Below are 144179 nucleotides of genomic sequence, written 5' to 3'. Positions count from 1 at the left end.
AAAGTGGGTGGACGTCACATGATGTCGTTCAGCGGCGCAAACAGTGACATCAGTGATCTTTTAAGCGGTAGTCTCACGACCCGGATAGTAAACAATAAATATGGAGGACATGGAGTCGTTAGTGTTATTGGTCTTGGTGCTGTGGCTTGTTGTCACCGACAACGCCAACAGATACTGGCAAGAGCGTATAGATGAGGCGAGGCGCATAAGGCTTCAGAAATTCTCGTAATTTGTAATTCTTCTTCTTCCGGGTTTACGGTGTTTACAGATCCCAGCGTGCTCGCGGGGCGTGTGTGGGCATGTGAGGACACTCCTCCTCACCAATCAGTGCACAGGGGAGTGTCTGCTCACGCCCCCAGCCTCACTCAGCTCGGTTTGGCTCGCTTCAGCCCTACTCCAAAACCGTGCGAGTTTTGGGTGCTAAGCAGGACTGAAGCGAGCTGAGTCATGCTGTTCTTAGATAGTCGAAACGCGAGCCGTGTCGGGCTGAAGTGAACTGAAGCGAGCTGAAGTGAGCTGAAAAAGGGTAGTGGAAAAGGGCCATAAAACAATTATCTGCCTCAGGCTCAGTGAATATCAGTGAATACAGTACGTAATAAGCTTGGCGGCACGGTGGTGTAGTGGTTAGCGCTGTCGCCTCATAGCAAGAAGGTCCAGGTTCAAGCCCCGTGGCTGGCGAGGGCCTTTCTGTGTGGAGCTTGCATGTTCTCCACGTGGGTTTCCTCCAGGTGCTCTGGTTTCCCCCACAGTCCAAAGACATGCAGGTTAGGTTAACTGGTGACTCTAAAGCCCTGTCCACACGGCAACAGATTCAGGTGAATCTGATAAAATTGTTTATCTTTTCGGCCTGGCGTCCACACGGCACCGGCGTTTTGGGTGCCCCAAAACGATATTTTTTGAGAACGGGTTCCAGATTGGAAAAATCTGGCAACGGCACCGTTGCGAAGTCGTCTGGATGAGTAGAACGGATTTGTTTACGATGACGTCACAACCACATGACTAGAACAAGCAGCACTCTCGCTGTTTTGTATGAACCACTGCATTGCATTCACTTTTGTATACAGCTTTTCTTTTAAATAAACAAGTAACTGAACCATTTCTTGAATTTCTTTTTTTATTGGATAAGACTGCTTTTCAAAATGTTCACACACAATATAAAAAGTTATATAAATTATATAAAAATGCTTTTCAAAATGTTCACACACAATAAGAAAATTAAGTTATATAAAACTATGCACACTAATAAAACTAATTTGTACACACAGAAGGCACGATTTCCTCGCGTAGTCGCAGCCATCTTCTTGTTGTTGTTGTGTGTTTGTTTCTGTGAGTATTTCACGCCGGGTAGGAGAAGGGGTTTATGCGCATGCGTCCTACTTCTTCTATTGTTCTGGTGTCTCCGATGGGACCGTCTTACAGCGCACGTAGAGGTGTGGCATGTGTATTGCATCGTTTTCAGCAAGTGTTGCATTGCCATATGTACCTGATATTTTACTGATCTGTTGCCCATGTGGACGTGATTTTTTTAAAATAAAATCTCATTGCCGTTGTCGTGTGGATGTAGCCTAAATTGACCGTAGGTGTGAATGTGAGTGTGAATGGTTGTCTGTGTCTATGTATCAGCCCTGTGATGACCTGGCGACTTGTCCAGGGTGTACCCCGCCTTTCGCCCATAGTCAGCTGGGATAGGCTCCAGCTTGCCTGCGACCCTGTAGAACATAGAGATAATGAGATGAGATGAGACGTAATAAGCTCGACTTTGTCTCAGTTATTATTCACTGATATTCGCTTCACCTTCGGCAAATAATTGTTAAATGTTCATGACAGCACAATCAGAAAAACACTAAACAAGAAAGACTGGGGCCTTTCTGTGTGGAGTTTACATGTTCTCCTCGTTCCAGCATGGGTTTCCTCTGGGTGCTCCAGCTTCCTCCCACAGTCCAAAGACATGTGGATTAGGTTAACTGGCTACTCTAGATTGCCCATAAGTGTGAATGTGAGTCTGAATGGTTGTTCTCTGTGTTAACCCTGTGATAGATTGGCGACCTGTCCAGGGTCAGCTCCAGCTTCCCCTACGATCCTGATGGATAAATGGTATAGACCCTTTTCAGTCACGTGACCTTCGTAAACGCGACCACCATTTTGGACATGTAGCGGACTTCGGCTCGAATTGGTTTGAATGCGAGGAAGGCGACAAACGGAGAACATCCAAGAAAAAGGAGCGAGATGCAGAAAACACCTTCGCTATCCAGCGAAGTAGGGCATTTACAGGGCGAGCAGAGGGAGAAATAACAACAGTAACGACACATTAGCAACGCCGTACAGAAATAATGGTTTATGGCACAGACCCTTTCGGTTCTCGCTCATCTAGCTGCTACAATGACTGCTTAGCCCATGTTTACATTAGACCGTATCAGCGGATCATCAGATTAACGTTTTTAAAACGATTAGTGTGCACACAGCAACACCAATACACGATTTGCGTGCACACAGCAATACCAATACACGGATACGCTCGGCTCCGCAGGCATCCTGCGCTCCAAATCACTCCGCCCTGAACAGCGAGTGCCCTCTGGAGGGCGCGCACTCCGGCCCTGCGCAGCTCACAGAGCGCACGAGTGAAGTGAACAAGCTGTGATTCGGGACTGAGCCGCTGTGTGTGTGATCCCAGCGCATATCACTTACCACTTGCAAGTGGAAGGATGGCAAGCCTAAAGACAATCATAACTACACAATGGGCAGTATTTGCATCAGTATTTGCAGTATTTTCATATTTTTATACTCTTTAATGAAAGGTGATACAAGGCGGAAGTCCGCGCCATTTTTCAGCAGTCGCGTCACATGACCAACGCCAGCGAATCAGGAAGGTGGATGTCACAGTGACGTTGTCCAATGAGATGCCAGCTAGAGCTCAGCACAGCATATCCGCGTATTCTGAATGTTTACACAGCACCGGAGCTGACACGATCTGGATTGAATACGTGGACGCTGGCGGATTCCCGTTTCCCGGTGTTTCCAGGCGGTTTAATGTAAACGGACAGTGCATCCGCGAAGAAAACGAGACAGATACGGTCTAATGTAAACATAGCCTTAGACTGCAACAATAATACCTAACACACATTTAAGTATCCGTCGTAAAGACGTGAAACTTGTCGAGTGACGAGTGTGTTCATTGATAAACTAACACAATCTAAAAGTAGACATACCATCACACTGCCCTGGCGCTGTGTACAGTTTACCTTCTATGGTTTGTGCACTCACTATTTGCCATTACTTTCTCCAACCGTTGTTACAGATTACAGGGAACGGCCTGGATTTAAGAGACAAATACATGTTCCTCTTGTTTTGAACACTTATTTGTAGGCAGTGCTTAATTTGTAAAGTGGGAGGTCCCGGAGCGCAGAGGATGAGTGGCTCCGGTGCAGAAAAAAAGAGGGGGGGGAGGGGGGCGCAGCGCTGCGCTGCGCTTCTGGGCATGTTTTGTAATAACACTGCAAATTAAGTTCATCTGCAGATATTTTGTGGATGTCGTTTCATGAGAGAAATCACCAACAAGACAGATATCAAAATCAGACATTAACACTAAATAAACTTGCATTTTTTTATTTAATTATTTGGGTTTTTTTGTTACATAGTCAAAAGAGGTGTCGGATCACCGGATCTAGTGTAAATAGCTGCCGGAGCCAACGCCCGAGGTTCCGGAGCGCGCTCCGGCTTGCTCCCCCTCAAATTAAGCGCTGTTTGTAGGACACTGCCTCTGATCTGTCCTACAGTCTACCAACAGCAAAGGAACACAACGCTAGCTAATGTCGTTAGCTAATAGCTACTACAGAAGAACAAAGAGGTTACAATGGGTTATTTTAGCCTATTTGGTTACACACTCGCCGCCACAGAATGTTAACAGCAATGTAATGCCTTTTCTGGCTAATTTTATTCGTCTTACCTCCAACAAAGTGGTCACTACACAAGCGCTGGTATGCCGCTATCCATCTTCTCCATCGGTCAGCATCTACCGGGATCAGATAAAATGATAACCCTTGCCTTGTTTGTTGATGGTTACTACATCCAGGTGCACAACAATATAGTGGCATGATGGAAGTCTTGCTGAAAATAAACACTTTCTTTGCTGCCGTTCCTCAATGCTGGCTGTGGTAAACTACTGGTAGTACATGTCCAAAATGGCGGCCGCGTTTGTCGTGACATCACGTGAAAAGGGTCCATAGAAAATGGATGGATGGATGGATGGACGTATCATACATCTTACTTGTTCTTTAATTCCATAACATAGAAAAGTTGATTGATGACTGATGACAATATATTTAATATTGTATTAATAACTTAAAGTGTATAATTATTAAGTGCATGTGCTCTGTTAATAATGAAGTTATAAACAGGGCAAGAAATGCAACATCTTAAGCAGAATACTGATTTGCTAATGTCAAAAACAATGACATTAGGACTTTTAGTTTCTCAAACTGATTATTTAGAGGTACACAATATTTAGTTATTTTGATATCTTATCCCAAGATAAGAGTGTTAAAATAGGGGGTGTAATCAACTTGCAAGACATTTCTGCTTCTCTCTCTCTCTCTCTCTCTCTCTCTCTCTCTCTCTCTCTCTTTCAGTAAAAAGGAATTGATAAGAAGGAATGCTACTAGGGGCTTGTAATAGAGATAGGGCAGAAAGAGAGATCAGCCAAGCTTCCTCCATCGCAAATGATCAAGAATCTTAAAGCTCTCAGCTGGCAATCATGTGTCAGGTGCAGGCTCTGATAAGACCCAATCAATCCTGCTTTTCCATTCTCCCTCACCTGCCCTTTAAAGCTTTTTCCTACTTTTATATTCTGCTTCTCCTGCCCTGTGAAAATCTCTCTAATCATTTTACTCTTCACAGGTCTTGCTATGGTTCACTTTCCCTGTCTCTCTCCCTCTGTCTGCAATGATAGCAAATTCCAATTTCAGCTAGAATGTTAAGAACCCATGGTATAAAAAAGTTAGACAGTATTTATATTCAAGTCTTTAATCAAACTTAGTGAAAAAAATCTGGATGGAGTGAGTCAAATGAACACATCTAAGCCTTAGGAGAACACAAAAGAGAGAGCAAGGGTGCTGTGGTGAGACATCAAAATGAGGTCTCTGAAGAGTTTAGCCATACTGCCTTGGTTCCATCTAATATATCAATAAAGCATGGCCATATGTTTCCCTGTCACCTCCAGAAAAAAAGAGCAGGGGAAAGATGGCAGAGGAAAGAGTGCACCCAGATGGAACTAATTTGCTAGAGAAAAAGGGAAAAGTTTGAAAAGATAGCATGGCAGCAAGCATGTTTGAGATAGAGCACTGATGCACTTGTCAAATAGGCAAAAGTATTGGATTAGTTCTCCATAGGAAGGTGGGGTAATGTAATTATTATTACCATAATCTCTGAGATTTCACCTCATCCAAATCAAGCATCTGTAAATTTTTACAGACTGCAAAATATTATGGCATTTTTTCATAGTGTAAAATGACATGCAAAAATAACTACAGGTAAAATACATTGATTAGCTATAACATCAAAACCACTGTCAGGTGAAGTGAATAACACTATCTCATTAGAATGGCACATGTCAAGGGGTGGGATATGTATTAGGCAGCAAGAGAACAATCAGTTCTCGAAGTTTATGTGTTCAAAGCAGGAAAAATGGGCAAGCATAAGGATTTGAGCGACTTTGACAAGGGCCAAATTGTAATGACTAGACAATTGGGTCAGAGCATCTCCAAAATGGCACATCTGTGGGGTGTATTCAGTGGTTAGTATCTATCAAAAATGGTCCAAGTAAGGACAACTTTCTGAAAGGCTTATTGATATGCATGAAGGGCAGAGGCTAGTGCATCTGGTCAGATCCCCAGAAGAACTACTGTAGCACAAATTGCTGAAAAATTTAATGCACAGTGCATCGCAGCTTGTTGTGAATGGGTTGCGTAACCCATGCAAACTGGTCAGAGTGCCCATGCTGACCTCTGTCCACCACCAAAAGTGCCTACAATGGACATGTGAGCATCAGAACTGTACCATGGAGCAACGGAAGAAGATGGCCTAGCCTGATAAATTAAATTTTCTTTTACATCATGTGAATGGCTGGGTGCATCTACGTTGCTTACCTGCACTATGTGAAGAAGGCAATCTGGCAGAGGTAGTGTGATGCTCTGGGGAATGTTCTACTGTGAAACCTTGGGTCCTGGCATTGATGTGGATGTTTTGGATGTTGTGGACTTTGACACATACCATTTACTTAAACATTATTGCAGACCAAGTCAGAGATGGGACCAAGTCACACATGTGCAAGTCTCAAGTCTTAACCTTCAAGTCCCAAGTAAGTCCCAAGTCTTTTTTGTCTTGGGCAAGTCAAGTCAAGTCAAGTCAAGTCACAGGCTATGTCAAGTCAAGTCAAGTCCTATAATAAGTCAAGTCAAGTCCAAGTCAAGTCACCTTAGGCGTATTGGCGTAATTTTAGCAGCAGAATATGAATTTAATACATTGAAAAGGCAATACATAAGTAAATGTCAGTAAACATCCCTGGCACATGTGCCCAACCTGTTAAATATTTGCATTTTAAATACTCATGTTCTGTAAAATACATCATGGAATAAAACAAAACAGTAATAATGTCACAAAGTTATTTATTGATGGCAAAATTGATTGCAAGATTGAAAGCCAACTAAGTTTCTCACATTGTCATCAGCCAACAAGAAAAATAAACAGAGAATTGGCATTCTGTTATGTGCGTAGTTAAAAGAGGGTAGGATGACACCTTGGGTTAACAGGGGCATGAGCTCCTCCAATCTCTAATCACGTCAGATGAGATGATTATTATTAATAAGATACACGTGGAGAAACCTGAAGTGACTTCGATGTATGTTTGCGCCAGTAAAAAAAAAACAAAACCAAAGGATAGAGAAATGTGTGACATAATTTAGGTCTCAAAAAGAAGACCTGTTCGCCCGTGCAAAAGTGACATCATCTTACCCCATATGACAAGCTACAGAGGTGTGTGCAAAAGCGCTCTCTCGCTCTCTCCCTCTCCGAGGCTGCCTCAGCCTGTGCGGAGCGGGGACATATAGAACGACTTTGGCGCGGGAGTCTTGGTTCCCGCTATAATAGATTGTTACGAAAATAAATGTTAAATGAAATATGCATCCCGCGCATTCCTTTCCACAGGAACTTTGCTCACAACGTTTCGGTCGTGGCTAACGCACTGTCCTCTTTACCACAAGTGCAACGTTTCGGGAACAATAAGGAAAGGACAGTGCGCGGGATTCATCTTTCCTTGAACAATTACCCAGAGACTTTTTAAATTACCTCACTGGGAAATATCCAATGCACCTGTTCAGTTACAGAGTTGTGCTCTCTAAATTGTAGTCATTCAAACCATTGTTTTGGCGGCCTGGTAGCCTGATATACTAAATGTAAATTCATGGTTTGGATGACTGCACAATTTATTTTCGTAACACTGTGTTACAGCGGGAACCGAGACTCCCGCGCACAGTCAGCCTATTTTGCAGAGTTTAGTATTGCTGCTAGCCTGCATTCAAACAGCGAGTGGCATGCCGGTGAATCCAAATCATGGCGCTTTTTTCAATAGTGCATGACGGAGTTTTCTTTTCTTTTTTGATCGGGTAGTGTGTCGAAAAAAATGTGCAGGTTGCTGCACTGCTATTTCAAACGGCTATGATAAAGTCCCCTGCCTCTATGCCCTATGGACAGTCTGGCTAATGTACACGAACACACTTACAGTACACGAATTTGTACTGCTCATGAACGTGTCACAAGCTGACCATTAGCTTAACCCTGAAACAGAACAACAGGGTAGGAAGCTGCTTATGTTATTCAGCATCACGACTGCAAAGTGCACAATCAACTTACTACTACTGATATACAATATCATTAAACTTGACGTAACTACATTGCTTACCAGCATTCACATAAGAATTTCACAATAATAAACTGAATCCCTAGCCACATCTGCAACGGCTAAAATCCTCCTACCGCTCACTCTCGTGGCTAACATTGGCTAACGAGGAGTTTAGCTGCTATCACCAAATAACAACACATTAATAAACTTACTGGGCAGAATGGATCTTCAAATGCCGGACGAAATTGGAGGTCGTGGTCTGGCTGTCAGAAATCGTCACGTTGCAAATCTTGCACTGCGCCATTCGTCGTTTACCTTCTAGGCAGTAGCCCTTGAAGCCGAAAGTGATTATTCTTGGGATGGCTGACATGATGACATGATGTGAAATCTGTGAACACATCGTGGCATGGGGCGTGCCGGTATATAGCCCACGCAGTGAGCGTGCCTGATGGACAGGGCGGTGACAACGCAACGGCAGTGCAATCAAAATTACTGAAGTATGTGCATATTACATTTTATTTTCACAATAAAAACACGATGGAAATAACACTCAAGTCACTCAAGTCATCGTGTGTCAAGTCAAGTCAAGTCCCGAGTCTTAAACTTCCAAGTCCAAGTCAAGTCTCAAGTATTTTCATGTTTTGTCAAGTCAAGTCACAAGTCATGAAAATAGTGACTTGAGTCGACTCGAGTCCAAGTCCCCACCTCTGGACCAAGTACATCCCTTCATGCCAAGGGTTTTCCCTAATGGCAGTGGCCTCTTTCAGCAGGATAATGCATCAAGCCACACAGCAAAAAATGTTCAGAAATGGTTTGAGGACCACGACAAAGAGTTCAAGATGTTGACTTGGCCTCCAAATCCCCCAGATCTCAATCCAATTGAACATCTGTAGGATGTGCTGGACAAACAAGTCTCATCCATGGAGGCCCACCTCACAACTTACAGGACATAAATAATCTGATACCACAGCACATCTTCAGAGGTCTTGTGGAGGCCATGCTTCGAAGGGCCAGAGCTGTTTTGGTGGTACAAAAGAGACTTACATAATATCAGGCTAATCAGTGTATATGTCATCTGGACTGATAGAATATTAAACATGAAAGATTCTATTATATCCTGTGGGGAAAACGTTTTTATTTATTTTATTTATTTGTCCTTTATTTTACCAGGAAAGTCCCATTGAGATACAATATCTCTTCTTCCAGGGAGTTCTGGCCAAGATGGCAGCAAATAAAATAAAAAGTTTCATAAACATGTACAAACAGAGACAGGTAACATTAACACAGACTAAAACACAGAGAAACACTTTAAATATCAAAACAGACACAGAGACATAAGGAAGTCAATGACTAAAATAAACTGTGGAAAAGATAAAAAAGACACTTATTTGAAACAATGACACTGTTCTATGAGAACTAAGTCTAAGAAATTTTTAAACACATTCATAGAAGGCAATGAATCCAAATTTAGAATGTTTTGCAGCTCATTCCATTCATGCGGTATATATGAATAAAAGGCAGAGTTCCCCAGTTCTGTCTGTGTGGTTGGAGACTGAAAGAGAAGTTTGACTGATGAGCAAGTACTGTATGTATTAGTACGAAGTGTCAGTAGACTGCATATGTACTGAGGTCATTTGCCCATTAAAGCTTTTGCAATAAAAACTAGGCTATGAATTTTCCTTCTCAGATATAATGATGTCCATTGAACTATTTCATATAGTTTATAGTGATATATTCTTGCGGTAGCACCAGTTACAAACCTCAAAGCAGAATGATAACATCTAGTTTCTTCAAATAAGATAAAGATGCATGCATGTATGTTACATCACCATAATCTAATACTGATAGGAAGGTACTCTGAACCAATCTTTTTCTAGCAGTAAAAGGAAAACATTTCTTTAAATGAAAATAAAAACCTAGCTTTGGTCGAAGTTTTTTTTAAAACGCTATCTATTGCCGCTTTTCCACTACAAACGCGGCTGAGTCGGGCTGAGCCATGCCGTGCTGAGTCGAGCTGAGCGGGGCTGTTGGAGTTGCATTTCGACTACCACCGTGCTGAACCGTGCTGGCTGGAAGTGGGTGGACACATTGGGTGGAGTTAGCGAAAGTGGGTGGACGTCACGTGATGTCGTTAAGCGGCGCAAACAGTGACATCAGTGATCTTTTAAGCGGTAGTCTCACGACCCGGATAGTAAACAATAAACATGGAGGACATGGAGTCGTTAGTGTTGCTGGTCTTGGTGCTGTGGCTTGTTGTCACCGACAATGCCAACAGATACTGGCAAGAGCGTATAGATGAGGCGAGGCGCATAAGGCTTCAGAAATTCTCGTAATTCGTAATTCTTCTTCTTCCGGGTTTACGGTGTTTACAGATCCCAGCGTGCTCGCGGGGCATGTGTGGGCATGTGAGGATACTCCTCCTCACCAATCAGTGCACAGGGGAGTGTCTGCTCACGCCCCTAGCCTCACTCAGCTCGGTTTGGCTCACTTCAGCCCCACTCCAAAACCGTGCGAGTTTTGGGTGCTAAGCAGGGCTGAAGCGAGCTGAGTCGTGCTGTTTTGAGATAGTCGAAACGCGAGCCGTGTCGGGCTGAAGTGAGTTGAAGCGAGCTGAAGTGAGCTGAAAAAGGGTAGTGGAAAAGGGCCATATATGGACTCCAAAGGATAACCTCTTGTCAAGCCAGATGCCAAGGTATTTATAAGAGGTTACCCTCTCTAGATGAGTGCCATCTAGTGTCAAAACTGGATGTCAAAGGATGAGTGTGAATGCGTAAATACCATGAATTTGGTCTTTTTAGCATTTAATACCAGTTGTAACTTGACTAGAGACATCTGTAGAAGATTACAAGCAGACTGTAAAGAATCCATTGACTCTTGTAGTGATGATGCAGTAGCATAAAAAATTGTGTCATCTACGTAAAGGTGTACTTTTGCTGGATCTAAACCCATATCAAGATTATTTATATAAATAGAAAATAAAATAGGTCCCAAGATTGATCCTTGAGGAACACCAGTTTTCACTACTAGAGAGGCAGAATTACAGTTATCTATAGATACACACTGAGTTCGCCCAGTCAAATAATTGGAAAACCAGCTCAAAACAGTGTCACTGAAACCTATGCTTTAGAGTCTTTGCAAAAGAAGACCATGATCTACAGTATCAAATGCTTTAGATAGATCAATTAAAAGCGCAGCACATGATTTTTTGTTATCCAACGCAGTAATAATATCATTTGTAACTGAAGTTACAGCGGTTATAGTGTTGTGGCCTTGTATCAAGCCTGACTGTGTATGACTTAAAATATTATTATCAGATATAGTGTTTAAGTTGTTCATTTACAAAGGATTTGAACAGTTTAGCTGTAACAGACAATCTAGAAATGGGGCAATAGTTATCCAAAATAGAGGGATCACCTCCTTTTAACAGTGGGAGGACAAATGCTGACTTTCAAGAGCTGGGAATTGACCCACTGCATAGACTAAAATTAAAAATGAAGGCAATGGGCCCAGCGATCAGATCTGCTGCTATCTTTAAGAAATAAGGCTCAATCTGGTCTGGGCCAGCAGACCAGGTTTAACAAGGACTTGTGAACTTGGGAGGTGAAAATAGTGGAAAAGTTGAAACTATTTCCAGAACAACTTGAGGTGGTAACTGCACTATCCCTAATATTTATCAGGAGACCAGACTGAGTGATTATTCCTGCATTAAAGAAATGCTTACTAAAGGCATCTACTATGTTTTGTTTACCCTTGACTTCACTTTGATTTCCATCCATCATCTGTAGCTGCTTATCCTGTGCAGGGTCATGGGCCTATCCCAGCTGACTATGGGCGAGAGGCGGGGTACACCCTGGACAAGTCGCCAGGTCATCGCAGGGCTAACACATATAGAGACACACAACCATTCACACTCACATTCAGAGGTGGGTAGAGTAGCCAAAAATTGTACTCAAGTAAGAGTATTGTTACTTTAGAATAATATTACTCAAGTAAAAGTAAAAAGTCGTCGTCCAATTAATTACTTGAGTAAGAGTAAAAAGTACCAAGTGAAAAAACTACTCAAGTACTGAGTAACTGCTGAGTAACTTTTGTTTATTGATCAGGATGTCATAACAGGCAGAGATTTCATATATATTTCACACAAACTGTGTGTGTGTAGTTCTGTGTATTAACAATAACAACAAGAAGCTCAAGGCAGTCTGTACATAAACCATAACACTGTGTGTGTGCGCGTGCACTCCGTGAAGTGACTGTTCAGCTTTAACAGCAGCTGAACATCACACGTAATATTTCCTCGTATGAAAAAGACTGGAAATAATCCTGTAAGATGCAATCAACAATGCTAATCCTTTCATCTCCCAAAAAGTTGTTTACTGGATCCATCTCGCAGAGGAGTTAGCAAGTGGAAGTAACAAGCAGAAAGGTTGCTAACTAGCCGCCAGTGCCCAGCTTGGCTGGATGGTGGTGGGGATTGCGAGCAAGCGGTCAAGATAACAAGCTAATGCCCTTCCTTTTGTGAACAAGCACTTGTAGACAAATAATAAAACAAATCTCACAGAAAAAAAAACCTAAAGTCTTCACAAATCCCTCTAATCCACAACAAATACAGTAGCTCGAAAAATGGAGATTTCACAAACGATATGTTATGCATTTTGTTATTTAGTAAGTTTTCACCAGTCTTCTATTCCCAGTTTTTGACCAGAGCCGTGTACAACTGTAACACTATTGAGGAGCTGACATTAGGTGAGCAACCTTATTTTCATGAGCATTTCTTGGTTTCACATCAATAAAAAGTGATTGTTAGGAAGATTTTTTTTGTAGTTTTATTTCTTGGTTGGCGGCATGGTGGTGTAGTGGTTAGCGCTGTCGCCTCACAGCAAGAAGGTCCGGGTTTGAGCCCCGTGTCTGGCAAGGGCCTTTCTGTGCAGAGTTTGCATGTTCTCCTCATGTCTGCGTGGGTTTATATGTGTGTGTGTGTGTGCGGCACGGTGGTGTAGTGGTTAGCGCTGTCGCCTCACAGCAAAAAGGTCCGGGTTCAAGCCCTGTGGCCGGCGAGGGCCTTTCTGTGCGGAGTTTGCATGTTCTCCCCATGTCCGCGTGGGTTTCCTCCGGGTGCTCCGGTTTCCCCCACAGTCCAAAGACATGCAGGTTAGGTTAACTGGTGACTCTAAATTGACCGTAGGTGTGAATGTGAGTGTGAATGGTTGTCTGTGTCTATGTGTCAGCCCTGTGATGACCTGGTGACTTGTCCAGGGTGTACCCCGCCTTTCGCCCATAGTCAGCTGGGATAGGCTCCAGCTTGCCTGCGACCCTGTAGAACAGGATAAAGCGGCTAGAGATAATGAGATGAGATGAGATTTCTTGGTTCTCTGGTGTGTGTGTGTGTGTCTTGCCGTCTGAGGCCGCAGTGCATCAATACATTTCCACAAAACAATGTATTTTACAGTTATTTATGATGTTACAACAGGGCTAACGTCTGCCTACGAAAACAGCCAAAAGCACATAGCCTACTTACTGCAATGTGTTTCCTCAAATTCGACGTTGAGTTTTTATAAGCTGAAATGTCCACTGGTTTGGGGAGACACATGTGACACCGCATAACATAACTATTATTTTTTGTTGTTTGGAGAGTGAACATGGTTTGTATGTGTGGCCAGGGGTGTGCCTCTTCAGCTTGATGAGAAACGCTGGCCGTTGTCTCTGCCATTTTTCTTCTGCTTCCGTGCTCTTTTCCACCTGGACTGCTCTTGCCGCGGGAGTTTTGTGTGCGGGCGCGCGGTGGCTTGGCTCTGTTTGATTGGCCAGTCCCCCCAGGATTCCGCGGGGCTTTTTTGTGATTGTTGTGGGGGTTTTCCAAAAAATTGCGATGAAAGTTGCGGTGTTTTTTAGGTTTTTGTTGCGATTACATTGCGGGAGGAAGTGAAAGTTGCGAGAAATTGTTGCGATTTTCTCTTTTTGTGATTAAAATTGAGTGATATGTTAAATATTAAGTTATTACTGAAAAACTATTGATTAAAAAAAACAAAGACACTGAGAAATGGTCCTATAAACAACTTTACCAATATAAAAGATTACCAGGACTACAAAAATGCAGAAAAATAGGCTTTACTTATCCAAATGCTCCTGTTGGTTCAAAAGTTAAAGTGCATAGAACCTCACAGCACAACATGAAGTTAAAATATAATATAAATGCCTCAGCTTTCATGTAAGAAAAAAAAACTATTAATACTAGTACTGTGTGCAGGCAGTCTCTCCTGAAGACTAAATTAAACAATAATTATAAACTAATAAAATGAATGGCTCAGGCTTCATAGAAGGAAAAAAAACAATTGGAACAGAATCTCACAGTATGATGCTGAAGCTGCCTAAACAATGGAAAATAAAATACCATTTTGGCAAAAATGTTGGCATCCATTAATTTCTTGTATTAAGTAAAAAATAAAGTGCACACAGTCCTTCACTGTAAACATAACACACTTTCAGTAACAGAATTTAAGCCTACATAAACACTGACTCGCACATGCAGTGTTGCCAGATACTGCTGATGTTTTCCAGCCCCAAAACCCACCAAAATGCACTTGAAACCACCCAATTGAGCGGTAAATTGCCCAATCTGGCAACACTGGAAGTAAGGCGGAAGGTAGTTTGTCGACGTCACCTCAAGATGCCGCCAACGATTGGTCAAATTTGCGGGAAAGTTGCGGTGATTGGATATAATTGCAACACCGCCCTGAGTTCATGGGGATTGGTTGAATTTGCGTTGATGTTGCAAATCGCAACATCACAAAATCCTGGAGGGTCTGATTGGCGAAATGGAGTTAAACCATAGCTGCTCCCACTATGGCTCTGGCTGCTACATGTGATCGGTGAGATGCGGTCATGTGACAGAGCCTCTGCTGGAAGTCTCGACAAAACATAAACAAACAGACCACGCATCGCACGGATCAATAAAAATAAAGTAACGAGTAATGAGCAGAATATAGGCCAGTGTAACAGAGTAAAAGTACCGCTTCTTCTTCACAAATATACTCAAGTAAAAGTAAAAAGTATGCTGCATTAAAACTACTCTTACAAGTACAATTCATCCAAAAAGTTACTCAAGTAAATGTAACGGAGTAAATGTAGCGCATTACTACCCACCTCTGCTCACATTCACACCTACGGTCAATTTAGAGCCACCAATTAGCCTAACCTGTACGGTATGTCTTTGGACTGTGGGGGAAACCGGAGAACCCGGAGGAAACCCACGCAGACAACATGCAAACTCCACACAGAAAGGCCCTCGCCGGCCACTGGCCTCGAACCCAGAACCTTCTTGCTGTGAGGCGACAGTGCTAACCACTACACCACCGTGCCACCCTTCACTTTGATTTATTTTTAGAAATTTGACCAACTTCCAGAATTTTCTCAGGTCATTTCGATTTTGATCTATTAAATTAAGGTAGTGCTCACTTTTTGCATTTTTTTTTATCAGCCTAGTGCATCTGTTTCTTAATACCCGACAATCTACCCAATGCTTAGCTTCATTAGTTCTTTTAGCTCTGGCCCACGCATTATCCCGCTCTCTGATAGTAGATGCAGTAGTTTCGCTGAACCAGGGGTTGTCTTTACCACTAACTCTAAATCTTCTCATAGGTGCATGCTTATTAATTAGGGACAGGAAAGTGGTTTTTAAAAAAATTCCATGCCAATTCAACATCCACCATCTCACAAAGTTTAAGTCACTATGGAATATATGATGCAGGAAAGCCTGTTCATTAAAATGTTTGTAGTTCCTTTTAAAAATAAATTGAGGTTTAATTTTGGGAACGAGGTTTAGTTTTGTGCTTTGTATTCAATATGGAAGGATCCTTTTTAATCGTCTTCTGCTGAAATCAGACCGAAACCAAACACTGGCCGATGTTAAAACACAGAACAACAAAATATAGACATTTCAAAATGATGTAACAGAGAAGAGGCTCTTCTAGGGATTTTAAGGTAAAACAATCAGCTTGAATTAAAGATGCATTATATCATCAGATACACCTGACCATCACAACCCTATTTGCTTTTTGAACATCCCACTTCAGACTCCTCTTTGCCGTTATAATAGCTTCCACATATCTGGGAAGGCTTTCCACTGGACTTTGGAGCATAGCATGGCTCTGGGGATCTGTGTCCATTCAAGAGGTCAGGCACTAATGTCAGACAAGGAGGACTGGTGTGAAGTTGGTGTTCCAGTTCATCCCAAAGGTATTCAGTGGTGTTGGGTTCTGTGCAGGTCACTGGAGTTCTTCCACTACAACCTTGACAAACCACCTCACTTTGTGCACAGGGGCACTGTCATGCTGGAACAGGTTTGGGCCCCTTTGTTCCACTAAAGGGAAAATTTTAGCTACAGAGTACAAAGACACTAATTCTTCAACTTTTGTGGCGACAGTTTGGAGAAGGCCTACATTCTTTTAACCATATAGTGCATGAAGTGTATATAGGATGCATGGACTTTTTGTGTAATTGCCGTATGTCGCCAGGTCATCACAGGGCTGACACATAGACACAGACAACCATTCACACCTATGGTCAATTTAGAGTCACCATTTAACCTAACCTGCATGTCTTTGGACTGTGGGGGAAACCGGAGCACCCAGAGGAAACCCACGCAGACAGGGGGAGAACATGCAAACGCCACACAGAAGGCCTTTGCTGGCCATGGGGCTCGAACCCAGACCTTCTTGCTGTGAGGTGACAGTGCTAACCACTACACCACCATGATGCCTCTCTGTGATGTATACAGAGATTTCTTTTCCCATGTAAATCAATCAGAATTACTACAGATAGCCACTGTGTAGGTGGAATTGGGATTAATTAAATTATAAATTATGTAATAATTGATAATTGAATTAATCAATTTATAATTAAAGATCAGTCTCATAAAATCTTAAATTATTAATCTTAATATTCACCATGAATGGTTACATTCAAGATTAATGGTAGCTCTGCATTAGATGGGAAACCCAGTTGTATACAAAAGCTAAATTTGAAGGAAAAAGGAGTTCTAAATAGTTGACCTTGTGAATAAACAACAGGAACAAGTAAAATGTAATTCAATTTGATTAGCTTTTATTTGTCTACTACTCACTAATAAGAATCTCACAAAATACATTCAATGTCAGGCAAAGGTAATAACAAGGCACAACAATGGAACAATTACACCTGGGCCATAGGTTTGGGGCAGGAGAGAGGGGGAGAGAGAGAGAAAGAGAGAGATAGGAAAAGAGAATCCCTTGTGTGTGCATGTGTGTGTGTGACTAGGGAAAGCCGATGCGTGCGTGTGTGTAGGTGTCTGTGTGTGTGTATCTGTGGACAGATGCTAACGACTAGCCACTCTAGCAATGCTTAAGCAAAATGGCGGTCAATGCCTAGATGTCGTAAACTAGGTGACGTATCACAGGTAGCTCAATGAGGGAGGTACCAAAATGGCGTTGGGGAATATGGTGCCTGCAGGCCTAGTCGAGAACACAAGCCTACCAGCTAGCATATCACCCTGAGGTAGCTAGCAATTAGTTGCTAATGAGAATCTGGCCACGTTACAGCTGGATCCAAACACTGTGCTTAACAACAATTTCCAACAGACTATCTAGGCAAAGAACTCAACGTGAGGGAGAGAGAGAGAGAGAGAGAGAGAGGGGAAGAGTAATAGGTGTTGGATGGAGAGGACTAGGCCTTGTAGCGGTCCAGCCTCGGGGCTTAAAATAACAAACTTGTCGCTGTGCTGCTAATCAGATAAGGAAGCTAGCAATGGAGTTAAGGAAAGACATAAACATGCAAGATACCCTGTTTAACAAGTTCAAAGAAAAACAGAAACAAAACAAACAATAAAAAAAAACACCTTCCGTGTCTGAGCGGGTATGCTAAACAGCTCAAAGCTTAAACATGACCCTAACAACCATCTGAATAAGCTACAAATTACTAAAATTTGCCCAAGTGCCTACTCAATGCGATGGAAGTTCGTTCTCTGATGTCCGCGCTGAGGGTCGCGGTCCGAGGAGAGGAGGTTAGCGGCGAGTTGCATCCAACCGCGGCCAAACGAAGCAGGGAGATGGAGGCCTAGCTGGTCCACGGTGCTTCGGGAGAAACCTCCGGTGATGCGTCGACGAGAAAAAGGCTGAGAGGAGCGAAGCTGTCCGCAAATGCCTCTTAGTGTGGAAAACTACTTAACTGTAGTTAAACTTTGCAAAGGTTTAGAATCAAAACCACTATATCACTGAAACCTAGCGGGTCGTTCAAAAGTTCGGCCGAAACTAATTTGAACAGGCTGTTCTCAGACAATAGCGGTTAGTCTCAACACTGTAGCGAGCGTGCCTACAGTCCGTCCGACCACTCCAGTAGTCAGAACATGAGAGAGTGAATCGAGGCGCTCTCAATACAGTTAAAGCAGTTCCACTTTACGTCACATCCGGGTGGAGCGCGCAAGGAATTGTGGGATCGTTATGGGGCGCTGGCAAGTTACCAACATTCCCCCCTTGGCCATAGGCACTGAAAGGAGTGATACCCTATGGGCACATGGTGTTTAGTCCACGACCCACGGTCCCTAGTAATCCACAACTGTAGTTCCACAATGAGGTAGTTCCACAATGAGGTAGTTCCACAATGAGGTAGTTCCAAGGGTCCTTTCTGTGAAAAGTCTTTCGGACACAGTTCAACAGTTCAATACATTTCATACAGTCCATAAGATGCATAAGCACTTGGGCATGAAAGCATAGGCACTTGGACATGAAAACAATTACACTATGGCTACTTAACTACCTTCTACATACAACATTTCACACAGCAAACAAAGAAATAATCAAAACTCCATAAAAGAAAATGGAAGAGAGGGGTTAGTTAGCGTGTTAGCAAGCCTACTCTTCAAGAAAGTTAGTGGAGGCCTTAGGCCTGATGGAGAATCGGACAATGCCACGATCTAATTTCTCAGGTGCGTAGATCGTTTTGTCCAGTTTGCGGTGTAGTGTCAGTATGTACCTATGTAGAGTGATGGCTATGAAGACTGTGATAACCCAACCGCTAGCTAGAAATCCCAGCACAATTCGGCTCATTAAAGATCCTTGATTGGACAAGGGGTTTGCGCGGTAATTCAAGAAAGTGGTAGCGATGCCAGTGGGCTTAAGATTGAATTGCACGGTTTTGGTCCCTTCCAGCAGTAGTTGTGCTTGGAGGGTGGAGTTTATCTCAAGTTCGTGACCTGGGAAGGCATCGGGCATTTCTATCTCGGTCTCATACTGGTCAGCGCTAAGGTGATGGAGGGTGATGTCACCCACGTGAACAGTGGCTCCTAGTGGGACACTTAGGAGAGAGGTTTCGTTAGGGATCTTCATTCTAGTGGCAGTGTTATGTTGATCATATGATATCAGAATCTCAGTTTGGGGAGTGTTGATTAGCCACCGATTACCAGCTCTTTCTACTCTAGTTCCTATTCCTTCATCTTTAATGGACAATTTGCCTGCACACTTCTGATCGGGGACTTTTGTCAATCTACAGAGACGGTCTGTGGTGTCTTGGATAAAGGGATTGCTGGGGCAGACCCAGTGGATATCTTTGGTAGAGGTGCACATGTCTAAGTTAGGGATGAGGTAGATAGAGGGGTTGTCATCGTGATAGGCTATGATGGGAGGTTACTGCTGGATAGACGATTCCAGCAGTAGCACCCCATGGCTGTCTCCGACGCCTCCGGGGAAACTTGATGATGATGATGATGATGTCTGCAAACATACATGTACGTCATTGTTCCAGAAACCTACATTAAGGACAGATTTGATTCTGTATATGTTTTGCCATTCAATAACGGGGAGATTGAGGATGAAGCCTATTTCTAGGTTTTGAGGGTTGACAAAAATGGGAATAGCACTGCCAAGACTATAAGCCAGATGAATCTGTGATGAGTAAACGTTAGTCGTGGTAGTAGATTGGAGTATGCTGTCAACCATGCTGAGGGGTATCAAATATGGTGGGATTTTACCTCCATCCAGGGTGCTGAGAGAGCTACTTACTTCTCTCATCAGGTCCTGCATTAGGTCTCGGATTACTCGGACGTACTTGACTTCGCTTCTCATGATTGTCGCTAGCCTGTCTACGGCATGCACTGTGTTCTTGATTAATCTAGAATGCATGTTAACGGTTAGTATGGTTCCCTGCAGGGTTTTGCCTAGGCCCTGCAGCTCCTCCTGTTGAGTTAGTAGTCTACCCTGGATTTCTGGCATTTCTTCCTTAAGAATGTTCATTTCTCATTTGACCGCGGTCAGGCTAACGGTGTTAACGGCAGAGAGGCCCATTGAGAACAGAGAGCCGATGGCGGATGCAGCAGTAAGTAGTCCTCCGAGGAACCGTTTAGGGCGTTTTGCCACTGAGTTCCTCCTCAGTGACTATGAACTTCTGTAACTGTTCGAGCTTGTGAACTGTGGTACGCTTGGCGTGTTCGATGTTGGACCCAATCTCGGAGTTAGGCCCGGTTTCGAGGTTTGTTTGTGTGGGCGACCTAAAATGCTTACGGTACACGTCCCAAGGATCGAGGCGGGTGTACATGCGCTGGGTGTGGACGCGGCAATTGGTGAGAAGCAGTCCTGGGGCATCTTGGAGAACGATGCCGCTCGGCGGACCTGATTCCACTATGTTGCCGGCCAGTGTGGTCTGCAGGACTAGGAAGATGCCAAGGATCCAGAGAGGGGCCATTCTGCAACATACAGGAGTTTGTTATTCTGATTTGAGTGGTAACAGGGGTGGTTACTTATAGATGCACGCTTATGGATTGAGAGGCATGCAACTAAGTTGGGCAGGCTATAACTTATTGTTTGTCCACCCCCCTATGGAGTGTGGACTGCTCAAAGAGCTTTATTTGGTTGCTATGGACCCATCTATACGAAGGCGCCTGGCTGGGCTTCGAAGTTTTGATGCAGTAGGCGGCGGGGGACAGTTTACCGACGATTTCGAAAGGACCGGACCAACGGGATAAGAATTTTCTGGCTACTCCTACCGGTTTGGTGAAATTGAAGTATAGGACTCTGTCGCCTACTTCGTACTCACAGTGTGTCGCCTTTCTGTCGTAGTAAGCTTTCTGGCCTTTCGCACTCTTTTCGAGATGTTCCTGGGCCCACGCAAACGTGACCTGCAAGTGCCGTTGCAAGTCGGTGACGTACTGGTGTGCGGTGTACGCAGTGGCAACGCTTAGGTCCTCTGGTCAGTAGAGGAGGTGTAAGGGAAGAACCATTTCATGGCCAGTCATCATTTCAAACGGAGTGACTCCGGTGGTGCGGTGAGGAGTGGACCTAATGGCCATCAGCACCAGAGGGAGTTTGATGTCCCAATCTTTGCCATGGTGGCTGACATACTTGCGAAGCATGCTCACGATGGTTTGGTTGGCGCGTTCGACCTGACCGGAAGACTGAGGATGATACGCGATGTGGAATTTTGCCTCGACTCCGAGCATCTCCCACAACACTCTCATGACCTCTGCGGTGAAATAAGTACCTCGGTCGGAATCAATGGATAGGGGCAAGCCCCAACGGCTGAACACATGGTTCATAAGAAGGAGAGCGGTGGTCTCTGCGGTTTCGTTCGGGGCAGGCAAGCATTCCACCCACTTCGTGAACGCGCAAGTGACGGTCAGGAGGTACTTATTACCTCGAGCTGATTTCGGCACCGGTCCGACCCAGTCTATCTGGAGATTAGACCAGGGGAATGAGATGCCTTTGCTTTGCAGTGGGGCGCGGTTCAACGGTTGGGCTGGTCGGAATTGGCAGCAAATCAAGCACCCTTTGACATACTCGGTAACGTCCTGAATCATAAAGGGCCAATAGACAATCTTTTGGAGTGTCTGGTAGGTCGCCTGAGCGTTCCTATGGCCCCCGCACGGGTTGTCGTGAGTGTACTGCAACATGACCCCCCTATGATCTGTGGGCACGACCCACTGGGGAGGTCCCTGGTTGCGTGGTGTGTACACCAGGAGTCCTTTCTTGAGTTTTAAGCCATTTTTGAGATTGTGAAGGTGATTTAAGTCTCGGGACTGTTCCAACTCTTGTGGGGAAATTGGGAACGCCACGGGGTCTGCAAGGAACTTACGGATTTGGTGGATCACGGGATCCCTTTCCTGCATAGACACCAGGTCGGCGTCCTGGGGCAGTCGGCCAAGTTGCACTGTTCCTGCTTGGGGTACTGCGTCAGTTTGACCTGCTCTAGCCTGTCGGCGAGTAATCGCGGTTACGTTATGGCGTGGCGTCTCGGGAAGCCATGACGGCTGGAATTCCCAAAGGGGGCCGTCTATGGCTCCCACTTTGGCGAGGCCATCTGCCTCATCGTTACCGACTTTGTCAGGTCCTGGGACTTGAGAATGTCCCTTCACCTTCTTCCAGTAGACGCACATTCCCTGTTCGGTTACGAGTTGATCGCATGCTAGGAAGAGTTCGGAGTGTTTCACTTCCTTGCCCCTTGCGTTTTTCATGTCCTTCACCTTCCACGAGGGAAAGTGTGAGACGAAGCTATGCCTGGCATAGTTTGAATCAGAGCAGAGAACTAACTGCTTGATGTTCTCACGGGCAGCTTGTTGCAGGACAATGAGCACGGCTGCTACCTCCACATATTGGCTAGTCTTAGCCCCGAGTCGGTGTTGGTATTTCCCTTGTATAGGGCCGTTCACCCATACGATACCGACACCGGCTTGGACTTTGCATTCATGATGGAATGAGCATCCATCTATGTAAGCGGTGGGGAGGTCTTTGCAGACGTTCTCGTCATAGTAGTGGTGGTCGGAGGGGAGAGCAGGTACGGTTGTTAGTTCGGTTTGATCCGGACTATTCTCGCAGTCACAATGCTGGCATTCCGCCAGGCCTCGGCCAAGCGCCATCTTGTGGTTCTGAGCGTACTTCACCTCGACGTCGTAGCCCTGTAATGCCATCATCCAAGCTGCGATGCGACTGTTCGAAACTCTTCCCTCTCTCAGCCTCTGGCTGTTCAAGAACGAAACCGGTTGATGATTGGTCTCTGTCACCACCTTCTGGCCACCAATGTAACTGTGAAAGTGTTCAACGGCCCAGACTGTGGCCAGCAGGGCTTTTTCGCAGTCTGAAAATTTCAACTCCACAGCCCTGAGGGGCCGACTGGCGTATGCTACGACACGGCAATCTTTGTCATGCTGCTGTGACAGTGCGGCGCTCAGGCAGTGGGTGGAGAAACTAGCCTCCAAGAAGAATGGTTTGTCTTTGTCGGGATATGCGAGGCAGGGAGCGGAGCAGAGCTTCTGCTTCATGCTCTTGAACGCGAGTTCTTGAGGGTCACTCCACTGGAAGGGTTTATCCTTTCGGAGGAGCTCAGTGAGCGGTCGTGCTATCTCCGTGTAGTCCTCGATGAACTGTCGGGAGTAGTTGCAGACCCCTAAGAAGCTCCTGAGTTCGGGTACATTGGATGGGGCTTTGATGTCTTGGATAGCCCGCACCCTCCCTGACTGGGGTTCAATACCATCTGGCCCAACGCACAGCCCAACGTATTCGACTTTGGTGCGACACCACTGCCCTTTGGTGACAGAGAGCTTTGCTCCTGCTCTGGACAGCTGAGACAGAACGTGGCATATCTCTTCGAGGTGTGCATCAAAAGTCTGTGACCTAATGAGGATGTCATCGACATAGATCAAGTTGCCACGAGCTGCGGCATCGCTCATTGCCTTATGCATTATGAGCGTGCAAGGAATTGTGGGATCGTTATGGGGCGCTGGCAAGTTACCAACAACTGGCATCACATTTTACAGACACAAAGCCGGGAACTTTATCTCATCTGAATGAAGTCATAATTTGTACTACGTACATGCAAGTTCTGGATTGAACAGAACAGGATGTTCTCCCTGTAATTAACTGAATTTCTGCTTGTTCATGAAGTAACACTTCTCTTGGCATGAAATCATATTGCAGCTCTGTTCCTGAATAAACTCTTTCATTTAGAGTCAAAGTGGGTTTTGAGGGTGGAAAGCGATTTCCTAATTAAGATGTTTAACATTCAGAGAACACACGCAAATTAATTATAGGAAGGAAGTTAAATGTCTTAAGCCCTATTTGGACTAAATTAGTTTTACATGGGGAAGTAGGGTAATGTAATTATTTTAGTTCTCTCTGAATTTCTCATGTCAGCAATTTTATGGACTGTGTTCCTGCATTTGGAAAGATTATGTTGTTTTTTGATGTTGTTAAATATTCCATTACATCCAGTGGGATAATGTTAAAAAAATGGTTTTGTGCTTTTTCTTCAGTATTAAGATACTCTAGGAATCCAACAGAAAATAAATAGGTGGGTATTTTGGATTTCTCTGATGATAAAGGTCACTTAATAACAAAAGATCAGGGTAAAATATGCTGTGGATCTGATATATTTTTAAGCATCTATTGCATAGGCCTACTTCATAATTTATTTTTAAAAACATTGAGCTATTTTGTGTTTGGGAAGACAAGTTGTTTTATTTCTTTCATGTTTTTATTTCATTTTAGTAATAAAACAGTTTTTCAAAGTCTGAAGCATGGACGTGCACTTGTGTTCATTTTGTAACAGTTGTTTAAAATAAGCTTGTACATTCAACTGGTTGCTTATAAAATCAAAGTTTTCTGCAGACTGAAGTTCAACCAATGTGTTTTATCCCTTCTGCTGTTGTTGAGTTGTCCCATCTGGGCCCTGTACTACGAAGCGGGTTTTCTGGCTTACCAGGGTAACTTCGAGAGTAACTTGATCATGTGCAGCGTAACTTCCCGATTAACCCATACTATGAAAGTTGGCTATGTTCAAACCGAGGTATGCTGCCATGGCAATTTACGCTGCATCTCAAACCTGCTCGTCTCAGGTTATGTTCTTGGTTAACCCGAGGTTTCCGATTAACCACACCCTTTTTAAACACCACCTCTCCACCGACATTTCCTCTAGAGACAATGCCAGCGTACCTGGATGACCCGTGCGATATCGGAGCGCAGATTAGAGATGGGATTTATGGCTCTTTGATGGGATCCGCATCTTTGTGATCTGTTCTTTGAAAAGAGCCGTTCAAAAGACTGGCTCATTTGGCTCTTTTTAAATATTTATTCAGTTTTAAGAAGACAGCGTCTAAAGAAGCCAGATCCCTCTGCTTAGACAGTGACATCAATATTTCTGGACATACCTTTTATATAAAGCAACCTAGACTTACATTATTGTAACCCCTAAACGCTCATAAATAACCATTAAAAAACAATGAGGGCTTCAATGAATGTCCATGCAGAACGGCTTTTCTGTAAAAAAAAAAAGAAAGAACCCACTCAAGAACATAGTTATCAAGAACACAAGAATATTTTATAGAAAAACACTTGTTTTACAAAAATATTTAAGTCTGAGATACAAAATAGATACAACTACAATAAATATAACACAAGAACTAGTTATCACACAAGAACATTTTAATAGAAAAAAAACACTTTCTATATTAAAAATATTGAAATTGTAACAAAAATAGATACAACTATAAACAGTCAGATAAATAGATAAAGTTATAACAAGAACACAAGATTATTTTAATAGGAAAAAACAAACTATTAATGCAAAAATATATTATTATTAGAAAAATAGATACAACTAGACAAACAGATGAATAAATAAAATGCACAAAAATAGAACAAACAAAATGACGATAGAATAAATTAAATGAACGTCCGTGCAAAGTAGTTTTCCCACAATATTATCATTAATATCACACAACAACATTATAAACTATATACAAAACAATTTGAACTATTAGGCAAACAGATAAAACTTGAATAAATAAAAGGCAAATGAATGCTTGCTTGCACACACACACACACACACACACACACACACACACACACACACACACACACACACACACCATTATGAATGATGTTTTTATATTTCATTTTCACCTGTTGCCAGGTGCGTTTGGCACTGCTGTTGCCTCTGAAATGTTCACAGGACATACACCAACTTAGTCAAAGGGACTGAACAGTCAGTCATCCTAATTCATGTGACTCTGTGCACATATCAGCTTAAGTAGGCGACTCCATGAATTTACCATACCAAATTTTATTCAGGATTTTTCGGACATTAAACAAGCTATATATGACTGGGGCCACGTCGAAGGACCATTTTCTGTGACTTGTGATTGATCATGAAGCTTTCTCTCATCCTATACTTCTGTTCTGGAACATGTAGAAGGGAGAATGTACTTACGCATTTACCCGATCGGCAATTCGTTGCCAACATGCTTGCCGCTCCTTATTGGCAGCCGCTGTGTTAGATTTTGCTCTTAGTGTTGTTTTGAACTCCTCGTAGCTTTGCATTATGACAGCGCATTCTTCCTCCGTGAAGTACGGCGACCGTGCCATTGTGAACAGCGGTGATTTGCGCTGATAACCTCCCCTTTAACGTGAACGCGCATTAACCCTGATTAGGTTAACACAGGTTCAACAAATCAACTTCATAACTGGCGTCGTAGTACCGTTTAACCCCAAACAAGATAACCAGGTTTTGTCAACCCCGGTTTAGCGGGGGAACCCTGAGTTACTTCTGGGTAGGTTGACCTCCGTTCGTAGTACAGGGCCCTGATTTACACAAACCTCTCTCTGCCTGTTAGCAATGTTGGCATCTCTGCATTTACCACTGACCAACTATAGGGGGAGTTTAAAGGGCTGAATAATAATAAATAGAAAACATTTAATAGAACTTGTCAGAGAAGCAGTGATTTTGAGGGTTTTAAGTTATTGACTTCCCAGCACAGGTAGCTTACAGACATGCTATGGGTATACAGCCTACTAATCGAGAGCAACTTGCATAGGCACAAGTCATAGAACAATCAGCATTAAAACCATGTGTATGTAGTACACATGGAACCTTTGGGTTGACTCTCATGAAGGGCCAGCATCTCATGTCGTTAACACTCTCACTGACCTTGTTAATTTGGAATAAAACATTCTCTTTGAGAATGTTTTTTTTTCTCCTGTAGTATCATGTGTTCGAAATATGATGTTCACATTTTGCTGTTCATTACAATAGTGATAATATAGATATTTAGACACTGACGAAAAAGGAGCGCTCCTGATGAGTGTATGAGCAAAATACTTGCAAGGGCACAATATCAGCCTGAATAGAATAATAATGTTATAGCATCGAATTGTTTAGTGTAGTGTATGTCATGTCAATAAATTGTTGCATTGTCTTGTGACAGTGATACAAATAATGAGATATGCATCACAGTTACAAATACATATTTATTCCTTTCTTGACACCGCATGCAATGCACCAGAAACAACACCGTGACATTTATTATGGTGTGACTGCTGGGTGCCTGATACATGATACGTGGCCTTGCACTTATGGTCGGGTTCCCTGTGGTGGTACACATTTGTTGTTCATACATACATTCATATGTACCGTATGTACGGACGTCGTACAATCAAAGCCATCAAAAATCAGGTCGATGCATTACCATATTCTCTTAAGTATGGGGCTCTGCTCCATGCCTTGAGCAGTTCTACTATTGGTGAATAGTGAAATGTTCAGGAATGTTGTATACAAATAATTTTGATTTTCAGTTTTTTTCTAGATGCTTCCCTATGCTATACGGTAGCACTAATTCTTTCAGTGTCAAGTAAAATACTTGGCAGTTTGAATACTGCCAAGAGACAAAAAGGGACAATTACAATTTGTGTATAAAATTGCAGTGCTTTCATGAGTAAAAAACATTTATGGTGGAAAGGGAAGGTCTTTTTATACAGGCAAAATTAATGACCACAAAGCACTGAGTGACAACTTCAGATAAATAGTCCCCGCATTGTCTGCTTCTTAGTTTTATGATTCATTCAAAAAGATAAAGGATGGACATCTGTTTTGACAAAGCAGGAAGAAAATCAGGGAGACCTTTATAGATTAATGATGAATTTTTAAATCAGAATATGATCCACAGTCAGAGGGTTTAATTTTGCTTTTCTTTCATCACAAATAAGATTAAAAAAAGGAGTGGATATAAAATCAAGGATTCCACAATGCAAACCATGTTTTTAACCTCAGCAAAATAAATTACCAAATGTGGTTTTTGCTTGTTTGAAGCACCAGTGTTCCACTAATTTACATATTAAAGAGAACAGCACAAGCGAAAGACAGAGCAGAATTAGTAAAGATGTCAGACATATCAAAACAAATGCCCAGTGTATTGCAGCAATATGAATGTATGGCACATGGCAGCCACATCTGTAAACACACATACAAAAGAAAAGAGTTGTGCATTGCAGCTGAAATCTTTCAGAAAGTACCTTCTGTTTGGATATACGTATATCATCTGAATGGAAGGTTTGTAATATTTAAAAGCTCTTAACCCTTTGATGCAAAACATATGCACACCCCTTCTAATGCACAACATGGGTCAAAAATGACCTGCATTCATTTTTCAGGTTATTTCATGCTGACTGAGTTTTTCTTTGCTCTATCTTTTGAAATCAATTTATTTTATGATTGAATATTCCAAGTATTCTTTAAATATCTTGTTTTTAATTACCACAAATCATGAATTTCATTTTTTCTTTCCTATTTTATGAACAAAAATACTTTTTATATTACTACACATGGGTCATCCAAGTGTGATTTAAAATTAAATGTCTTAATACTACAATAATAATTTGTTTCAAGTAATTACTTTAGCAGTGAATGGGGCCAGTTATTTATTTATTAACTATGTAGTTAGCTAAGCCAATTACAATAAAATTAGCTAAGTAAAGTAGAACATGTCAACAGCTTGGTAGCTAATAGTAATTACTTGTAACTTTCTGACAAGTAATCTACTCACTCTCAAGGTAACCTAAACATAATAAATTTTTTTCTAAGGTAATGTTATAGAACAATTGAAAAACATTACTTACATGTATTAGATGGGCAAAGGGTTGAGCTGTGAAATGTCTGACACAAGCACAATTCACAGTTCCCATCAAACGCTGTAGTAAATGCATGCGGGTCGTTTCTGACCCATGTGTGTAAACTTGATGTAGAATTACAAAAGCTGTGCTTGTTCATAACTTAAGAAAGGAAAAATAAAAATGATGATTTGTCTCATCTCATCTCATCTCATCTCATTATCTCTAGCCGTTTTATCCTGTTCTACAGGGTCGCAGGCAAGCTGGAGCCTATCCCAGCTGACTACGGGCGAAAGGCGGGGTACACCCTGGACAAGTCGCCAGGTCATCACAGGGCTGACACATAGACACAGACAACCATTCACACTCACATTCACACCTACAGTCAATTTAGAGTCACCAGTTAACCTAACCTGCATGTCTTTGGACTGTGGGGGAAACCGGAGCACCCGGAGGAAACCCACGCGGACACGGGGAGAACATGCAAACTCCGCACAGAAAGGCCCTCGCCGGCCACGGGGCTCGAACCCGGACCTTCTTGCTATGAGGCGACAGCGCTAACCACTACACCACCGTGCCGCCCCCCTGGAAAAGTAAATGACAAAATGAATTTATTTCAAAAGTATATCATAGAAACACTCAGCCATACATGAAATAACCTGGAAAATTAATGCAGGTTGTTTTTGACCCATATTGTGCATTAGAAGGGTAGTGATACAAAAAGGGTTTTTATTCAAAAAGTAAGAAAGGAAAAAATAAAATAAGGATGTATGATGATCAAAAACAAGTTAATTGAGGAATACCTTGAATACTGAATGATGGAATTACTTTATTGCAGAGATATAGAAGATAAAAACTCAGCCGGGTCACTTTTGACCCATGTTTTGCATCAAAGGGTTAAGTAACACTTGTACAAAACCCAGATGATGATGCAAGATTTCTGTGAAAACGTCAAACATGACAAATTCAATCAGAAATCCTGTCACATTCTCAAAGTTTCCATCACAAAGTGACCAAGTACAAGCAACAAATTGCTCTCTTTATGATCCATAATTATCTGACACCTAAAACCTCAAAGCCATAAACAAACATATCTTCCAGCCAGCATGTCTGCTTTAGCTTCATGCAACTGAACAAATAAAACTCCTGACTGCTGAATGTTTCTATTGTCTCTCAGGTGTAGATAAATCAATAAAGCATTCACCACCTCAGAAATACCAACCACAAAAGAGCTTCTAACTCCATGAAACCTCAGGCTTAAGAGTTTCATTAAATTCTCTTTTCTTTATGTTTTTGCTCAATAATCACGGGCTGCTGTAGCTGTCAATGCATGTGTTAAAGATAAAGAAAGAAGCATAGCCCTGCATCATATCGACTTGAACAAATTAGAGCCTGTTATCCACAAGGTATTGGCAGATGCCTGTTGTGAGACCAAACACATTTTCACATCAATAAGAAATCATACTCCTCTGTCTGGACCCTTTATAAACAGAGACTGGCCAATAACATTCATGAGATAGAGGGGAATTGGAAACAAATTTTGAGGGGTCGTCTAAAGCAAAAGGAATGGTCTCATCTCATCTCATTATCTCTAGCCGCTTTATCCTTCTACAGGGTCGCAGGCAAGCTGGAGCCTATCCCAGCTGACTACGGGCGAAAGGCGGGGTACACCCTGGACAAGTCGCCAGGTCATCACAGGGCTGACACATAGACACAGACAACCATTCACACTCACATTCACACCTACGCTCAATTTAGAGTCACCAGTTAACCTAACCTGCATGTCTTTGGACTGTGGGGGAAACCGGAGCACCCGGAGGAAACCCACGCGGACACGGGGAGAACATGCAAACTCCACACAGAAGGGCCCTCGCCGGCCCCGGGGCTCGAACCCAGGACCTTCTTGCTGTGAGGCGACAGCGCTAACCACTACACCACCGTGCCGCCGCAAAAGGAATGGTGTCAATCAAATATGATAATGTATGAGACTGAATAACATTTGGGAGTATGCCTGATGATTTATTCATTCTGATGTATAAGACATATTCCAAAAGGTCAGTTTTGTCACTTCTCTTTGTTTCTCTTCCATCTCTCTCTGTGGATTTGTATTTGTCTGTGTTTCTGTGTGTTTATTTGTTCTATGTCACTTTTCAATGGAAATGATGCTGGTGAAAAGGGATTTTTTTTTTTTTTTTTGCTGCTGAAAAGTGTATTTCCACTAGTGTAAGAAACATTATGTAATCTGTTAAATAGCACTACAAATGACATCTTCACAAGTGAATATTGTGAATATAGTGAATACAGTCAACTTTACCTAGTATTTCTTAACAATGAGAATACAAGAAACCAAATATAAGAGTATTACAAGTTTTACTAATTTCAAGAGCCAAAATATTGGCAGAGAAGTGACACAAGTGCAGGTTCAGTACCCACCATTCACTTGCCACAGGAAATACTAAAAAAATATCCTGGCTGCTCAGAGAGAATATGTGATCTCTATAATACTGCTGAAGTACAGACAGAAGTGAATGTTCTCCTTCAGTGTGAAGTAAATTAAAATGAATACAATGAATGATTAAAAAATATTCTTAGCAGAAAAAAAAAACCCCTTACTGTCTGGATGTTCCAATAAGTGCATAAACAAGCTCCAGTTAGTTCAAAATGCAGCAGCAAGAGTCCTTACTAGAACTAGAAAATATGACCACATCACCCCTGTCTTATCCACACTGCATTGGCTCCCAATCAAATTTCGTATTGATTATAAAATACTACTGTTGACCTTTAAAGCACTGAATGGTCTTGCACCACAGTACCTGGGTGAACTTCTGGTCCTCTGTGACCCGCCACGCCTACTTAGATCAAAAGGTGCAGGCTATCTGCTGGTACCGTACCTCGTATAGTGAAGGCTACATCAGGGGGCAGAGCCTTTTCTTACAAAGCCCCACAGTTATGGAACGGCTTTCCAAGTAATGTTCGGGAATCAGACACAGTCTCAGGATTTAAGTCTAGGCTGAAAACATATCTGTTTAGTCAAGCCTTTTGTTAATGGTGTTTATTAGGTAAAGGAGTAGATCTGGAGGGTCCTCAGACATAGAGTGTTTTGGTAAACTGGGATGTATGGACGCTGTCAGTCCCCACTCGCTTGCTCACTCGAGTTTGTTGACGGTGTAGTGGTTGGCTGCTTTATGTCCCGGGGCTTCCTCATGCCTGTGTTACCTTCTGGCTCTCCCCTTTTAGTTATGCTGTCATAGTTAGTTGCCGGAGTCCCTGCTTGTACTCAGTTCAATATGTATACTGTTCCTACTTATTCAGGTGGCATTGGGCATACCTAACAACCTGTGTTGTTCTCTCTCTCTCTCTCTCTCTCTCTCTCTCCCCCCCCCCCCCCCCAAATCTGTCCCTCTGAGTTACATGTTGGTCCTGGGATTGAGATGCTGACCTCTTCTGTTCATCGGACCTGCCTGATCCATCCTGGTGCTCTATGTCTGGTTGGAGTCTCATCACATCGCTCCTGTGGAGGACGGCCCCATGTGGACAGTTGAAAGTCACACTTGGAAGACGCTCTGGACACTTACAGTAATGCTTTTATGGCTGGGGACTGCAGTTGACTTGCTAACTTTAGGACTGCAGTTGTCATGAACAGTTTTGCACTCAAGTTTCCATCAATGAAGAGTTTATAACATCAACGAAACTGACTTCATGTTAAAACTGTTAATGTTATAGTCATGTTGTCTGTTGTTGCCCAAATGAGGATGGGTTCCCTTTTGAGTCTGGTTCCTCTTGATGTTTCTTCCTCATGTCATCTGAGGGAGTTTTTCCTTGCCACTGTCGCCACAGGCGTGCTCATTGGGGATAGATTAGGGATAAAATTAGCTCATGTTTTAAGCCATTCAAATTCTGTAAAGCTGCTTTGCGACAATGTTTATTGTTAAAATTGCTATACAAATAAACTTGACTTGACTTGACCTGATATGGTCAGATTGGAGCAAAACTTTGATGCATCATTGTCACTACCCGAGTCAACTTTTTACTCCAAACCCATTGATTACCCTAATCATTATAAGAATTATTAATTTCACTATTAAAAAGTGGGCGGCACGGTGGTGTAGTGGTTAGCGCTGTTGCCTCACAGCAAGAAGGTCCGGGTTCGAGCCCTGTGGCCGGCGAGGGCCTTTCTGTGTGGAGTTTGCATGTTCTCCCCGTGTCCGCGTGGGTTTCCTCCGGGTGCTCTGGTTTCCCCCACAGTCCAAAGACATGCAGGTTAGGTTAACTGGTGACTCTAAATTGACCGTAGGTGTGAATGTGGGTGTGAATGGTTGTCTGTGTCTATGTATCGGCCCTGTGATGACCTGGCGACTTGTCCGGGGTGTACCCCGCCTTTCGCCCGTAGTCAGCTGGGATAGGCTCCAGCTTGCCTGCGACCCTGTAGAACAGGATAAAGCGGCTAGAGATAATGAGATGAGATGAGACTATTAAAAAGTTTTAATAAGTACAACTACAGTTAAACTTTAAAACCTGAAACACACACACAGTAAAATTCTCTCTCTCCCTCTCTCTTTCCTGTTTTATTTTTCTTTCATGTCCTCACAAAGACCACAAATTCAATAAGCAAACAGACATAAAGGATCTGAAAATTGCACTTGGTGAATATTTAGGAATGCCTTGGATGCTGCAGCTTCATCTGAGCAGAGTAATTCCCAAAGCAAATTACTCTCAGCATTGACATGCAAAGGAGTGTGTATTTCACCACATTTTCTGTCTTCATTCAAGATGCATATAGACAGAGATGAGGCGAACATGGACATCAGTTACTGAATCATGAATAAGAGCCTGTGAATAGTTAAAATCGACAGGCACTGAGAACCACTCTGCTCCAAGAAGACATTACCAACAAAGAGTAGTAGAGATCAATCTGAGATCTGGATTGAAAAAAAAAAAATCTTGTGTATGTGCCCATATTCTAACATGTACAGGTGTAAAGGTTGGAGGTTGCATAAAGCTCTGGTTGAAACTGATGCACTAATGGTGTTAGATGTGGGATGATGTGGTCTGTGTTACAGTAGATGTGGTCTGAAGACATCTTAGAGTCCATCTGTGCAGACTATCATTTACAATAGCAGTCTACAACCCAGTCTGATACTTAATTATATGCACTTTTAAATAAGTATCAAAATTGTGTTGAGAACCTTAAATAGTGGCTTTCCTTTCCTGACAGTTGCTATAATTATTAATATAACTGATTACCATATCATTTACAATATGTAATTGAGCTCCTATTCCTTGAGAAATACCGTCTATTAATTTCCTCATATTATGTGTGCCTTAATGATCAAGTTGATATAAGAGTAATATGGCTGACACCAGCAGCAATGTTTGGGATAGAAATATTACTTATAATAATGGCTTCTTCTTTTCTTTATCAATTATTTCTATTTCACTCTGGAAAAAAGAATTTACTTTCTATTTATAGACAGGACATTCATTAAATTTCTACATCCAAAAGTAGAAGTATGTGGAGTACTTCATTTCTACACTGTATATACAGTAGTTTCTACAAAATATCAACCAATATATCTTTCACTTGTCAAATATGATACATTTATAATAAATATAAATACGTGATTAATTTTAGATAAGCATCCACATTTACTGTATATTCAGAAGAATATATGTTCATGTGGAGGCGGAGGCGGGGTCGAGCACCAGTCTGTGGATGGATAGAGCAGCCTGGGGAAGTAAGTGGCAGAGGGGTTGCACCTGTGACAGATTTAATCTATCAGTGTGCTCTGTGTTGCAGTGAATATTGGAAGGCATACGGGGAGAGTGTTGAGAGTCGATGGAGAGAGTCAGAATCAGCACAGAGCTATATTTGGATATTTCACCCTTTATGGTGCATAGTGTCATCAAACAATTCAAGATATCTGGAAGAATTTCTGTGTGTAACAGGCAAGGGCACAAGCCTAAACTGACACCCATGATCTCTGATCCCTCAAACGGCATTGTATCAATAACCATCATTTATCTATAGCTGATATAACCACATGGGCTCAGGATTATATATCAGCTCATATGCAGTGAGTAGAGAAAAACAAAATGGCAGAGCACATCAAGTCAGATATATCACTTTGTTATCAAGTATTTAAAAGAAACAGAAATAGCTAAAAGAATATATTGTCCCCCTCCCCCCGTCCCATCCCCTGCCAATATCTCTTGTTCCACACTCCAGCCCAGTCAATGGCACCAAACCACCAAAAACCCTAAAGAAGAAGAAGAAAATGGTGGACCATGTTACTGAGCCAACTGAGGACAAAATGAAAACAAAAACTCAAAACCCAAAAACAAAACCCAAAAAAATACAAAAAAAGCAACAAAATATGGAATAAAAGTATTTGATGGTAAGAATGTATTTTTTATTTTTCAAAAATTATTATAGCATTTTTCATAAATTGCTACTGTCATATCACTGGTTTGTTTACATTCTAAGTGGAAATGATTTTGTTGGACGTTTTTTATAAAGTTTTTATTTATCGAATTTGCAAAAAAAAAATACTCTCTCTAGTTCTCAAAATCCAGTGAATGTGAATAGAACAAAAATGGTTATTCCACTCAATTTCATCGTATATGGCTGATAGCCAACTCAGCGCTACACGCCTCATCAGCTATCAGCGCATATACAACTCAATTTTGTGGAATAACTGTTAAATAGACACACACACACATACAGGCCCTGTTTGTCTTCTGATATGTATGGGGTTAGTTGATTGCCCACCTCTGCTGGTCATACTAACAAGTGACGAATGAAATCTCGTCTCTTCTCAATAGTCTGATGACTCGACCACTTCTGAAACTGTTTTTTGGCATTTCATATGCCAAGGTTTTCCGACTGCTTTGACAGGGCCCACGAGTTTACAAGCCTACAGACATGTGACAGCTGCTGTCATTGAATGCATATGCATACCGTATGTAAGTTAATCTTTAGAATTATTGATCTCTACCGTACATAATGTATATCTCACACGCACGATCGGTCATTTGTGTAATCATGTCAGATCATGATGGACCAAGTACAAGGACACCAAACAAAAGAAAATGTGTGCATTCTAAAATAAAGTTCAATAAAGAGTGATCTTTTGCATTTCTGTGTATCCAGCCTGTGAAAGATCAGCCAGCCAAAGCTTTCTGCACAGTGAGTATTTATTATTTTTTGAATAACTTATTATAAGAGGCCTAATCTGTTTAAATTTCCCTTTATATCACTGGATTGTACAGAGGGCCATATGATGGAAATATCCCAGTGTTTTAATGTATCTAAAATTTAGACCTGAATCCGATAGACTCTAGTGTAGGCCAGCCTAATGTCTGGAATGACCCAAGACTGTGTGATTTATCAAATGTCAAGGTTATTACCCCATCAAAATAAACACTGCTCGGTGTTGTCAGATGCTAAACACGTGTTGTTATAAACTGTGAGCAGATACATGATCCACTTTCAAGTTTTAATACCAATATAAATGTAATAAAAATAAGCTGAAATGCTTGGAAATTGCATATTTCAATGCCATTTAAAAAAAAAATTCTGGGGGCGACCCCCCCTGCAGTTTTGCTGCCATTGATTGGCCACTGCGTGGCCTCAGCCTCCAGGATCACTTCAGAAATAGACCAGCATTTAGAAGTTGGAAACTTGGGACCTATGGATTTGTGGAAAAAAGATTAATTAACGCACATTCAAACACTGCACATATTGCTTTCTCAGCTGACTAAGAGAGATGTAAAACATGGTAAGGTATGTATTTCCATGGGCATTTTGCATTTATAGTATTGATAAAAGAACTGAGCTGAGAAAAACAGCATGCTGCCCTTTACTTCAGTGTTCATGAAAAAAAAATCAACAGAGCAACTGCCTCTCAGCCAGCAAGCATGAAATACTTTTCCAGAATGCCATACAGATGCACAGCACATTATGCAGGAGGATAATGGAATATTGAATCTTCACTTTCTCATTTCAGGAGTAGGACAAATGCATCGCTTAGAGAGACACTATTAACAGCAAAGTTATCTTTCATTACCATAAAGACAAACTCTTCCTTATTAATAGTCTGTCACATTTCACCTCATTGAATCTTAAGAGTATGTACAGTGGTGCTTGAAAGTTTGTGAACCCTTTAGAATTTTCTATATTTCTGCATAAATATGACCTAAAACATCATCAGATTTTCACACAAGTCCTAAAAGTAGATAAACAGAACCCAGTTAAACAAATGAGACAAAAATATTATACTTGGTCATTTATTTATTGAGGAAAATGATCCGATATTACATATCTGTGAGTGGCAAAAGTATGTGAACCTTTGCTTTCAGTATCTGGTGTGACCCCCTTGTGCAGCAATAACTGCAACTAAACGTTTGCGGTAACTGTTGATCAGTCCTGCACACCGGCTTGGAGGAATTTTAGCCCATTCCTCCATACAGAACAGCTTCAACTCTGGGATGTTGGTGGGTTTCCTCATATGAACTGATCGCTTCAGGTCCTTCCACAACATTTCCATTGGATTAAGGTCAGGACTTTGACTTGGCCATTCCAAAACATTAACTTTATTCTTCTTTAACCATTCTTTGGTAGAACGACTTGTGTGCTTAGGGTCGTTGTCTTGCTGCATGACCCACCTTCTCTTGAGATTCAGTTCATGGACAGATGTCCTGACATTTTCCTTTAGAATTCGCTGGTATAATTCAGAATTCATTGTTCCATCAATGATGGCAAGCTGTCCTGGCCCAGATGCAGCAAAACAGGCCCAAACCATGATATTACCACCACCATGTTTCACAGATGGGATAAGGTTCTTATGCTGGAATGCAGTGTTTTCCTTTCTCCAAACATAACGCTTCTCATTTAAACCAAAAGTTCTATTTTGGTCTCCTCCGTCCACAAAACATTTTTCCAATAGCCTTCTGGCTTGTCCACGTGCTCTTTAGCAAACTGCAGATGAGCAGCAATGTTCTTTTTGGAGAGCAGTGGCTTTCTCCTTGCAACTCTGTCATGCACACCATTGTTGTTCAGTGTTTTCCTGGTGGTGAATTCATGAACATGAACATTAGTCAATGTGAGAGAGGCCTTCAGTTGCTTAGAAGTTACCCCGGGGTCCTTTGTGACCTCGCCGACTATTACACGCCTTACTCTTGGAGTGATCTTTGTTGGTCGACCACTCCTGGGGAGGGTAACAATGGACTTGAATTTCCTCCATTTGTACACAATCTGTCTGACTGTGGATTGGTGGAGTCCAAACTCTTTAGAGATGGTTTTGTAACCTTTTCCAGCCTGATGAGCATCAACAATGCTTTTTCTGAGGTCCTCAGAAATCTCCTTTGTTCATGCCATGATACACTTCCACAAACATGTGTTGTGAAGATCAGACTTTGATAGATCCCTGTTCTTTAAATAAAACAGGGTGCCCACTCACACCTGATTGTCATCCCATTGATTGAAAACACCTGACTCTAATTTCACCTTCAAATTAACTGCTAATCCTAGAGGTTCACATACTTTTGCCACTCACAGATATGTAATATTGGATCATTTTCCTCAATAAATAAATGACCAAGTATAATATTTTTGTAATGTGAGTGTGAATGGTTGTCTGTGTCTATGTGTCAGCCCTGTGATGACCTGGCGACTTGTCCAGGGTGTACCCCGCCTTTCGCCCGTAGTCAGCTGGGATAGGCTCCAGCTTGCCTGCGACCCTGTAGAAGGATAAAGCGGCTAGAGATAATGAGATGAGATGAGATAATATTTTTGTCTCATTTGTTTAACTGGGTTCTGTTTATCTACTTTTAGGACTTGTGTGAAAATCTGATGATGTTTTAGGTCATATTTATGCAGAAATATAGAAAATTCTAAAGGGTTCTCAAATTTTCAAGCACCACTGTACTTGTAATCCTCCAAGAGAGTCCTTATAATACTCTAATACTCCAACATCCTATGCAAGACTTCTCATCAAACATATTTTTAAACACCAAAGGAGGTTTTATTAAAGAGTGAATTAGTAAATATCACTATGCACTCCTACATATAGGCTTTGTATTGACTTTATGGCAAAGCCAAAAATGTTCAGTGTGTAGATCCATGTATATACACCACTATGCCACAACATCAGATGATGTCCACATCTTAAACTTACCTGAGCATTGGCCTTTACACTCTTAGAAAGGATGTGTTGAAACAACAGCAGACATTTTTTTTTGCAATATTTTGAAACAAAGCAAGCTGATATCATAGCTCTTTGAAAAATATGTGCTCTTTTTGAATTTGATGTCAGCAACATGTTTTTAAAAAGTTGGGACAGGGGCAACAAAAGACTGAAAAAGTTGTGTAATGCTAAAAAACCTAATTTTGGTTAATTACTGTAGCAACAGGTCAGGAACATGATTGGGTATAAAAAGAGCATCCCAGAGAGGCGGAGTCTCTCAAAAGTAAAGATGGGGAGGGGTTCGCCGCTCTATGAAAGACTGTGTGGGCAAACAGTGTAACAATTTAAGAATAACGTTCCTCAATGTAAAATTGCAAAGAATTTGCATCATATCATCTATGGTACAGAATATCATTAAAAGATTCAGAGAATCTGGAGAAATCTCTGTTTGCAAGAGACAAGGCTGAAAACTGACACTGGATGCCTGTGATCTTCAGACCCTCAGGTGACACGGCATTAATCACTGTATGGGCTCAGGAACACTTCAGAAAACCATCATCTGTGAAAACAGTTCATTATTGCATCCACAAATGCAAGTTAAAACCATATATAAACAATATCCAGAAACACCACCACCTTCTCTGGGCCCGAGCTCTTTTACAGTGGACTGAGGCGAAGTGGAAAATTGTCCTGAAGTCTGATGAATCAAAATTAGAAAATCTTTTAGAAATAATGGACACCACGTCCTCCAGGTTAAAAAGGAGAGGGACCATCCGGCTTGTTATCAGTGCACAGTTCAAAAGCCAGTATCTGTGATGGTATGAGGGGGCATTAGTGCACATGACATGGGTCACTTGTACATCTGGGAAGGCATCATTAATGCTGAATGATATATACACGTTTCAGAGCAATATGCTGCCATCCAGACAAAATCTTTTACAGGAAAGGTCTTCCTTCTTTCAGTAAGACAATGCCAAACCGCTTTCTGCACATATTAAAACTGCATGGCTCTGTAGTAAAAGAGTCCGGGTGCTAAACTGGCCTGCTGCAGTCCAGATCTGTCTCCCATTTAAAACATTTGGCGCATTATGAAGTGCAAAATACGACAAAGGAGACCCCGAACTGTTGAGCAGCCGAAATTGTATATCAGGCAAGAAGGGGACAACATTTATTTTTCAAAAAACTACAGTAATTGGTCTCCTCACTTCCAAAACATTTACAAAGTGTTGTTAATAGTAGAAGTGATGCAACACAATGGTAAACATGCCCCATCCTAACTTTTTTTTAAATGTGTTGCTGACATCAATTTCAAAATAAGCATATATTTTAAAATAATTTCTCACTTTCAAGATGTGATATGTTGTCTTTGTACTATTTTCAATGAAATATAGGGTTTCCAAGATGCGCAAATAATCATATTCTGTTTCTTATTTATGTTTTATACAGTGTCTCAAATTTATGGAATTGGGGTTGTAAACTCGATACACTTAATGTTCAGTAACACAAGGCTGCAGCTACAAATTCATATACCAACATTCTTATAGATCCATCCATCCATCCATCCATTATCTGTAGCCACTTATCCTGTATAGGGTCACAGGCAAGCTGGAGCCTATCCCAGCTGACTATGGGCAGGGGCGGGGTACACCCTGGTCAAGTCGCAAGGTCATCGAAGGCTAACACATAGACACAAACAACCATTCACACTCACACCTACAGTCAATTTAGAGCCACTAATTAGCCTAACCTGCATGTCTTTGGACTGTGGGGGAAACCAGAGCACCTGGAGGAAACCCACGCAGGCACGGGAAGAACATGCAAACTCTCACACAGAAAGGCCCTCGCCGGCCACGGGGCTCGAACCCAGAACCTTCTTGCTGTGAGACGACAGTGCTAACCACTACACCACCGTGCCGCCCTTTCTTATAGACCTGAACTATATTTTCTTAACTGTATTTGTATTAAAAGGATTGCCATCATGGGAAATAATTGGATTAAGCAATCCATGGCTATATGAGGTACATCTTAGTTAGCTATACAACAAAGTTAGATAGTTAGCAAGAAAAAAAAATATTCCCACCTCACTGCAATGAATAATTAGTAGAACTCATAGTTGTAGCCAGGCTCTTTAATAATACCAAGTACAAACTGAATACTAATAATATAGCACACAACTACATAAAATATCTCAAGTTAAATTTCCATCTTGCAAGCTGAGCAACAATAATTAAAAATATTCTCCCCACCATATTTGTGCCATGTAAATTAGCTGCCTGTGCTATTTTAATATTAAAGTAGGCAAATTTGTCTAAAACATTAAAGTTATGCTGGAGTAGCTGTTACTGGCTTGGTTTCAATGTTATACGACTCCCATCATGCGTATCGCACACTGTGGCCAAACTCACTGGAAGTTAGCATTACCTGGTGACACCATGCATGAAACACACACTTACCAACCAAAACCAATTAACTACTACCGTAACTACAACATAAACCAGCTTTTACCCGTTTCGAGAGCACATGAAATATAGTTGTTAAATGCAAGTAGCAAGCTAATGTTATTTAAACTGAAGATTGAGAATGCTGGCATTAAGGCCCGGTCCCACAATACCTATAACTATAATGACAACTATAAATAAATCAGTCCCCTGAAGTTTATGTGGTTGGTGGCCACACCAGACCTATAACGATACCTAGCCCAGGCCTGGGTTTATCGGTATCAGTGAGATTGCTTCTGGAGCAATTTTTCCAGTCCTGGATCTGATCCAATAAAACATCTGACCAATCAGGTAATTGTTTACGTGTGATGTCTGAGCATGTGCTGTTTTCCCCGGGCATTTTTGTACATCCTTGTTGCACCATGAAATCACAGAATACAGATTCACCGAAAATAAAAAATATAATACAAAGCAAGGATCTTTTGTTCACGGATATGTGATATTTTCCATGAAATATCGATAGTAAATTAATAAATTTACTGTGGTTAGCACTGTTGCCCCACAGCAAGAAGGTCCTGGGTTCAAGCCCAGTGGCTGGTGAGGGCCTTTCTGCATGGAGTCCTTAATGTCCTACTTGAGTAACCTCATTAGTTAAAATTCTCCCACTGAAATCCCTCACTTGAAATATTATCATTCCACCAATTTTCCAGGGGATGTAAACAAGGGACTTCAACCTTATCCGCACAGGACCAGCGTATTATACTGCAAATAGTAAGTACTGACCAACTTCTAAATGGCTGGCATTAGCAGTGTTGTTTACATCATCTCTGAGAAACAGAGAGGATGTTCAGAGGCTTTTAATGACCACTCAGCTGCAGATTATATATATATATATATGTGTGTGTGTGTGTGTGTGTGTGTGTGTGTGTGTGTATATATTGTATATTGTGTGTATATATATATATATATATATATATATATATATATATATATATATATATATATTTGGAGGTGGCGGAGTTGAGGATGTTAAGGTTTGCGATGGGAGTGGCAAGTTTGGACAGGATAAGGAACGAGCACATCAGAGGGACAGCACATGTGGAGAGCTTGGGAATTAAGCTAAGAGAGATGAGACTGAGATGGTACGGGCACATCCTGAGAAGAGATGCAGAGCATGTTGGAAGGAGAATGTTGAGGATGGAGCTGCCAGGCACACGAAAATGAGGACGGCCAAAGAGGAGATACATGGATGTGGTGAGAGAGGACATGAAAGTCCTTTTTTTTCACAATTCACATAATGATGTGATTATAATATAAAATATGATATACAACGGTACACAATAAAATGAAAATGAAATGGCAAGTCAATGTTATTATCAGACTACAGGCTGGCTGCTGTTCAGCTAAATCAAATAGCTCATGCATTAAAAAAAATTTGACACTGAGTTTCTGTAGAGCAGATCAGTTTACACATACTGTGTTGAATGTTGCAAACAAATTCACAGGTTGTGTTCATTTTTCAAAACAGCACATAATGATGTGTAAAATAAAATAAAAAAAAGCTGAATTATTCAAACGCAATTTAATTTAATTTTTTAATTAAATAATTAAAAAAACACACATTTGTGTTACACATAATTTGGGGAATGTTTCTACACATTCCTTCTAAGATTGCAGGTTATATCCACCATATGATATGAGGGTAAGTCAAAAAGTTCTAAGACAGATGTTATAATTTCAAAAGGAATTCAAAATAATTCAAAAAAGGAATACAAAGAAGGAATTCTCCGATGGAAACATCGCTTGCAGAAGTGTTTAGACTTAATTGGAGGATAGGTAGAGAAATAGCTTTGTTATTTTCATAAATAAAGATTTTTTTCATTTGTCTCAGAACTTTTTGACTTACCCTCGTACAATCTATATTTCATGTATTACAATTTTTTGTCTGAGTATCCTCTGTTTTTCTCCACCTTTCTCAGAGAGTCCTATATTTGTTGTCTCCTGAGGTTTACTTTCAAATAAAATGCTTAATTGGTCATTTATGTTCCAAGATAGCTCACTAATTTTTAAAATCTACATGCCTGCTAAGATTTCATTCTTCTGTTTCAACCAGGAAGAATTCTGTCTTCTTCTGCAAGCAGATAAACACCAGCCCTGAGGGAGGGAAGCGTAACTGCTGCAGAATTTGTTGTTTCATGAGAGAAAGAGTAATACACACACACACCATATATATATATATATATATATATATATATATATATATATATATATATATATATATATATATATCTCGAGCCATCTTCCTCTGACTGACTGCTGCCTTTGTTCTCAGGAGAGGAAGATCACTCATGTTCTTGAGCACTGATAAATTAGATTTTGGGCTGTGTGCCTGGCCTCTGATGAACTCTTTGTCACTGTAAATCTACACACACACACACACACACACACACACACACACACACACACACACACACACACTTCCTTTCTCTTTCTCTGTCTGACAGGTCCATGTGTTTAATATTCATGACTTGAAGACAGTTACAGTAAATCACTGTTCCACTTGAATAGAGCTTAAAGTCTATGGAACTCACCATTCAGCTGACAGTCTTTCTGACATTTTCAAGTTTAGCATAAAAATTTAAAGGGAAAATTATTTTATATATTACCAAGAGGTGAGATTTCAGAAATAATACAATGCACAAATGTAGTTTACATGGTTTATTTGTCTATAGAGGTATGTCACTGACATAGATTTTCGTTTATCATGCAGCACCCGCCATATTGCTGGGCAAACAAAGAAACTCGAGACGACTGCAGTCAGTACAATCTCTCTGAAGCAATTAAAAAAATTTGTTTATACCAGCAGATCGTGTTATATCAAAAAGCTGAAACATGCAGGCATCACAGATCCATATAATTTACCCACAAATATATTTATTATTTATTCTGCAAACTGTGCTCTCTCTCTCTCTCTCTCTCTCTCTCTTTGTGTGTGTTCACTGCTTCAGATGGATTAATAGATGGATGAATAAAAGCTTCTTCTTCTTAATTTACCCACTAGTGTATTTATTTCACTTGAAAAGTGTACAGCAAACCAGCTACTGGATTTGGGACACTATGACATCCTGAACTATTTAGTATTTGTGACTTCTAAATACACCAGACATGCTAAAGGCTTACAAAAGTACAGATGCCTAATATTTTGAGGCAGGTTTCACGCATGCGAGAATGTTATGGGAAATTCCCGATAAAGAAAAATACCTTATTATGACAAGGGTCAGCTCAAGCATGGACTAATAATAATAATAATAATAATAATAATAATAATAATAATAAAAATAAAGAAGCCAGGGCCTAGATCTAGCATATTTTTCTGGTGTTTAGCCAAGTCTATATTATCAGTACATAACAACCATGCTGCTAGTCTTGCCAAGCATTAGGTCTCATAAAATAAATCGTGTCCAAAGCCCACATCTAGATATACATCTTAATGTTGCACAGAGCTATCACACTAACCTGATATGAATTGTTCTCCGCACACGGGAATGCTTCCAGCATTCAGTCTTCCTGTTTAACTGCAGCTCACCATTTTTCTCATTATTCTGGGTTCACTGGGAAACAGTGAAAAGTTAAACCAGGCTTATCTCCATGTCTGTTATTACACCCAAAAGCACTACAGCTCTCTGGCATTGTTCTTTTAACCCCTTTGGACATAATGTGTACAATTGTACATATGAAGCTCCATAACATGAAGTTCCATAGCATTTTTCCTTGTGTCCGAAGGGGTTAGATGTAACTTCTACAAGTTAATCTGTAGATGTTTACTGAATTTGACTTACAATCGCTCACTTGTGCCAGTCACTGGTAAAGACAATGCTTGCCAGGCAATAAGGCCCCGTAAACAAATCTGCCATTGCAATGACATCACGTGAAAGTCCTCCATAGACCTCTTGCACGTTCATTTCAGACTCACAATGCCTTAATCATATTTTTTCTATAGATAATAATGGGGGCGGCACGGTGGTGTATTGGTTAGCGCTGTCGCCTCACAGCAAGAAGGTCTGGGTTCAATCCCAGCAGCCGGCGAGGGCCTTTCTGTGTGGAGTTTGCATGTTCTCCCCGTGTCCGCGTGGGTTTCCTCCGGGTGCTCCGGTTTCCCCCACAGTCCAAAGACATGCAGGTTAAGTTAACTGGTGACTCTAAATTGACCGTAGGTGTGAATGTGAGTGTGAATGGTTGTCTGTGTCTATGTGTCAGCCCTGTGATGACCTGGCGACTTGTCCAGGGTGTACCCCGCCTTTTGCATGTAGTCAGCTGGGATAGGCTCAAGCTTGCCTGCGACCCTGTAGAACAGGATAAAGCGGCTACAGATAATGAGATGAGATAATAATGGCTATAACTGCTAATCCCTCCACAGTGTGCTTGAAAGTTTGTGAACCCTTTAGAATTTTCTATATTTCTGCATAAATATGACCTAAAACATCATCACATTTTCACACAAGTCCAAAAAGTAGACAAAGAGAACCCAGTTAAACAAATGAGACAAAAATATTATACTTGGTCATTTATTTATTGAGGAAAATGATCCAATATTACATATCCGTGAGTGGCAAAAGTATGTGAACCTTTGCTTTCAGTATCTGGTGTGACCCCCTTGTGCAGCAATAACTGCAACTAAACGTTTCCGGTAACTGTTGATCAGTCCTGCACACCGGCTTAGAGGAATTTTAGCCCATTCCTCTGTACAGAACAGCTTCAGCTCTGGGATGTTGGTGGGTTTCCTCACATGAACTGCTCACTTCAGGTCCTTCCACAACATTTCGATTGGATTAAGGTCAGGACTTTGACTTGGCCATTCCAAAACATGAACTTTATTCTTCTTTAACCATTCTTTGGTAGAACAACTTGTGTGCTTAGAGTCGTTGTCTTGCTGCATGACCCACCTTCTCTTGAGATTCAGTTCATGGACAAACGTCCTGACATTTTCTTATAGAATTCGCTGTTATAATTCAGAATTCATTGTTCCATCAGTGATGGCAAACTGTCCTGGCCCAGATGCAGCAAAACAGGCCCAAACCATGATACTACCACCACCGTGTTTCACAGAAGGAATAAGGTTCTTATGCTGGAATGCAGTATTTTCCTTTCTCCAAACATAACACTTCTCATTTAAACCAAAAAGTTCTATTTTGGTCTCATCCATCAACAAAACATTTTTCCAATAGTCTTTTGGCTTGTCCATGTGATCTTTAGCAAACTGCAGATGAGCAGCAATGTTCTTTTTGGAGAGCAGTGGCTTTCTCCTTGCAACTCTGCCATGCACATCATTGTTGTTCAGTTTTGTCCTGATGGTGGACTCATGAACATTAACATTAGCCAACGTGAGAGAGGCCTTCAGTTGCTTAGAAGTTACCCTGGGGTCCTTTGTGACCTCACTGACTATTACACGCCTTGCTCTTGGAGTGATCTTTGTTGGTCGACCACTCCTGGGGAGGGTAACAATGGTCTTGAATTTCCTCCATTTGTACACAATCTGTCTGACTGTGGATTGGTGGAGTCCAAACTCTTCAGAGATGGTTTTGTAACCTTTTCCAGCCTGATGAGCATCAACAGCGCTTTTTCTGAGGTCCTCAGAAATCTCCGTTGTTCGTGCCATGATACACTTCCACAAACACGTGTTGTAAAGATCAGACTTTGATAGATCCCTGTTCTTTAAATAAAACAGGGTGCCCACTCACACCTGATTGTCATCCCATTGATTGAAAACACCTGACTCTAATTTCACCTTCAAATTAACTGCTAATCCTAGAGGTTCACATACTTTTGCCACTCACAGATATGTAATATTGGATCATTTTCCTCAATAAATAAATGACCAAGTATAATATTTTTGTCTCAATTGTTTAACTGGGTTCTCTTTATCTACTTTAAGACTTGTGTGAAAATCTGATGATGTTTTAGGTCATATTTATGCAGAAATATAGAAAATTCTAAAGGGTTCACAAACATTCAAGCACCACTGTATATTCATGTTTAAAAAATGCTAATCATCTAAATATTTACCTCTTGCAAATATCTTTTTATCTGTTTTTAGGACTGGTGTGAAAATCTGATAATGTTTTAGGTCATATTTATGCAGAAATATAGAAAATTCTAAAGGGTTCACAAACTTTCAAGCACCACTGTTTGAGTTCGTATTATGGTTCATAAATGGAGAAATTGTATTAATATAATATTTGAAAGATGATGAATTATTGCATTTCTAATATTAAAGCCTGCCCACACACAGCCTTATCTTCTGAATAATATCTATAATCAGCCTTATCTATCATATCTAGTATCTATCTTATCTAGCATGTATCCTGCTAACTTTATCTTATCACCTAGTAAATATTTTCTTACAGAACATTTTCCTCCTCCATTAGGAAAAACTTCCACTAAGCTGGCAGTAATATCTGACATAAACCATGGGGGAAGAAGAAAATTAATAAACCTTATCTCCTCTGATCATAAAGCTTCAAAGTACATTTTTCTGAAAGCAACTGAATTTATTATGTGCCAGTATGCTTTGATAATTAAATGAAATCATGGAGAAAATAAATATTTAAATTAAAATCATAATGTACATAGCTGTCTTTTATTACTGATGTTTACATTTTTTTCTTTATAAAAATAATGTTCTTATGTGGCACCATTAATCAGAGGCGGGAAATAACTCAAAATTGTATATCAGGCAAGAATGGGACAGCATTTCTCTTTCAGAACTACAGCAATTGGTCTCCTCAGTTCCCAAACGTTTACAGAGTGTTGTTAAAAGTAGAGGTGATGCAACACAGTGGTAAACGTGCCCCTGTCCCAACTTTTTTGAAATGTGTTGCTGATATCAAATTCAAAATGAGCATATATTTTTTAAAAAATAAATAAATAAATAAAAATTCTCAATTTCAGCATTTGATATGTTGTCTTTGCACTATTTTCAATGAAATATAGGGTTTCCATGATTTGCACACTATTGCATTCTGTTTTTATTTACAATTTACACAGTATCCCAACTTTTTTTGAAATTGGGGTTGTATCACTACTTTGCTTAAAATCTCATCTCACCTCATTATCTCTAGCCGCTTTATCCTGTTCTACAGGCAAGCTGGAGCCTATCCCAGCTGACTACGGGCAAAAGGCGGGGTACACCCTGGACAAGTCGCCAGGTCATCACAGGGCAGAAAAATGCTTAAAATGACAGAAAAAAAATCGTTATCTGTTTGCTTAAGATAAACCAACATAGAGACATTTTAGTTTGCTAAATCTACAACACTGACTATACAGATTGCTGTTTTGAGGAGGTAAATACATATCACTCATCACAGTTAGCTGCCTAGCTTGTTGCTAATGGAAGACAAACATGGAGCCATCCATTCACCTACCCAACCACCCACCCTCAACTTTGTAGCTCAAATAGATGGAGATCAAAAAATGATGTAATTCCAAGACTCAACTTCCTCAACTATTATTCAGTAGGTGTGTTGCATCCAACCTCACATCCGCCTCATTAGATATGCAAGACATGAAGTGGTGGTCAGTTAAGCTCACTGTTCACAAAGCATTACTATTGCAGGGGCGCCTTACTAATCGTTAAAATGTCCTATGCTTACATTGTTTGGGGCTGTTCGAATCAAACAAACTGTGAAACTGATAAAAGTTTCATTCCCTGTGAAATGATAAAAAAAGAATGAAAGAGCAAAGGATTTTACCAAAAGTCGACGAGAAAGGTGGCTCTTGAACCTTTCACTGCGATGGAAGGGAGCGGAGTCAAAGAACGCTCAAGTTTGCAGTGATCATGAAAGGTTTGTAAATTCCTCCAGTTTATTTCATTTGGATTTACAAATGACTTTTCTTGCCATCTTCTATTATTTCATGATGTTTTGAAGTTCAGGAGATGCTTAAGTCCTCAGATGTGTTTTTGTTTACTGTTTGATCATGGCCATCATATTGTAAACTAACACATATGTTTTCACTTTATTTATTAGGATGTCCTAACAATCTTTACAAGGATGATGATGTAGCTTGGGCTCCTCCACTGAATTAGATAGATAAGATAATCAAGATGATCCATGGAAACACAAAAGCAGAGCTCACGAGTTAACAGCATGAAACTGCTTCCTCTGCCATGCAGTCACAGTGAGCCGTGATAACTTCTCTATCCTGTTTCACCAATACCCAGGTCTTTAAAGGGGTTTCTGTGGATCTTTGTGAATGGTTTACCTGGAAAAAAAGAGCAGAGAGGATTAAGAATCGAGTGGCTGTGGTTTGTTTACACCCAATACTAAAACTTGTAGCGTCCTAGCAATCATCACAAAGATACATACAAAAAGCCCAAAAATGCCTACTTACCCAGGCATAAACAATACAGGATTTATCTTGTAGTGTCTTTATCCCCGGGTCTTTAACCCAGCCACATAAAAAAAGTTGCACGCCTCCATGCTCTTCCAGGTTTTCATCTGTTTGTAGAATGATGTCTGCAACATCAGATAGTTTGAGATGTCAGGGAACTCAGTGGATGGATAATTTTCCAAATCATCAGAAAAATCCATCTTTGTTAATGTGTAAGGATCTATCCCATCACAAAGAGTAACTTTCTGAAGGTATCTTGACTGTGCATTGGCCTCTAAACTGTGAAAATAGTTGGAGGTTTCACTAGCTCTCTGCATAATGGCAGCCAAATTGGTTTGCCTGACCACCACTTCATTCACCGGACGTAAACTTGCAAGCAAAATTCACATGACTGAATACAACCTATAGCAGTATGTTAACACACAAGTCCAACAGAACTGATTCGGGATCAGTGTGCTCGGGGGGAAGTAGGCAGTATTTCCAGGCAATTGGCCTTCGTGGTGTCTTATTATTAATAAATGTCAACGAAAAATTGCATGTATAATTCTCTGTCAGCCAGCCCATAATCCTGTTCAATGGAGTTTGAAAGTTTCAACAAATATAGCTACCAAACTGTTAGCCTGATGTGTTTGTACATTGTGAGAGGTCATCATGTGGCAAAATACAAGCTTGTAGCTAGCTCATGTGATTAAAAATATTAGTTTACCAGTTTCCTTCTGTTTAGCAAATGGTCACATACACACTAACTTTCACTTGAAAAGATGCCCAGTGAACAAGTTCACCAAGATTTTTTTTTTTCTCCTTGAAATCCCGCATATCAGGGTGGCTGTGCTTTCAGAAACCTAATTAGATGCTCTTAGATAAGCATCCACTCTTGGCAGGCGCTGATTTATTGCATTTGGCAATTTATGAATATTACATTTCACTTACCAAGAGTGACTTATTGTCTAATCATATTACACAAGTACTTTCTTGTTGCAGCGATGCGCATCAGATTCTTGTGTACACCATGTGCAAGCTGTCTTATAACATTTCAGGCTGTGCTTTTACCCATTTGCCTTTCAGCAGCTTGGAAGGTAAGTTATAATACAATAAACACATGATGTAGGATCATATAAATACATGGTTAGTTAGCATTGTTAGCATCATTAATTGCACAGGAGTTAGCTAGTATGACATACATTACAGTGAAGGTGGTTAAAGCATATACGCAGAGCCATGGCCTCACTTTCGTTTATAAATGTCTTGAGACCTCAAGAATGGCACAGGAATAGTTTTAAGTGTTAACAATAAATCTAATATAGTAATTTTTATGATTAAAGTGATTCATATAGGTAGCGGTCTGAGTGAATGACCTTGATGTACATAACGTCACAGCAGGAAGTCTATCGGTCTCATCGCCATTTCCGCTATACTAAAACACAGAGCTGACTGCAACTCCGATCCTCCATTTTGAGCTAATTTATCGCCATGCCACGTAGATGTGTTGCTGCACCCACCAGCAACACGACAGAAGGTGGATTTATGTTGCATTCATGGTCCAAGAATGTTCAAACTGCAAAGATTTAGACGCGTTTTGCGTGAAGTTCACGGGCACATTGGGCGCCTATGAAGTGGTCTCTCCTCTGCTCTGCACATTTTACTGAAGACTCGTACGAGACCTCTGATCTGTTGAGGAGCGTTGGCTATAAGCCCGTATTGAAAGAGAGTGCAGTACCAACAATTAAAGAAAAAGAAAACTACAAGAAAAGGAAAGTATTTATTTATTTTATTTATTTATTTTTTTAAAAAGGAAAGTTCACTTGCACCAGTCTTCCCGGAGTGAGCCAAGGGTTGTTGCTAAAACCCGGGATGGAACAGGACGTGGCATATCGCTCGGGCAGTGACCTCCCCGCAGTTGTTGTTAAAACTGGTGACGTCCCGTTCCGTCCAGGGTTTTAGTAATTGCCTGAGCCGAGCAGTAATGGCGGAGTACTCCGTATGGACAAAATAAAGAATGAGTGGACCAGCCATCTTATTTCTAAACTGGATATTGCTGCCATCTCGCCCTTACATGGAAGAAGAGAATGAACGGAGAACTGAACAAACAACTGAAAATCAGATTGCTTCAAAACAATCGGCCACAAGGTCGGCCTTCAAGAAGCGAGAATACAGACGGGTAAGCGCCGACTCTCATTTGGATACAAAACAACAAAAACAACACGTTGTTTACCTGCATTTAGATTAATACATGTAACTTGTATTGTGTGTTTAAATTACCAGTATAAGATTATTTAATTTGCTTCAGAATGTGATTGTCTCAGTTCATCTGATTATTTAATTAGCCTTTTACGTTTTATCAGTGAAAATGCATGCATGTACATGTATGTTGCATAAGTTATAACACCTATCCTGTTTTAATGAGAGTCAACCCACAATCAATGAAGTCAAATCAGTCTTAGTTGAGCGAGTCGGTAACGGTATTTCTTACTTTCACCATAAATTTTTATTTATATGACTTTGGTCTATAGCTGTCAAAGGCCTCGGGCTTAAAACTGATTACCGCTGTGACGTCATGCACTCAGGGCTGGCTGGCTCAGCGGGGCAGCTCGAATGCCAACTTTGCGGTCGATTTTAACTCTCAAAAATGTATATATTTTTATTCCCATTTATGCAGCATACAAGAGTCAAGGATGGAGATACTATCCACTCAGAAATGTATTTAAAAATAAAGGTTCTGCATATCTACTTTAATCATGAGCATTGGCTTACCTGGTTCTTGAAGTGATAAAAACATATTTACTTATTTACAAACAGCATGAGGTAAAGCCAGCCATTTAAGGGCATTCAAAACCAACAGTGTTTTTACATACCCTCCCAGGTGATTCCACATCCAGCTTCATCCTCTTCACCAGGAATAAGTTACTCAAGCATGGAAAAAATGCTGCAAACTTGAAAACGCAGCATGATTTTTTGCTCAGTGTAAAAGTGTCTGGCTGTGCTGGGCACTTACTGGTTTAAGCCATGCTTTTTTTCTGAACAGATTAAGATGGGGGTAGAGTGATTGGGTGTTGGGGGCATTTGTACAAAAAGATGCTCAGGCTTCCAAAAGGTTTTCTCAATCACGTAATACACTTATCATTATGCCATGGCTTAAACTATTCTTTTTTTATTATGTTCTCCATATTTCTCAGGTACTACTTTGTACTAGTGTACTAGCATTTGTACAACCCCAATTCCAAAAAAGTTGGGACAAAGTACAAATTGTAAATAAAAACGGAATGCAATAATTTACAAATCTCAAAAACTGATATTGTATTCACAATAGAACACAGACAACATATCAAATGTCGAAAGTGAGACATTTTGAAATTTCATGCCAAATATTGGCTCATTTGAAATTTCATGACAGCAACACATCTCAAAAAAGTTGGGACAGGGGCAATAAGAGGCTGGAAAAGTTAAAGGTACAAAAAAGGAACAGCTGGAGGACCAAATTGCAACTCATTAGGTCAATTGGCAATAGGTCATTAACATGACTGGGTATAAAAAGAGCATCTTGGAGTGGCAGCGGCTCTCAGAAGTAAAGATGGGAAGAGGATCACCGATCCCCCTAATTCTGCGCCAACAAATAGTGGAGCAATATCAGAAAGGAGTTCGACAGTGTAAAATTGCAAAGAGTTTGAACATATCATCATCTACAGTGCATAATATCATCAAAAGATTCAGAGAATCTGGAAGAATCTCTGTGCGTAAGGGTCAAGGCCGGAAAACCATACTGGGTGCCTGTGATCTTCGGGCCCTTAGACGGCACTGCATCACATACAGGCATGCTTCTGTATTGGAAATCACAAAATGGGCTCAGGAATATTTCCAGAGAACATTATCTGTGAACACAATTCACCGTGCCATCCGCCGTTGCCAGCTAAAACTCTATAGTTCAAAGAAGAAGCCGTATCTAAACATGATCCAGAAGTGCAGACGTCTTCTCTGGGCCAAGGCTCATTTAAAATGGACTGTGGCAAAGTGGAAAACTGTTCTGTGGTCAGACGAATCAAAATTTGAAGTTCTTTATGGAAATCAGGGACGCCGTGTCATTCGGACTAAAGAGGAGAAGGATGACCCAAGTTGTTATCAGCGCTCAGTTCAGAAGCCTGCATCTCTGATGGTATGGGGTTGCATTAGTGCATGTGGCATGGGCAGCTTACACATCTGGAAAGACACCATCAATGCTGAAAGGTATATCCAGGTTCTAGAGCAACATATGCTCCCATCCAGACGACGTCTCTTTCAGGGAAGACCTTGCATTTTCCAACATGACAATGCCAAACCACATACTGCATCAATTACAGCATCATGGCTGCGTAGAAGAAGGGTCCGGGTACCAAACTGGCCAGCCTGCAGTCCAGATCTTTCACCCATAGAAAACATTTGGCGCATCATAAAACGGAAGATACGACAAAAAAGACCTAAGACAGTTGAGCAATGAGAATCCTACATTAGACAAGAATGGGTTAACATTCCTATCCCTAAACTTGAGCAACTTGTCTCCTCAGTCCCCAGACGTTTACAGACTGTTGTAAAGAGAAAAGGAGATGTCTCACAGTGGTAAACATGGCCTTTTCCCAACTTTTTTGAGATGTGTTGTTGTCATGAAATTTAAAATCACCTAATTTTTCTCTTTAAATGATACATTTTCTCAGTTTAAACATTTGATATGTCATCTATCTTCTATTCTGAATAAAATATGGGATTTTGAAACTTCCACATCATTGCATTCCATTTTTATTTACAACTTGTACTTTGTTCTAACTTTTTTGGAATCGGGGTTGTACTAGTAAGAAATAAACAAAATCATAATCAACAATTGCAGCTTTAAGTTTCATGCATGCTTTTCTGTACATGCCAGGCACTGTACACACTGTACAACACTCCAAGAAATATAGCACAGCTGAGACTACTCCAGTGCTCCTACTGTTCGTTTCCCTTTAGTTCAATTGTGCACACTGTGGCCTAGGCCTTGATCATTCATTAAGAGGGTAATTATCTGTACCGTAATCACCTTGTTGAAGAGCAGTGTTGCCAGATTGGGGGGTTTCCCGCCCAACTGGGCGGTCTTGAATTATACTTTGCGGGCAAAAAATGGCTTGGGCTGGTTGACAAAAATTGGGCGGGTTTGACGTTAGTTCGGCGGGTTTTTATCAGATGTTTATAAATATTTCGCACCAACATTCTGTGTGAGAATGCAGCCAGAGACACTTATATAGCCTTAGAAGGACTTTGATGCAGCACATTCTACACTCTCAGAAAATAAAGTACATTACTGTACCTTTAGGGGTACAACCGCTTGTCACTGGGGCAGGACCCTCTAGGGTACTTATTTGTACCCTTTACATATTGCAGGGGAACATATATGTACCTTTTTGGCCCTAAAAAGGTACACATAGTTCCCTTGAGGTCCACTAATGAGCCCTAGGGGGTACATTAGTGTAGACTGTACCTTGGGGGACAGAAATGGACTCCTACTGTACCCTTATTTCTGACAGTGTATGTACTATCTACGTCCACTAGTCTACATCCAATCCAATCCATATTAAACTAAGCCGAATGATGTTCTTGAATATGTGAAGGAAATCAGGAAAAACAGCTCTCTTTGGTCAACTGAGGCAAGTCATAGACCTAGTTTACCCAGCACCCCTTAGGTATTTTAAACAACCAAAATCGAGCATTGGCCTAAATTAATCATTAACAATAAACATTAATCTCATTATGTACAATTTAAAAAAAAAAATGTCGATGTAACTGTAAGACTAATATGAATGTGTGAAATGTAGTGCAGAAACTGAACTCATAAACTAGTAAATAAGAATCCATTCTCCATTTTCTCTTCTCGTGTTACATTCAGCCATGCATCGTAGCCTAACTTTTTTTTTAATTGAAGTATATAAAACAGGTACAATCTAACAAATCCACAAAAATCAGGATAACAGATGAAGAAAATACATTGATGTAGACAAAAATAAATTAAGCAGAATAACTAGGCCTATGAAATTAATAAAACAAACAGGATAAATACAAAGATAAATAAATAAAAGACAAATAAAAAATAAATAACCTCAGCAGTGCAGATGTTAGATATGCATCATAGCCTAACATAGACTACATAATATTATGCGTGTGCGTCACCTACAGTACTGGTGCATGTAGGATTCAGAACACAGCAGATGATTGCAAAGCTATAATCTGATTAGCCGAGTACCAGACAGCAGATTCTTCACCTCCAGCACTGACGGTCTCATGTTGCCATTTAGAAGTTGTTTGCATTGTTGTTCGATTTACAAATAGTATACTGGTCTTTAGCTGTATATTTTTACTTTACAAGATAGGCATCAAGTACATTTTGGGAGGTTTCTGAACATATTTTGGGCTGAAAAACGTCAGCAGTATCTGGCAACACTGTTGAAGAGCCCACAGCTGAGCTGAGCATCCAGCCACAGCCAGCAACATTGATACTCCGGCAGTGGTCATGTTTTGATAGGAGAAAACAATTGACTGTAAAAAAAAAATAATAATAAAATAAAATTGGATGACGTACCATCTCTAAAAAGTGAAGTAACCGCAGGTCTAGCACCACCACTGGTTATTTTCCATGTCATTTTTCTCATCTAAACTGTATTTCCATCTACAGTGTCTAATATGAACAGATAGTTTTCCCTGTGCTTATATCTATATACTTATATTTCCCCCAGAAGTTAGTTTTTAAAAGGTCATTCTACTATATCATAAGAAGGCATGGATACATTTGCAGGGCTCAAAATTCGCAGTGGTCCGGTTGCCCGAGGCGACTTAATTTTTCCTTTGGCGAGTAATTCCTGTCACTAGCCAGCCCGGCTGGCTAGTTGAAAATAACAAATATACACTATATTGCTAAAAGTATTTGCTCACCCATCCAAATGATCGGAATCAGGTGTTCCAATCACTTCCATGGCCACAGGTGCATAAAATCAAGCACCTAGGCATGCAGACTGTTTTTACAGTTTGGAGCTGGCCCCTTGCTCTTCCAACATGACTGTGCACCAGTGCACAAAGCAAGGTCCATAAAGACATGGATGACAGAGTCTGGTGTAAATGAACTTGACTGGCCTGCACAGAGTCCTGACCTCAACCCAATAGAACACCTTTGGGATGAATTAGAGCGGAGACTGAGAGCCAGGCCTTCTCGTCCAACATCAGCGTGTGACCTCACAAATGCGCTTCTGGAAGAATGGTCAAAAATTCCCATAAACACACTCCTAAACCTTGTGGACAGCCTTCCCAGAAGAGTTGAAGCTGTTCTAGCTGCAAAGGGAAGACCGATGTCATATTGAACCCTATGGATTAGGAATGGGATGTCACTTAAGCTCATATGTGAGTCAAGGCAGGTGAGTGAATACTTTTGGCAATATAGTGTATATGAAGCGAAGATTCAGACACACCGTCAACTAAAGCCACCACATATTAAGCGTGTGCCGTGTCTGTGTTAATCGATGTGTTTATCGGCAGGACGGAAAATACCGAAGAATTCCGAATCATATCGTGTACAAGTCAGGCTGTCAGTTTTTTCACTACTGTGCATGTGTATAACGCATCTTGTTGAATATCGCTGTCTCGGGCTGAGCCGTGACGCAGCGCGCAGGCAGCCATTTGCCAGCATTTTTAATTCCCTGTGGTCCTGTCCTGTCGCTATTCTCATTGCCACCATCGTATGTGCTGTTTAAGATCTCTTTCATATTGTCATTAATCACCATTTGCCATAGATTAATTACGCAGGGCCAAACTTAGTGTTTAGAGTGCAGGGAAAGGCCTACCGGCACTTCTAGATGGCTATTGTTTGTGCATCTGACTCATTCAAAATATTCGCTTGAAACATATTGTCATTTTCATTCTTCATCTGTATAATCTTTGTCTAGTATCAAAAAGTAAAATAATTCACACTGGCTGTTAAAAACTTCATTTATTGGTTAAAACTTTTATTATTACAACTCCGGTAGCAATTCACTCACCAGGCATTCAAAACGTTCTTCCGTGCCTCGTTTGGGGAAACAGATGGACTGTTCCCCTGGGGGGGAAATGGAGGGGTTTCCCGGGTTCTTTGTGGGGCAGCCCATTGTGATGGGGGTGTTTTGGGGTAATGAAGCCATTTTGAGGGTTCAATAAGGTATTTTTGTGCATGTCAGTTATTGTATGTATTTTTGTGTTATATGTTTTCTTATTTGATTTATTATTTGGTAATAATTATGTTGTTTAGTTAATTGATTATTTTTGACAGTGGGGCTATCCAGTGGGTGGGGCTACAGTTAGCAACGCTCTATATTAGGCCCAAGAGCCTCAGTAGGTGAGGGTTGGTGGTGAAGTGAATGTGTCTTGTTAATCAAAGTTGCTTTTGATAGTAGTTCAGGGTCTGAGGACTTAGCCTGGTTATTTATGCTTGTTTATTTTCGTTTTGTACAGTTTTTGTATATTTTTCATGCACGCTTCTCATTGTAAATATTTGCACGTTTGAAAAAAAAAGAGAGAAAAAGAAAAAAATAAACAAAGCCTTTTTGTTGAAAACTATTTTGTCTCCTCCGTCTTCTCCGCTGCTGTGGCTATCCTGCCACAATCGCGGTAATCACGTTATCAAATTCAATAGATGTGGCCACATTATCGCCCATTTAAACACGTGTCTTTGTTGTTGTTTACATCTACATCTGGCAAAGCTATGTTGCGATGTGGATTTTTCTGAAAGGTGTACAGAAACCGCCAGAGACGGGGACAAAGCGACCTCGGTCTGAAGAGGAGAAAAAGGCTGCCGATAAAGTGTACGAGAAGGAGAAACAACAAAGGACTTATAAGCAAACGTGGGAGCAGGGTAGGCCTTGGCTGCAATACGATTTTTATGGAATAATTAATTTTTTTCAAGTTGATTCCTCGTCAATATGAAGCTCCTAATGCTTTCTCTCTCATAAATGGTTAAATACAGAAAGCATGTTGGACATATTTTGGGTGCTATAGTCATGATAGTAAGTACATTTGTTTTCAATACTCATACACCAAGTTGCCAAGTTTTCCAATATATTATTATTTGTTGATATTATATTATGGTGCTCTGTGTTGTTCTCATTTATGTATTTAACAACAGTATCAAAATACTCGGGTCTTGAAATAAATGCACATTAGTCATGAACAATGGTAACTACTCTCTTTTGTGTTATTTTTGACAGAAGTAAAATTCATACATGAACAAATTTTGGCTAGTTGATTTTCTGTTTGGCTAGTTACTTTGGAAAGTAACTAGTCCAGCTGGCTGGTGAAAAAATATATGAATTTCTAGGCCTGATTTGAGAATGAAGTAGTGACAGCCTTGGCCACCTGCTGGACCTTTTAGTATTGGGAGAAGGAGGCAGGCCCACTAAATGAGTAGGTATAACTCATTTTGAATCTCATTGCTACTGCACAGACTCTAGCTTCAGACAGTAGCAGAAGGTCCCTACTGCGTAAAATGGGCAAAGATAAAGAGAACCCAGTTAAACAAATGAGACAAAAATATTATACTTGGTCATTTATTTATTGAGGAAAATGATCCAATATTACATATCTGTGAGTGGCAAAAGTATGTGAACCTCTAGGATTAGCAGTTAATTTGAAGGTGAAATTACAGTCAGGTGTTTTCAATCAATGGGATGACAATCAGGTGTGAGTGGGCACCCTGTTTTATTTAAAGAACAGGGATCTATCAAAGTCTGATCTTCACAACACATTTGTGGAAGTGCATCATGGCACAAACAAAGGAGATTTCTGAGGACCTCAGAAAAAGTGTTGTTGATGCTCATCAGGCTGGAAAAGGTTACAAAACCATCTCTAAAGAGTTTGGACTCCACCAATCCACAGTCAGACAGATTGTGTACAAATGGAGGAAAGTCAAGACCATTGTTACCCTCCCCATGAGTGGTCGACCAACAAAGATCGCTCCAAGAGCAAGGTGTGTAATAGTCGGCGAGGTCACAAAGGCCCCCAAGGTAACTTCTAAGCAACTGAAGGCCTCTCACGTTGGCTAATGTTCAGAGTCCACCATCAGGAGAACACTGAACAACAATGATGTGCATGGCAGGGTTGCAAGGAGAAAGCCACTGCTCTCCAAAAAGAACATTGCTGCTCGTCTGCAGTTTGCTAAAGATCACATGGACAAGCCAGAAGGCTATTGGAAAAATGTTTTGTGGACGGATGAGACCAAAATAGAACTTTTTGTTTTAAATGAGAAGCATTATGTTTGGAAAAAGGAAAACACTGCATTCTAGCATAAGAACCTTATCCCATCCATGAAACATGGTGGTGGTAGTATCATGGTTTGGGCCTGTTTTGCTGGATCTGGGCCAGGACGGCTTGCCATCATTGATGGAACAATGAATTCTGAATTATACCAGCGAATTCTAAAGGAAAATGTCAGGACATCTGTCCATGAACTGAATCTCAAGAGAAGGTGGGTCATGCAGCAAGACAATGACCCTAAGCACACAAGTCATTCTACCAAAGAATGGTTAAAGAAGAATAAAGTTCATGTTTTGGAATGGCCAAGTCAAAGTCCTGACCTTAATCCAATCGAAATGTTGTGGAAGGACCTGAAATGAGCAATTCATTTGAGGAAACCCACCAACATGCCAGAGTTGAAGCTGTTCCATACAGAGGAATGGACTAAAATTCCTCCAAGCCGGTGTGCAGGACTGATCAACAATTACCGGAAACATTTAGTTGCAGTTATTGCTGCACAAGGGGGTCACACCAGATACTGAAAGCAAAGGTTCACATACTTTTGCCACTCACAGATATGTAATATTGGATCATTTTCCTCAATAAATAAATGACCAAGTATAATATTTTTGTCTTATTTGTTTAACTGGGCTCTCTTTATCTACTTTTAGGGCTTGTGTGAAAATCTGATGATGTTTAAGGTCATATTTCTGCATAAATATAGAAAATTCTAAAGGGTTCACAAACTTTCAGGCACCACTGTGTGTGTCCTCAAAACTGAGGACTCTTCAAATGCAAGTGCGTGCAAATCCAGTTATTCTGCACAAACAGCCAATGCTAGACTGAAATATAGTTACAACTTACAAAAATTAGCTGATAACTGATCCAGTCTAATAATTGTTGTTTTTATACAGTCTTATACAGAGTTATGTAGGTTAATTGTATATTGACAATACACTACAGACTGTTTGCACATGGCCAAATGAACAGTACCACTGCTGCAGTGTTGTTATAATAGCATCTTTATATGAAATTAACCCATACAAGTGCCAGGGGCATGGAAAAAAGAAAGGTGCTATAATTTGGCTTAATCTAAATCAGACGTTACACATGGCCCAATTTACTCAAAGACAATGAGTTCATTTGTTTAGTTTTGGGACAATTAACTACTCCAGATGTTGATATTCTTTGTTCTGGACTGAGGAGACATGTTGAGGCTCCAGAACACTGCAGCCAGTTTTGTCCTTTCCCGGTTTAGACTTTTCTTATAAACTTAGATCCTTTCCTTCGTATGACAGTGGATTTTCCAAAGCAGCTGCTTTCGCATTCACAGCTCCTCCATAATAAAATCTAGCCCTGAGTAACCTGCAAGCATCAGGAAAGGGGATTTACTGCAGTGAGTCAGTCAGGACACAGACAGTAATTGTTCTTGGTACCTTGCTGATACTTTTTAAATCATGGCTGGCTAATGATTTTATTCATGTATAATCATTTTTTCCACTATGGGAGACTCAGTTGAAAACAAAGAGTTATACACAAAGGTCCAGATTTTCCATTGTTCATTGCTCAAATCTGATTTTCCAGTGGAAAGTGTCTGTATAAAGTCACCTGTCTGGTGATCAAAAGATGGATAAGTTGCAGATGTGTGTCTTTATTTTAATGCAAAACTGTGGGAACAGAATGTTTCATTGCACATATTAACAGCTGGAAGCACACTGTTGGCTCTGGGATTCACCCCATGACTTCTTAAGTGAAACAACATAAAGGAGAAATAAAAAGCATCTTTCTTTTTTTTTGCTTATTTTTGTGTCTTTGACATGGCACATGCGTTATCAAAATACTAACATTAATTAAGAGCAGCTTAAGTCACCTTCACTTTTCATGGCCATACCGTAACATACAGGCTTGCCTCTCAAAACAGAGATTTTTCTTATGTTTACATGTATACATTGCCTTAAAAGTAATGTGTTTTCAAGTCATTTAAAGCTCATGAAATACAAATGAATGGGTGTAATGGGCAAACCAAAGACTACATTCCATTTGAAGTCAAGCTTTCAAGCTAGTACTGAAATCAATTAAATGTACCATCTGTTTTAGCAGCTAACCCCCGGAGCAACATGTCATCATGACAAAGTTTAAAAAAAAAAACCAAAACCCAACTTCAATAGATCTGTGCTGTTGATACATTAGTTTGATAAAGTGGCAGCCAAAAATTATGGCGGTATTCACGTCCTGAAAGCAGCTCCCAAACCATTATAAATTACCCAGTTTGAAGAATGTGTGCCGGAGCATAAACAGCATAAACCTAGACATGCTGCAGAATATACAGATTAAAGATGTAATGCAGGATAATGTGTCTAGCATGGATATGGAGATGATTTAAAACAGTTAGACAATTATATTCACCAGCAGGGAGGCAGAAAAAGATTGTTGGAAGTTAGAGGGAGTGTTCTTAGGATGTAATTATGTTTCATTTTTATGATCGTCTCACATACATCTTTACTTAAATTATATTAAAAGATGTATATGCATATATACATCTTTACTTATTATATATTTTTATGAGTAGTTTCAGGCATCAAGACTATATATGTATGTGTATGGAGTAATGCCACCGCAGTGCATAAGCACCGAGTGTCAAACAAGGCTTTTGCCAAGTTCTAGTATATTACATTACATCATCTATGCAGCAAACACAGAGACATAAGATCTGTATGAAAGCTTTAGTGTCACAAGCACATGCGCATAATGATAAAGCTAAGAAGACCTGCATATTGTCAAAAAGTCACTGAACATATACTATCATACACTTCTGTGTTCTGAATATATTATAGCAGGCAAACACATTTTGCAGCTGAACACTATACAATGTCTGATGCCACTGGTGTGTCAGGCAGCATTCAATGTCAAAAGTAGTTTAAATGTTTTTCCACAACATTCCAGTGTTCCTGATATGAGAAATGATGGAAAGAGGAAAGCCAGATGGAATGGAAACCAGTGAGGAGGGAGGATATGGCACAGGTTCATATAGAAAAATACGATATATAACAAAACAGTAGGAAAAATTGCAGACCAAGCAGCATGACATCCTTCCTAAAACAATACAAGTGTCCTCTACTGGTTCATGCATCAAGGGCCCTTTCTCCACCAAGGGGAACGCAGGACGGAGCACAGCACGGGGGGAAGCCAAGCACTTCCTGCCCCAGTGCTGGCACACAGAAAGACTCTCACGGGAACAGGGCATAGGAGCAGGAAATGTGTGTGTGTGTGTGTGTGTGTGTGTGTGTGTGCGCGCGCGTGTGTGCACGTGCAGCAGGCAGGCACAGTTGGAGCCCCACTGCCCATGGTCCTGGATGGAAATCTGGCATCATGACAGGAACAGATGTAAAAACATGCAGGGACACATACATTCACACAGCCAACAAACTCTAACACACACACACACACACACACACACACACACACACACACACACAGTGATCCATGGCAGCAGATCAAAGATCACATCATCAGATGACCTATTCAGCAGATGATTATACTTTAAAGAAGGGATGAGAAAAGATAGCAGGGTGCAGATGACACAGATGAATTCCTCACATGTGCGCGCACGCACACACACACACACACACACACACACACACACACACACACACACACACACACACACACACAATCCTCCCACAATCTCATAAAAAAAAAATCATGATATCAATGAACCAGTTATCAGTTATTATATCCCTCATCAAAAAATTCCCTTGCAGGGATTGGCCAAGGATGGCTCATGTGACATAAAAAAATGGATATGGTGTGAGTCAATCATGGTACCGTATATCCTGTATATACCATGAACTGATGTCACAATTTCAGGCTATATGGCCAACTTGAGTATTTATTTATTTATTTATTTATTTATTTATTAACAATAAGGACAGACAAAAATAGAAGTCATTAATACAATTGAAACAAAAACATTAACATTTCAGCCAGGGGGATGTTCAACTGAACACATTAAAATAACTACACTAATCAATAGTTTTAACTATTTCTGATTCCTGATTTTGTGAGTCAGTAATTGTTTCTATGTACTGCTTGGTCTCTTTTTCAAATACCAAAAATAATGGTTTAGTAACCTACTCGAGTTGCAGCTGTGGCTCTGCGAGTATTTCTATGTGTATCTATGTATAATCTATGTATCATGATCATGCCTAGTGAGGCAGGTGATAGCATGGTACATTACATATGCACAGATCGAAGGTTGCGCCGATGTAAACAACAAACATGGCTGCCTCTAGTGAGTTTATGCCAAGATTCAATCTTCACACTTTTAGTTTGGAATTTTTTGATGAGGGATATAAATCTAATATACCATGCACTGAGAGGCTCCGGTAATTATGGATTCTTTTTGGTGACCTGGCATATTTCCTTCAGGGCTGCACCCCTCAAACTAAACAAAACTAAAACAAACAAACAAACAAACAAAAAGTCACCTCAGAGAAGCCATAATTTCAACAGGAGCCTCTCAGTGCATGGTATATTTGATTATTATTCTATCCACATTCACTGGATATGAGCAATCACATGCTCTGATTGGCTACTCTACTACTAGGATATCAGCTCATATACCGTGAGTACAGAAAAACACAATGGTGGAGCATGTTGCTGAACCAACCAAAGATGAAATAAAAACTCCACTCAAAAATAAAATCCAAAAAAAACATTATCAAGTATTTAAAAGAAACAGAAATTGATAAAAGAATATAGCCCCCCTCCCCCATATATCTCCTGTTCCACACTCCAGCTCAGTTGGTGGCGGTAATGCACCTTTAAGTTGGTTTGCCAACCACCAAAAAAAACCCTAAAGAAGAAAATCGCAAAAAATACAAAAAAGCAACAAAATATAGAATGAAAGTATTTGATGGTAAGAATGTATCTTTTTTAATTTTTCAAAAATTATTATTATAGTGTTTTCCACAAATTACTATTGTAATTTCTCCAGTTTGTTTACATTCTAAGTGGAAATTATTTTGTTGGATCTCATCTCATTATTTCTAGCCGCTTTATCCTGTTCTACAGGGTCGCAGGCAAGCTGGAGCCTATCCCAGCTGACTATGGGCGAAAGGCGGGGTACACCCTGGACAAGTCGCCAGGTCATCACAGGGCTGACACATAGACACAGACAACCATTCACACTCACATTCACACCTACGGTCAATTTAGAATCACCAGTTAACCTAACCTGCATGTCTTTGGACTGTGGGGGAAACCGGAGCACCCGGAGGAAACCCACACGGACACGGGGAGAACATGCAAACTCCACACAGAAAGGCCCTCACCGGCCACGGGGCTCGAACCCGGACCTTCTTGGTGTGAGGTGACAGCGCTCACCACTACACCACCGTGCTGCCTGTTTTTATTTATTGAATTTGCAAAAAATAAAAATAAAAATGCTCTGTTTCTCAAAATCCAGTGAATGTGGATAGAATAAAACAGTTATTCCACTCAATCTCATCGAACATGGCTTATAGCCAACTCGGCGCTATGCGCCTCATGGAATAACTGTTAATTATCTGCTTACCTAGACTGATTGTCTGCTCAGCATCACCTTTACAGTGCTCCACATTTGATTTTGTATTTGCCCTGCATTTGCCTAAAATTGACTTATTTGGAATTATTGTATATGCTATGAACCAACACAAAATTGCCAATATATACTGAATGAGAGGGAAGATGGGGCAGCACGGTGGTGTAGTGGTTAGCGCTGCTGCCTCACAGCAAGAAGGTCCTGGGTTCGAGCCCAGCGGCCGGCGAGGGCCTTTCTGTGTGGAGTTTACATGTTCTCCCCGTGTCCATGTGGGTTTCCTCCAGGTGCTCCGGTTTCCCCCACAATCCAAAGACATGCAGGTTAGGTTAACTGGTGACTCTAAATTGACTGTAGGTGTGAATGTGAGTGTGAATGGTTGTCTGTGTCTATGTGTCAGCCCTGTGATGACCTGGCGACTTGTCCACGGTGTACCCCGCCTTTCGCCCGTAGTCAGCTGGGATAGGCTCCAGCTTGCCTGCGACCCTGTAGGACAGGATAAGTGGCTAGAGATAATGGATGGATGGAGAGGGAAGATGCAATATAGTTTGCAATTTTTTTTACAAATAAAAATGTAAAAATTGTGATTGCAAACAACTATTTCCATGTGTAAAATCCATTAATTAGTTCCTGTTCAGTCATTTGCTGTCAGAAGTCATGTAATTAGCTGAATGGTGTTCATCTGTGTGCAATAAAAGTGTCACATGATCTCTGTAATAAATACATCTGATCCTGAAAGGCCAGAGTTTGTGAGAAAACATATCTAAACAAACATCATGAAGATCAAGGAGGTATCAATCCAAGCCAAACAGAACGTTCTTGAAACATATTCAAAAATGGAAAGAATATGTCACGACTGTGACTACGTCTATTTAAAAAAATCTACCAAAAGTCACTAGGTAAAGAGGGGATTAGACAAAGAAGCAACCAAGAGGCAAATTAACTCCCTTTTAGTTCCAGGTTGAAACAATATAAAATGTGATAAAGTTCAAGGAGGTGAATACTTATGTAAGGCACTGTACTTCATCTGTACTCATGTAGTCTTATAACTTTTCCAGATTGTGGAAAAAGATACTGTACTTCTGCTACAACACTTACTGCAAAGCAGACTATACAGACCCAGAGGAGTGTAACTGTAACCCTGTTTCCCTTATCCAGCACACCTCTCAAACGTACACCCCAGCTGATGGATTGCAGTTGATGTTAGGACCCCAAAAACCACAGAGTAAACTGTAAAAAGAACAGAAAAAAATAACCGTGAGCAAACAGATCACAGAGCCTGAGGAGGAGGCTGATCACAATGAACTGAGGAGATTAGCTCAGAGTTCCCATATGGTATGAAAGCCACACACAAGGAACATGTTTTAGTGTTCTTCATCTTTCAGAGCATTTTTGGAGCCTTCTTGAAGAAACTGGGACAAGGCTTTTGGAAGACTGTAAACAATGAGACTATCTAGCTGGAGTGCAATTGGTAATACAGGATCACTCCAGCAACAGATTGAGATTAGTATATTTTTGAGATGTTGCTCTCTAGATAAAATCTGTTTTTATCCCCTGCCCAAACAAAGTTTGGTGGGAGATATAGAAACGGGTTCTGTCCGGCCAGCCGGCTGTCCGGCCATCCGGTCACGTTTTCGTTTCCAGGCCATATCTTTAAAACTACTGAAGAGATCTTCATGAAACTTTGTATATGTATCAAGCAACACATGAACTGGTGCCTTTTGCTATTTTAGATTTTTGAAGAAAAAAAAGTATTTTTCAAACTTTTACATAAAAAATAGATTTTGACTTAGAGCAATGTTCGTTTCTGGAGCGTATATCCAAAACTATTCATGATACAGATTTGAAACTTGGTATACATATTAACAAGGTGATGTACACTACCGTTCAAAAGTTTGGGGTCACCCAGACAATTTTGTGTTTTCCATGAAAAGTCACACTTTTATTTACCACCATAAGTTGTAAAATGAATAGAAAATATAGTCAAGACATTTTTCTGGCCATTTTGAGCATTTAATCGACCCCACAAATGTGATGCTCCAGAAACTCAATCTGCTCAAAGGAAGGTCAGTTTTATAGCTTCTCTAAAGAGCTCAACTGTTTTCAGCTGTGCTAACATGATTGTACAAGGGTTTTCTAATCATCCATTAGCCTTCTGAGGCAATGAGCAAACACATTGTACCATTAGAACACTGGAGTGAGAGTTGCTGGAAATGGGCCTCTATACACCTATGGAGATATTGCACCCAAAACCAGACATTTGCAGCTAGAATAGTCATTTACCACATTAGCAATGTATAGAGTGCATTTCTGATTAGTTTAAAGTGATCTTCATTGAAAAGAACAGTGCTTTTCTTTCAAAAATAAGGAAATTTCAAAGTGACCCCACACTTTTGAACGGTAGTGTAGATGTGCCTTTTCATACTAAGAAATCTGAGAAATTTTAATTTTTCATGTTTCCATGGAAACAATTTCAGACTTAGTCTCTCAGGTTAGTCTGAGGGGTAGGTTTTGTTTCCGGAGCAGAACTTGAAACCTATGAGTGGTATGGTCTTGAAAGTTGGTATATGTGTTGATTAAGTAATGTATATGTGCCTTTTGATTCTAAGAAATGTGAGAAATTTTAATTTTTAGCTCACCTGGACCAAAGGTCCGGTGGGTTTATGCCATGGGCTGCTGAGGTCAGTGTAAAGAGGTAGGGTTGGTTTCCTGCAGCACAACTTGAAATGTGACAAAAGAATATCTTGAAACTTGGTATATAGAGTGGGGGATATAGATGAGACTGTCTTCTTGTTAAATTCTTTCTGAAATTCACAGTTAATATAAAAGTTGCTGGACAATGCGCTGAACAACAACTACTGTTTCATATTTTAGTACTGGCAATATTATGATACATTCGGAAATTTGCAACTGTAAAAAAAAAGTATGGACGTGTGAAAGCAACCCTAATGCCCTGTACTATGTGGCTTGGGTGTTTCTTCCATTTTTGTAACAATAAGACCAAGCTTCGGGCTGAGCAAAGAACTTGTGAAAATGTAAAACTTGCTTCACTGAAAGATACTTGTGGTAGAAATGAACACACATTATAGTAGCTACTATACAAAAAAATCATTAAAAGCCATGCCCTGTGCACTTCTTCTGTTCTGTTGGGATAAGCATCTTCCAATCCAACAATTTTATGTAAGCAGAACAGTTTCTTAAAATATTTGGTTCTGAGGATGTTCAATCCATCAGCTTCTGAGTTTTTTGAGAAAAGTTTTACCTTCTTATGACATTCTTGCAGCATTCTTATTGTAGCGAAGTTGAATTTAAAAAGTTTTTTTATATAATTTTAATAAAGGTGTACCTTGTAACCTATGTGGCAGCACAGTGGCGCAGCAGTATTGTCACCTTACAGTTCCAGGATCCCCAGTTCAATCCACCTATTTGATTTCTTTGTATGCATGTTCTGTGTCCATGTGGATTTGCTCAGGGATCTCTGGTTTCCTCCCATCTCCAAAAACATGCCACAGGATTGGCAACGGGGCGGCACGGTGGTGTAGTGGTTAGCGCTGTCGCCTCACAGCAAGAAGGTCCGGGTTCGAGCCCCGTGGCCGGCGAGGGCCTTTCTGTGTGGAGTTTGCATGTTCTCCCCGTGTCCACGTGGGTTTCCTCCAGGTGCTCCGGTTTCCCCCACAGTCCAAAGGCATGCAGGTTAGGTTAACTGATGACTCTAAATTGACCGTAGGTGTGAATGTGAGTGTGAATGGTTGTCTGTGTTTATGTGTCAGCCCTGTGATGACCTGGCGACTTGTCCAGGGTGTACCCCGCCTTTCGCCCGTAGTCAGCTGGGATAGGCTCCAGCTTGCCTGCGACCCTGTAGAAGGATAAAGCAGCTAGAGATAATGAGATGAGATGAGATGAGGATTGGCAACACTAAATTGCCCCTCAGTGTGAATGAGTGTGTGAATGTGTGTGCATGATGCTCCTATGTACACTATGTGCAATCAACCAACTAACTAGGGCATTCAGTAAATGGTAGATAGGACTTTTGCTTCTTGATGCAGTAGGCTACACGTGGCATGGTGTTACACCAGTCAAGTCAATTTTATTTGTATAGCACTTTTTACAATGGACATTGTCACAAAGCAGCTTTACACATTATATATACATAATAATTTATAAATTTATCCCTGACAGGCAAGGAAAAATTCAGAGACAATCTGAGGAAGAAACTTTGAGAGGAATCAGACTCAGAAGGGAACCCATCCTCATTTGGGTGATAACAGATAGCATGATTATAAATAATTCGCTTCTATTAGTGTCCTATATAGTCAAAAAGTGCGGTTGTGTAACCAGGAAAATCATTATAATTTAGACATGAAATCTGTTTTGTTAAAGTTATCAGCTGTTCATTGATGGAGACTTCAGTGTAAAATTGTTTATGACAACTGCAGTCCTAAAGTTATCATGGCAATTGTAGTCCTAAGCCATTTGTAGCAAAGCTGTTTGCATTAACTGTCCAAAGCCATCTGCTAAATGCAGGGGCATCAGAAGCATTTTTAATGTGGAGGGGACACACTGGCGGGGGGTCTGGGGGTCCTCCCCCAGAAAATTTTTAATTAATTAGATGCCATTTCCTGCATTCTGGTGTATTTTTAACAGGTTGTTAAACACCTAATTTTACCTTCAAGAGTCACTTAATTCAATGACTATTTTAGAGACTCAACAATAAGTCCTCATTCAACTAGTCCATACATTCATCAGCCTGTTTTTAAACCCACTGCTCTGCCTAAGATAATGAGATGAATGTGACACAATTTATCACCAACAATGACTTTATGGGTGCATTTTACTTTTTATTTTGTGTTTCCTTTTTTATTTAGTTTGAGATGTAACACAACATGCCACTGTGCCAAGCAATAGTGACACTCAACTGTATGTTTAAAAATAAGAATATTCATAATTTCACACAATGAACAGGCATGGCATGGCATCATGCAAACTTCATAACAGAAAATCACACTGTCAAGCAATGGTGGCACATAAAAAATAACTTCACACAATAAACAGGTGCAATTTTGTTAACCACCAACAGTGACTTTAGTGGGTGCATTTGACTTTTTTCCGATTTAGTGATACTCATAACAAAAATGACATGGCATCATGCAGTCTTCATAACACAAAATTACACTGTCAAGCAATGAAACATAAAAGAGAACTTCACACAATGAACAAGTGCAGTTTCATCAACCTACATGCAATGGTGGTACTACAGTAGCATTTACAGATGAGTATAACAAATAGATTTATAGATATAACTCCTTCTTACATTGATGCCGCCACAATTTCTACCACTTCATAACTTTTATCCCCCTTTCCTTCACAATCCACCTGGAATAACATCCATCTCTCTCCATTGCTTTCCTTTCTACTATTCCTTCCCCATACACTGATTTCCCATCTTACTTTGCAAAAAACTGGCAAAGACCAGACAAAACAAGTTCTTCAAATCACAACAGGGAATCAATAAATATCATCAGAGCAGGCTTGACCTCATTCTTGGCATTACAGTAAGGCAGGCCTACTGGGTTTGAATTAAATTATAGCTAACATTAAGCTAGCTGATACATCTCCTAACATTGACTAGCCAGCTAACTGCACTAACATTTCCATTGGGACAAAAAAAAAACCTGTCCTGTGGGGAAATTTTGACTTACTTTCCGCTTCTTTGTAAAGAATTTCCTTATGTCCAGTGTCTGGGGAGGGAGCAAATACTGCAAACAATTCATCATCAACCAAGAATACCCCATTAGGCTAAGCTTATTTCATTGTTTAGTTGAACATTAATTTAGCGTGGCCGGGGGTATAATTTTGAAGGCATATAACAAAAGAGTAAGGTTTTAGCAAAAGCTAGACATTGTGAGGTGGCAATGGGGCTGAGGTCACCTCCTCCACTTTCGAACAGCTGCACCAAAATTTCTCTGCTTCCACTGAGATTCACTTCAGTGAGTTGTTGTAGGTAACGCCCGGAAAACCCGGAGTGGATTTTCAGTGGTACGTGCATTCTCTTATCGATCAAGTGGAATGGATTCTTTCACAAAGCAATAGAAACGGCGCTGGGTGAACTAATATCTCATCTCATCTCATTATCTCTAGCTGCTTTATCCTTCTACAGGGTCACAGGCAAGCTGCAGCCTATCCCAGCTGACTACGGGCGAAAGGCGGGGTACACCCTGGACAAGTCACCAGGTCATCACAGGGCTGACACATAGACACAGACAACCATTCACACTCACACCTACGGTCAATTTAGAGTCACCAGTTAACCTAACCTGCATGTCTTTGGACTGTGGGGGAAACCGGAGCACCCGGAGGAAACCCACGCGGACACGGGGAGAACATGCAAACTCCACACAGAAAGGCCCTCACTGGCCCCGGGGCTCGAACCCAGGACCTTCTTGCTGTGAGGCGACAGCGCTAACCACTACACCACCGTGCCGCCCCGTGAACTAATATTTTATGTTAAATTGGGGGGGTCCAAACAAAGAATTATGAAATGTGAAGGGGACACGTCCCCTTCACATTCAATGGTGGCGACACCCATGGCTAAATGTATGTTTAGACTGTCCATATGGTACCATCCTCCACAGGAGCGATGAGAACCTCAGCCAGAAGTAAGGCATCAGGATGGATCAGGCAGGTTCAAAAAGCAGGAGAGGTCAGCATCACTGGTATCTCAGGAGTGGCATGTGGAGAGAGAGAGAGAGAGAGAGAGAGAAAGAGAAACAGACTGTTAATGAGCATACCTGTCATCTAATGGTTAAGAACAGTGTACATTTTGCACTGAGTGCAAGTAGGGACTCTAGCAAGACTAACCATGAGAGCATAAATAAAAGAGAGAGGTAGAAGGTTACAGAGACATGAGGGTGCCCTGGGACATAAAGCACCCAGCCACTCCACTATCAACAAATTTGAGTGAACACATGAGTGTGTGTGTGGGATCGACAGCATCTAAACATCCCAGTTTGCCTGAGAACCCTCCAGATCTGCTTCTTCAGGCAGCAGTTCAGAGCTTTATTGAAAATAGGTCAGTGTGACATTACATTGAAGATTGAGCAACACACAGAGATGTGAAAGCTTTATTCAGATTGTTCACACAACATTTCTATCTGACCTAGCCTGAGAAAAGCCAATAAAAATCCATAGACTGGAACCCTGTGCATATTGGTAAATAGGAAAAAATAACAACAATGCTCTTGAGTCAAGTAATAGTTCACATAACTACAAGCAGCTGGGCGATTACATCAAGGAAACAACTAGCTGCCACACACACAATGAAGACCTGGGCCTCTCTCTCTCTCTCTCTCTCTCTCTCTCTGCTGTATCTCACAGTGATGAAAAGAGTCAGCAGTAAAATAAAGTTCCTTATCAAAATATATCAGGGTACACTTATGACTTATGATTATGAAACAGTTTGGCAAGGGATAACCTCCCCCTGATTTTGTTCCAAAAATACCAAAATAGTGGCAGTCAATATATATATATATATATATATATATATATTTTTTTTTTTTTTTTTTTTTTTCCTAATGCATGTGTAGGGGGTGTTGTGTTTTATGCCCAATGTGGCCCCACTGGGAATGTGGGATGAGATGGTGGATAGCTGTTTATAACTATATAATTCATTTTAAGACAAAAAAAAAAAAAGACTGAAGAAACTCTACAGTAGTAAGATTACCCAGAAGCCAGTTTGAAACTAAACATGATGGTAGACTGCCCCCAACTGGATCAATTTCTCACTACAGCTTTTTGTCACTTTTCTGTTTTTGTTTTTTTTTCTTCTTCTTTAGCTATATAATTAAATATACGAAATGCACATTTAATGTAATTACCATAAATGTTGGATTTCTTTCATAACAAATTGCATCCTGAAACTAAATAATATTGCGAAATTGTGAACAGAACAATTACTCCGAAACACATTTTGACCACACTAATGTATATTTTAAATCAGTGATTCATCATGCCAGGTATGATCCTTTGTGATCTTCACAAAAATGTGTGTAGAGCAACAAAAGCACACTCAAAGTAATAAAACTTGAAGGCTTTGATGGTATGTATCACCTTTCCTCTGTGGTTGACAACTTCTTGCACCTTTCCCAGTAGGGCTGTCAATGTTTTTAAGACTCTGTGGAGAATGATTAGAGGATACATAAACGACCAGCTTATTATTTCAATGAATAGCATCAGCATATACAGATATGTGTAGGATTAAAGTAAACAGCGTCTGCAAAATTTCCCGGAAACCAAAAATCCTGTTATATTTGTAGAAAAAGGATGAAGTAAAATTACCTTCACTGGAGCTCTTGAAATACTTTTAGTGGTAATCATTGTTGCAGTTGCCATTTAAACCTCTCTTTGGCTTGCTTTTTACAAGATGTCCAGGCACCAACAGGGAGCGGATATATATTCAAGCCAATTAAAGGCGTGACTCATATGGCACTTTGCACAAGAACATTCATTTTTACATGCTGGCCAGCCTGTTCCTGCACTGTAAACATTACTCAGTCCATATGAGTGGGACTGTTATGGAGCAGCTGTGAGTGACACACAGCAGCACTCTTTGCGTCACAACACTCCAGGAGGACAAGTAAGTCAGCCCACGCCTTCTGTCTAAAGTATTCTGTTTGTGATTTTTTTTCCCCCTTTTGTTAACCAAATCATGAACTTTCCCAAATAATGCTGAACATATCTACAAACAAAGCAATACAAGTTCCTTTAATAAGTTGCAAATAAATGCAGAGGGTTGATATGAAGGGTGGCACGGCGGTGTAATAGTTAGCACTGTCGCCTCACAGCAAGAAGGTCCTGGGTTCGAGCCCAGCAGCTGATGAGGGCCTTTCTGTGTGGAGTTTGCATGTTCTCCCCGTGTCTGTGTGGGTTTCCTCCAGGTGCTCCAGTTTCCCCCACAGTCCAAAGACATGCAGGTTAGGCTAATTGGTGGCTCTAAATTGACTGTGGATATGAATGTGAGTGTGAATGGTTGTTTGTCTCTATGTGTCAGCCCGATGACCTGGTGGCTTGTCCAGGATGTACCCCACCTCTCACCCACAGTCAGCTGGGATAGGCTCCAGCTTGCCTGTGACCCTGTACAGGATAAGCAGCTACAGATAATGGATGGATAGATGGATGGATGGATGGATGGGTTGATTTTAGAACATAAATTTAGCTTCAAGATGTAAGATGTTGAGATCTAGCCAATAAAATTGATTTGAATCTAATCATTATGATGATAATGAAGTTACTGAAGGTGTACCGATTGTTTGATACTTGCTATATAGCGTGCCTTCCATTTATACCTTACATGGTAACTTGTAAAATAATTACTCAAGTGGATTTTCATCGGGGGGGCGGCACGGTGGTGTAGTGGTTAGCACTCAGTGCATTTACATGCACATCGAAATCGAGCTACTGTCGGTAATCGAGCTAAGGGTCCCAGCAGGGGTGCCAGAGAAATCCAATCCTACATGCACACAAGGAAATCGAGCTATTGTGTGAGGTACATTGTGCACCCGAGCCACAGGTGGCGCTACACGCCCCATCGTGTTGGTACACTTCCGGTTGTCGTCATGAAGAAGAGCTATTCAAGAGTATAAACAAAGTTATCAGCAGTGTTTCCAGATACTGCTGACATTTTCCAGCCCAAAACATGTTCAAATCCGCCAAAATGCACTTAAAACCGCCCAGTCTGGCGACACTGGCAGTTCTGTGTTCACAAGTTCCGTGCTCAAGCTGTTAGGCTTGCTCTAACAGACTGTATGGCTACAAACTGTCCTGCGCAGACCACTGTTTTGTAAGACAACTTAGTTTGCACAATTGTATATTTTTCTAAAGTCCATTTTTTGCTTACAAAAATTTTTTTTTTTTTTTTGCTTACAATTTAACTTATGTCTTAATAAACACACAAAAAGTTAAATTGTTTTGTTTTTATTGACATTCTTCAGATGTTGGACATCTATATATACACACACACACATACAATGACTTGTTAATGTACACAATTCATAGCTATGCAACAGCTGTACAGATGTATTTGGTGATACAGTAAGTGAGCTAAATTTTAACAGTGCAAACAATGCCACAAAAAGAAAAGATTCATGCCGTTGTCATGATTCGTTGTCATGCCGACCGAGGCTGTTGTGTTTCCCGCTTGTGGTCTCATCACTCGTCACTTCCGGAAGGGGCAGTGCTGAAGTAAGTAGCTCGACTACGTAGCTCGATAGGATATACATGCACTAAGTAGCTCGGCTAAAATCGCATAATCTAGGTCGTGTAGCTCGATTACAAGAAATCAAGTTCGGTTTGATTTCAGCCTAGCTAAGGTGTTTCCATGGCATTTAGAACTTCGATTTCAGTCGAGCAACGGCAGAAATTCGATTTTCTCTATGTGCATGTAAACGCACTGACTGTCACCTCACAGCAAGAAGGTCCTGGGTTTGAGCCCAGCAGCCGGTGAGAGCTTTTCTGTCAGTCAGTGCGTTCACATTCTTCAGATGTTGGACATATATACAGGTATATATGTCCAACATCTGAAGAATGTCAATAAAAACAAAACAATTGAACTTTTTGTGTGTTTATTAAGACATAAGTTAAATTGTAAGCAAAAAATGGACTTTAGAAAAATATTTTTTGTAAGCAAAAAAATATATATTTTTTGTAAGCAAAAAATGGACTTTAGAAAAATATACAATTGTGCAAAATAAGTTGTCTTACAAAACAGTGGTCTGCGCAGGACAGTTTGTAGCCATACAGTCTGTTAGAGCAAGCCTAACAGCTTGAACACGGAACTTGTGAACACGGATAACTTTGTTTATACTCTTGAATAGCTCTTCTTCATGATGACAACCGGAAGTGTACCAACACGATGGGGCGTGTAGCGCCACCTGTGGCTCGGGTGCACAATGTACCTCACTCAATAGCTCGATTTCCTTGTGTGCATGTAGGATTGGATTTCTCTGGCACCCCTGCTGGGACCCTTAGCTCGATTACCGACAGTAGCTCGATTTGGATGTGCATGTAAACGCACTGTGTGTGGAGTTTGTATGTTCTGCATGGGTTTCGTCCGGGTGCTCCGGTTTCCCCCACAGTCCAAAGACATGCAGGTTAGGTAAATTGGTGGCTCTAAATTGACCATAGGTGTGAATGTGAGTGTGAATGGTTGTTTGTCTCTGTGTCAGCACTGTGATGACCTGGCGACTTGTCCGGGGTGTACCCCGCCTCTCACCCATAGTCAGCCGGGATAGGCTCCAGCTAGCCTGCAACCCTGAAGGACAGGGTAAGTGGCTACAGATAATGGATGGATGGATTTTCATCAGATAACTTTTCTTGACCACTGCCTACTAGAGTGAATTATTAATATATCAGTAGGACTTTTAATCAAGTCAGTGTGTTTTATACTCTTTGCAACACTGCCAGTAACCAATATAAAGTGATTGATATTTAATTACTGTATACGTTACCATCCTGGCAAAGTTAATTTGCTTGCTTGCTTATTCATTCATTCATTCATTCATTTGGAATATTGTCTAATAGGTGTTAGGAGCCTCCAAGAAGACTAAAGGGTTTTTATTCAATTCTATTTGTATTGCACTTCTAACAATGGACAAAGCAGCTTTACAGAAATATATAAATTCAGGATATAAATTTTACACATATAAAACATATCCCTAATGAGCAAGCCGGAACATGACAGTGACAAGTAAAAACTCCCTGAGATGACATGAGGAAGAAATGATAAAAGGTCACTAGTCTAAACACTATGCCAGCTGAGAGATTAGACATGATTAAGCTGTATTGTAGTGTATAGAAAGAAAGAAAGAAAGAAAGAAAGAAAGAAAGAAAGAAAGAAAGAAAGAAAGAAAGAAAGAACACACTTTATTTATCACACATACATTTAAGCACAGTGAAATTCCTCCTTTGCATTTAACCCATCTGAAGCAATGAGCACACACACATACCCAGAGCAGTGGGCAGCTATGCTACAGTATCTGGGGAGCAGTTGGGGGTTAGGTGCTTTGCTCAAGGCCACTTCAGCTCAAGACCACTCCATGTTAACCTAACCAAGTTTTTGAACTGTGGGGGAAATTGGAGCACCTGGAGGAAACCCATGCAGACACGGGGAGAACATGCACACTCCACACAGAAAGGCCCCCGTTGGCTACCAAGCTCGAACCCAGAACCTTCTTGCTGTGAGGCAACAACGCTAACCACTACACTACCGTGCAGCCCACAATATATTTAGTATGCAGTATATTTCTGCATTTAAGGTAAGCTAATAACCTTAGTTGCCTAATTAGCCATTTGGGCTATAAAAAAGTAATGTTTGTTTATTCAGCTCATACACTGCTGATTCTGCACAAGGTGCTTCATTTGGAGTAGTTAGTTGCCCAATATTCTTTGCCCATATGCATTTTAGTTTTGCAACATCATAAAAAATAAAATAAAAAAAACTTTACCCCCAGACTACACTAACTGCCTATTAAAGGCTACATTAACTACGAAGTGCTGCTCATGATGTTTAAAGCTATGAACTGTTTAGCTGTGATGTGTCTTGCTGATCTCCTGAAACATTACCCTTTTCAGAGTAGCTTAACTGAAAGAAGTTTTTAAGTGCTGATTTAAAACATGTTTCTTTAATGTGTACTATTCTCTCTTGGGATTTAAGTATAGTTTTCATGGTTCATAGTAATTCTCATGGTTGATTCATTGGTGAATCTAATCTAATTGAAACCACTAACTAGGATAACTTACCAGTCCAGAGAATCTGGGAACGGACCCAACATGCTTTTAAAAGCATTCCTCTAGTTTGTGAAAATAACAGATGAATAAAGTATGTGTATGTATTATGAAGTGTATACAGTCGCAAGGACAGCAGCCACTGTAACAACACTGATCTTTAAAACCACCAACCCACCACTGCAGAATGTTTTTCGATAATGCTATTCACAATTTCTGACTCAGCTCTTAAATTTAGAACATGTCCATTTTTATTGGAGTTTTAAAAAATTTGATCTTGCATATAATTTGTCCAGTGGCATGGCAGCACATTGTCACCTCACAGCTCCAGGGTCCCTGATTTAATTCTGAGCTTGAGTTACTGTCTGTGTGGAGTTTTGCACATTCTCCCCATGTTTGCACAAGTTTCCTCTGGGTTCTCCAGTTTCCTCCCACTGTCTATGCTTGATTGGCTATACCTAATTGCATGTTGTGAACGAGTGTATGAAAATGTGTGCATGATGCCCTGAGATGGACTAGCCCCATCTGAGGTACATTCTCTCACCTTGCACCCAGTATTACCACAGCTGGTTCTGGATACACTGTGACCCAAACCTGACCAGGATAAAGTGGCTACTGAAGTTGAGGACATACTTTTGTCCCATGCCCAACAGTCACTACTATGTCCATCCATTTTCATTTGGCTCTATGTCTTTCCCCTCCATTAAATGTCATTGAATTTTACATTTGCATCTAAATCATAATATTGATTATAGTCTCTATAGATTCAGGGGAAATTAATGCTAACAAAACCCTTTTATGTTCTATTTTTGTGTTGTGTGTCGACCATATGGATGTTTATTAACTTGAATAAATTTATTTCAACATAACATATTTAACATAAACCACCACAATTACTGAGTACCATGCAATTTACCAAACCAAAAACACTTGCATATAGTCTTAGTTGACATTGTGGGAGAGGTAAGTATGAGTGGGGATTAGAGGCCTCAAAGCACTAATCAGGTCCTTGTGTAAGGAGGACCATAGCTTTATACAGCTAAAGGATACGTGAATAAAGGATCTCCAGACAGCAACAGAAGCAGTTGGCCACTGACATGTTGAACACACTCAAGAAGCTGATCAGGGGCCCCACGCTAGCTCCTTCATCAGCCACAACACCTGCTCCTACCCCAACACCAGCACCTACCACAGCTCCTGCACCACCTCCACCAACTCAGCCAGTTAAGGTAAGATGCATCAGCTTTACAACTCAATGATATTTCATTTGTTATCCCAGAATATTGTAGTTCTGGTGCATCACCCTGCATCATGGTTGTAGATACTAAATATGTCAAAAATAATGGCAGTTCTTTGTCAGTTTTTAACTATTTGTTCTGCCGTATTACTGTATAATGACCCAAATGAGTATTATAATAACCTAAAAAGAAATTAAATTGTATAATCTTCCAAAACAGAAACATGCCATTTCATAGTTACAGTATGAAAAAAGTTGGTCTTTGCAACTTATAGGATGAAAAGCCTGCAGTCAAAGAAAATGAAGCCAAGAAAGAAAAAGAAACCCCTGGTGAGTCAACCACTATTAAACTCTGAATACTATTCCATAAAACCCAACAGAGCATGTAAAGAATTTTCCCCATAGCCATCTAAAAAAAAACCCTGAATGTAAGCCTGAATGTATTGTGATGAGAGTTTGAGAGTCGGTTGTGTGCATTCCTGTTAAATGTTACTGCTCCATCTGAGAGGTGACACCACTGCCTGTCTGTGCACTGCCAGTAATCACACAGCAATGGAAAGCCCCTCTCTGGTTCATGTGTCTTATTTCTGTGTATAACCAGCTCCAGCCCCAACACCTGCACCTGCTGCTGCGCCAGAACCAGAAGACAAACTCTCCAACCCTGTAAAAGTGCAGCTACAAGTTGAAGAGTAAGACTGGAAAATTTCAGCAGTTATTTCTTTACACATGCACCACATAGCCATGCACAATGATAGTGACCCTTTTCCAGTGAGCTCAAGTCACTGTCTGTGTGGCGTTTTACATGTTCTCCCTGTGTTTGTATGGGTTTCCCCCGGTTTTCTGGTTACCTCCCAGCTTCCAAAAACATGCCAGCAGGTGGCTATTCTAAATTGGCTGTGTGTGTGTGTGTGTGTGTGTGTGTGTGTGTGTGTGTGTGTGTGTGTGTGTGTGTGTGTGTGTTGCGCTGCAATGGACTGGTATCCCATTCAGGTTGTATTCCTGCCTCCTGCCCAGTGTTAACCAGAATTCACTCTAGATTCACCGGTTACTAAAGATAAATGAATTAATATTTTCATTCAGTGATTTCAAGTAGTCCAAGAATCTTGATTTCAGTAAACACAAACATTACCATCAGGTTCTATATCTATCTACCAGAAAGCAAAAGGATTACTGATGTGAGGAGCAAAGAAGAGATTATGAGATTTGCAGCTTTAAGGGACTTAAGAATCAGCTGGAGGAGCTATTTAAAATTTAAGCAACACGGCACGAGGAGGGATTTAAAAGACAAAAAAACAACAACCTGAATTAGAGTGATGGGAATGCTGCAGTGGTTGCTACTGTAATGAAGCGTCCATCCCCACATTTATGTGTGCACCTTACACACAGCACATACACCTCAAGTCTGTGCACCTTACCTTACCTTGCAATACTTCATAATGTTTAATATTTTATTTTATAATGTGACTCTCTCGTGCAATAATTTATAATGTGCAATACTTTATAATGTGCAATGAGCAATACCTCACTCCATAATGTGTAACACAACACATACACCTCAGGACTGTGCACCTTACCCCCCCTTACCCCCCCCCCTTTTTTTTTCCTCTCTCTCTCTACACACTGTTTTGCACTGTTATTGGAGATGCTTTAATCTCATTGTACATGTGTATAGTGACAATAAAGGTATTCTATTCTATTCTATTCTATTCTATTCTATCATTCAGAGTCACAGACAGTCTCATTTAGCTAGAGAAGGATACGTGTTGTTTTGCATTGTCTCCTGTGGGCAGCATGTCTTGGTTACAACGTGCAGAGTTTTAAAAATGACCAAAAATTATGTCATGCATAGAGAAGAAATCCTCCACAACTCCCACAGCCCACCCATGTATACATCTTCACCCACAGACAAACAGATCTCTAACTCTATAGCAAGCAAGCACAACTTTATTCATCACACACTTGTGAAATTCCTCTCTGCATTTAATCCATCTGAAGCAGTGAGCACACACATGCACACACATGAGCAATGAGCACACACACATACCCAGAGCAGTGGGCAGCCATGCTAACAGCGCCCGGGGAGCAGTTGGGAGTTAGGTGTCTTGCTCAGGGGCACCTCAGCCCAAGGCCACCCCATATTAAAGGGCACACCATGGGTAAATTCAGCAAGATCAATGTAATTCTCCTATTTTATATTAAACTTTGGTCAAATATCTGGCACATTTTGCATTTTGTGCAATTTTTTTACCTTGCACAATACCATAAAAATTCAGTTGAAATCAAGCCATTTGAGGCGAATTGGTCCGCCTCTGAAAAAACTTGGCATTTGGATTTCCCGGCAAACATTGATTTTCTTGACATCACGTGCGGGACGCCTCCCTCTGAATCCTACGTCAGCGCTGGTTTGTTTATGAGAAAACGACCTGGTGGTTTTCTGCAAATTTCTTCAACGTTATCATGTAATTATTAAAATGGTTAACAGATGTATCGTAGGAGGGTGTAGCAACACCAATCTTGATGGGATTAGTACTCATCGTTTCCCAAAAGACCGGACAATGAGAGAGAAATGGGAGCGCTTGGTCTACACAGGCTGTGCACTGAGACTGCGCAAAGCTCGTGCAGCCTGCACCTGTTCGCTCAGCCTGCTGGCACTTCCGCAGGTGATGTCACGATTCTGGCTCCAGACTCCCTTGGGATTTTTCCAGACGCGTTTTGTTATTTTATTTTTTTCTGCTGTAGACAGATGGCCTTGTGCAAAATTACCCTTTTGGAAGAGTGTGTAAAGGGACATACTTTCATATAAAAAAACGAATTTGGTCCAGGATATGCACTTTAACCTAACCTGCATGTCTTTGGTTTGTGGGGGAAACCAGAGCACCCGGAGGAAACCCACACAGACATGCAATCTCCACACAGAAAGGACCCTGCCGGCCTCGAACCCAGAACCTTCTTGGTGTGAGGCGACTGTGCTAACCACTACACCACAGTGCCGCCCATATGCCTTTATATTTTTTCTTCAATATGGAAAAAACATACATTTAGAACTAGCTGATTTCAATTAATGTCCATATTTAATTACCATAAGCAGGAAAACGTAACAAGATTTTTTTTAAGCTTTGAAAATTAACTGATATTTTTTCTTTTGGGGGGTCATTTAGGCAAGAAGTACAACCCTCTCTACCATGTCCAATTGTAATAAACAAGTACTCTGATGCACAACTTCGAAATATAATCCACCAGATGCAGCAACGTACACAAGTGTACAAAGAAAAACTCCTAGACCCCTATGCATCCTCACCTGAGCACAGCCCTCCAGTCAGTGAGTACCAAAAATTCCCATGAATAAATAGCTGTTTTAGAGAATTTGTAACATCCTTCAAAAGGCAATCCCACATCTAAATAACTATACAGAGTGAATGCCAATGAGTGTTTATGGTGGTGCTTGAAAGTTTGTGAACCCTTTAGAATTTTCAATATTTCTGCATAAATATGACCAAAAACAGATTTTCACACAAGTCCTAAAAGTACACAAAGAGAACCCAGTTAAACAAATGAGACAAAAATATTATACTTGGTCATTTATTTATTGAGAAAAATGATCCAATATTATATATCTGTGAGTGGCAAAAGTATGTGAACCTTTGCTTTCAGTATCTGGTGTGACCCCCTTGTGCAGCAATAACTGCAACTAAACGTTTCCGGTAACTGTTGATCAGTCCTGCACACCGGCTTGGAGGAATTTTAGCCCATTCCTCCAAAACAGCTTCAACTCTGGGATGTTGGTGGGTTTCCTCACATGAACTGCTCGCTTCAGGTCCTTCCACAACATTTCGATTGGATTAAGGTCAGGACTTTGACTTGGCCATTCCAAAACATGAACTTTATTCTTCTTTAACCATTCTTTGGTAGAATGACTTGTGTGCTTAGGGTCATTGTCTTGCTGCATGACCCACCTTCTCTTGAGATTCAGTTCATGGACAGATGTCCTGACATTTTCCTTTAGAATTCGCTGGTATAATTCTGAATTCATTGTTCCATCAATGATGGCAAGCCGTCCTGGCCCAGATGCAGCAAAACAGGCCCATGCCATGTTTCACAGATGGGATAAGGTTCTTATGCTGGAATGCAGTGTTTTCCTTTCTCCAAACATAACGCTTCTCATTTAAACCAAAAAGTTCTATTTTGGTCTCATCCGTCCACAAAACATTTTTCCAATAGCCTTCTGGCTTTCCATGTGATCTTTAGCAAACTGCAGACGAGCAGCAATGTTCTTTTTGGAGAGCAGTGGCTTTCTCCTTGCAATCCTGTCATGTACATCATTGTTGTTCAGTGTTCTCCTGATGGTGGACTCATGAACATGAACATTAACCAATGTAAGAGAGGCCTTCAGTTGCTTAGAAGTTACCTCGGGGTGTTTTGTGACCTCACCGACTATTACACACCTTGCTCTTGGCATGATCTTTGTTGGTCAACCTCTCCTGGGGAGGGTAACAATGGTCTTGAATTTCCTCCATTTGTACACAATCTGTCTGACTGGATTGGTGGAGTCCAAACTCTTTAGAGATGGTTTTGTAACCTTTTCCAGCCTGATGAGCATCAACAACGCTTTTTCTGACGTCCTCAGAAATCTCCTTTGTTCATGCCATGATACACTTCCACAAACATGTGTTGTGTAGATCAGACTTTGATAGATCCCTGTTCTTTAAATAAAACAGGGTGCCCACTCACACCTGATTGTCATCCCATTGATTGAAAACACCTGACTCTAATTTCACCTTCAAATTAACTGCTATTTATCTACTTTTAGGACTTGTGTGAAAATCTGATGATGTTTTAGGTCATATTTATGCAGAAATATAGAAAATTCTAAAGGGTTCACAAACGTTCAAGCACCACTGTATATTCACGTTTAAAAAATGCTAATCATCTAAATATTTACCTCTTGCATTATCTATTATCACTTTTGCTGTATTTTGCCTGTGTATAGCACCTGTTTTGAGAAAAAAGGATTTCTTGAAAAAGCAAGAGGAAGAGAGGATCAAAAAGGAGGAAGAGGAGGCAAAGAAAGCAGGAGCAAAAGCCGAGGTAAAGAAAGAAAAGAAGGAAGAAAAGAAAGATAAAATAAAAGATGAGAAGAAAGAAGAGCCAGGACCAGCCAGTCAATACTTTTCTATTTGTCCAAAAGTCAAATGCACCTGTATAGACTCCATGCTGAAACCTATTGAAGAAAGAATGGATAAAGTTTTGGGCACATCCATAGATCCAGTCACAGGTTAGAAACACATCATCAATAAAGTACTTTGAATACAAATTCACTAAATTTAATAGCAGTTATTTCTGATGCTCTTGCTCACTGATCTATGTGACCATCTCTAGATCGGCGGTACATTACTTGGCTTAGCCTGGTGACTATTGCCTTCAGCTACAACCTTTGCTTCATACCAATTCGTATGGCCTTCCCCTATCACACTCCTGGCTCAGTTCCTCTGTGGTTTACTGTAGATGTCCTAGCTGACCTGATCTACATCATTGACATGATCATTTTCCAGCCAAGGCTGCAGTTCTGCAAGACTGGAGATATCATTGTAAGTGCAAACGGAATTATATTATTTCCATTATTTGTGTGTTAACAGATTGTATTCACTTTGTATAATTTAGATTTTAATAATGTATTATACCTCACGTCATATTTCAAAAACATATTGTTCTGTTTAATTTTGTCAGTATGACCGAGATGTTATTAAGAAGAATTACAGAGCATCTTCAAAATTTCAGGTATCAACATGGGACCTAAAAAATTATATATATATATATATATATATATATATATATATATATATATATATATATATATATATATATATGTGTGTGTGTGTGTGTGTGTGTGTGTGTGTGTGTGTGTGTGTATATACAACCCAGATTCCAAAAAAGTTGGGACAAAGTACAAATTGTAAATAAAAACGGAATGCAATAATTTACAAATCTCAAAAACTGATATTGTATTCACAATAGAACATAAACAACATATCAAATGTCGAAAGTGAGACATTTTGAAATTTCATGCCAAATATTGGCTCATTTGAAATTTCATGACAGCAACACATCTCAAAAAAGTTGGGACAGGGGCAATAAGAGGCTGGAAAAGTTAAAGGTACAAAAAAGGAACAGCTGGAGGACCAAATTGCAACTCATTAGGTCAATTGGCAATAGGTCATTAACATGACTGGGTATAAAAAGAGCATCTTGGAGTGGCAGCGGCTCTCAGAAGTAAAGATGGGAAGAGGATCACCAATCCCCCTAATTCTGCACCGACAAATAGTGGAGCAATATCAGAAAGGAGTTTGACAGTGTAAAACTGCAAAGAGTTTGAACATATCATCATCTACAGTGCATAATATCATCAAAAGAGTCAGAGAATCTGGAAGAATCTCTGTGCATAAGGGTCAAGGCCAGAAAACCATACTGGGTGCCCGTGATCTTCGGGCCCTTAGACGGCACTGCATCACATACAGGCATGCTTCTGTATTGGAAGTCACAAAATGGGCTCAGGAATATTTCCAGAGAACATTATCTGTGAACACAATTCACCGTGCCATCCGCCGTTGCCAGCTAAAACTCTATAGTTCAAAGAAGAAGCCGTATCTAAACATGATCCAGAAGCGCAGACGTCTTCTCTGGGCCAAGGCTCATTTAAAATGGACTGTGGCAAAGTGGAAAACTGTTCTGTGGTCAGATGAATCAAAATTTGAAGTTCTTTATGGAAATCAGGGACGCCATGTCATTCGGACTAAAGAGGAGAAGGACGACCCAAGTTGTTATCAGCGCTCAGTTCAGAAGCCTGCATCTCTGATGGTATGGGGTTGCATTAGTGCGTGTGTCATGGGCAGCTTACACATCTGGAAAGACACCATCAATGCTGAAAGGTATATCCAGGTTCTAGAGCAACATATGCTCCCATCCAGACGACGTTTCTTTCAGGAAAGACCTTGCATTTTCCAACATGACAATGCCAAACCACATACTGCATCAATTACAGCATCATGGCTGCGTAGAAGAAGGGTCCGGGTACTGAACTGGCCAGCCTGCAGTCCAGATCTTTCACCCATAGAAAACATTTGGCACATCATAAAACGGAAGATACGATAAAAAAGACCTAAGACAGTTGAGCAACTAGAATCCTACATTAGACAAGAATGGGTTAACATTCCTATCCCTAAACTTGAGCAACTTGTCTCCTCAGTCCCCAGACGTTTACAGACTGTTGTAAAGAGAAAAGGGGATGTCTCACAGTGGTAAACATGGCCTTGTCCCAACTTTTTTGAGATGTGTTGTTGTCATGAAATTTAAAATCACCTAATTTTTCTCTTTAAATGCTACATTTTCTCAGTTTAAACATTTGATATGTCATCTATGTTCTATTCTGAATAAAATATGGAATTTTGAAACTTCCACATTATTGCATTCCGTTTTTATTTACAATTTGTACTTTGTCCCAACTTTTTTATATATATATAAAACATATTTTGATATATATTTTTCTCTCTTAAGAATGCGCTACTATCAATCATACCCCTGGACTTCTTGTATGTTCCATTTGGATTCCAGTCCGTTTTCAGAATTAATCGCATCATGAGGGTATGTGATACTTGAAATCTTCCTGATTTGTTTGTGTTTTTTTTCTAATGTTAATTGAATAATCACTGATGCTAACTTTCTTTGAAGTTTGAGGTTTTTTTTGAGTTCAGTGATCGACTTGAGAGTATCATGACAAAGGCATATATCTGGAGGTACAGACTCAGATTGTTATAGCACTTACACCTTTTTGATGTTTGATAATGCTTTTAACTCCATTTGGTTCTTTTATCAGAGTAATTCGCACCATTGGGTATCTCTTGTTTGCCCTTCATATCAACTCTTGCATTTACTATGTGGCATCTGCCTACGAGGGCATTGGTACAACCAAGTGGGTCTACAGCGGCCACGGAAATGCGTATGTCAATTTACTTTTTTAATTTGTCTGTGACTTAAGAAATGGACGAGTATTTCAAAAACCTTGTACCTATTGCTTATGCAGGCCTTTAAATTATCTCATCTCATTATCTCTAGCCGCTTTATCCTGTTCTACAGGGTCGTAGGCAAGCTGGAGCCTATCCCAGCTGACTACGGGCGAAAGGCAGGGTACACCCTGGACAAGTCGCCAGGTCATCACAGGGCTGACACATAGACACAGACAACCATTCACACTCACATTCACACCTACGGTCAATTTAGAGTTACCAGTTAACCTAACCTGCATGTCTTTGGACTGTGGGGGAAACCGGAGCACCCGGAGGAAACCCACACGGACACGGGGAGAACATGCAAACTCCGCACAGAAAGGCCCTCGCCAGCCACGGGGCTCGAACCCTGACCTTCTTTCTGTGAGGCGACAGCGCTAACCACTACACCACCGTGCCTTTAAATTATATCAGCATATAATTTCTCACACACTTTTTCTTTTCTAAAGATTTTTTTTCAAGAACTGTATATTTTATTGGTACTATTTTTAACTATATTTTAGTTGCATTTTTTTCTTGTCATTTTTGAACATGAGCTAAAGAGTTATAAAATATAAAAAAATTAAAGACAAAGTTTTAAAAATAGAATAAAATGAAGCCAGGTTAAAATTGTTTTTATTCAAGACTAAACTTGATCTCTGACTGACAATTCTCCCTCAGTGTTGAAAGAACAATTCTCATGCTAACTATCTTATGTTGCATAAACTATTTAATAGCATTAGCCTTTTTGGATTTTTATGTTCTCATAGCTACCTGAGCTGTTTCTTCTACTCAGAGAAAACCTTGTTGATGATCGCAGAGCTACCTTTCCCAGACACCTTATTTGGTCAAATCTTTCAGATGACCAGCTATATTTTTGGTGCATTTTTTTTGTCCATCGTTCTTGGCCAGGTAGACATTTTGTCCCTACACTTTTTTGCTTTTTTTGATCAGCTTTAGTGTTTGATCTATTCACTAACTTTGCAGTTTTTATACATCCAAATGAAGTGTTATTCTTTCTTTTTATACAAAATATTAAATATAAAAATATTATAGTCTGTGGAACAAGATTAAATTCATTTTCTTTTCTGCAGGTATTTGCGCTGTTACTATTTTGCTGTGCGGACCCTGATCAACATTGGTGGACTACCTGAGCCTAATACTGTTTTTGAGATTATATTTCAGTTGGCAAACTATTTTGTTGGTGTCTTTGTCTTCTCAAGTTTAATCGGACAGGTAAAAGATAGATGGTGTAAAATTTCTACAGGATCATCAAGTCATCAGTGTGTATATGTTTCCCACAGCTAACTGCTTTTCCAGAAGATTTATTCCGTGGACTTCACAGAATAAATCGTTCTTCAGTAGTCGTTCAACAAGCCTATAGCTCTTATTAGTATAGCTGTTGATTTGGAATTCCAGAAAATAACTGAATACATTTTATGGAATATGGCAGAGCCACAGAGAGTGTTTCTGTGAATATGGCATATTACAGATGAGAGATGTCATTGGGGCTGCCACTGCTGGTCAGACATACTTCCGTGCCTCTATGGATGCATGTGTAGCCTATATGGTGTCAAATCGTATTCCAAAGCTGGTACAGCACAGAGTCCGTACATGGTACAACTACACCTGGGACTCACAGGGTATGCTGGGTAAGAACTGCTTGTTTATTGCTCCCTGCAAAGATATCCATCCATCCATCCATCCATCCATCCTGGTGAGGGTCACTGTGATTTAAATGATGTATTTTTTTATATTTTTGAAAAGAGAAATGAACTAAATTCATTAGAAAATACGGTGAGGTGGTACAAATGAAAATATTAACTGCAGGAGCAGGTGGGGCTGTGATTTGAAGTGGTCCCTTGTATACCTCTAATTGCAACCTCTCTTTTGCGTACTACATAGATAACATAATTATCATTTACATTTATTCATTCGACACTTGTACCCAAAGTGACTTACAAATGAAAGAGAATCCAATACAAGCATATAGCTGAGAAGTTGGGAATTGTAAACTTTGCTTAAGGGTCCAGCAGTGGATCTCTGGCAGTCATGGGATCTGGACTTTGTAGTCTCTTGCTCAAAAATACACCTGCAACAACTGCCCAAATTATTGCTACCCATTACTATCCAACATATCCAAATAAATTCATCACTATGTATGTTACTACCATGTTTGGAGGACAGAGTATAGCGTATGACAGGGGTTCTCAAACTTTCGACAGCTGGAGATCCCCCCCATGATGACAATTCAAATGAATATTATGAACATAACCCAACTGTTTAAATCTAGCACATTAGGTAAACAAGAGATTTTATTCCTTACACTCCCTATAAAACCCAAAACATTTACGTCAAGTTAAACAGTAGATGTGCATTTTGTATAATTAGCAGCACTTTTCCTATTTATTAAAATTGCAGTAAGATTCAATTTGGTTTGGATTTTTAAGTTACTGAGCATAAGATGGGCAGTTGGATAGACTTATAACTATAATATCTAACTGTAAAAACCTGTTAAAGACCCCGCTTTAAGTACCATGAGGACACTAGAATGCTGTATGTAAAGTCTTATTTACAGTATGTGCAGAATGTTTTCTTGTGACTCTTACCTCAGATGAGTCAGAGTTGCTGGAACAAATGCCACTGGTAATGAGAACGGCCATCGCTGTGGACATCAATCTCACCACTTTCCAGAAGATTGACCTGTTTAAGGTGAGACTGGTTTATTCTTAGGCACAAGTTCAGAAGATCAAGACAGAAACAACAAAAAAGAAAGGAAGATTGATTGATGCTGATGTGTTTCTTCAGGGATGTGATAACCAGATGCTTGTGGACATGTTGCTGAGGCTGAAGTCTATAGTGTATCTGCCCGGAGATTTTGTATGTCAAAAGGTGAGTTCATTAATGTCATGGCTGGCTCATATTTAAGAAGGAGTAACAGAAGGTTAAGATCTTTTACCCATTTCTGTTCAACAGGGTGACATTGGTAAAGAGATGTATATCATCAAAGCTGGAGGGGTGCAGGTTGTTGGTGGGCCTGACAACAAGATAGTTTTTGTGACATTGAAGGCAGGCTGTGTGTTTGGTGAAATCAGGTGAGGTTATAATAAGTATATTTTCCCTACTCTGCATGCAAGTGTACAGTTCAGCTAAAAGCTCATTTCAATGAAGAATGAACTGTCCTCTAGTCTTCTGCAGTCTTCAGCGAATGGAGGCAACAGGAGAACAGCTAATGTGGTTGCTCATGGATTTGCTAACCTCTTTGTGCTGGATAAGAAAGACCTCAATGACATCCTGGTTCACTACCCAGAATCCCAGAAAGTTCTGGCCAGGAAAGGAAGGTGAGTTTCCTTTTTCAGGTTTGAGCATTCTGGCTTGGATTGGGAATGCAACTGTATATAGATATGTTGTTGTTGTTGTTGTTGTTGTGAATGAACATACAATGTGCAGATACAAATACAGATACAAATAGTAGGCACAGTATTCAATTTTATTTTTATTTCATCAGTGGTTTGTAATGGCCTGACCTAAACACTGCCTTACTGAGCTCCAAATTAAAACTATATTTCTACCATATTTCTATACAAACCAAAAGTCACCAAAGATGCTTTTGTTCGTAGTGCTTAGTACTTCCACTGCACAAGTCTATTGTTGGTCAAACAAAATCTTCCTGGAAAATCATGCCGTTATTACAGTAAAATGCAACATGAATGACAATGTCTAGCAGCAGCACTGCATCCTGGCATTGTAGTACATTCTGAAAGCAATGTCCAGTGAACTTTTCTGACCTTTCTGAACTGTAACAAATGGCTACATCCAGTTCAAATACAAATACAGATGTACAGTATGGAGAACAAAACAGATAGATACAAATACAGACAGTGGCATTGTTTTAAACATCTACTTTGTAGCATTTTGTATTGCAATATTCAAAAGCATTACTAAATACTGTACTATTTTGATCTCTTTTCATGGCATGTAGGAAACTAATGAAGGCCAAAGCTCCGGCTCCAGCCAAAGTAGAACAGGAGAAAAAGAAAGGACTGGAGCTGTTTGCACCCAAATCTCCCACTCCTCAGCTGCTTCGGGCATTTGGAAAGTTCAACAAAAAAACATTTATGGAAAAACTAAAGGTAGAAAACTCAACACAGTTTTTTAAGAAGTTAAAAGGTATGTTAAAGGCACAAATCGGAATAGCTCTGACACAGCTGAATAGGTTGATTTTATTATTATTATTATTATTATTATTATTATTATTATTATTATTATTATTAAATTGTTTAGCAAGGTGTAAAATAATGTATTCTATAATACACTGATGAATATGCACAGAACAACCATTTAAAAGATTCATACATTACACAAATGGCATGATTTTTTTTCTGTCTCTTTTCTAGACGTCTGCAAATGAGTAATAAGTGCAACAAATGGACAATTTCACCATTCCCTTAGGATGTTTTCACTTTTGTATATATGAACTCATATAAATAGACTGTGTGTTTTGTACCAAGACATAATAAAATTAAGTGAATTCTTTAAATTAAGTGTATTTTCATTTATTCATTTGCCAATAACACTGATGGTCCTTGAAAAGACAAAGCATCAGTGAAATCCCTTGTCTAATCCCTTTAGCCTAGCCAGGACACTGTGAGGTTTCATTAAGTAAGTGGTCTTTCTGTATGTGTGGCCAGTGTCCACTTGGATTACAGAAGACTACAGGAAAAGTATGTTTAAATCAACTAATCCTGCTTCTGTTCTAGTTGAAAATGAACTATAGTATTTCCCAAAATGCTTACATAAGGAAACAAGAAGACAGTCTTCTATATCCCCTGCCCTATATACCAACTATATACCAAATTTCAAGATATTATTTGTCAAATTTTTTCAAGTTCTGCTGCAGGAAACCAACCCTACCTCTTTACACTGACCTCAGCAGCCCATGGCATAAACCCACCGGACCTTTGGTCCAGGTAAGCTAAAAATAAAAAAATTCTCACATTTCTTAGAATCAAAAGGCACATATACATTACTTAATCAACACATATACCAACTTTCAAGACCATACCACTCATAGTTTTCAAGTTCTGCTCTGGAAACAAAACCTACCCCTCAGACCACCGGCGCGGGAACCGGGGGTGCGGGGGGTGCGGCAGCACCCCCTGGTGGTGGACCCTCAAAACTGACATGAACATAAAACAAAACTTACGTGAAAATATATTTGTTTATTTATTTGTTTTCATTTGGCTCTGCTGGTTTTATATGTCATGTTTTAGATGCAGGATGATGAGGGCTACATTTTAGTTATCTAAAAAAGGATTTAATTAAAACTTATAACTTAATATGTAGCCTAGTGGACCATCAGAATTTTTTTTGTCGTGACGCTGACGTTCAGCTTTTCAGCGCGCGAAATTACAACAGAAAGCGAGTATGAGTCGACCGTCTGTAGAGAAGAGTAAGAGTTAGTTAGTTGATACTTAATAGTTACTATGTCTCAGAAGAGAACCGTGTGGATTTAAGTGGAATAATTGCGAGAAGTCATATGATCAAGACAGCGTTTTAAGGTAAGGCCATTTGGTTATTAATTTTGCCCGCTGTGTCGTGTTCACTTGAGCCTATTTGGTATGCCTTGAACAAGTGCAGGTGTTGCTAGCATCGTGCTTTGAAGTTGACTCAGATGTAACTACAGTCTTAAAAAATGTTCGTTTAAAACGGTGTGTCCATGCTCATCATGTTTTACTTTTACTTTTCTTAATGGAGAGTGTGAAATACCGCTGCATCACTTTTATGAGTGATTTTTGCAATAGAACACTAAGTTCGTGTCACTAACCCATAGTAGTAGGATGAGTGGGTTCATGGATTTCGGTCTGTTGATTGAGAGAACCATGGTGTTTGTGTTGTTCCAGCGAGAGTGTTGTTCTGTTTCATGTGTGCACGACTAACTACTGTATTTGAAATGCACACTCGCTTGACTGGATCTGGGTATGTAAGGCTGTAATCGGGTGGAATCCGCGTCTCCTTCAGTTTATCTAGAGCAGATGTAAAACCTGCGACTGTTAAACCACAGCTGTGCGCTTCTGCTTCTAAAATAACCTGTCCTTTGTAATCGTGTTAACTGAGAATTGTCATTGACAGACAGGCTTCAGATTCTTCCGTCATCACTCAAAAAAAAAAAAAAGTCGTTTTTACGGATTAGGCCTATAAGTAGTAGGCAGTTTAACGAAATATTGCAATTGCAAGCTTAAAAGGATTTCGGATGCCTGATTGGTTAAAATGCAGGAAATTAAATCTAAGAAATACAAAATTTTCTGGGGGAGGACCCCCAGACCCCCCTTCAAAAAAATGTCCCAGGTCACGTCACAGCACCCCCTGCCGACAATGTCTTCCCGCGCCGCTACCTCAGACTAACCTGAGACTAAGTCTGAAATTGTTTCCATGGAAACATGCAAATTTTAAAATTTCTCAAATTTCTTAAGGCACATATACAGTGGTGCTTGAAAGTTTGTGAACCCTTTAAAATTTTCTATATTTCTGCATAAATATGACCTAAAACATCATCAGATTTTCACACAAATCTTAAAATTAGATAAAGAGAACCCAGTTAAACAAATGAGACAAAAATATTATACTTGGTCATTTATTTATTGAGGAAAATGATCCAATATTACATATCTGTGAGTGGCAAAAGTATGTGAACCTCTAGGATTAACAGTTAATTTAAAGGTGAAATTAGACTCGGGTGTTTTCAATCAATGGGATGACAATCAGGTGTGAGTGGGCACCCTGTTTTATTTAAAGAACAGGGATCTATCAAAGTCTGATCTTCACAACACATGTTTGTGGAAGTGTATCATGGCACGAACAAAGGAGATTTCTGAGGAACTCAGAAAAAGCGTTGTTGATGCTCATCAGGCTGGAAAAGGTTACAAAACCATCTCTAAAGAGTTTGGACTCCACCAATCCACAATCAGACAGATTGTGTACAAATGGAGGAAATTCAAGACCATTGTTACCCTCCCCAGGAGTGGTCGACCAACAAAGATCACTCCAAGAGCAAGGCGTGTAATAGCCGGCGAGGTCACAAAGGACCCCAGGGTAACTTCTAAGCAACTGAAGGCCTCTCTCACGTTGGCTAATGTTAATGTTCATGAGTCCACCATCAGGAGAACACTGAACAACAATGGTGTGCATGGCAGGGTTGCAAGGAGAAAGCCACTGCTCTCCAAAAATAACATTGCTGCTCATCTCCAGTTTGCTAAAGATCACGTGGACATGCCAGAAGGCTATTGGAAAAATGTTTTGTGGACGGATGAGACCAAAATAGAAATTTTTGGTTTAAATGAGAAGTGTTATGTTTGGAGAAAGGAAGACACTGCCTTCTAGTATAAGAACCTTATCCCATCTGTGAAACATGGTGGTGGTAGTATCGTGGTTTGGGCCTGTTTTGCTGCATCTGGGCCAGGATGGCTTGCCATCATTGATGGAACAATGAATTCTGAATTATACCAGCAAATTCTAAAGGAAAATGTCAGGACATCTGTCCATGAACTGAATCTCAAGAGAAGGTGCGTCATGCAGCAAGACAATGACCCTAAGCACACAAGTCATTCTAGCAAAGAATGGTTAAAGAAGAATAAAGTTAATGTTTTGGAATGGCCAAGTCAAAGTCCTGACCTTAATCTAATCAAAATGTTGTGGAAGGACCTGAAGCGAGCAGTTCATGTGAGGAAACCCACCAACATCCCAGAGTTGAAGCTGTTCTGTACGGAGGAACGGGCTAAAATTCCTCCAAGCCGGTGTGCAGGACTGATCAACAGTTACTGGAAACGTTTAGTTGCAGTTATTGCTGCACAAGGGGGTCACACCAGATACTGAAAGCAAAGGTTCACATACTTTTGCCACTCATATGTAATATTGGATCATTTTCCTCAATAAATAAATGACCAAGTATAATATTTTTGTCTCATTTGTTTAACTGGGTTCTCTTTATCTACTTTTAGGACTTGTGTGAAAATCTGATGATGTTTTAGGTCATATTTATGCGGAAATATAGAAAATTCTAAAGGGTTCACAAACTTTCAAGCACCACTGTACATCAGCTTGTTAACATGTATACCAAGTTTCAAATCCTTATCATGAATAGTTTTGGATATATGCTCTGGAAACGAACATCGCTCTTAGAAACTAAGTCAAAATCTATTTTTTATGTAAAAATTTGAAAAATACTATTTTCAAAAATCCAAAATAGCAAAAGGCACCAGTCCACATGTTGCTTGATTATGTATACAAAGTTTTTCATGAAGATCTCTTCAGTAGTTTTAAAGATATAGCCCGGAAACAAAAAGGTGACCGGACTGACGGACAGCCGGATGGAACCTGTTTCTGTTTCCCCTGCCAAAGTTCGTTTGGGCGGGGGATAATAATTGAGACTTCCACACTAGTCAGATTGTGATTGTATCAGATTTGTGACGTGTGTGTGTGTGTGTGAGAGAGAGAGAGAGATGGATTCATACATACACACATCACAAATCCCCCTTTCTGCATGTTGCACAATTCAGAGCTCAGTGGCCACTACTTTCATGTTCTGTTTTTAGTTAATTACTAAGTTAAAAAAAATATATATATATATATATATATATATATATATATATATATATATGGGGCGGCACGGTGGTGTAGTGGTTAGCGCTGTCGCCTCACAGCAAGAAGGTCCTGGGTTCGAGCCTCGGGGCCGGCGAGAGCCTTTCTGTGTGGAGTTTGCATGTTCTCCCCGTGTCCGCGTGGGTTTCCTCCGGGTGCTCCGGTTTCCCCCACAGTCCAAAGACATGCAGGTTAGGTTAACTGGTGACTCTAAATTGACCGTAGGTGTGAATGTGAGTGTGAATGGTTGTCTGTGTCTATGTGTCAGCCCTGTGATGACCTGGCGACTTGTCCAGGGTGTACCCCGCCTTTCGCCCGTAGTCAGCTGGGATAGGCTCCAGCTTGCCTGTGACCCTGTAGAAGGCTAAAGCGGCTAGAGATAATGAGATGATATATATATAAACATTACACTCACTGGTCACTTTAGTAGGAACCTGTTCTTCTCAGACTCCTGTTTTTGGCTGGCAGGAATAGAACCTGATGTGGTCTTCTGCTGTTACATGCTGAGATGCTTTTCTGCTCACCACAGTTGTAAAGAGTTGCTGAGTTACTATATCCTTCCTGGGAGCTTGAAATAATCTTGACATTTTTCCTGTGATCTCTCTTATCAAGAAGACATTTCCACCCTCAGAACTGTTGCTCGCTTTTTTTTTTTTTTTGCACCATTCCGTGTAAACTCTAGAGACTGTTGTGTGTGAAAACCCCAGGAGATCAGCAGTTTCTGAAATACTCAAACCAGTCCATCTGGCACCAACACCCATGCCACAGTGAAAGTCACACTTTGAGATCACAGTTTTTCCCATTCTGATGTTTGAAGTGAACATTAACTGAAGCTCTTGATTTGTACCTGCATAATTTTATGCACCAATTGTTCTGCTGCTCAATAATCTTGCTGTGATGGTTTTGGGAGAGCTCTTTGCCTCTATGCATTATGAGAGGTTTCTTGCATAACAGCTTGGTGCCAAAGGATTTGTTTACATGCATTTCGAGGTGAGCTGCCCTTTTTCCAGAGTGGAAGTATTAACCTACCAATATGCACTAACCCGACTGATTCGAATTAGCACTTACAACTACTTTTCTTACCTGTCATTCCACTTTACTGCACAGAATTTTTTTTATAGATTGGAATATTATGATTGATTTTTCTGTGTAGTTCTATTGTGTTAATACCAAAGGCTGCTCAACATTTCATGTCAATTATTATATTGTGTATTGCATCTTTTTATGTCTGTATCCTTCATTCCAGGTGTGAAAATAATGTGGTAAGATAAGGGTAGGCTCTCTCTTTTCATGCAGTGTTTATCTAAATAAAATTATTTTAAAAAGCAGACTCAATCACATAATAATAATAATAATAATAGTCACAATGTATCCAACAAAACACAAGAGACAATATATACTGTACATTTAGCACTTTATATAAGGATTACAATACATGCTTATAGGTTGATCTGTTAGAACAGTCATCTCTATGTTGATCACATCTTTGGCTGAAGAATACAGATCACAGTGAATACAAGGTCACTGTTCCAGTTCAATCCATTTACTCCTGAGATGAAAACATCTTTATGAAATTTGGGACAGAAGACCGATGTAAGCATTAATCAAATTATCTAGCAGCAAACAAAAATTCAGAGAAGCAATAAAATGTGTTGCTATAAGCACTGTGCCTACCACAATATGATGCATGGTTATCAGATTATATAATGATTGTGTTTAAATTAACCACGTAACAATATTCATGAAATATGAATTCATTACTTGGCACTGAACTGAAACCTGTTCCGCCACAGTGAGACACACAAAGTACAATCTGCCAGTCAGACATAAATGCAATATAGAACACATAAATATCACTTCCTACAGTGTTGCCCATTGTGAGAATTTGCATCATTTTAATCGCTTGGACATTTCTTATACCAAACTCCATGTTTTAAAAACATTAACTTGTAAACTCTAACCTAAGTGAGTGGAGAATGTCATATTACAACTAAGCATGGATATATTCATCTGTAAATTCATATAATGATTTTATAAATTTAGAATCAGTCCTTTAATACTGTAACAGGTTAGTCACTATATGGCTTATACAGTAAAGCATAAATCCTAAAAATCCTTTACTGGAAATGCTAGTCATAAAAAAAAAAAAGGGAATGCAGACACACATGCAAAATGTGTATGCAAAAAACTTTTACCATGACAACCACCCAAAGACAGGAAAGATAAAAAAAAAAAAAGTTTGGTAAAACATTTGCAGTATTAAACAAGCCACTTCAACCCCCTATACAAACATAACGAACAGTGTGGAATCAGTCTGAAAAGGGTAAAAGCAGCCAAAGTTATAGCAAGTGCTTTATGAAATTTTATATATCAAATTACAAAACTGCAATAATCAGTATCCTCGGTTCCCATATGATTAAAAAGTGTTATTAAAGGAAAGGTGATGACAGGTGACATTTGTAATAATGCCTCTGTCCCAACTTTTTTTTGAGTGTTACAGGCATCAAATTAAAACTTCATTTATATTTACAAAATACAATTAAGTTGGCCAGTTAAACTACTGAAAGTTTTTTCTTTGTACGACCCTGTAGGACAGGACAAAGCGGCCAGAGATAATGAGATGAGAGAATAAAGATTCATATGAATTAACAAATCACAGATTTAGATTTTTATTGCATTTTGGAAAAATATCCCAATTTTTTTGGAAATGTTTTTTTGTGTGTGTGTATTTTTTTTATATTATATATAAATAAAAATGTGCGCACACACATGCTTTATCCTGTTCTACAGGGTCGCAGGCAAGCTGGAGCCTATCCCGGGTCATCACAGGGCTGACACATAGACACAGACAACCATTCACACACTCATTCACACCTACGGTCAATTTAGAGTCACCAGTTAACCTAACCTGCATGTCTTTGGACTGTGGGGGAAACCGGAGCACCCGGAGGAAACCCACGCGGACAACATGCAAACTCCACACAGAAAGGCCCTCGCCGGCCACGGGGCTCGAACCCAAACCTTCTTGCTGTGAGGCGACAGCGCTAACCACTACACCACCATGCCACCTAACTCAATTTCTTGACGTACAAAATTTTAACAGTTTTGTTGCAGGGAATGAGTTAAGAGGAATCTTATCAACATTTAAAATAACATAACTACACGTATACCAATTCACTCATTCGGTGAACATGTTATTCTGGTCAGGGCTGCAGTGGACCTGGAGTCTACTCTGGGAACACTGGGTGATGGTCAATCGCAGGGCACCATGTACACATTCATTCACATCAAGGAACAAATTGGCATAGCCAATTGACCAAGTGGCATCTTTTTGGCAATTGAAAGAAAACCAGAAGAAACCCACAGGCACTTGGAGAGCTCCACACATGTAGTAACCCAAGCTTTGAATCGAACCAGGAACCCTGGTGTGAGGTGGCAACCTGTGCTGTAACATTGTAACATAACACTACCCACAATGGGTATCGGATGGCATTCAGATGCTATCAACAATAATCAATAAACAGTGTGATTAATATTATGGCACTTAATTAGCATAACTGCTCACAAGCAACTTTAATGATTAAATCATTTTCATTAAAGGAACTGTGTAAACTGTGACAAAAATAATTTTCCTCTAAGTATTAAAGAAATTTATGACAACACATCAAAATACATCCAGTTTGAATAAAAAAAAATTATAGTATTGCTGAAAGCCTGATCTATAAGGCAACAAACAGGATTCAACAAAACCAAAAAAGATTAAAAAAAAAAAAAAAAAGACACACATGACCCACGAGGTGTAACCACATATCTAGGCTATGTTCATATTGAATAGCTTTAATGCTCAATTGAGATTTTTTTTTTTGCTCAGATCTGATATTTTTGCCTTGATGGTTCACAATTGTATTTAAATAAGGGTGTAAACTAGGTATAGCAAAGTACAACATCTTAGTTTTGTACAGGAAATAAAAATAAAGTGTTCAAATCAGATTGAAAAGATGTGTCTTCTAGGTTCACATAGCTCTGTGCACCACTTAGGCAAAAACAGTGTTGGTAGCACGTCAATTCTGTTATGTGAACATAGCCTTAGTGAACAGTTGCATGATACAACTGTCTGTTGTTATTAAAGAGCAACTCGGAGCATGAGCTTATTTGATTGCTGTTGAAACACATCTTGTTTTAAATAAACATATCTTGTGGTCATCTGCCTGACTGAAAGCAGATGAAACGATTGTTTTCAGGTGCATTTATAAATGAGAAACTGGTGGAGCGCAGATTTTAAAATCTTGTTTCCGCACCAGTAACAAAAGCTTTCCACAGATTTAATTTGCTGGATAAAATGCTTCAGCGTTTAAGTCTTTTAGATTCATTTTGAAACGGTAATCTTGATGTATTGTGCAGTGTATGCTTTTCAAAATCACACTGCCTGCAACTTACAACTACCGTTCATCGTCACTGAGCATGGAGGTTAAGTATGGCATTTTCTTGTGATAAATGAGTAAATGTACGGTATAAATGTATGCAATGGATCACAAGATTAATATAAAAATTTGTTCCCAGTAGATATGAAGTTTATTACCCCAAATAAGCTGTGTGTGAGGAGCTGCTCTTTAAAATGGCAAGTTAGCATAGACTTTTTACATGCTTTTTACATGCTTCATTAGTCATTTACTTAGCAAGGGACTAGTGCACTGTACAGGAATGAAGCATGGCCTGGAGCTGGTGAAGTCTCTTCCTAGTTGTTGCTGAAGCAGCATTAGGCATTTAACTTCACTTGCCCATCAGAACCAGCTACAGGAGTACTTGAATTAAGAGGGCTGAGCTTGAGCATGTTGAAGAAATCAACAACCTGACCAGGAACCTCTGCCAGCACACTCTGTGCCAATGCTTCTTTAGGATCCTGAAAACACAGAGAGAGAGAGAGAGACAGAAAGAGAAGGTGGTGTTAAGGGTGTTAGCAGTACGATTATGAGATTAGTGAGCATGAGAAGAGAAAGTCACAGTAGGCACCAAGAGACATGCTACATGGAATCATCATTCATGTTACATTTTGCATTTCTCTTATGCACCAGTCCATACAACCTTTAGTGCACAGAAAAGCAAGGTTTAGTCAGCAGAGACTGATTTTAAACAAGAAGCCTATAATAGCCCTACATGTCTATGAAGGGGTTGGATCATGGGGAGGTTGCAGGTTTTTAAATGTGAAGTAGGACACAACTTGTTGAGGCAACTCTGCCAGTACACATTGGGCAAGTGCTTCCCTGGGTGCCTGAAATGAGATGGGAAAAGAGGAAAAGGCTGGCAGAGCTTTAATGAAAACACACACACTGAAGAGAGCTTGCATATTATCTAGGTGTTTTATGTAAATATGTTTACGTAATTACTAGAATTCCTATGCACTATCAAGTTGACTTCCTATGTACTACACCCATTTGTATATGCAATTAAAATTAGAGGAAAAATTCAAGAGATTGGTTCAAGTTTTGTAAGCAGCACTAATGCACAAACCACCAGCAGCTTGAAAGACAGACATACAGCCAGACCAGTACAGCTTATTATTCCAGACCAACTTACATTCATGAACTTTCTGTAAGGCACAAACTGCACAATGTCCCGTGCAGCTGGCTCTCCTGATGGAGATCTCAGACGTCCGTCATCCCCATCCAGGATCTCCATGTCAGTGAAGTCAGCCCCGCCCACACCCACAATTATGATGGACATGGGTAAATGGGAAGCAGCTACGATGGCAGCTCGGGTCTGGTCCATGTCTGTGATCACACCATCCGTGATAATGAGCAGAACAAAGTATTGCTGTCTCAAAGAGAAACACAGAAGGGAAATGAAGAACACGGTGTAAAATATGAGCAGTTATAGTATGTTCATAGCATATAATGAAGAAATCATGAACTTCAAAACAGTGCAAATGAAATTGCTCATTTATTTAAAAGGAAAAAAAAAATTTTCAATTTTAAACAAACCAAAACTATATTTTACTACAGTATGCAACTATATTTATTATAATAAAATACTTATTTTGTGATAAATTTAGTAGTTCCGGCTGTAACATGAATGACAGGTTAATATTAATTTGCTCATTCTAACATGTTAATGTTTCTCGAGTAACAGCTGGTGGTGAAGAATGACTGTTTAGCACAGCTATAATGTAAGTGGGAACAGGACCCAACTTGTCTCTTGAACGTTCTCCAACATTAAATCTAACTATAATAAGATTTGTATGCCAGACACACCACACAATCTAAGGCTAATAACAAACAGACTTAAAAATGCATTGCTATTTAACAAAGAAAAGCTTTCATTGTTGATATGGTGACGCATTCTGTGTGGAGACATTTTATTGAACAACTCTGAAAAGAGTCTCCATTGTCAGTGCAGAGATAAAGCTTTCCACCAAGGAAAAGAATGGAGGATGTTAACACTTCATTTTCTCTGTAACAAGCTGCATTTTTTTCCATATGCTCATTTCTTCTATATTTTTACTATTCTTTTGATTATTCTTATTAAGTTCAAGAGGAAGTGAGGGAACCTCTGCTATAGCTCATTGTTTCATGGACATTCTCATCTCATCTCTAGCTGCTTTATCCTGTTCTACAGGGTCGCAGGCAAGCTGGAGCCTATCCCAGCTGACTACGGGCGAAAGGCGGGGTACACCCTGGACAAGTCGCCAGGTCATCACAGGGCTGACACATGGACACAGACAGCCATTCACACTCACATTCACACCTACGGTCAATTTAGAGTCACCAGTTAACCTAACCTGCATGTCTTTGGACTGTGGGGGAAACCGGAGCACCCGGAGGAAACCCACGCGGACACGGGGAGAACATGCAAACTCCGCACAGAAAGGCCCTCGCCGGCCACGGGACTTGAACCCGGACCTTCTTGCTGTGAGGCGACAGCGCTAACCACTACACCACTGTGCCGCCCCATGGACATTCTATGACCTTAAATTTAAAGGCGTCACGCAGTGGCGATAAAAGTCACATTATTCTGCACCAGAATGCTTTCGAGATTTGAAATAAATTGACCGTCGATTTTTCAAAAGCTTCCCGCGGTTGTAATCGGTCCTTATTTGATCATGCCCATCACTTGAAATTTTCCGCGTTCGCAGCGCCCCCTCTCGGTCAATGGAACAGCTGCGTGACGTCATACCAGTAACCACTCGGTGCAGTTGCAATGACGGACACACCAGAAAATAGGAGCGATGCTGAGGAAATTAGCTTTGATTTTACCGATACAGAAGAAGAAAATGGCCCACAAGTAGAGATTTTGACAGCTGAATGTCCTGGTGGTATCCAGCCTTACAGATTTGAACCTGAGCGCTCATCTTCAGAAGAAAATGAGGACAGTTCTGACGACGACAGAAACGAAGACGAGAATGAAGACCGGTGACTTGAAGACTTGTTTTGGTTGGTTTCTCTGACTAAATCACTACTTATGTGTATTTTTAAAGACCATTTTCACTTGAATTAGAATGCTGTGTGATTTAATCTATGATTTATGTGTAATACTGATAGCTGTAGGGGGTGAAAGTATAGCTAGAAAGATCGAATTCTAGCAACTTGACAGCTTGCAATCTCGCGAAATGCAGTGGGCCTTCTGATACAGTAGACCCCTTGATATTCCAGTTTTCATCATTTTCCTTTTATTGCAGTTGATTTTAACTTGATATTCAGTATGTTATAGGCTGGGAGTATTGAGCTTTGTATTGTATTGTTTAGTAAACGTACAATCGTCAGTAATAAGTGATAATTATTAGTTAAAGGCAGCTCTGTGGCATAAATCTTTCAATTAATCTTCTGTCATCCATTTGCTAAAATTATGTGCCACGTGTTATCAAGACAACACTTCATGTGACAAAGAAAGATATGACAAATACATAAATGTATGAAAATCATTTTGTACAATTAATGATTGATACACAGAAACACTTAAAACATGTGTGTGGCAGCGGGGGCGTGGTCAAGCGCCGGTCTGTGACAGGAGGGCGGAGCCAGGGAAGGTGAATGGCAGAATAATTACACCTGACGGTAATTAACCTGTGTTTTGTGTGTTTTCCCAGTCACCGCGCCCTATTTAAGGAGGCAGAGCAGAGAAGAGCTCATCCCGGGACAAGAACACTGTGTGTGTTTCACTATCAGATTAAAACTGGCGGTTATACTGAAAAGTCTGGCAATAAAAAGCCTATTTGCATCTGAAGCGTTGTCCTGCCGTCCTCTGTGCTCCACCCACACTTCAGAGAGCTCTACAGTGGTGCCAAAACCCGGGACAAGGTGGTGGAGCACCAACCTCGCAGCCCCATGGAATCCTCCCCGTTCGCGGACCTGGTCCACGCCCTCGCCACGGCTCAGCAAAACCAGCACCAGGCGCTCGTCACGCTCCGAAAGGAGCAAGAGCGGCGCTTCGAAGCCCTGGTGCTGGCCCAGCAGGAAGATCGCGAGGCGTTCCGGCATCTCCTCGCGTCGGCGGGGTCCACCAGCGCCCCGGCCGCGGGCCCGTCTCCCCTCACCGTGACCAAGATGGGCCCGCAGGACGACCCCGAGGCGTTTCTCACATTGTTCGAGCAGGTCGCCGAAGCCTCGGGGTGGCCGATGGAGCAGCGCGCGGCGCGCCTCCTCCCCCTCCTGACGGGAGAGGCACAGCTGGCCGCGCTATAACTCCCCGCCGGCTGGCCTGCGCGGACCTTCGCCGGGCCGTCCTCCAGCGCGTGGGGCGCACGCCAGAACAACAGCGCCAGCGCTTCCGCGCGGTGGAGGACGGCCCGGCGAAGGTCCGCGCAGGCCAGCCGGCGGGGAGTTATAGCGCGGCCAGCTGTGCCTCTCCCGTCAGGAGGGGGAGGAGGCGCGCCGCGCGCTGCTCCATCGGCCACCCCGAGGCTTCGGCGACCTGCTCGAACAATGTGAGAAACGCCTCGGGGTCGTCCTGCGGGCCCATCTTGGTCACAGTGAGGGGAGACGGGCCCGCGGCCGGGGCGCTGGTGGACCCCGCCGACGCGAGGAGATGCCGGAACGCCTCGCGATCTTCCTGCTGGGCCAGCACCAGGGCTTCGAAGCGCCGCTCTTGCTCCTTTCGGAGCGTGACGAGCGCCTGGTGCTGGTTTTGCTGAGCCGTGGCGAGGGCGTGGACCAGGTCCGCGAATGGGGAGGATTCCATGGGGCTGCGAGGTTGGTGCTCCACCTTGTCCCGGGTTTTGGCACCACTGTAGAGCTCTCTGAAGTGTGGGTGGAGCACAGAGGACGGCAGGACAACGCTTCAGATGCAAATAGGCTTTTTATTGCCAGACTTTTCAGTATAACCGCCAGTTTTAATCTGATAGTGAAACACACACTGTGTTCTTGTCCCGGGATGAGCTCTTCTCTGCTCTGCCTCCTTAAATAGGGCGCGGTGACTGGGAAAACACACAAAACACAGGTTAATTACCGTCAGGTGTAATTATTCTGCCATTCACCTTCCCTGGCTCCGCCCTCCTGTCACAGACCGGCGCTTGACCATGCCCCCGCTGCCACGTGTTAGAAAAAAATGATTTAAAAAATAAATAAATACCTAGCCATGACCTTGAAATCAGATCCATTGATAACAACAGTCACAAATAGTGTTCAGTGTTCGTTGTTACAGCCAAACACAATACACCGATTAGGCATTTTGTATCACAGAATATTAATACATCATTTCATAGTGTTTTGAGTGTTCAAAACTATCCACAAACTGAATAAATCCACAAAATCCGCAATGTAAACAACTCTGGTAAACGCACGCTATAGAGAAAACATGGCGACAGGCCAGCATCACCCAAGGGAGGTTACTGGTATGACGTCACACATAAGTTGACCTAGTTAACGGCTGGCTGCCTAAATTTGGCTGTGCGCGTCAACTTTAAATGCTTGTAGCGGGCGCATCATGACACTGAGATCGCGGGAAACCGAGGGGCTTGAATAACCCACCAAACCCGACATTTTGACACATGATATAGCCTGATTGCTGAAATTACCGCACGACGCCTTTAACTATGAATGTAAAATGAATGGAATGTCATGACATGGGTCGTGGTGTTATTACCGTATTTTTCGGACTATAAGTCGCATTTTTTTTCATGGTTCGGCTGGCCATGCGACTTATACTCCGGTGCGACGTATATATGTTTTTTTTTTTTTTTCACCGCGGAATAACTGGAGCTGATGCTGAGTCTGACGACAGCCACGCAGAAGAAGAGGAAACGGCACTTCATCTGCCGCTGGAGGCAGAGTTGTTCAGAAGCGACACCGAGGATGAGGAATTCAATGGATTTGCTGATTTGGAGTGAAATCATCAGCTTGATAAACTTGATTGACCTGTGTTTTATTATTAATGATAGGCCTATAGTTATTTAAATAAGTTATGTAATGATTTTAGGCAGTGCTTAATTTGTGAAGTGGGAGGTCCCAGAACGCAGGAGGTGGGTGGGTCCGGCGACTCAAAAAAAAAAAAAAAAAAGGCGGGGGATGGTTTACTATAACTTTACGCACATGCGCTTATTGTGTGTGTAAAATAATAATAATAATAATAATAATAATAATAATAATATCATCAGACATTATGATCTTAGAAAACGCTTTAGTGACAGTTACAGACAGTAATATGTCGTGATATTATATTATAAAATATTAATTTTTATTAGTCTATATATTAAATTATATATTACATTTATCTTCTAAAATAACAGACTGTACTCATCACAGCCGGTTTATTTCACCATTGGAGATCAGATCACACAAGACATGAGTTAAATGACTCATTTTAAGGATTTAAGTAAGGGATTTAAAAGCGGTTGTTGTTGTTTTTTCACTAGACGGTTGTTTTTACTACCGTACCTGTCTTTGGAGATGATATACCTATAGCCTACTTGACCTCTGATTTGATGAAATAAAATTTGACAAAAATGAAGAATGACACTCCTCGATGATGACTACAGCTTTAATAACACAGATGAAAGAGCCATGGGGCGATAATAAGCCCTACCGGTAAAAATATTCTAAAAGCAAACTGATTAATGCATCAGTAATAGGCTACTAATATTAGTTATACTAATAATATAGGCTATTAGTAATAACGATAGTGATAGTATTAAAGATAGTAGTAGATATTTAAAATAATCAGACTAGGCTACTTACAGGGCAAAGGGCGCGTTATCACTGCTCAGCTGTTCGTTTATTAAATAAACAATGCAGTCGCGCAGTAACCACGCGCCGCTTATCAGATACAATCACAGATTCTATGGATAGAATAACCCTTCAAAAAAGTGTGACTTATAGCCCGGTGCGACGTATATATGTTTTTTTTGTCTTCATAATGCATTTTTTGGCTGATGCGACTTAAACTCCGGAGCGACGTATAGTCCGGAAAATACGGTAAATAAAAAATAGTCCGTTTCAGAGTGGTAATAGCCTCTGCTTCACATTGGGACTCATCTCACTGCTCCATCCTTGATTACTTCCTTATAACAGCATGCCCTGTTGTGTTTTGTTCCTTCAATAATATATACAGACCAGTACAAGATCTGATATGTAATAAAGTTGCCATGTATGATAGTTGAGTTTGTACAGTGCTCAGCGTAAATGAGTACACCTCCTTTGAAAAGTAAAGCTGGGCATACACTGTGCGATTTTTTCAATCGCGGTATTCAGCTGCTGCTCACACTGTACAAGTGAATCACAGGGGTAAACAGCACGCAGCTTACGATTCCTGTTCTCACACTATACGATCCGATGCTCAGGATTTCAAACAGGTTTGATTTTCATCCGATCGATCGGGAGGAGGTCATGAGGTGTTAATCGCTTGTCGTTACCCCATGTATACTACACGATCCGAGACGCACGTTTGAGCCAAAACTCGGCCCGATCTCCAAAATAGTCGCACGAGTGAAAATCGTGTCAAAATCGGGCCAAAAATCGCAGTGTATGCCCAGCTTAACATTTTAAACAATATCTCAATGAACACAAACAATTTCCAAAATGTTGACAAGACAAAGTTTAATATAACATCTGTTTAACTTATAACGGGAAAGTAAGGTTAATAATATAACTTAGATTACACATTTTTCAGTTTTACTCAAATTAGGGTGGTGCAAAAATGAGTACACCCCACAACAAAAACCACTACATCTAGTACTTTGTATAGCCTCCATGATTTTTAATGACAGCACCAAGTCTTCTAGGCATGGAATGAACAAGTTGGCGACATTTTGCAACATCAATCTTTTTCCATTCTTCAACAATGACCTATTTTAGTGACTGGATGCTGGATGGAGAGCGATGCTCAACTTGTCTCTTCAGAATTCCCCAAATAAAATAATTTCTTTCCACCACAAAGGTGAAGGCTACAAGAAGATCAGCAAAGCTTTACTTATCAGTCAGAATACTGTAGCAAAAGTGGTACAAAAATTTAAGAAAGATGGAACTGCAACCATCTCACAGAGACGTCCAGGTCATCCACGGAAGTTAACACCTCGACAGGAGCGTCTTCTGATGAGAAGGGTTGAAGAAAATTGGCATGCAAGTTCACTGCAGTTATCTAAAGAAGTAGAAAGCCAAACTGGGGTGACTATTTCCCATGACACAATACGGCGTACACTGCAGAGGAATGGCATGCATGGATGCTGTCCACGAAAGAAGCCTCTCCTAAAGCCCAGGCACAAAAAAGCCCACCTAGAGTTTGCCAGGGCCCATGCTGACAAAGATGAAGACTACTGGGACTCTATACTCTGGAGTGATGAGACCAAGATAAATGTTTTTGGAACTGATGGCTTCAAAACTGTATGGCGTCGCAAAGGTGAGGAACACAAAGAAAAATGCATGGTGCCTACAGTGAAACATGGTGGTGGCAGTGTCCTTATGTGGGGCTGCATGAGTGCTGCTGGTGTCGGGGAGCTGCATTTCATTGATGGCATCATGAATTCACAGACGTATTGCTCTATACTGAAAGAGAAGATGCTATCATCACTCCGTGCCCTTTTCCGTCGTGCACTTTTCCAACATGACTAAACACACATCTAAGGCCACTGTTGGATTTCTGAAGAAGAACAGGGTGAAAGTGATTCAGTGGCCAAGTATGTCTCCTGATCTGAACCCAAACGAACACCTATGGGGAATTCTGAAGAGACAAGTTGAGCATCACTCTCCATCCAGCATCCAGTCACTAAAAGAGGTCATTGTTGAAGAATGGAAAAAGATTGATGTTGCAAAATGTCGCCAACTTGTTCATTCCATGCCTAGAAGACTTGGTGCTGTCATTAAAAATCATGGAGGCCATACAAAGTACTAGATGTAGTAGTTTTTGTTGTGGGGTGCACTCATTTTTGCACCACCCTAATTTGAGTAAAACTGAAAAAATGTGTAATCTAAGTTTATATTATTAACCTTACTTCCACGTTATAAGTTAAACAGATGTTATATTAAACTTTGTCTTGTCAATATTTTGGAAATTGTTTGTGTTCATTGAGATATTGTTTAAAATGTTACTTTTCAAAGAGGGTGTACTCATTTACGCTCAGCACTGTATAACTGATCCTGGGTTTGACTTGGATACCTATTGTGATACCGCGGCATGTACTGGACACTTCCACTCACTCCATCCTTTTATCTGTTTCTGTTATAAAAGTAAGATGATTTTGTTCGAATATATATTTATATAATAAATGTACATTTAAAAAAAGCATTTAAAAAGGTCTTGTATATGTACAACATTTTCAAAGAAAGGGGATAAACTGCTTTTAAAATGAAATGGCTTTAACGGAGAGATGTAGTGGTTGTGTTGGGTATTGATACTCACACTGGCTGCATTCTGTTGTTGCACCTGCCTGGCAAAATTGCTCACATGTCTGATGATGGGAGCAAAATTTGTAGGTCCATAAAGTTTGACCTGGGGCAGGCACAACCTGTAAGCTTCCACCATGCCCTCTACTCCTACAGTAGCAATAGCAGACACACATCAAACATCACCACCTACCATTCCCCCTCTGACCAATTATTTCCATATCTACAGGAACTCATTGTCCTGCCACTTGATATTACATATTCTATTACATACCAGCACAGAATGGATTAGATGGATTGAAGTTAAGTGGAAACTCATGAGACACCTGTAGAACAAAATTAATCATATGATGTTCATATTCCAATACTTTCATTCCCAGAGCTAAAGTTAGAATACGTTCATATTGACCTGCCAGTTTGGAGGAATCTGTGCCCCAAATCCAAAAGCTGGGAACAATTTGTCACTGGGAGGGAAGGAGAAAAAAAAAAAAAAAACATGAATAAGAAAAATAACCACTGAAGTTAGCAAAATTTCAAAGAATGCAGATACGTCAATGCAACTTTGTAAAATCCAGGAATTGTGCTAGCGTTACTCAATGAGGAAAGGCAAACAAATTTTTACTTTTGTGTAGTAGTGACATGAAACACAAAGGAATTCTCAATTTCATGTGTAAGAAACAATTCATAATATTTTCTACGCAGTGGTGATAAATAAGACCCCAGATTTGGAACTGCTCTGGTGTTTTAAGAGCTAAAACTATGTGCATGGATTAGGTTCCAGTCTTTCAACGTTACCTGTCATAATCCTGAATCACCAGGCCAACAGACCAGATAGCAGAAAGGTATTCATTGACCCCATTAGGACTGATATAGTGTAAAGAATCAGGATGCTTTGGGTCACCGTTTGACCCTGTAAAGTCCACTCCAACCTGCAGCAGAGGAAGCATGAGTGGTGAGGATCATACCTGGTATACTTCAATAAAAGTCTTTAGTATAAATACAGAGGAGATTATAGGAAATTGCGCACGCTGATTGGTCGAAACATTCAGACTATTTCTTGATAATCACCTCGAGGGACTCGGCAAAATGGCAGCCAACCGCTTCGTCGCCGTAAGTGAGGAAGAATTACAAATTATGAAAGAAAACGCTGGTCCTAAAATCATTTTAAAATCATTTAAAATTATTTTAAAATATGATTTATAGGTGCTATAAAATATGATTTATAGGCGCTACAATGAACTGATTTTTAAAATATGATTTATAGGTGCTACAAAGTTTGGTCTAAAATTATTCAAAAGGTAAGGTGCAAGTGTGATTTATCGATTTCAAAACAAAGTATTTTATGTGACTCGGCATAGATAAGTGACACAAGTCTGTGCGCATTACCATGCATGCTGCTTTTGAAGAATGAACTGATTTTTAAAATGATTTAAATTTTTTTAAATAGCCACCTGTGTATTTATACTAAAACAATTATCCGCCTCAGTCTCAGTGAATATCGGTGAATAATAACAACCTCAACTTTGTCTCAGTTATTCATCCATCCATTATCTGTAGCTGCTTATCCTGTTCTACAGGGTTGCAGGCAAGCTGGAGCCTATCCCAGCTGACTATGGGCAAACGGCGGGGTACACCCTGGACAAGTTGCCAGGTCATCACAGGGCTGACGTCTCAGTTATTATTCACCAATATTCACTTCAACTTCGGCGAATAATCGTGAAACATTCATGACTGAAACAGACTTACAGTGAAATTTAACTGGCAGCCACCCATGATGTAATCCAAAAATGTATATTCCTTCACAACCTAAGCCATAAAAAAAGGAAAACAAATTTAAAACAATTTTACATGACAAAAACAAATTCAAAACACAGAAACAGCATCTCTCTCTTAAAATTGTGTAACAGTTACAGTGGGGCAAAAAAGTATTTAGTCAGCCACCAATTGTGCAAGTTCTCCCACTTAAAAAGATGAGAGAGGCCTGTAATTTTCATCATAGGTACACTTCAACTATGAGAGACAGAATGGGGGGAAAGAATCCAGGAAATCACATTGTAGGATTTTTAATGAATTAATTGGTAAATTCCTCGGTAAAATAAGTATTTGGTCACCTACAAACAAGCAAGATTTTTGGCTCTCACAGAGCTGTAACAACTTCTTTAAGAGGCTCCTCTGTCCTCCACTCGTTACCTGTATTAATGGCACCTGTTTGAACTCGTTGTCAGTATAAAAGACGCCTGTCCACAACCTCAAACAGTCACACTCCAAACTCTACTATGGCCAAGACCAAAGAGCTGTCAAAGGACACCAGAAACAAAACTGTAGACCTGCACCAGGCTGGGAAGACTGAATCTGCAATAGGTAAGCAGTTTGGTGTGAAGAAATCAACTGTGGGAGCAATTAATAGAAAATGGAAGACATACAAGACCACTGATAATCTCCCTCGATCTGGGGCTCCATGCAAGATCTCACCCCGTGGGGTCAAAATGATCACAAGAACGGTGAGCAAAAATCCCAGAACCACACGGGGGGACCTAGTGAATGACCTACAGAGAGCTGGTACCAAAGTAACAAAGGCTACCATCAGTAACACTACGCCGCCAGGGACTCAAATCCTGCAGTGCCAGACGTGTCCCCCTGCTTAAGCCAGTACATGTCCAGGCCCGTCTGAAGTTTCCTAGAGAGCATTTGGATGATCCAGAAGAGGATTGGGAGAATGTCATATGGTCAGATGAAACCAAAATAGAACTTTTTGGTAAAAACTCAACTTGTCGTGTTTGGAGGAGAAAGAATGCTGAGTTGCATCCAAAGAACACCATACCTACTGTGAAGCATGGAGGTGGAAACATCATGCTTTGGGGCTGTTTTTCTGCAAAGGGACCAGGACGACTGATCCGTGTAAAGGAAAGAATGAATGGGGCCATGTATCGTGAGATTTTGAGTGAAAACCTCCTTCCATCAGCAAGGGCATTGAAGATGAAACGTGGCTGGGTCTTTCAGCATGACAATGATCCCAAACACACCACCCGGGCAACGAAGGAGTGGCTTCGTAAGAAGCATTTCAAGGTCCTGGAGTGGCCTAGCCAGTCTCCGGATCTCAACCCCATAGAAAATCTTTTGGGGGGGGGTTGAAAGTCCGTGTTGCCCAGCGACAGCCCCAAAACATCACTGCTCTAGAGGAGATCTGCATGGAGGAATGGGCCAAAATACCAGCAACAGTGTGTGAAAACCTTGTGAAGACTTACAGAAAACGTTTGACCTCTGTCATTGCCAACAAAGGGTATATAACAAAGTATTGAGATGAACTTTTGTTATTGACCCAAATACTTTATTTTCCACCATAATTTGCAAATAAATTCTTTAAAAATCAGACAATGTGATTTTCTGGATTTTTTTTTTCTCATTTTCTCTCATAGTTGAAGTGTACCTATGATGAAAATTACAGGCCTCTCTCATCTTTTTAAGTGGGAGAACTTGCACAATTGGTGGCTGACTAAATACTTTTTTGCCCCACTGTAGCTCAAGCAGTAAAAGAGAGTACAATACCTGGCAGAGTTTCACACTCACAACACCAGAGTTCTTATAGTTCTTCTTCTTCTGCTTTTTCTTCATGTTTATACAGTCAAACTCTGCCTGTAGAATCCAACCCAACCCATTTGACAAACAAAAATAGAATGTAATGGCATTTTACAGCTATGAAAGAAAATGAAAGTATTTTAAAAAGGTGTTCTCACCGGTGAAGTGCGTGTAGCCTCCTGCATGCGTTTCATATTCGTCTCAAAAATCCCAATAAGGTCATGTGACCCATCATTGTCATAGTCATAACATTCCACCTGAGGCATTAAAATAATCATGTGACTATCTAAATCTCATGCTCTCACTTCACACAGATACAGCAAGCCAGACAGTAAGAGAAGGCATGCATCAACACCAAACCATGAACCATAGATAGGCAAAAAGATCCATCTATGATTCTCTCTATGATGCACATTTGTACAAGTGATGATGACTTTTTATGACTGAAATTGAATAAGATGCTCCTTAAAAAGGACCAGCCAGACAATGCTTTACAAAAGCATAAACATTTGCACCAGACAGAGTAATATTATTTATGAGATTAGTCAAGTAATGTACATATTAAATGATAACACATGATATGTGGAATGATATGATTAAAAAAAAGCCACCATAATAAGCACAGTAGCCAGATAGCTAACATCAATAACAACTACGCGCTGGAATAGTGTTGGGTCTCTAAATCAATAGATTAATTAAAGAAAGCACGCCAATCCATGACAGTGCAACATATCACTCTAGAGGGAAAATGAAATACACTAGTCTACTGGGAACACGTAAAAACATGAGCGTCAGTGCAAACCATGTTATATAATTAAACTCAACTGAACAACCACTTTATGACAGTCGTCTTTCCTTTTTGAGACTTTTGGAAATAAAACAAGAAAAAAAAAAGTCTTATTAGACAAATAATATACAGCTATCAAACAACTCTGCATGCATTCATTCATTAACTTAAACGGAGTTCAATATTTACAGCATTCCCAAATATACAGAAACCAGTATAATTAGTAACAAGGCTACTCTGAACATGTCAGATAAAGTGCATAAAATACAATTAAAATGCCTGATGCTAAATGAGTTGATAATGAAAGGATACACTACTTTGATGGGTTTGTCCATATCTCCTCCACAGAGAGACTGCAGAGGGATTTTAAAAGGTCTCCAACAAGGGTTAAGGTTGTTCTTCACCACCTAGGATAAGAAAACGACCAAGATCTCTCCTTCAGTCAGTAGAATGTTTACATAGCAAATATCCAGTTAATGTCATCTGACCATACAGCAATTTGGCCAAGCACTTTATTTATTTGATTCTGACAATATAGTCTATTTACTTTACTATTTTACTATTTACTAATTTATAATGTGCAGTACTTTATAAGATGACTCTCTCTGTGCAATACTTTTATAATGTGCATAATGTGAAACGCAACACATACACCTCAGGACTGTGCACCTTACACACAACACCTCAAGTCTGTGCACCTTACCTTACCTTGCAATACTTCATAATGTGTAATATTTTATCTTATGTGACTCTCTTGTGCAATAATTTATAATGTGACTGTCTCTGTGCAATACCTTATATGTGCAATACCTCACTCCATAATATGCAACACAACACATACACCTCAGACTGTGCACCCTACACCCCCCCTTTTATTTTATATTCCCCCCCCCTTCCCCTCTCTCTGTCTCTCTCTCCACGCTGTTTGCACTGTTATTAGAGATGCTTTAATCTCATTGTACATGTGTATAGTGACAATAAAGGCATTCTATTCTATTCTACAATAAAGGGGTCAAGCAATGCAATTATTTGCACAGGATTTAAAAAAAAAAAAAACTTCTGTAACTCTATATCTACAAAATGACAAAAAGCCATTCACAGGCTAGCTAATGAATTAAAAATGTAATTGAATAAAAAAAAAAAATTGCCTACTGAGTGGTTAAAAAATTAAACTATTATCCTACACTCAGTCAGTGAAATAAATTAAAAATTACTTTCTATGGCTTTTTCATTCTTACTTTATATTTTAATCTAAAAATATACACTTCCGGAGCATTTTATTAGGAACACCTGTACACCCTACTGATTCACGCAATTATCAGCCAATTGTGTGGCAGCAATGCAATGCATTAACTCCTGCAGATACGGGTCAGTGCCTTCAGGTAATGTTCACATCAACAGAATTGGGGGGGGGGGGGATCAGTGATTTTGACCATGGCATGATTAGCGGTACCAGGTTTGAGTATTTCTTTAACTGCTGATTTCCTAGGATTTTCACACACAACAGTCTCTAGAGTTTACTCAGAATAGTGCAATAAAGAAAGAACGTCCAGTGAGCAGCAGTTCTGCAGACAGAAGAGGTCATCAGAAAATGGCCAGACTAGTTTGAGGTGACAGAAAGACTACATTAACTCGGATAACTATTCTGAACAATTGTGGTGAGCAGAATAGCATCTCAGAATGCACATCAAACTTTGAGGCAGATGGGCTACAAAAGCAGAAGACCACTTCAGATTTCACTTCTGTCAGCCAAGAACAGAAAGTTGAGGTTGCAGTGGGCACAGGTTCACCAAAATTTAACAGGTGAAGACTGGAAAAATTTAGCCTGGTCTGATGACTCTCCATTTCTGCTGAGACACACAGATGATGGGGTCAGAATTTGGTACCAACAGGATGAAGGGTGGCACGGTGGTGTAGTGGTTAGCACGGTTGCCTCACAGCAAGAAGGTTGCGAGTTCGAACCCAGCAGCCGGCGAGGGCCTTTCTGTGTGGAGTTTGCATGTTCTCCCCGTGTCTGCGTGGGTTTCCTCCGGGTGCTCTGGTTTCCCCCACAATCCAAAGACATGCAGTTAGGTTGACGTGGGGCGGCCTTGGGCTGAGGTGCCCTTGAGCAAGGTACCGAACCCCTGACTGCTCCCTGGGCGCTCTGGTGTGGCTGCCCACTGCTCTGAGTGTGTGTGCGTGTGTTCACTGCTTCAGATGGGTTAAATACAGAGGATGAATTTCACTGTGCTTGAAGTGTGCATGTAACGAATAAAGGTTTCTTCTTCTTCTGAATCCATGAACCCAACCTGCCTTGTGTCAACAGTCCAGGCTGGTAGAGGTGCTGTAATGGTGTGGGGAATGTTTTCTTTGCATACTTTGGGCCCACTGATACCAATTAATCATCACTTGAATGCCACAGACTATATGAATCTTGTTGCTGATCATGTGCCTCTCTTCATGGCCACAATCTTCTGATGGCTATTTCCAGCATGATAATGTATCATATCACAAAGCAAAAATCGTCTCGAATTAGTTTCAGGAACATGACAATGAGTTCAGTGCTCTTCAGTGACCTTCCCAGTCACCGGATCTGAATCCAATAGAACGCCTCTGGGATGTGATCAAACAGGAGAGTCGCATTATGAAAGTGTGCCTGAAAAATCTACAGGAATTGTGTGATGCAAATCATGTCAATATGGGCCAGAATCTCAAAGGAAAGTTTCCAGCATCTTGTGGAATCCATGCCATGAAGAACTGAGGCTGTTTTGACAGCAAAGCGAGGCTCTGCCCAGTAATAGTATAATGTAGTGTTCCAGCATTAGTATAGTGTTCCTAATAAAGCACTCAATGAAAGCCCCTCCCCCCCCCTCCATTCCCCACAGTGAATTAGACCTCTGTCCTGTGGGCAAGCTGCCATCCTGAGTCCATTTGCCTGTAGAATTCCAGGTAGGGGTCTGATTTTCCAAAGAAATCCTGCAATCAGTACATTTTGCATAAATGATTTAACCTGACAGTTTTTTTATGAAAATTTAAAATCAAGTTAGGAGTTTACTTTAATTAAAAATAAATCACTGTGATCCAATTTCACATCACATTAAATAGTTTATGACAAAAAAAAAAATATAATATATATGGTTTAGAGGTGCTGGAGAGAGTACAACTAAAACAATGTACATTAGGCACTCTCGCTGGAAAATACATTCATGAGCATTAATTAAATCTAATTTTAGAACAATTTAAATAATGAAAATTTTTAAAATTATTTCACTCTAATGCAAAAATTGTGACTTTTTAAAATTATTTTTCATAAATCTTACCTTTTTATCCAGTTTCCTGGCCTCAACTTGAAAATTCACCACCCTATTATCCTTAATTTCTTCTGCAATGATCTAGAAAAAAAAAAAACAAGCATTTTCAACAGAAGGGAAAAACAAGCCCAAACCTGAAAGAGTTAAAACTATCTGATCTCTTTTTCTGCAATTCCTGCAACCTAAACGAGTATTCTTTTCTCCCTCATTTTCTTTCCAATTTTGCCCTCTGCCAATTCCCACCCACTACTCAGCTCTAACTCAAAAGTGTAAAGGCTATCATATGCTTGCTCCGAGAATAATGAAGCCAATCATAACATCTTTTAAACTCTGATTGACAAGGGAGAGAGAGAATTCCATCCCTCCCACATAGACAGCACAGCCAATTCTGCTCCCTAGACTCCCGGTCACAGATGGCTGTGGCACTGGTGGGATCTGCATGGGAACTTGCGATCTCCTATTCAGGAGAAACCTACAGAACTATTCAGCAGTGCTGTCCTTCTGCCACAACAAAACACTAAAGACTACATATGAGAATTAACATTAGATGACAGATTTAAACTGCAAATGTTAAGGCCTTTTTTTCCCCAAAAAACAAGTTTTGATGAAGACCAACATTTGCATAAACATATTTCATGTAATATCTGGTGTACAAAGATGACATTTTTAGCTTTCATCTTTATGGCAATGTATGAAACTGGTTTCTGGGTCTAAAATTATACAAAATGTTGGTACAGGTGAAATTTAAGGCTAAGCAGATCTCACATCTCTAAGATGAGATGGGACAAAAATACACTTTGTTTTTATCTCTTAAATTAAAATGAATAGACTGTACTGTTCAGCTAATGAGTATGCAAATATATCAAAACAACCTGCAGTGTAAGCAATCAATTAACCACACTGAAGGTTCCCCATGAGCTAACAAGTCTAGCAATGGCATGTAAATGCAGCCAACATATTTCAGCTAACTTTCTGCTACACTAATGCAGTATAATGGACAAATATTCACTGTAATGGTTCCTCTTCCTGCTGGTCTTTTGTTCTTCAAGATCAGTGGTCTGGTCAGCTTCCCACTGGACACAATCTGTGTTTAAACAACAAAAACAAAAGAAGAAGAAAAATTATTTAAATGGTGTTTCAGATACATGCAAACATGAAGAACCCTACAGATTTGATATGCATTATGATATGCCTTTGTGAGCTATAGAGTAGGATTGGGTATCGTTACAATTTTATCGATTATGATTCCTATTCCAGTTCTTAGCAATTCCCATATTTTTAACCGATTTGGAACTGAAAAAGGCCGAGTGTTTAGATAAATAATATTTATATACAACTCCAATTTAAAAAATGTTGGGACACTGTGTAAACTAAGTAAAACCAGAATGAGATCATTTGTAAATCATGGAAACCCTATATTTCATTGAAAATAGTACAAAGATAACATATCAAATGTTGAACCTGAGAGATTTTTTTTGTGCTTTTTTTTAAATATATGCTCATTTTCAATTTGATGTCAGCAACACGTTTCAGAAAAGTTGGGACGGGGCGTGTTTACCACTGTGTTGCATCACCTCTATTTTTAACAACACTCTAAATGTTTGGGAACTGAGGAGACCAACTACTGTAGTTTTGAAAGAGGAATGTTGCCCCATTCTTGCCTGATATACAGTTTCAATTGCTCAACAGTGCAGGGTCTCCCTCATTGTATTTTGTGCTTCATAATGCACCAAATGTTTTAAAGGGGAGACAGGTCTGGACTGCAGGCAGGCCAGTTTAGCACCAGGACTCTTTTACTATGGAGCCATGCAGTTTTAATATGTGCAGAAAGCAGTTTGGCATTGTCTTGCTGAAAGAAGGAAGACCTTCCGTGAAAAAGATTTTGTCTGGATGGTGGCATAACGCTCTGAAACGTGTATATATCATTCAGCATTAATGATGCCTTCCCAGATGTACAAGCTACCCATGTCATGTGCACTAATGCACCCTCATACCATCACAGATGCTGGCTTTTGAACTGTGCACCGATGACAAGCCGGATGGTCCCTCTCCTCTTTAGCCTGGAGGACGTGGTGTCCATGATTTCTAAAAATAATTTCTACTTTTGATTCATCAGACCTTGGGACAATTTACCACTTCGCCTCATCACAACATATTGCTATATCGACTTGAACACTGGGTTGGGTTGACTGGTAAAGTTATCAATTGGTTAAAATCATACTTAAAAAGATAGAAGCTTCTTTGTTACCATGGGAAATTGTACCTCAACATCAATGTCCTTGACCTGTGGTGTCCCCCAGGGGTCGATTCTTGGACCATTACTATTCAACCTTTGTATGCTCCCACTTAGGCAAATTATCAAGAACAACTCAATTTTGTATCACTGCTATGCAGATGACACCCAAATTTATTTTGCTCTATCACCTAATGATTATACCCCCCTTGAATGTCTCTACCAGTGTATCGACCAAATCAATAACTGGATGTCACAAAATTTTCTTCAGCTGAACACAGATAAAACAGAAGTAATTCTATTTGGGAAAAAAGATGAAAGACTCAGGATTACCACTATTCTTGACACAAAGGGGATTAAAACAAAAGAAATGGTTAAAAATCTTGGTGTTTTCATTGACAGTGAACTAAACTTTGACAGTCACATGAAAGCAATCACTAAAACGGCATTTTATCACCTAAAAAACATTTCCAAACTAAGAGGACTTATGTCAAAAAATGATCTGGAAAAACTTATGCATGCCTTCATCTCTAGTAGGGTTGATTACTGCAATGGCCTTTTCACAGGCCTGCCAAAAAAGACCATCAAACAACTTCAGCTGGTGCAAAATGCAGCGGCTAGGGTTCTCACACGAACAAAAAGAACAGAGCACATTACTCCAATTCTAAGGTCCCTTCACTGGCTTCCGGTAAGCTACAGAATTGACTTTAAAGCATTGCTGCTGGTATACAAATCTCTAAATGGTACAGGGCCCAATTACCTCTCTGATATGTTGCAGCGGCCTAACCCAATCAGATCTACCAGATCTGTGTGGTGAAGCAGCTTTTAGTTACTATGCAGTACAGCTATGGAACCAACTGCCAGAGGACATCAAAAATGCTCCTGCTGTTGGCAGCTTCAAATCTAGATTAAAGACCAAGGTGTTTTCAGATGCTTTCTGCTAAATTATTAAGATTGTCATCTCTACATGTTTTAAACTCTTAACTTTTACAGTCTCTGCATGTTTTAAATTTTACTTAACTTTTATTCTATTTTATTCTGCTGTTTTTTTTTTACTGAACTTTTACTTCATTTTATTATTTTATTTCTACTATTGTTTAATCTTATTATTTTTCTTCCCCATTTATTTTATGTAATTTTATTTTCTATTGTTTACTGTTTTGCTTTTACTTCTGTAAAGCACATTGAACTGCCACTGTGTATGAAATGTGCTATATAAATAAACTTGCCTTGCCTTGCCTTGCCTCAGTCCATTGTAAAAGAACTCGGGCTCAGAGAAGGTGGTGGTGTTTCTGGATATTGTTTATATCTGGTTTTAACTTGCATTTGTGGCTGCAGTAATGAACTGTTTTCACAGATGATGGTTTTCGGAAGCGTTCCTGAGCCCATGGACAGTGATTTAAACTGCAGACGTGTCTGCTTTTAATCCAGTGTCACCTGAGGGCCTGAAGATCACAGGCCTCCAATGTCAGTTTTCAGCCTTGTCTCTTGTATACAGAGATTTCTCCAGATTCTCTGCATCTTTTAATGATATTATGTACCATAGATGATGCGATCCCCAAATTCATCCCTTGCAATTTTAAATTGCAGAACGTTATTCTTAAAATTGTTGCACTGCTTGCCCACGCAGTCTTTCATAGAGTGATGAACCCCTCCCCATCTTTACTTCTGAGAGACTCCGCCTCTCTGGGATGCTCTTTTTATACCCAATCATGTTACTGACCTGTTTCCAAGTAACCAAATTAGGGTTTTTTGTTAGCATTACTCAACTTTTTCAGTCTTTTGTTGCCCCGGTCCCAACTTTTCTGAAACGTGTTACTGTTGACACGATGGTGTATGCAGATAGAGACTGTATGTTTACTGTAGCGCATGCATTCTTTTTAGTGTTTCTCCTAATTCTAAGTGAAAGTATTTTTACATAGCTACACATACACGAGTGGAAGTATGATGGACAGGTATGATAGATAGGACAGTGTAAGAACAAATATAACAACACTGGACCAAAAGTTACAAAAGACATAGGAGGGTAATTATGCTTTATTTTGATCAACAGTAAACAGCAGATTTTCTTACCTGACCCAAGGAACACTCCAACTCTCCAAGGAAGTCATCATCACTCAGATCAATGGTTTTGTTGTCTATATCATAAATGCCAAATCTAAGTTTCTGTACCATTTCAAAGTGATAATCAACGACAAACTTCTTGGCAAATTTGGGACTCAGGCAATTCTGAACTCTCTCTGTGCGGGCCACCTGAGAAGCCAAAAGTTATAAATTGGTTTGTTACCTTTGTTATAAAATGGCTATAAACAGTGCAGTTTCCTTGACCGCTGGTCTTTACTTACCTTTATCTAGTATACTCACCTCAAACCAGTGATTTCCAGATGCATTCATCAACAAGACACACAGGGGGTCAGACTTGGAGAGCACATCCATGTCCAAAAGGTTTTCACAGGAGACTGCAAGCTCCACTTTGGTCACACACTGTGCCGCCATTGAAGGAAGCTTTAAAACATCATAAAGTAAAGTAATTAACCATTTTATGGAAAATGTTTGCTTTCACCTGTCTGTGTTTTGAATTTGAAATATGGTGTACTATCATAATAAATAACACACTGTACAAAAACTTTATATACTTATTTACAGCACAAAAAATTGTTCGGACAATAGGTAACTAAGCAGTGTGCTAAGAACCGTATCTTTTATGTCACATCACTTCCAATATTACATCACTTCATATTTTCACTCAGGCAGCAGGGTGGTGTAGTGGTTAGTGCTGTCGCCTCACAGCAAGAAGGTTCTGGGTTCGATCCCAGCAGCCGGCGAGGACCTTTCTGTGTGGAGTTTGCATGTTCTCCCCGTGTCCGCGTGGGTTTCCTCCGGGTGCTCCGGTTTCCCCCAAAGACATGCAGGTTAGGTTAACTGGTGACTCTTAATTGACCGTAGGTGTGAATGTGAGTGTGAATGGTTGTCTGTGTCTATGTGTCAGCCCTGTGATGACCTGGCGACTTGTCCAGGGTGTACCCCGCCTTTCGCCCGTAGTCAGCTGGGATAGGCTCCAGCTTGCCTGCGACCCTGTAGGACAGGATAAAGCGGCTAGAGATAATGAGATGAGATGTTTTCATTCACCAAAGTAAGCATGTAGTAATCATGCTACTATGGAACACCAAGGTTACACAACACTGAAACAGTTCATCCTCGTCCCTTAACACAGCACTTACACCTCAAATTCTAAGGTTTACACTCCAGTCCCTTATGCTTACATGGTGGCGCTCTCCCTAACAAGCCTCAGTTTTCAGTTATATTCCAATTACACTGAACGCAGATTGTTCACAATTAGGATGCACTTTTTGTTAATACACATAACACAGCTTCCTGACAGCCTGTCTATCATCCGTGAGAGATGAATTAAAGCTGAACGCAACACTGACACATCCATGTGTAATTGGTTGTCTGCAGACTTACTCCAAAATACTTTATTATCCATTCCTGGGTTCCTGGCCTCAAGTTATTGCCTGTGTGGCACTTCACATGTTCTCCTAGTGTTCATGCGAGTTTCCTCCAGGTTCACCAGATTCCTCTCACTTGGCTTTGATTAGCTACTCTAAACTGTCCCTAGGTATGATTTTTTTTTTTTTTTTTTGTGTGTGTGTGTGTGTGTGTGTGTGTGTGTGTGTGTGTGTGTGCGCGCACACATGGCGCCCAGTGATTGATGTAGACATCCCATCCAAGGTGCATTCCCACTTTATATTGTGTTCCCAGGATAAGATCTGGTTTCACAGCAACCGTGACTAGGATTAACCGGGTAGTGAAGATGAATGATCCATCCATCCAATCAAGTAAAAGCTGTTCTGCATTAACTCATGTTGCATGTTGATTTAAAATATTAGCGGAGCCCTATACTTAAGAGAACATGGTAAAGCATCAACCTGATTTTTCATGGCTGCTGACTGTACGACGTCCATCCATCTGTATGTGTACCACCACAGGAAACCCGATCTTAAGTGCAAGGCAATGTATCTCAAACGCTTGACCACCGGACAATGAAATTTCTCTCTTTATTTACATAAGATAGATGCGTTTTTACCCAGCACTTATTTTTCTCATCTCATCTCATTATTTCTAGCCGCTTTATCCTGTTCTACAGGGTCGCAGGCAAGCTGAAGCCTATCCCAGCCGACTACGGGCGAAAGGCGGGGTACACCCTGGACAAGTCGCCAGGTCATCACAGGGCTGACACAGACAACCATTCACACTCTCATTCACAACATGGGATTATTCACCAACACATTTTATGGAAATTATTCACAACCGTTTCATACAAAACAAGTGTTGCCAGGCAAAACAAACCTCGCCCGGTAGCACTTATGATGAATATGAAATAAGATATCGTGTAAAAACGATTTTAACCTTTTTGGTGACCTTGAACTTGATTTTGACCTTGTGTGTGAACATACTTGGCCAATAAACATGGTTCTGATTCTGATTTTCTGCTGCTCTCAGCCAATCAGAACACACTGTACTGCACGATTGTTACACTCTTACAGTACGATGGCATAGTGGCTACCGCCTCTATATGAAGCAGTAGCCACAAAAACCTTGACCAGATGACCCTCAAAATGTTGGAGGTTCTATTTGAGACCAATGCCCAGCTACCCTGAAAGTTTCATGAGGAATGATCCAGCCGTTTTCCCGTAACATCATTTACAAACAAACAAAGCAAACCCCACTGAAAACAATACCCCGCCCCCTAGTGGACTCCGTCCCGGGTGAGGTAACTAGTTAAAACAGTTTTATTAATCCACTAGCTTACTGGAATATTGACAGTTTCTGTCATGTAAGGGTGACAGACGGATCTAAGTGCAGGAAGAATTTTACTGAAAGCACACTAGCAAACAGATCCAAAACACAGACAAAGGCAGAGTCAAAAATCAGACAGTGGTCCAGCGAGGCACAGACAGGATATCAGAGGTAACACAATACTCAAAAGTCCAAAAACACAAACAGGGTCAAAACCAGAAAATCGATACAAAATACAAGGCTTCATAATGTCAGACGCAGGGTACAGAGCGTTTACTTTGCAAAGTCTCTGTGTTACTGAGAGTCCTTATATGTATGTGCTGTGATTGCGCTCTAATCAGGAACAGGTGCATGGTAATTAGTCCTAATGGTGCCGCATGCACCAACGTGCATGGATGTGAAAGATGTAATGACTGTTATTGTATAACAATGATGTAAAGTGAAAGCCATCAGGCAGCCAGCAGAGTCACACCATAATAAATGCTGTGGTGTTGTTTCTGGTGCATGGCATGCGGTGTCAAAGAAAGAATTAAATATGTATTCGTAACTGTGATGCATCAATCATTATTGGTATCACTGTCACAAGATAGTTACGCTACAATGCCCGGTACGCTTGCTCTGCCTGCCAATACGCTTAGTCACTTTAGTTAAAATCCGAAATGCTTAGATTTATACCGACACGTTAAATTTCCTACCCACAAGTAACTAGATACATAGGAGAGCAAATAACAGAACCATTTACATATTGATTGATATTTGTGTTAAACAAGCAGTCTTTTTTTCCAATGTGTGTGTTGATTCTGTCAAAGTAATATGTCCGCATGGTATGATGTAAACAAACTGTAATCTGTTGGCTGTGTCAAGATCACGTGTTCAAACCGTCCAATAAAAATATCGAAAGAAAACGTCAGACATCCCGGAATTTTCCGATTCATTATAAGCGATCTCACTGGCTGCCAATGTTGTCCCCCACCAGACTGATTTATTTAATAAGAATTGTGTTTCTGTTTAGATTGTGAACGAGGCTTCTCCTGCCTACAGAGAATAAAGACTCCAGCGAGGAATAAGCTAGGAGAAGACTCACTGGACAATTTGATCCACTACAGCATGGATGACAGCGAGATGGACTATGAGAGGGTTGCCCAACATTGGGCCAAGCAAAAGCCAAGGAGAATTAATCTGCTTTAAAGGGGTAGAAAACTTAATTTATTAGTTTGGGTTTGCAGAAAAATTATGTACTTATAAACACTCTCACGAAGTGAAGCTGTCCAAATGTGTCAAATACAGCATAATTTCAAATAATAATCATTTGTAGCAGTGTGATGTCACTGGGATCCATTTAACAAAAGAAGGCTCCAGATTATTCTTTTGTTAAAGGCTCACAGTGACATCACACTGCCAAATACGCTTATCATTATTATTCGAAATTATGCTATATTTGACACTTAACAAATTCTCTTCATGAATGTGTTTATAAGTACATAATCTTTCTGCAAACTTAAATGTATAAATTAAATTTTCTTTTCCTTTAAATGTGTTTTAATCTTAATCTAGTCCATTTAAAATTTAAAGTGCCAAAATTTAAACTTTATAATATGCAGTTGCCTTACTTTTCTTTTCAATGTATCTTAGTTATACATCTCATCTTATCATCTGTAGCCGCTTTATCCTGTTCTACAGGATCGCAGGCAAGCTGGAGCCTATCCCAGCTGACTACGGGCGAAAGGCGGGGTACACCCTGGACAAGTCGCCAGGTCATCGCAGGGCTGACACATAGACACAGACAACCATTCACACTCACATTCACACCTACGGTCAATTTAGAGTCACCAGTTAACCTAACCTCCATGTCTTTGGACTGTGGGGGAAACCGGAGCACCCGGAGGAAACCCACGCGGACACGGGGAGAACATGCAAACTCCACACAGAAAGGCCCTCGCCGGCCACGGGGCTCGAACCCGGACCTTCTTGCTGTGAGGCGACAGCGCTAACCACTACACCACCGTAGTTATACATATATTACAGTAATTGCATCAGTAACATTCTAAATCATTACACAGTTATAATAATACAGCAACTTATTTTAAGGTGGCAGTTCTTAGGTTCAGATCCCTTTGTGATCATGATGTCACATGAGGTCATGATGATCGATTCTCTTCATTGGATTACATAAGATGGAGCAAAACCACTGTTCATATTTTCATGCACATTTTTGTTACAACACTACTTGATCATAGATAATTAAGGGATCCCCATAGATTTTCAATCTATCATACACCTAAGTAATCTATAACAAAACAGTTTAACTTGCATGTTGAACTTATATCACGGGTAAGTTCAGGAGCAAGATCAATGTAATTCTCCTATTTTATATTAAACTTTGGTCAAATATCTGTCACATTTTGCATTTTGTGCAATTTTTTTACCTTGCGCAATACCAGAAAAATTCAGTTGAAATCAAGCCATTTGAGGCGAATTGGTCCGCCTCTGAAAAAACTTGCCATTTGGATTTCCCAGGAAACACTGATATTCCTGATGTCACGTGCGGGACGCCTCCCTCTGAATCCTACGTCAGCGCTGGTTTGTTTATGAGAAAACGACCTGGTGGTTTTCTGCAAATTTCTTCAACGTTATCATGTAATTATTAAAATGGTTAACAGATGTATCGTAGGAGGGTGTAGCAACACCAAACTTGATGGGATTAGTACTCATCGTTTCCCAAAAGACTGGACAATGAGAGAGAAATGGGAACACTTGGTCTACACTGAAACCGTGCAAGCTCTCGCAGCCTGCTGGCGCTTCCACAGATGACGACACGAATCTGGCTCCAGACTGGCTTGGGATTTTTCCAGACGTGTTTTGTTATTTTATTTTTTTCTGCTGTAGACAGATGGCCTTGTGCAAAATTACCCTTCTGGATGAGTGTGTAAAGCAGACCTGGGCATTTTCCGGCCCGCGGGCCGCATCCGGCCCTTTGGTTCATTCTGACCGGCCCGCGTAAAGTTAATTAGAAATTACAAAATAAACGTATTTTCTAATTTTACCTCATGCATGGACTGAATGTGCATTGCTTTTATTTTGAAGCTGTGTTCAACAAAAACGCAATGCGCGCGACATGAACACGACATGAAATCCCACGAAACCTAATCCCGTGATAACTACTTCCGTAATTTGTCCAGACCAACCACAAACTTGCACGTCATCCTTCAAACGGTCCAGCCAATCACATAGTGTGACGTCACCAGCAGGCGCCGGAGCCCGAGCCGATCTGTAGATCTGATACCTACTTTTTGGTGAATAATCTCATTATTTTTACAAAATATTACATACACAAGTGTCGATATGCCAAATCCCCCCTTTCATGGCCTGCTCTTAAGAATGAACTGTCCTTGTTACAAAAATGTCTGAAATATATAAACAATCCCCATGCAAATATACTGTACACATTCATAGCAGAAGTTAACCTTTCATAAACCCCTCGGGTTTTTTTCCATTTTACATATATTGTGTGTGTATGTATATATATATATATATATATATATAAGTTTTCTTTTTAGATTATATTTTCAGAGGAGGTGTGATTTTATGTTGTAATATAAAATAATTCTGTTTATGTTTGAATTTAATAAAAAAAAGATCTGATCCCTACACCGAATCGACTGATGATCATCTGTCAGCTGTGCTTCACATCTCCACCTCAGACATTCAACCTGACTCTGATGCACTCGTTAAAGACCAACAGAGACTAGATTTCTCTCACTGAACAAATAAAAAACTGAAAAACACCAAATGAGGTGATTAGACTACAAATGTGGGCATCATTATTATAATATGATGTATCTTGCTTGATATTTGGAGTAGAAAGACAATATTGTGATGTCTTTATTGTGTTTTGGGGTGAATGTGACTGGAAAAAAAAAGGTACAAACGTTCATATTTTGTTAACCATTGTTTTGGGAAATGATTGAATAAATGACATTTTTTGTAAGGCAACCTCGTTTTTTCCATACTCTTACCAGTCTTAGCAGCTTGTAAAAACAATGTTATTTGCTGCTTTATATAAAGAAATACAATTAATATTAGGCAGAATTTAGTTCAGCCTTTTGGTCCGGCCCTCCACAAAATTTTCTGTTTCTCATGTGGCCCCATGGAAAAAATAATTGCCCACCCCTGGTGTAAAGGGACATTCTTTCATATAAAAAAAAAAAAAGAAATTGGTCCAGAATATGCACTTTAAGGTGAAATTTCAAATGTGTATACATTAATACTATTTAGGTCAGAAATCATTGAAACACTGGTAAACTCTATCCTATAATCATGTATCTAAAACCTCTCAGAGACCCTGAAAATGCACCTGAGAGCATCTATTTTCAAAAAAATTTACGGGGGGGGCATGCCCCCAGACCCCCCGGGTTCGCTTCGCGCCGTTAGCGCTCAATTGTCTGTGTATTATGAATGAATGAATTTACAACCCCGATTCCCAAAAAAGTTGGGACAAAGTACAAATTGTAAATAAAAACGGAATGCAATGATGTGGAAGTTTCAAAATTCCATATTTTATTCAGAATAGAACATAGATGACATATCAAATGTTTAAACTGAGAAAATGTATCATTTAAAGAGAAAAATTAGGTGATTTTAAATTTCATGACAACAACACATCTCAAAAAAGTTGGGACAAGGCCATGTTTACCACTGTGAGACATCCCCTTTTCTCTTTACAACAGTCTGTAAACGTCTGGGGACTGAGGAGACAAGTTGCTCAAGTTTAGGGATAGGAATGTTAACCCATTCTTGTCTAATGTAGGATTCTAGTTGCTCAACTGTCTTAGGTCTTTTTTTATCGTATCTTCCGTTTTATGATGCGCCAAATGTTTTCTATGGGTGAAAGATCTGGACTGCAGGCTGGCCAGTTCAGTACCCGGACCCTTCTTCTACGCAGCCATGATGCTGTAATTGATGCAGTATGTGGTTTGGCATTGTCATGTTGGAAAATGCAAGGTCTTCCCTGAAAGAGACGTCGTCTGGATGGGAGCACATGTTGCTCTAGAACCTGGATATACCTTTCAGCATTGATGGTGTCTTTCCAGATGTGTAAGCTGCCCGTGCCACATGCACTAATGCAACCCCATACCATCAGAGATGCAGGCTTCTGAACTGAGCGCTGATAACAACTTGGGTCGTCCTTCTCCTCTTTAGTCCGAATGACACGGCGTCCCTGATTTTCATAAAGAACTTCAAATTTTGATTCGTCTGTCCACAGAATAGTTTTCCACTTTGCCACAGTCCATTTTAAATGAGCCTTGGCTCAGAGAAGACGTCTGCGCTTCTGGATCATGTTTAGATACGGCTTCTTCTTTGAACTATAGAGTTTTAGCTGGCAACGGTGGATGGCACGGTGAATTGTGTTCACAGATAATGTTCTCTGAAAATATTCCTGAGCCCATTTTGTGATTTCCAATACAGAAGCATGCCTGTATGTGATGCAGTGCCGTCTAAGGGCCCAAAGATCACGGGCACCCAGTATGGTTTTCCGGCCTTGACCCTTACGCACAGAGATTCTTCCAGATTCTCTGAATCTTTTGATGATATTATGCACTGTAGATGATGATATGTTCAAACTCTTTGCAATTTTACACTGTCCAACTCTTTTCTGATATTGCTCCACTATTTGTCGGCGCAGAATTAGGGGGATTGGTGATCCTCTTCCCATCTTTACTTCTGCGAGCTGCTGCCACTCCAAGATGCTCTTTTTATACCCAGTCATGTTAATGACCTATTGCCAATTGACCTAATGAGTTGCAATTTGGTCCTCCAGCTGTTCCTTTTTTGTACCTTTAGCTTTTCCAGCCTCTTATTGCCCCGTCCCAACTTTTTTGAGATGTGTTGCTGTCATGAAATTTCAAATGAGCCAATATTTGGCATGAAATTTCAAAATGTCTCACTTTCGACATTTGATATGTTGTCTATGTTCTATTGTGAATACAATATCAGTTTTTGAGATTTTGTAAATTATTGCATTCCGTTTTCATTTACAATTTGTACTTTGTCCCAACTTTTTTGGAATCGGGGTTGTATTTATTTCGGTTAACAACAACAAAAGCAGCAGCATATATGTACAATACAAGCCAATTTAGTCACCACAAACACAACAGTTCTGTGGCTGACCGAAAAGGGTTTAGGCTGAAGCAAAGCTTATAAAAGTGCCTAACTCACAAATCACTTGCCCTACAGGATTGTCCAAAGAGCCATACAAATAAAATACAATAGCGAAAAAGAAATAACTGTCATTTAAGTAGATATAAATTTATATATCATGCCAGGATTTAGGGCTATAATTTTTTTCTGGGGAAAACACTGAATTAAGGGCTGAAAATCCCCTCGATTTTTCGAAATTTAAAAAAAAAAATTCATAACTTTCTTAATATTTGCCATAGATAGTTGGTTAATGCATCATTTTAAAGGTCTTTTCTCGTGCTTTCTAGTGTAGTAGAAATATTCTTAATCTAATAACTTTGATTTTTATAAGACAATGCAGCAATTTATTGATGTGAAATACACAACACTATACAATTCGATGGTTCATGTGCTATAATATTATTATTGTATTCAGGTTGATTTTGTGCCCTTGCAAAAATTTTGCTCAAACACTCATCGGGAGCTCTGCTTTAAGGCACTGCCTATATAAAATGTTATATAAAATGTCTTGGATTGTTTTGTGTGGCCAATTTTCTGCCCCATCGTGTAGCATCAACATTATAGTTTGTTTATACTGCTTATCTGCTTATTTCATGTTTACCTGCTATACCTCAAGTGCCCTTGACTGTTTGTTTATTTGAACTAATTTATGTGTGTGTGTGTGTGTGTGTGTGTGTGTGTGTGTGTGTATATATATATGAGTGATTCCACGCTTATGGGTACTGAAATGGGGACATGAACTTATTCACCTAAAACCATTTCTTTTTTTACCATCAGGTCACAAAACATGTAATCTTTAATGAATGATATGTTAAAAGATAACTTTAATTTTCTGAGATGTAATAAAAACATATTTATATGCCAAAGTCAAGCCTATGAGGTCCAAAATGATGTCTGTTACATTACTTCTGTTACGATTGTCCATCTCGCGTCTGTTACAAATTAATTACAATCTAGCTATATACCATGTTAATCTTATTGAAAGAATGTGTATGTTTATTCTACTACACATGTTTATTAATTATATTTGCTAAAACATCACCTTCCTATGTTTCAAAAAGTAATTCTACATTGTTAAAATTGAGAATATATATGTCCACAACACTTCTGTTACGTTCTGACTTTGGCATATAAATATGTTTTTATTACATCTCAGAAAATTAAAGTTATCTTTTAACATATCATTCATTAAAGATTACATGTTTTGTGACCTGATGGTAAAAAAAAGAAATGGTTTTAGGTGAATTTTTAAAAATAAGTTCATGTCCCCATTTCAGTACTCATAAGCGTGGAATCACTCATATATATGAGTGTTTAGTCTATGTCTAGTTCATATCTAGAGTGTTTATACTGTTTATATTGTCTGTTTGAGTGTTTAGTCTGTGTGTAGTTCTTATCTAGTGTTTACACTGTTTATATTGTTTGAGTGTTTAGTCTATGTCTAGTTCCTATCTAAAGTGTTTACTGTTTATATTGTTTGTTTGAGTGTTTAGTCTACGTCTAGTTCATATCTAGAGTGTTTATACTGTTTATATTGTCTGTTTGAGTGTTTAGTCTGTGTGTAGTTCTTATCTAGTGTTTATACTGTTTATTTATACTGTTTATATTGTCTGAGTGTTTAGTCTATGTCTAGTTCCTATCTAAAGTGTTTAGACTGTTTATATTGTTTATTTGTTTCTTTCAATTATTCTGTTTTTATTTATTGCATTGCCTGTTTGCACCGTGGGTCAGAGAGGACTGAAATTTCATCCGTGCTGTATGTCGAGCATGTATAGCATATTTGACAATAAAGTTGACTTGACTTATTGGCTCTAAAGTACTTTCATTCTTGTACATTTCTGAAAGTGAAAGTGTCCACAGTAACACGTACGTTATCGTTATTTTTCTTCCTCCAAATGAACTTGGTTAATATTCAGTCGTTTGATTATGTTTATCTTTCTGTCTCGAGGCGGTTTTATACAGCTTGCTGATTTCATCGAACCCACTATATTAACATTACCGACCGTCGTGAAGCTACTGGTATCGAATATTCAGGAGATTTTCGGCCACGGAGATCTCATACCGATCTAACTAACTGAATAATAACACCTCAAATTATCACCGAATCCTCCATCATCAGTTTGCTAGCAAAGAAAACTGTCTTCGCTAACGTTACTTCAGCCTCAGCAGACCTCTACATGAAAATGGGTTGAACTGGTTAACCACAAATTTGTTTTGACACTTACTTTTACCGCTTCAGCTTCAGAGTCTCAATCGAAGACAAGGGGACCGCTGGATAAATACACTATAACAGCAGCTAGATGGTAAAATATATTTCCCTTTCTGAAGAGATAACTTCGGGAAGCGGTTTCAGCTCCACCTCTTTCCAATCACACCAGACTCCTTGACAGCACGTCGTACGCATGCGCAGACTGCAAGCTTTCCCAGAGGCGTGGCGTGTGGGAGTGCAGAGGGGGGCAGGAGTGGCTGTGTGACATGCAGGAGCCCGCCTAGCACTGGGATACTGGGCTTCAAGAAAGACACATTTTATTATATTATAATGTTTAATTTGAGTAATAACATGTTTTGTTATCGGAAAATAAACAATTAATCTGACCTATATTTTTGTGTTGATATATGGTGGGCTAAACCTCTCACCTCAGTACTCTCTACTGACCCCTAGCGACATGTCAAGGAAATAATCCCTGATTCGGTCATTTTCTCACACTACATATCGGGGGGTGTAGTGGTTAGCACTGTCGCCTCACAGCAAGAAGGTCCTGGGTTCGAGCCCAGTGGCTGACGAGGGCCTTTCTGTGTGGACTTTGTATGTTCTCCCTGTTCCTTCCCGGTCCACAGTCCAAAGACAAGCAGGTTAGGCTAATCGGTGGCTCTAAATTGACCGTAGGTGTGAATGGTTGTCTGTGTCTATGTGACTTGTCCAGGGTGTACCCTGCCTCTCACCCATAGTCAGCTAGGATAGGATCCAGCTTGTCTGCGACCCTGTACAGGTTAAAGGGCATATTCTGGACCAATTTTGTTTTGTTTTTTTTAATATGAAAGTATGTCCCTGGGCGGCACAGTGGTGCATACATGTCAACCTATACGGATTGTCCGGAAATTATACAGATTTTAGCTCATTTCAAGTGCGTACGGGCGTATAAACAAAGTCTTACGGATTTTCAGTATTTTCTGACCTAAATTTATTTTGTGTATCTTACTTGAACATCATCAGCTGATCGTCGCAAAAACATACAAAAGCTCGATTTATAGACAAAGAACAGCGTGTATGCAGGGGCAGATAACTCAGACTATGTGAAACCGGATGTTTATTCCTCAAGCCTCATGCAGTATCGCGACTGCGAGACTTCGCTCGTTCTGGTCATGCGCACGATCTGCATTTAAACGCGCCAAACGGTCATTGTTCGAACGATTTTCTCATTGTGCAGAGCGACATTGTTTACACCTGAGAGATTTTGAATAGCGTCTGCTGAGTGAAAGACTGGGAACGCCAAGAAAGAAAATGAGATACGGCAGGCGGTATCTTCCTGAATGGAAGGAGACATTTAATGGTGTCATTGTTCAGGTGAAAAATGAGGAGTACGCGCACAGCACAGTTTGTGTGCGAGATATAAAAGTTGCAGCGTCTGGAGTTTACGGCGTGAGGGAACACATGAGGTCCAAACTACATCAGCGAAATTTGCACCAGAAACAGAATCAGCCACAAATGACGATGTTTGCAAAGCCTAAGACCAATGATCAACCAACAAGTGTAATAAGAGCAGAAGTTACGATCTGTAATTTTATTGCTCAGCACAATTTGCCGCTAGCCGTTGCGGACCACCTGACAGAACTGTTGCTGCGAATTTTCACGGATAGTACGATTGCGAAATCTATCAGCTGTAGGCGCACCAAAACTACGCAAATAATCAAAAACACTACCGATCATCCAGCACTGCCGGACGTCGCCATTTTCCTTGATGATCGACGAATCCAATGACAAAAAGACGGACAAGCGACTGGCCGTTTTGGTGCGGATCTTCGACATAAACAGAGGGGCGAAGTCAAGAATCATAGAAATGCCCGTGTGCAATATCGGCACGGGCAAGGCGATTTTCTTTTGGTGGTAGCCTGTAGATACAGTGCTCAGAAGGCAGTTTTAATGTTTAATCTGGCGTTCCCTGCCATAATTTCAGCGAGCATATTGTTTCATAAGGAAACTTTGTGAAGAGTTGTTGACTGACTGCCGCTCACGCAACACACAGGCATAGTTAGAAAGTCAGGATGCACTGGTTTACACTTTACACACACACACGTAGCCCAGCCTCTCGCTATGTTTAACAGTTGGAACTTAGCGGTTTTAAAACTAGTTTTGCAATTTCTGTGCGTGATGATAATGTGCAAACTTTGGATTTCCATAGGCTATGTTAAAATGTTATGTCACACTTTTATTTACCACCATAAGTTGTAAAATGAATAGAAAATATAGTCAAGACATGTTTCTGGCCATTTTGAGCATTTAATCGACCCCACAAATGTGATGCTCCAGAAACTCAATCTGCTCAAAGGAAGGTCAGTTTTATAGCTTCTCTAAAGAGCTAAACTGTTTTCAGCTGTGCTAACATGATTGTACAAGGGTTTTCTAATCATCCATTAGCCTTCTGAGGCAATGAGCAAACACGTTGTACCATTAGAACACTGGAGTGATAGTTGCTGGAAATGGGCCTCTATACACCTATGGAGATATTGCACCAAAAACCAGACATTTGCAGCTAGAATAGTCATTTACCACATTAGCAATGTATAGAGTGGATTTCTGATTAGTTTAAAGTGATCTTCATTAAAAAGAACAGTGCTTTTCTTTCAAAAATAAGGACATTTCAAAGTGACCCCAAACTTTTGAACGGTTGTGTGTGTGTGTGTGTGTGTGTGTGTGTATATATATATATATACACACACAAAATGGAATCATTTGCTGACAGCTCAGTCCCCCCCAGTTCAAAATTCCTATCTGCGCCCCTGGCTGGGATAGGCTCCAGCTTGCCTGCAACCCTGTAGAACAGGATAAAGCGGCTTGAGATAATGAGATGAGATGAGTATGTCCCTTTACACACTCATCCAGAAGGGTAATTTTGCACCAGGCCATCTGTCTACAGCAGAAAAAAAAAGTAACAAAATGCATCTGGAAAAATCCCAAGGGAGTCGGGAGCCAGATTCATGATGTCACCTGCGGAAGCGCGAGCAGGCTGCAAGAGCTTGCATGGTTTCAGTGCACAGCCTGTGTAGACCAAGCGCTCCCATTTCTCTCTCATTGTCCGGTCTTTTGGAAAACGATGAGCACTAATCCCATCATGATTGGTATTGCTACACCCTCCTACGATACATCTGTTAACCATTTTAATAATTATGTGATAACGTTGAAAACATTTGCAGAAAACCATCAGGTCATTTTCTCATAAACAAACCAGCGCTGATGTAGGATTCAGAGGGAGGCGTCCCACAGATGACGTCACGAAAATCAATGTTTCCCGGGAAATCCAAATGCCAAGTTTTTTCAGAGGCTGATGAATTCGCCGCAAATGGCTTGATTTCAACTGAATCTTTCTGGTATTGCACAAGGTAAAAAAAAATTGCAGAGAATGCAGAATGTTACAGATATTTGACCAAAGTTTAATATAAAATAGGAGAATTACATTGATCTTGCTCCTAAATTTACCTGTGATATGCCCTTTAAGCGGCTACAGCTGATGGATGGATGGATGGATGGATGGATGGATGGATGGATGGATGGATGGATGGATGGTGGGCTAAACCCCTAACCTCAGTACTCTCTACTGATCCCTAGCGAGGGAATAACCCCTGATTCGGTCATTTTCTGACAATGCATATCGAAGGGGGGCGGCACGGTGGTGTAGTGGTTAGCGCTGTCGCCTCACAGCAAGAAGGTCCGGGTTCGAGCCCCGTGGCTGGCGAGGGCCTTTCTGTGTGGAGTTTGCATGTTCTCCCCGTGTCCGTGTGGGTTTCCTCCGGGTGCTCCGGTTTCCCCCACAGTCCAAAGACATGCAGGTTAGGTTAACTGGTGACTCTAAATTGACCGTAGGTGTGAATGTGAGTGTGAATGGTTTTCTGTGTCTATGTGTCAGCCCTGTGATGACCTGGTGACTTGTCCGGGGTGTGCCCCGCCTTTCGCCCGTAGTCAGCTGGGATGGGCTCCAGCTTGCCTGCGACCCTGTAGAACAGGATAAAGCGGCTAGAGATAATGAGATGAGATGAGACATATCGAAGGGGGGTGGCACAGTGGTGTAGTGGTTAGCGCTGTCGCCTCGCAGCAAGAAGGTCCAGGTTCGAGCCCCGTGGCCGGCAAGGGCCTTTCTGTGTGGAGTTTGCATGTTCTCCCCGTGTCCGCGTGGGTTTCCTCCGGGTGCTCCGGTTTCCCCCACAGTCCAAAGACATGCAGGTTAGGTTAACTGGTGACTCTAAATTGACCGTAGGTGTGACTGTGAGTGTGAATGGTTTTCTGTGTCTATGTGTCAGCCCTGTGATGACCTGGCAACTTGTCTAGGGTGTACCCCGCCTTTCACCCGTAGTCAGCCGGGATAGGCTCCAGCTTGCCTGCGACCCTGTAGAACAGGATAAAGCGGCTAGAGATAATGAGATGAGATGAGACATATCGAAGGGGGGTGGCACAGTGGTGTAGTGGTTAGCACTGTCGCCTCACAGCAAGAAGGTCCTGGGTTCAAGCCCAGCAGCCGATGAGGGCCTTTCTGTGTGGAGTTTGCATGTTCTCCACGTGGGTTTCGTCCGGGTGCTTCGGTTTCCCCCACAGTCCAAATACATGCAGGTTAGGCTAATTGGTGGCTCTAAATTGACCGTTGGTGTGAGAGTGAATGGTTGTTTGTCTCTGTGCCAGCCCTGTGATAACCTAGTGACTTGTCCAGGGTGTACCCTGCCTCTCGCCCATACTCAGTTGGGATAGGATCCAGCTTGTCTGCGACCCTGTACAGGATAAGCGGCTACAGCTGATGGATGGATGGTAGGCTAAACTCCTCACCTCAGTACTCTCTACTGACCCTAGCGACATGTCAAGGGAATAATCTGTGATTCGGTCATTTTCTGACAATACATATCGAAGGGGGGTGGCGCGGTGGTGTAGTGGTTAGCACTGTCGCCTCACAGCAAGAAGGTCCTGGGTTTGAGCCCAGTAGCTGATGAGGACCTTTCTGTGTGGAGCTTATTGGTGGTGGCTCTAAATTGACCATAGGTGTGAGTGTGAATGGTTGTCTGTGTCAATGTGTCAGCCCTGCAATAACCTGGCGACTTGTCCAGGGTGTACTCTGCCTCTTGCCCATAGTCATCTGGGATAGTCTCCAGCTTGCCTGTGACCCTGTAGAACAGGATAAGCGGCTGCAGATGATGGATGGACATATTGAAGGGGAAGATGTTGTTCATTCACTTCACCCACCCACACATTTTTCATGCTGGTTCAGGGAACGAAATCAGCAACCTTTTTGGTCCTAAAGCTGCTTCACAAACCTTTAGGTAAGATAGGCTAGTTCATTATCCATGATCCATGGTCAGATATAGCCATAATCCATGAGCCATGGCTTCTCCTGGATTATATATTAGCCATTACAATTGACATTAATTGCAATGTAGTGTACATATATATTACATTTGTTATACAGTAGCATTTAACAACACATTGAATGCAATTATATCACAGATCTACAACTCCAATTCCAAAAAAGTTGGGATGGTGTGCAAACTGTAAATAAAAACATAGTATGAAAATTTGCAAATCGTGGAAATCCTATATTTCATTGAAAATAGTACAAATATAACACATCAAATATTAAAACTCATCTCATTCTCATCTCATTATCTCTAGCCGCTTTATCCTTCTACAGGGTCACAGGCAAGCTGGAGCCTATCCCAGCTGACTACGGGCGAAAGGCGGGGTACACCCTGGACAAGTCGCCAGGTCATCACAGGGCTGACACATAGACACAGACAACCATTCACACTCACATTCACACCTACGGTCAATTTAGAGTCACCAGTTAACCTAACCTGCATGTCTTTGGACTGTGGGGGAAACCGGAGCACCCGGAGGAAACCCACGCGGACACGGGGAGAACATGCAAACTCCGCACAGAAAGGCCCTTGCCAGCCCCGGGGCTTGAACCCAGGACCTTCTTGCTGTGAGGTGACAGCGCTAACCACTACACCACCGTGCCGCCCCCATGTTAAAACTCAAAAATTTTTATTTTGTTTTTTGAAAAATATATGCTCATTTTGAATTTGATGTCAGCAACATGTTTCAGAAAAGGTGGGTGGGGGTAACAAAAGACTGAAAAAGTTGTGTAATGTGAAAAAAAAACAACCTAATTTGGTTAATTGGCAACAGGTCAGTAACATGATTGGGTATTAAAAGAGCATACCAGAGAGGCGGAGTCTCTCAGAAGGAAAGATGGGGAGGGGTTCACCGCTCTATGAAAGACTGCGTGGGCAAACAGTGCAACAATTTAAGAATAACGTTCCTCAATGTAAAATTGCAAAGGATTTGGGGATCACATTATCTATGGTCCATAATATCATTAAAAGATGCAGAGAATCTGGAGAAATCTCTGTATGCAAGAGACAAGGCTGAAAACTGACATTGGATGCCCGTGATCTTCAGGGCCTCAGGCGACACTGCATTAAAAGCAGACACGTGTCTGTAGTGGAAATCACTGTATGGGCTCAGGAACACTTCAGAAAACCATCGTCTGTGAATACAATTCATTGCTGCATCCACAAATGCAAGTTAAAACCAAATATAAACAATATCCAGAAACACCGCCACCTTCTCTGGGCCTGAGCTCTTTTACGACGGACTGAGGTGAAATGGAAAATTGTCCCGAGGTTTGATAAATCAAAAGTAGAAATTCTTTTTAGAAATCATGGACACCACATCCTCCAGGCTAAAGAGGAGAGGGACCATCCGGCTTGTTATCAGTGCACAGTTCAAAAGCCAGCACCTGTGATGATATGAGGGTGCATTAGTGCACATGACATGGGTAGCTTATACATCTGGGAAGACGGAATTAATGCTGAATGATCTATACATGTTTCAGAGTGATATGCTGCCATCCAGACAAAATCTTTTTCAGGGAAGGCCTTCCTTCTTTCAGCAAGACAATGCCGAACCGCTTTCTGCACATATTACAACTGCATGGCTCCAGAGTAAAAGAGTCCAGGTGCTAAACTGGCCTGCCTGCAGTCCAGACCTGTCTTCTATTTAAAACATTTGGTGCATTATGAAGCGCAAAATACAACATAGGAGACCCCAAACTGTTGGGCAACTGAAATTGTATATCAGGCAAGAATGGGACAACATTTCTCTTTCAAAACTACAGCAATTGGTCTCCTCAGTTCCCAAACGTTTACAGAGTGTTGTTAAAAGTAGAGGTGATGCAACACAGTGGTAAACCTACCTCTGTCCCAACTTTTCTGAAACGTGTTGCTGACATCAAATTCAAAATGAGCATATATTTTTCAAAAAACAATAAAATTGGTCAGTTTCAACATTTGATATGTTGTCTTTGTACTATTTTCAATTAAATATAAGGTTTCCATGAGTTTCAAATTATCGCATTACGTTTTTATTTACAGTTTACAAAGCGTCCCAACTTTTTTTGAACTGGGGTTGTAGGATTCTAAGCTCAGGGGGTTTTGTTTGTTTGTTTTTGGGGGTTGTTTTGGGGTTTTTTTTTTTGTCTGTTTCTGTGGGGTTTCCGTGCATGTTATCCACATGTCCGTGTGGGTTTCCTCCACGTTAATGGCTATAAATTACCCCTTGATGTGAATGTGCATGTCAGGTGCCCTGCAATGGAATGGCACCCAATCCAGGGTGTATTCTCAGCTCACTCCCAGTATTAGTATTACTTTCTTTATACTGCTACACTACAGACAAGGACAAGTTTATATTCTAATCATCATCTTCAAGGTACCAAAACTGTAAATCAATCAATCAATCAATCAATCAATCAATCAATCTCTCTCTCTCTCACACACACACACACACACACAGAGTAATGTAACAAAACGTTATGTAAAAATATGCAAAATTAAGTGTCAAAAATATATTTATTCAGGATTAAAATTGAGTACATAGACAAAGATCCAAATTCACTTCAATATTTAGTCCATTGTTGAAGTTCAATTCAAACATATCTATGAGTAAAGGTAAGGTAGGTACAATCAAATATACATATGTGGGAGCTTCTTCAATATATAGTCTATCCTCCTATATTGTAAGCATTTCAAATTGAACCATTGGTAAAATAATAGCTAACACATTTCTTCTGTTAAAATCCAGGATAGCATGGCTTGTTGTGCTGGTATATTTCTTCCGTCCAAAACATAGCTATAAAATAAACTGAAGCAGAAGATTAAACATGGAGAACAACTGAAAAAAAAAGGAGAATCAGAGGCAAAATGACGAGGCAGTAACTGTTAAGACCTAACTTGACTTCTCATCACAGATTCCCTTCAGATAATTTAGCTCTTCCGTGAGTTTCTTGTTCTACGGTTGCAGCATGGAGACGTGGGCCTCCAGGCAGTTTATACACTCCCTTTTTCTGCGGCGACACTCTTTAGCTGCCTGCCTGCGAAAAGCACAAGTGACAAAGGCAAAATACTACATTCGCTGGTTCAGTTTAGCAAATCAGCTCTGTAAGACCGGACACACACACACACACCAAGTTATAAAACAATATAAACAATGCATCTGTGACATTTTTTCTGCATTTGCAAGCAGTGACTAAACAGTGAGTGAAAAGTGCTTTCAGTAACCTGCAAAGAGCACAGTCTCGAATGTGTGACCTCCAACATTCTTTTCTTATTCATTTTTGCGACAGTACAAGTCTTTTAAGGCCTTCAGTTCTTCAATGAGTGTCTTGTTTTGATTTTCAAGCACAGCAACACGATTCTCGAGACATTTGACATACTCTTTCTTCTTCCGGCGACATTCTCGTGCAGCTTCCCTGGAAGTGAAAATAAAGACCATCCAATGAACATGATCACATCCAACTTGACTTCAAGAGTCCCTTCCATCAAGGCAAACAAAAACAACTTTCTAGCAGATCAGTCAAGTAATACATTCAAATAGAAGGAAAAGGTCATAAGCTGAATGAGTGAGTGAATGATGATCCAAGAATAAGAATGAAATCCAAAGCCTGCCATCAGAACCAACCAGTGCGTGGTTTTGTGATTAATAAATTGTCAAGATCATGAGTTCTAACGTACAGTATGTATATAATATTTTATCAATATATTCCCACCATTCCAATACCATGTTAAATATAAGCATGTTCTGGCTTACTGTGTCGAGTGTATTGTTTGAAAACACAGTTCTTTAAAACTGTTTTCTTTGAGGAGGAGTTCATATTTGACCCTTTCTAAGCACGCATACGGCAATTTCTAAGCACCTCAGGCAGTTTTTATATTTATTACTTAAATCATTTTAAAACTAATTAAAATACCCCACACACACACATAGGGATCCATTCAATTGTAAAATCCATATTACACACATTGTACAGACACACCTCAGCTGATACAGACAAAAATCTCATCTCATTATCTCTAGCCGCTTTATCCTGTTCTACTGGGTCGCAGGCAAGCTGGAGCCTATCCCAGCTGACTACGGGCGAAAGGCGGGGTACACCCTGGACAAGTCACCAGGTCATCACAGGGCTGACACATAGACACAGACAACCATTCACACTCACATTCACACCTACGGTCAATTTAGAGTCACCAGTTAACCTAACCTGCATGTCTTTGGACTGTGGGGGAAACCGGAGCACCCGGAGGAAACCCACGCGGACACGGGGAGAACATGCAAACTCCACACAGAAAGGCCCTCGCCGGCCACGGGGCTCGAACCCGGACCTTCTTGCTGTGAGGCAACAGCGCTAACCACTACACCACCATGCCGCCCCACACTTGAATCATACGAATGTATTCATCTACTGTATCGGGGCATTTCCTGAAGGAGTGTTCCAGCCTGTGTTTCTCTGAGCCAAGTTCTTATGTGACGGATATTCACACAAATAAGTTTGCGAGTAGAATGTACAGTGATTTGTGCTCTTGACATAGCATTTCCATAGCCTACGACAATTTACCACAAGTTGCTATTACCAAATGAGATAAGCAGCTCCTGTAAACAAAACAAAATTGGCTCAGAGCACGTTTCATGGACGCAATTAACTTTTTTCGAAAGCAAATCACGACCATCTTAAAGAAAAGCAGGCCGTTGTGTGTGGGTTTTTTAAAAAACTGTTTTATGCCTTTAAAAACTATGTTTTGAGAAAACTGATGTCAACAACTCTATTAGCGTACTTAGAGCCATACATTCATCTGAGTATAATTTATTTTTAAAAACAATTATTGGTGGGGGAAAAAGAAAACATTTTAAAACTGCATGTATTGACATAAAAACTGTGTTAAATGACTAGAAATTGATAAGTCGGTATTTAGAACTGCTCAAATGTTAAAAAAGCCGAACTTCCCCTTTAAAAGGTGGATGATTGCTAGTACATTTTGTGCCAAAACTGACTCCTTAATGCATTAAATTACAGTTCACTTGCAATCTGAGTGTCATTTCCCTTCAGATGAACACTTCAGAGCAAAATTTAGAAGAAAAAAAAAGCAAACTGTCTGGTTCTTGACTGAACAGGCAATGTTTGCCAAATCCAATCAGCACATAATTTAACACCATAATAAACAACAGTAACAACATTAAAACAATTATTTTAACTAGATATAAAACCATTCTTTATTATAAGATTGCTAATAGTTGTATTACAATCAATTTGCTTTTATTAAAAGTGACTCAGTGAGACAGGATAGAGTGCCCCACGGGACTTCAAGGACTCAACAACAGTGTATATTCTCTGGCCACTTTAATAGGATCAGCCAATTATGTGGCAGTATGCATAAAGTCCTTCTGCAAATGGTCTTTTGTTCATGTTTGCATCAAATATCAAAAAATGGCTGGTTTAAGGTCAGGTGCAGTTTTTTCCAGTCAACTGTCTGGTTTTGATGAGCCTGTGCCCACTGAAGCTTCAGATTTCCTGTTCCCTAATGTGATCTTCTGCTTATTTAGTTCACCTGCCTCAACGTTCAGCATGTTATGCATTCGGAGATGCTTTTTGCTCA

The 144179-nt window shown here is 40.5% G+C and overlaps 3 protein-coding genes across 8 annotated transcripts in view; 1 reads left to right on the top strand and 2 right to left on the bottom strand.

Annotated features, from left to right (window-relative positions):
- Positions 1–77342: 77342 nt before the first annotated feature.
- Positions 77343–92076, top strand: LOC132886270 (cyclic nucleotide-gated cation channel beta-3). Its single transcript, XM_060920828.1, has 20 exons — positions 77343–77348; positions 77464–77517; positions 79466–79621; positions 79905–79959; positions 80231–80318; positions 82788–82948; positions 84617–84901; positions 85006–85214; positions 85354–85404; positions 87178–87264; positions 87352–87416; positions 87497–87619; positions 88760–88901; positions 89158–89317; positions 90280–90377; positions 90474–90557; positions 90642–90760; positions 90854–91006; positions 91648–91835; positions 92063–92076. The coding sequence occupies exons 1-20, from the start codon at positions 77343–77345 to the stop codon at positions 92074–92076; spliced, it is 2298 nt and encodes a 765-aa protein (XP_060776811.1).
- Positions 92077–97699: 5623 nt separating this feature from the next.
- Positions 97700–133376, bottom strand: cpne3 (copine III). 2 transcript variants are annotated; one of them, XM_060922120.1, is made up of 17 exons: positions 133220–133376; positions 122361–122501; positions 122070–122249; positions 118773–118847; positions 117773–117844; positions 117348–117428; positions 114788–114877; positions 113842–113940; positions 113654–113740; positions 111854–111913; positions 110903–111036; positions 110517–110571; positions 110382–110433; positions 110124–110257; positions 101877–102113; positions 101457–101571; positions 101114–101202 (listed from the first exon to the last, which is right to left on the bottom strand). In XM_060922120.1, exons 2-16 carry the CDS (start codon positions 122490–122492, stop codon positions 101461–101463), a joined length of 1599 nt encoding a protein of 532 aa, XP_060778103.1. In that variant the 5' UTR covers positions 122493–122501; positions 133220–133376; the 3' UTR covers positions 101114–101202; positions 101457–101460. The 2 variants fall into 2 exon arrangements, with proteins under 2 accessions (XP_060778102.1, XP_060778103.1); XM_060922119.1 differs by lacking the exon at positions 101457–101571 and having other exon boundaries at positions 97700–101202.
- Positions 133377–141143: 7767 nt separating this feature from the next.
- Positions 141144–144179, bottom strand: part of LOC132886062 (cAMP-responsive element modulator-like) — a 21390-nt gene continuing 18354 nt past the window's right edge. For 2 of the 5 annotated variants that reach the window (XM_060920610.1, XM_060920607.1), the window contains exon 3: positions 141144–142000. In XM_060920610.1, the coding sequence (XP_060776593.1) occupies positions 141856–142000 (145 nt within the window). In that variant the 3' untranslated portion in view covers positions 141144–141855. The remainder of the gene's footprint in view (positions 142001–144179) is intronic. The other 3 variants (XM_060920608.1, XM_060920609.1, XM_060920611.1) reach the window with 3 other exon arrangements.

This window comes from Neoarius graeffei, chromosome 5 (assembly GCF_027579695.1).
Source record: "Neoarius graeffei isolate fNeoGra1 chromosome 5, fNeoGra1.pri, whole genome shotgun sequence".
Classification (NCBI taxonomy): Eukaryota; Metazoa; Chordata; class Actinopteri; order Siluriformes; family Ariidae; genus Neoarius; species Neoarius graeffei.
Note: the sequence above shows the minus strand (reverse complement) of the source record. Positions and strands in the feature narration are given on the sequence as shown.

Bases quoted from the DNA above. Each gene is read 5' to 3' on its own strand.
- cpne3 (XM_060922119.1), bottom strand. From the start codon at position 122,492: ATGGCGGCACAGTGTGTGACCAAAGTGGAGCTTGCAGTCTCCTGTGAA. The intron at 117,429-117,772 runs GTAAGATTTATG...TACTGATTGCAG, and splicing joins CCAGGAAACTGGATAAAAAG to GATTTCTTTGGAAAATCAGA. The intron at 113,741-113,841 runs GTGAGAACACCT...TGGATTCTACAG, and splicing joins AGGCTACACGCACTTCACCG to GCAGAGTTTGACTGTATAAA.
- LOC132886270 (XM_060920828.1), top strand. The intron at 84,902-85,005 runs GTTAGAAACACA...GACCATCTCTAG, and splicing joins ATCCATAGATCCAGTCACAG to ATCGGCGGTACATTACTTGG. The intron at 90,761-90,853 runs GTGAGGTTATAA...ACTGTCCTCTAG, and splicing joins TGTGTGTTTGGTGAAATCAG to TCTTCTGCAGTCTTCAGCGA.